The sequence below is a fragment of the Apostichopus japonicus genome, chromosome 16, assembly GCF_037975245.1.
Source record: "Apostichopus japonicus isolate 1M-3 chromosome 16, ASM3797524v1, whole genome shotgun sequence".
In the NCBI taxonomy this organism is placed as follows: Eukaryota; Metazoa; Echinodermata; class Holothuroidea; order Aspidochirotida; family Stichopodidae; genus Apostichopus; species Apostichopus japonicus.
The window spans coordinates 8,440,131-8,584,309 of NC_092576.1; the positions used below are offsets into that span (position 1 = coordinate 8,440,131).

The 144,179-nt window shown below is 35.9% G+C and overlaps 5 protein-coding genes and 1 long non-coding RNA gene across 10 annotated transcripts in view; 4 read left to right on the forward strand and 2 right to left on the reverse strand.

The window, feature by feature from the left end:
• Positions 1 to 3,486: 3,486 nt before the first annotated feature.
• On the reverse strand, positions 3,487 to 11,935 carry LOC139983035 (patched domain-containing protein 3-like). 4 transcript variants are annotated; one of them, XM_071996360.1, is made up of 3 exons: positions 11,886 to 11,935; positions 6,813 to 7,891; positions 3,487 to 6,248 (listed from the first exon to the last, which is right to left on the reverse strand). In XM_071996360.1, exons 1-3 carry the CDS (start codon positions 11,918 to 11,920, stop codon positions 4,690 to 4,692), a joined length of 2,673 nt encoding a protein of 890 aa, XP_071852461.1. In that variant the 5' UTR covers positions 11,921 to 11,935; the 3' UTR covers positions 3,487 to 4,689. The 4 variants fall into 4 exon arrangements, with proteins under 4 accessions (XP_071852461.1, XP_071852463.1, XP_071852464.1 ...); XM_071996362.1 differs by lacking the exon at positions 11,886 to 11,935 and adding an exon at positions 10,781 to 11,682; XM_071996363.1 differs by lacking the exon at positions 11,886 to 11,935 and adding an exon at positions 8,453 to 8,968.
• A 2,638-nt stretch (positions 11,936 to 14,573) lies between these two features.
• On the reverse strand, positions 14,574 to 68,646 carry LOC139982811 (lipoxygenase homology domain-containing protein 1-like). Its single transcript, XM_071995911.1, has 46 exons — positions 68,397 to 68,646; positions 65,973 to 66,261; positions 61,693 to 61,868; positions 60,846 to 60,974; positions 60,106 to 60,276; positions 59,397 to 59,571; positions 57,317 to 57,515; positions 56,329 to 56,516; positions 55,615 to 55,759; positions 54,901 to 55,003; positions 53,617 to 53,743; positions 49,514 to 49,767; positions 48,787 to 48,922; positions 47,991 to 48,238; positions 47,360 to 47,495; positions 46,599 to 46,753; positions 45,873 to 46,030; positions 43,376 to 43,452; positions 42,890 to 43,083; positions 41,882 to 42,074; positions 41,306 to 41,469; positions 41,004 to 41,090; positions 40,266 to 40,506; positions 39,371 to 39,525; positions 38,787 to 38,920; positions 38,166 to 38,323; positions 36,394 to 36,498; positions 35,151 to 35,259; positions 34,805 to 34,989; positions 34,083 to 34,261; positions 33,414 to 33,530; positions 32,470 to 32,629; positions 31,862 to 32,016; positions 30,064 to 30,270; positions 29,252 to 29,402; positions 28,020 to 28,228; positions 26,818 to 27,031; positions 26,233 to 26,450; positions 25,489 to 25,621; positions 23,861 to 24,088; positions 22,432 to 22,605; positions 21,525 to 21,663; positions 21,176 to 21,343; positions 20,219 to 20,325; positions 19,657 to 19,809; positions 14,574 to 19,022 (listed from the first exon to the last, which is right to left on the reverse strand). Exons 2-46 carry the CDS (start codon positions 66,229 to 66,231, stop codon positions 18,799 to 18,801), a joined length of 7,497 nt encoding a protein of 2,498 aa, XP_071852012.1. The 5' UTR covers positions 66,232 to 66,261; positions 68,397 to 68,646; the 3' UTR covers positions 14,574 to 18,798.
• A 2,244-nt stretch (positions 68,647 to 70,890) lies between these two features.
• On the forward strand, positions 70,891 to 109,143 carry LOC139983834 (uncharacterized). Its single transcript, XM_071997648.1, has 53 exons — positions 70,891 to 74,588; positions 76,405 to 76,548; positions 76,928 to 77,110; positions 77,661 to 77,774; positions 77,879 to 77,992; positions 78,097 to 78,210; positions 78,315 to 78,428; positions 78,703 to 78,816; positions 78,921 to 79,034; positions 79,357 to 79,470; positions 79,711 to 79,824; positions 79,929 to 80,042; positions 80,147 to 80,260; positions 80,365 to 80,478; positions 80,800 to 80,913; positions 81,237 to 81,350; positions 81,672 to 81,785; positions 82,108 to 82,221; positions 82,543 to 82,656; positions 83,197 to 83,310; positions 83,415 to 83,528; positions 83,633 to 83,746; positions 83,851 to 83,964; positions 84,068 to 84,181; positions 84,722 to 84,835; positions 84,940 to 85,053; positions 85,376 to 85,489; positions 85,594 to 85,707; positions 86,009 to 86,055; positions 86,536 to 86,700; positions 86,890 to 87,259; positions 87,705 to 87,967; positions 88,803 to 88,970; positions 89,850 to 89,959; positions 90,332 to 90,597; positions 91,452 to 91,521; positions 92,259 to 92,738; positions 98,961 to 99,028; positions 99,917 to 100,030; positions 100,135 to 100,248; positions 100,573 to 100,686; positions 100,792 to 100,905; positions 101,011 to 101,124; positions 101,229 to 101,342; positions 101,632 to 101,678; positions 102,193 to 102,357; positions 102,547 to 102,916; positions 103,368 to 103,630; positions 104,480 to 104,674; positions 105,474 to 105,583; positions 105,986 to 106,248; positions 106,491 to 106,560; positions 107,250 to 109,143. The coding sequence occupies exons 1-53, from the start codon at positions 74,522 to 74,524 to the stop codon at positions 107,716 to 107,718; spliced, it is 7,887 nt and encodes a 2,628-aa protein (XP_071853749.1). The 5' UTR covers positions 70,891 to 74,521; the 3' UTR covers positions 107,719 to 109,143.
• On the forward strand, positions 71,328 to 71,834 carry LOC139983833 (uncharacterized). The gene has a single exon (XM_071997647.1). It carries the CDS (start codon positions 71,328 to 71,330, stop codon positions 71,832 to 71,834), a length of 507 nt encoding a protein of 168 aa, XP_071853748.1.
• On the forward strand, positions 95,696 to 98,483 carry LOC139983134 (uncharacterized). The gene is made up of 3 exons (XR_011798516.1): positions 95,696 to 96,041; positions 96,658 to 96,764; positions 98,340 to 98,483. It is a non-coding gene; the product is annotated as an uncharacterized lncRNA (long non-coding RNA).
• A 5,559-nt stretch (positions 109,144 to 114,702) lies between the features above and the next one.
• LOC139983177 (uncharacterized) overlaps positions 114,703 to 144,179 on the forward strand; it is a 56,851-nt gene continuing 27,374 nt past the window's right edge. The window contains exon 1 of one of the 2 annotated variants that reach the window (XM_071996558.1): positions 114,703 to 115,445. In XM_071996558.1, the coding sequence (XP_071852659.1) occupies positions 115,330 to 115,445 (116 nt within the window). In that variant the 5' untranslated portion in view covers positions 114,703 to 115,329. The remainder of the gene's footprint in view (positions 115,446 to 144,179) is intronic. The other variant, XM_071996559.1, reaches the window with a different exon arrangement.

Below are 144,179 nucleotides of genomic sequence, written 5' to 3' on the forward strand. Positions count from 1 at the left end.
CCATATATGATATAGTATATTATTTCATATAGATCTACATGCTGAATCAAAAAGCCGGTATATATATTATCATGATTTTCTTTTCTCTTAAGTTCTTTCTTTTTTTCTTTCTTTCCCCCCCCCCCCCCCTATAAAACGAGTCGCTTTCAACGATCTACGTTAAAAAGCTCAAATTACGTAAAATCCTGTTTTAAAAAGATTTGAATGTGGCCAATTTAGCACTTCAATAGCATATACTGTCGATTACCTATATTTCAATTTTGCTGATATTGGTCAGCCGCCCGCGTTTTTTTTTCCCAGGACGAACGTGGGTTTCAGGTTTTTCAGGAATTGACAAATTCGTTTGAAATCAGAGTTAGGGTTTAGAAAGTGGATTAAGGATGCAGTTTCTATGAAATTGCAGGATTGTCGTTCATAATCTGCGGTCAAAACTAGGAAAAAAGATTCAGAACATGTTTTTTTTTTTAAAAGCGTCACATTTTTGGAATCCAGGGATTTGATTGGCCGATGCCCACGTTCGTCCTGGGGAAAAAAATACGCCAGCCGCCCACGTACGTGGGACTCTGATAAGTTTTGCCTTTATCATGCTAATTATATATGCTCTATATATAGGTTTGTTTGCAGTGGGCGGTTGCACGCAGAGCTCAAACAGACTATAACTTCAAGAAAAAATGTGCATATCCCACTAAAATTCTAATTACATACTGACACATAACTTCGTTATACAAAATGATCACATTTGAAGGATAAATCCACAAAGAGATCATAAATAGGAAAGTTAATCTATTTAAGAGCCAGTACCGTGATGACATCAAAAACCACGTGATGTGATCCACTTCCTCGCTTCAGGGGCTTGGAAAGGCAGGTCGAGCCCAGGGACATTGATGTAATCGATCACCCAGTTACACTCCCCCCCCCCCACACCCAACAATGAATTATTTACGTTAATTCATGATACATTCATTGGCTTATGGGATTAAATTATTCTTTTTCATATTTTCCCGGCCTTCCTAATTGACCTTGGACCACCCCACCCCCACGCCCCGGGGCTGTAGCCAGACTAACCGTTATGGGTGCAGACTGAGGAGCCGACGTCACCATCTAATTAACATACCATACACACAGCATATGCTAAAAGAGCTATAGAATTAACCTGCCCTCGAATGTTCTCGCTGAACTGGTTACACATCATGATCTCAAATTCATCCTACAGGTGTACTCTATGAATAGATGGCGCTATTCTACAACAGAGTAACGATGCGTTAGTTCTCACTTTGTGGACCCGAAAAAGCTGGCAGAGTCAGCTTTAGTAGAAACATATACTGTGGTAGTAGTGCTGCTACTATATACTTATATCAGAGAGCTGCTATTCGGCCTTTTGGCTAAGATCATGTGAAGTATCAGTTCCCTTTCGAATGAATGGTGATACACACCCGACGATGATCACACGGTCACAGTTTCGATGCAAGACTACTAGGGCTGAGAGCGGATCAGTCGTTCGGTAGTTTGGTTTTCGTGCCCAGGATCTTTCCTGGGTGACTTTTCTTAAAAAGTATTATTAGTGCTGTGCAGTACACAATATATATATATATATATATATATATATATATATATATATATATATATATGTATATATATATATATATATATATATATATATATATATATATATATATATATATATATATATATATATATATATATATATATGAATCTTTTTTCCTAGTTTTGACCCCAGATTATGAACGACAATCCTTCATTTTCACAGAAACTGGATCCCTAACCCACGTTCTAAACCCTAACTCTGATTTCAAAGGAATTTGTAAATTCCTGAAAAACCTGAAACCCACGTTCGTCCTGGAAAAAAAAATAGGCGGACGGTCCATGATCCCGCCCCCCCCCCCTCCTGTCCCCCAGTCTTTACTGACACGTTTAATCAACCGTAACATCCGTAACAGTGTACATATAGTTACAACCAGTTGCGCATAAATCGGCCACACTTGCATTCCTTGATGATAAGCTACCATGCCATGCCATACCATGATTCTGAACTTGCATCACGATAAAGTACGGGGAACCATAGGATTTGATCTGCCCTCAAATGGTATCTCTAAACTGGCTACATCCTGACATATCATCACCTTAACTTCCTCCTACAGGTGTACTCTGTGGATAGATGGCGCTGTTCTACAATAGAGTAACGCCGCGTTAGTTCTTACTTTGTGGACCCGAACAATCTGTAGTCAGCTTTCGTAGAAGCATACTGTGTTTAATGGTGCTGCTACTATATACTTATATACAACCTATAACATAGCACTGAGATCATATTGCCTCGCAGAATAATTACAAACCAATTGGTATCGGAGCGTATACCAATGCAGCGCCGTAGCGACTGCAATATTTACACGAGACTTATTATGAAGATACAAACACTGTGTCCTCCTTCATTTGGTGCCGCAACTCCCCCACCCTCTCCCCCACCCTCTCCCCTCTCCCCTCTCCCCTCTCCCCTCTCCCCTCTCCCCTCTCCCCTCTCCCCTCTCCCCTCTCCCCTCTCCCCTCTCCCCTCTCCCCTCTCCAACTTCCACTTAGACTTCCCGGCTATGGGCCTGCTCTTAGTTTGATTAATTGCAATCTCATTATAAGTATTACTCTTTACAGGTTTTTGAAACATTTTGGAGAGGGGAATCCTAGCTTAAAAGAGGAATAAACCTTGACCAAACTTCAGCTTGGAGAATCACTTTAAGAAACCCTCCACCCCGCCCCCCCCCCCCCCCTCAATCTCTCTTCTCAAATTATCCCAAAACACTCGGGATTGTTCACTAATACAATTACACGTCAGCCAAAAGGACGGTTATTTTTTTTTTAATTTATTGTAATTGATGTATTTCCGTTATAAATATATGTATATGTATATATACACACACAGGACCTGGTGGTGTTCCATGAAAATTCTCCCCACCCAACCCCCCAGTCTTCATTAGTTCTTAAGTGTATATCATAATAAGTATAAAATATAATTTGTACTATTTATGCCTGCCACCCTTGCAGCCCCCTCCCCAAATTAGCCCTGGGCCTGGGATGTAACCCCCTGACCCCCTCTCGTCAGGTCTGTCTACGGATGATAATGATGCTTTTCAGTTCACCATAATGTTCCTCAACCCTCTATCTTCTTCGTTTAAATTAGAGAAGGTTGTAAGGGCTGCCAGCCGTACTATTGGTAGGGATATTTGTTTGAAAACTGTCTATGAACTCTACATTGATATGATGCACCAGAAAACCCATGGAATATTAAAGACCATACACATCCTCTTTTCCAGAACTATGTATTCTGCCGTTCAGGCAGCAGACTTCGCATGCCACGGTCTAAGCATAACAGATTCAGGTTTTCTTTTTTTACCCAATTCTGTTTCTGTTTTCAACCTGAGGGTTGTTAGATAGGTTTCTTTGTTTTATAGTCTTGTTTGTTTGTTTTTGTTATATATATATATATATATATATATATATATATATATATATATATATATATGTATATATTTTTCTCACATGTATGGATATTGTTGCTGTTGATATATTTACCTTTTCATTCAACTTCACTGTGTTTTGTTTATACTAATATTTAACTGTATTCTGTATGAAACTTTAAAACTTTGATTTTTTATGTGTTTTGCTGCAAGGCGACAAATTTCCATATCTTATGGACGAAATAAATCTCTATCTCTATCAATCTATCTATCTGTCCAGGCAATTCTCAGAGATGCGTACTATAATGAAATTAGACGTAACATGATATCTATTAATTACACATAAATCGATTATATTTTTAAATAATTTACTTGCATAACATCGTTATAATAAACAAGATACGTCATCGGATATATGAGCAATAGCTTGGTTAAATAATGCATAAATGATAACAATGACAATAACCAAAAACACCACGACAAACCATTATGAATACAATAAGTGTGAAGACAATTAAGATGCACATTCCAACTAGATTGTTATTTCCCTTTGATAATTTTTTTTTTCGGCATGAGAGATATATACTTATGGCGGACGACACTACTGTTTTGACCAATGACATTCCTCCAACGTGTTGACGTCACCCTTAAATTATTTTGCTATACTATCGCCCGGTAGTTATATGAAATGTTGATAAAATAAGTAGAAGACCTCTAGCAACAGGTTGTCACAACGAGGTCCCATATAACTAAAATGGAATAGTTGTTTTATTTCACGTAGCATCATATGCTGATCGTTGACTGAGCAAACTCCTCTTCCCCAACCCACACCCGCACCCCACCCCTAATAAACACTACAACCACCACCTTCATCCTCTCTTAGTGATAGGTCCGGTACATAGGCCCAAACTATATATGTAACATAAAAAAAAACAGTAAAAAGGGTAAATAGGCCTTATTTTAAAATGTGCATCATAAACAATATAAAGTCATTTAGAATAATTATATTATTATATTATAGGAAGTCTAGAATTATTATTTTTTTAACATTGAAACCTTTAGAACTTAATCGCTTCTTTGTATGACGTCATCTTATAGCTGATGACAGTTGAGGTGCATGGAAATCATCATTTCGACACGTAATCATGACGTATATTATCCTATATGTGATAAATTACGTAAAATACAGTCTCTTTTGCATCCTTTACAAGAATATCCCTGTGTTTTACTTGGTGTAATTAACGTGTGATTTGCCTTTAAACAGTATCATCAATATTGTCGGGAAGAAGATAAGCGAATGTAGTAGACCGAATGACATCGTCAAAAAAATAACTTTGGCAAATGTTTGATAAAAATAAGCCGGAAAACCTACAAACAAGAATAAACTGACTAATGTACAGGCCACGCTCTGGCAGACCGGAAAACCAATGATTCCTAAAGACCAACTAAGGCGAGAGATTGGCGAGATGCTAACATACGTATATAAGTATGCAAGATGCGTAGAAAGTTCGATACTTATTCCTACACAAATCAGAAGGTTAATTATGGATATGACGTCAAGGGAAATCCCCCAAAAGGACATAAAACCGGTCAAGCCTGTTAGAATGGACATAGTCATCAAACAGACACATAGGGCGACAAAAGGGTTAGGGACGAGTAATAAGGCCATTATAAGGGTGCAGAGCCCTGTGGCTATATTAAGCTTGATAATTTCTGGAGCTGAAGTCATCTGTTGTTCATAGAGGAAAAAATCGGGTGCAAAAATAACAATTTCTGTATCTATCCGAGATGCAATAGCTCTCAATTCTTGCATCATCTGACCTTGGTCTTCGGCAGTGGTAACGTTTTGGGTCGACAGAATACACCGGGAAGATGCAATGACGGATTTATTAGCTTGGAATTTAATATCTAATTCATATTTGGCAGTATTTGGACGACCAAGAAAATTGAAACGTAAAGTCGAAATAAATTCATCTTCGTCAAACATTAAATCCTTGTCATCTGTCAGGTTAAAATGTTGGTAATAATCGATGAACCAACATTGTGTGTAATCTTTTGGTTTTACGAAGCTACTCTTTTCGAAGTCAGTCATGGTATCTTCCAATGCTCTCTGTACTGTTTTGTCCCAATAGCGTATTTCTTCTGTAAACACTACGGACACCAACGGACCAAAATCAGTCATTTGCTGCGATCGAAGATCCAAATAGTTGTATGTATGGGACGCCGTTGGTGCCATATTTTGGATTTCCAAACCAACCGCTATACTCGACGAGCCAACTATTGATACAACGATGTATACCACTAAGAAAATGGCGAATACCAACAGAGGAATGATATAAGCAAATATTAAAGTAAAAGTCGTGTCGAAAAATGTTTTCACAATGTGAACGGATTTTAACGCAAACTCGTCACTACCACCAGCACAGAAGACATTGTAAACTGTAGAATTATCTTGGTTATCTTTGGAACGAACCTGTAAGCATGTACAGCAATGGCGATTAGCCACTTCTATGTGACCGAAGAGGAGCATAATAGGGGCCAATATCGTAAACTGGTAAACGTAATTGAAAATCATTGCTACACCGGTGTACAGACAGAACGCCCGAATCACAGGCACCGAACTTGTTGCACATATGAAAAAGATGACTATTTCCGTGAGGGTTGCTATGGTGATGGAGGTGCCAGTGACTTCTAACGTTTCTTGGATCGTCTCCTTGATGTCACTACTGAAGTTGTTACATCGCCATGTTGATATCATAAAGAACACGTGATGCAGTCCCGTCCCTGAACGAAACGAAGATGGAAAAAAAGTTGACACATTCAAGTTACTGTTAAAAAGATTGTATTTATGCATATCGCCCTCATCAATTTTTAATACCGACGATAAGCATGGTAGACGTTATGCGCAAAAAAAAATCTTCCAGCTGCAATAAATGTTATGACTATCAGCTACGATTCTCATACGCAGGTGACAGAGCCTTAGGCTATGAATATCTATTATGACAGTGTGGTAGGCTCGTCTCTAACAATATGTACAACTCTAGTTCCCGTCCTGGCGAGAAAAGTTACGTTGTAAACAAAACTATCAGCAGTATAAGAAAAGTTCACACAAAAAAACAAACAGAATATGAAATCAAAGTAATTACTGATGAATACTTAATAACCTTAGAATGAACAATAGTAACTATCAGCACATGGCAGAGAAGATCAAAACAGTTTGAAATAACTGCATCAAACTTTACATTGTTGTTAATGTTAATTCATATTGATGAATTCGTTGATGTTAACATGCTGATATGTTATACCAACTCGCAAAGCAAAACGTTTCATAAAAGAGGTAATACTTACAAAGCAAAAGGAAGGGCATTAACAGCGCGGCTTGGTTGAAAGGAAGACCGCAAAAGGATAGGAGACCCATAGCGGAGACTACTGCCATGGCAACAGTTACTACAGCAACGAGTGGTAGCCAGGGTTTACTCATGACGTTGTCGCGCAACATCATACAAGTAAACATTGCTAGAACAGTCATAAGGACAACCATTCCAATGAAATTAGCAACGGCACTGGATAACAATTCCTCTTGCGCTTGATCCAAACTGTCGGAAGCGGAAAAGGCTACTTCAACTAACGGAAACTCACGGTTGGATAAATGTTCCACTATTGCCCGTTCCCACGTCCGTGAAAGTTCTTCGTCGGGGCCACCGCGTAAGAAATACTCAACCAATAAGAAGCGCGCGTCACTGACTGAGCCACTTACTACAAGAGCGTCTCCTACATAATAATCAATAAAATGTTCAGTTCCAGATTCGTCGATAATCTTTGGATAAGGTACGCTGATGGCGTACTGGGGTTCCGATGAATGCGTGGAAGAGTGTACTGTGTTATTTAGGTAAATTAACAGTGGATTCAACACACAAGAAGTGTTCCATTTCGCACATAAGTCCCTAAAAGAAGACACGCCATCTTGATGTAAAATTGGAAAAGACATGATCTGCTCATTGATATCCAAAACACTCTGGATCTGCTCATACGCAAACAAATTCCCGTCATCCTTTGCGGTCAGCCCGACGGATACCCGTATCTGTCGCGTATCATACACACGACTGGGAGAAAATTGGTAAAAGTCGAGAGGGAAAAGATCGCTTACTTTCTTCTGATCTCGCAAAGCTTGGCTGTGGTCGGGTACGTATAGAGCTTCAAAACTATACTCACACTCGAAGAAAATTAAACCCATTCCAAAGCCGATAGTCGCCAGCAGAGATAGTACTACCGGCAAGAAAGGAAAGCGGCACATCAACTTTGAATACATCCTAAAGATCTTTCGCAGAATCCTTTCGATGCAGTTGGATTTGATTGCTCTGATATCCATGGCTGTTCCAGCTGGTATTATGACGACCAAAGTATGCAAATGTCTGACAGGTTTATATCTACCAATAAAAAGGAGACAGATGGCATATGACGTTAGATGGAAGTGCGTGGTTATCTACACAATCAACCTTTACATATAAATATATTATAAATGTATATATATATAAATATATATATATATATATATATATATATATATATATATATATATATATATATAAATATATATATATATATATATATATATATATATATATATATATTAAGTTATATATATATTAAGTTATATATATATTATAAGTTACAATTACTCACTGACGAGATCATACATGTGATAGGTAGGTATAGCACGAGATTCTGCCAATCAATCCATGTTCATGAAATGTGGAAAATGACTTAATCATTTACACTGAACTTCCAACTAACACAGTATATAAAATCCGTAATATGATGCTTCTCTGAAGTCAATTTCCGTTAGTGTAAAGCTTGAAATATTTTTCCACCCAATATGAGGTAAATATAACCGATACAATGGAGCCAAATGTTTCGTATATATTCTGTCCACACATCAGTAGACACCTAATACATATTAGTAAACATGCCAGAAATGGAATGCATACCGTAAAACCTATGTTCAATATACACGCACATCATGTTGTATGCATATAACGTATACACAAACTTCTCTTTATCAGTAAAGAGTATATATTATGTATATACGGATTGAACCACAAAGATAAAGACGTATTGTATTGTATTCTTGCAAGTTGTGTACCAGTTTCTGTTTAGCCTTTAATCTTTATGTATCTGTAATAGTCGGCTACATGGTAGGCTCTATAAACAGGTTGGAAGTGTTCTTGTCTATTGTAGTGGTGGGAATGCAGTCATTGGTAGATTTTATGTCATATACAAATATATATAACGCTATGTAAGAGTGGACCCATTGTTACCATATTGACCTAGCATTATTTATTGCTGAAAACCTGGAGTGACTAAGTAAGAAAGGTAGAGTAAAGTCCAACGAATGATACGGTTTGATATTGCACTCATGCATTGTAGCTTTGTCCGTACATACAATGCGTGTATAGTATATACTGAATATGAACTGATGTGTAATATATGAGAATTTGAATACTTTAGCAAAGAATAACTGATGTTATGAGGTTGTCGAGGGTTGTCTACTACTTTTTCACAACAGGAACTGTCTACTTCCTGGTATAATAATGTCATATAGGTCCTATATAGGACTACTATCACAAAACAACAAGAACAAAACAGCAACAAAACAGCAACAAAACAAGAACAATAACAACAACAATAACATCATATAACAATAACTGATGGTATGAGGTTTGCGAGGGTTGTTTACTGCTCTTTCCCAACAGGAACTGTCTACTTCCTGGTATAATAATGTCATATAGGTCCTATAAGTATAGGACTATGACAAAACAACAAGAACAAAACAGCAACAAAACAAGAACAATAACAACAACAATAACAACATCATATAACAATAACCGATGGTATGAGGTTTGCGAGGGTTGTCTACTACTTTTTCACAACAGGAACTGTCTACTTCCTGGTATAATATTGTCATATAGGTCCTATATAGGACTATGACAAAACATTAAGAACAAAACAGCAACAAAACAAGAACAAGAACAATAACAACAACAATAACAACATCATATAACAATAACTGATGGTATGAGGTTGTCGAGGGTTGTCTACTGCTTCTTCACAACAGGAACTGTCTAGTTCCTGGTATAATAATGCCATATAGGTCCTATATAGGACTATGACAAAACAACAACAACAAAACAGCAACAAAACAAGAACAATAACAACAACAATAACAACATCATATAACAATAACTGATGGTATGAGGTTGTCGAGGGTTGTCTACTACTTTTTCACAACAGGAACTGTCTACTTCCTGGTATAATAATGTCATATAGGTCCTATATAGGACTATGACAAAACAACAACAACAACAAAACAACAATAACAACAACAATATAACAACACCATGTAACAATAACTGATGGTATGAGGTTGCCGAGGGTTGTCTACTACTTTTTCACAACAGGAACTGTCTACTTCCTTGTATAATAATGTCATATAGGTCCTATATAGGACTATGACAAAACAACAAGAACAAAACAACAACAAAACAAGAACAATAACAACAACAATAACAACATCATATAACAATAACCGATGGTATGAGGTTGTCGAGGGTTGTCTACTACTTTTTCACAACAGGAACTGTCTACTTCCTTGTATAATAATGTCATATAGGTCCTATATAGGACTATGACAAAACAACAACAACAACAAAACAACAATAACAACAACAATATAACAACACCATGTAACAGTAACTGATGGTATGAGGTTGCCGAGGGTTGTCTACTACTTTTTCACAACAGGAACTGTCTACTTCCTGGTATAATAATGTCATATAGGTCCTATATAGGACTATGACAAAACAACAAGAACAAAACAACAACAAAACAAGAACAATAACAACAACAATAACAACATCATATAACAATAACCGATGGTATGAGGTTGTCGAGGGTTGTCTACTACTTTTTCACAACAGGAACTGTCTACTTCCTTGTATAATAATGTCATATAGGTCCTATATAGGACTATGACAAAACAACAAGAACAAAACAGCAACAATAACAACAACAATATAACAACACCATGTAACAGTAACTGATGGTATGAGGTTGCCGAGGGTTGTCTACTGACTTTTCACAACAAGAACTTGTTGTCTATTCCCTGGTATAAGCTCGCTCTTCAATTAAGTAGGCATCTAAGAACAATATTATGTATACATTAACGGGAGCATCAACAACAAAACTAAACAATGCATTCTTAAAAACAAAGTATTAATCAACTGCTTATAAAAAAAGAGAGAAGCTTATAAACTCACCAAATCATGAACAATTCGATCATTATATTTGACAAGTTGAGTTCTGTTATTACTATTCGTAGGTTCCTTCTTAACACGTATAGTCTACAGAATATGGTTGAGGAAACTCGTATGCCAGAAATGACACAATACTCAATTGTGTGTGTACTTGTGTACTTCAAGCGGAAAGTTCACCGCTACCCCTGCTATAATAGTTTTACTCTGTCTTTATAAACTCTTTAATACAAAAGACTAGTAGCATCGATAAAATCTCAATGAAAAAGCAGGTTTTGCTATTTAAAGTATAAAGGCGAACCAAAACAAAACATGACAAAGGAAAGTAAGGGTATGCATAAATTATATCAATATATTCTCTATGATTGTTGATTCCGTCATTTTTCGGACTTCGAACAGAAAAAAAAAACGTGGGTTGTGTTCTTGGATTGTACTGTTCGATACACAACGGTGGTTTTGAATAGTTGATTGCATACCAAATAAAATATAAAAGCTATATAGATACACGTACACCCCGCAAGGTTAGATGTTTGTACAATAGGGTATTACCACTGTGTGGGTATATGAGTGACGTAGTCGGCTATGCAATACAATAAAACCCAATTCTTTTAAAAGTTACTTTCGATACGGTGTGGTTAAAACGTTATTATCGGTATCCCATGGCGATGAAATGATATCTTATCAACAACGCAACAGAATAACAAAGCAGTTGCTTTAGTCCGTTTATTTATTTCATTTAGTAGAATTCCGGCATCCTTTAGAAACAATAACAAGAAAAAAACACAACGAATATAACAGACGCCCCCTCTCCTGCAGCCGAAACTAAATGCAATCCTTAAAGTGTAACCCTGCTGAACTAAGCCAGAGATGCTTTAGGATACAGTGACCATCCCTATCTCAACATTCCTCCTTATAGAATGATAGTATTTTGTTATTCGATCTACCGCAGACAAATTTACGGTAAAGAAAAGGTTTTTAAAACAACTATATCTTTTTAAAAAATTTTTTTTTTGTCATTGATTAACATATATATCAAATAGTAAAAAAATCCGATAAAAGTTAGACATTTTCGTTATCTAGGTCTTGTAAATATAGACTATACGTTCCCAACATGTCGATTTGTGATTGTTGTGATGAGTAGTGCATACCAATACTGCATTCACTTCACAGAGTTTTCATGGATAGAATTCACGTTGCGGTTTCTTGCAAAGGTTGATTAAACAATAAAAGCGAAAGAAAATTCCGTTCGATTTAACAAGTGTCAACTTGGTATATCTTCATGTAAAGATGGTCGTGTATAGGACCGAGGTGATAGGACTTTGAACCATGTGATAAGGTAAGTAAATAAAACATAAAATGGATTTTGCAAGACATAAACCTTAAAATTCATAAGCGCGTTCATACTGAAGTATCAGGAAATGAAATTTAGAGTTGTAATATATGAACCCTTTAGATCTTGACAAAATGACAAAATTCAGAAAAATGTTTTGTTCAACTCAGCTATTTTATGATCAATCGCAAGTAGCAACTACGAAACTCGTCAACTTGCAGAAAATTGATGCATTGACGAGATCCGTTACTTCGTCAAAACGTAAATTTTCTGAATTTTGTCACGTTACCATCTCGTCAACTCGTCAATTTGCAGATAATTGTCGTTTTGTCAAGTCGGTCACTCGTCAATGCATTGTCCCTTCAACACTTCTGTATTTATGACATAAAGGTCTGTCTGCAAATGAAGAAGCATGAGGTGTGCGAGAGAGAGAGAGGGAGGTTGGGGGGGGGGAAAGCTAAGTGAGGATGGCTCAGGTCAGGGTTTCCGTCTACCACTATACCACAATATGCTGATGAATGCAAACACCCTCGATCAAAGAAGATAATCATTTCGAAAGAGGGCTGATGATATATCCGCCAGGGTCCGACCTTGATCTCACCGCACCTGGTCATAGGCATCGAACTTATGTTGATTCGGTTGATCTCTGGTTGGTAAAGCGGAATTCACATCATTTTCATATCTTTATTGTTTGCTATTATTCGTACAATCCTCAACTGATATTGCATCTTTCTATATGTTTAGAGGTTTTGTTTAGACACACGCAAAGGTTTATTGTATATAGAGCGATATAAATTCATTATTTATTTGATTTATTATTGATTGTACGATGTTCAAGTTGAACTTGGCTGCAGGCCTAGGGTAGAGCTAACCTTAGAAAAAGAAAAAGGATAACGGAAATTAATAGTTTTAACACAAAACCTTGTAACTTTTGACTTAACTTGGTAACTTTCTAAAACACTTCTTAGCAAATGAGATATATGTACAATTCATTATACTTAGATTGAAAGAAAAATAACTGTACAGTTTCTTATCTTTATTACTGTGCTACATTTCATTGAAACATTTTTATTTAGCATCGTTTTTACTTAAAATGAGAGCTCTTTGTCAGGCACTGTTATTTAATAGAGAGGTAAAAGTGTGAAGCTTTGATATACCAAATACTTTGGCGTTTGTTGTTTATATGAAACAAATTGATGTCGATGAGTTATTTCGCTCTGACATTGGACTTACTTTCAATTTAGAACTGGCCCGAGGAGTCGAAGTCATTATACAGTTATGTTAAAGGAGCTTTCCATGTAATACATGGTTTAAAGGAGAATGTCTTGAAAACCAACCTATATAATGAGCTTCCTTCTAAGGATATTCTTTAATAATTTCCCATAACGAAAATTGATTCTTTCAAACTTTACACAGCTTTTTTTTTGTCTTGGATATAGCCACCAAAGTAAAACAAAATCAAGAAAAAAAATCACAGACACAACTAAGTTTGTCATTCTAGCAAGGGCGGCGGAAGCACTTTTAATCTGGGGGGGCACCGACATCAAAGGGCACTTTGCAGAAATTCGATTTGATTGATGTAGCCTTATATTTAGTACCCTTTATAACTCTTATTGTATTATCTTATTTGCGTATACACATCACTCCATCAACGTCCCCCCCCCCCCCCCTCAAGGAAAATATGCATACTAGCACTGCAATATCCAATGTGCAAATTGGGAAACAAGGAACAAGTTTTCTATTGAGACAAAATGAGGTGAAATCATGCTAGTTGCTAATGTAGGAATCTTCCGAATTAGAGTTTATTTCTTGTTAATATCTTAACAATTTTTTTCCATTCGAAATAGCTTTGAGTTTGACCCAGATAAATTCATTAAAAGTCAGGAGCGTAGCCGGGATTTGTAAAGTTGTATGCACAACTATCTGAGCGGAGCGCCACCATCGGTTGGCGCGGAGCGTACAAGAAAAATTTTGGTTTTACAAACCCCTCAGATGGCCGGAAACGGCCCTTCCCGAGTGTTCATTCTGGTTTCCTGGCCTCTTGCTAACTTGAGACACCTCAATTTTTATGTAGAAAAAGGGCACATTTTTAACCCTGAGGAAAAGTGGGGGGGCACGTGCCCCCTGTGCCCCCCCGGTTCCGCCGCCCTTGCATTCTAGTCTTCTTAATCAACTCAAAACATAGTTTTTTTTTATCAATATTGAAATTGAAATAAACCTGTCTTTGTAGAGAGGTACATTTCTGCAGTTTGCATGTAAAGATCTGTAAAAGGAAAAAAAAAAAAAGGAAAAAATGACAAATATACTTTTCTTTTCCTCCATAATTCCTTCCTTTAGACTAATTTGTGCTTCAACAAATATAATGGTACCACAGAAACCAGGAATATTGAGGGTGGGGCGGAGAGTTGGCCTGAGGGAGCTTGAAATCATTTTGAAATATTGAGAGGCAGAAATAAAAAATAAGCCAAGTTGTTTACTATTCACTTACAGCATTTATTGACTTTACAAAGAGAAACAAAATATACACGTATATCAATAATAATGAAACATAGATAATTACTGCTAGAATTACTAAGAAAACAAAGTTGTTCAAGGAATAACCTCTCAAAAATGTTAGTTAAAGATGAACTGTTCGACATGTGTGATATGCGTTTCTTCCAACAAGCTGACTTTACATTAATTAACATGATAATTTGGCACATGGAGTTAATATGCAACATGACTTGGAGCGAAAGGAAAATGATGTAGCAAAAAAAAACAAAGTACGCAAACCTGATAAGCGTTTACACAAGGGACCAACATTGTCAAACGAATTGGGCCTAACTTATTTATATATTAGTGGTATGGCGCCATCATTCACCAACAAGATAAAAAGAGGCAGCCCATTCTGTGATCGATGATTTTAAGAAAGAATTCGTTTTCTTCTTCATTTGCATTGCCTCTCTCTCTGCTTGGTCAATTTATCAACTAACCTGAAGGCTACTTTTGGCAGCTACCTGGCCTTAAACCTGGTCACCTATTTGAACAAATCTATGACGTACACCTTAACATAAGATGGCAATTGATCAAACTAAGACATGCCCTCCTAGATTACTTCTTGACATGAATATTCAGTAGTTTAGTTATTCCCAAGGGGAGCTTTTTGAAACTCTATACATGTGATGATCATGGATAATCACTGGCTTACATCAAACAAACTTGCAAACCAGAAAATGGCTAATCCAGATAAAGATTGCTCAACATCATTATCAACAACTGTTGAATAGGTCAATGGAATCTGGTTCGTGCCGTGGTTTTGGACCGCTAGCTAGAGGTTATTGACCGGACACTCTATAACTCCTACACCAAGCCCCTGACTATATCGAAAATGACTGATTTGACTGTTATAATATTAAATGTACACAATGACCATATCTCAAACATTTTGCAGCAAGTCATCAAGTGAAATGATAGATTTTGGTCTGCATCATAAAAATAAAGAATATAATTGTGCAAAAATAATTAATTTGACATTTCTCATGAATAATAATAACAAAACATTAGGATCAAGGTGGACATAATAAGGTGAATATAGACTTCGCATGTGTGATTTGTACTGGTAGTGAATAAATATTTAGAAATAATTCACGGTAAAGACATATAAATAACTAACTTGTAAAATATATACTTGTAATGAATAAACAGTTAGATGTGCAAGGTGCATTGACGTTTGGTAACGTTAAGTATCATGAATATTAATCAGTATAATGAATATTTATCAGCAAAATGAATATCAATCAGTTTTATGAATATTACGCAGTTTAATGAAGATTAAACAGTCTAATGAATATAATTCAGCGAAATGAATAATAATCAGTATAATGAATATTAATCAGTCTAATGCATATTAATCAGTATATGAATATTATCATCTACACTATACATTACAGCACAAGTGTAAACCTGATAAGTAAACTTCAAGGTGAATAGGTTTATATAACAAAGAAACAAAAAAAATAATTGCCAAAAATTAACAAACCATGATCAGAATCATTGGCAGACTTTACAGGAATTGTCGTGATTATTTTTCGATGTCTAGTTGGAATGTAAATTTCTAGATAGGTTATCTAAAATCAAATTCTATGGAACTATGTCAAGGTGTGTGATGAGGTGGATGGAAAGTTGTCACGTGGGAAACAAAACAACATTACAATTATATTAATGGAATATGAAATATAATAAAATAAAACTTATGGCATTGATTCTTTTATAAAAGTGCAACCCTTGGTGAAAGTACATCCTGAAGACATGCATATTCATTAAATGTTATGAATATTCATCATGTAAGAGCAGAGAGACTGACATGATCATGAAGACTTATTAAAAATGACTTCAGTTAGAAAATTTGTCAGTCATTGAACATGCCTTAAATATACAATAATTTAACAAAACTTACAAAAAATGGGCTTCATTCAAAATTTAAATTACATTTCATCACCCTAAAAATCCCTTACAGGGTTTGTTTTTGTTAACCAAGTGAAGGACAATGATTAAGTAGTTTATAAATTCGATCCATGATTTTTAACATTTTTTCGCCCAGACACTTTGCATATGAAAGGTCATCAGTATTGACCCCAAATTATAAAATACTAAAATATTGTTTAAAGTTGTGAAAAGCACTTTTCCTGGTGGTTTTGGATCACCAATTATTTACAGAAATTCGGGAAGGTAAATCAGACATTAAAACCCGGATGATCGTAATAAACTTTGTGTTGAACTTGGGACATGTGTGACCAATATTTGACTTTCCGGCTTATTTGTGGCCACTACCTATGAAGTACCTGTAAGTATTAAACTAATGCCATAGTTAGCAAATGAGAGGTGGAAAAATATCGGCTTTAACTTGTCATTAGACTTACTTTAATGCGATAAAGCCTCACTGTTTCATTGTGCTTCTTACCAGTCAGCCTGATACAGAAATTAAATTCTTGTATATCTTTTTTGTTTTACTGTAAAATTTAGTGCATGAAATATAGTTAGAACTGAAAGCCTCAATAGTCCCTGAGTGTAACTAAAAGCCAGATAAAACAATTGAAATTGACCAAACTAGAACCACCTTGAAGGGTTTCAAAGAGATCAGTAAGTACTAACGTTCAATTCATTGAAACAATAGTGTAAAGATGATGTAAATGCATGAAAAAAAAAAAAAAAATAATTACTGTTGGTTTGAAACAGAACTGGACAGAAAACGTGTTTTACTGATTACAAAACATGTTCTGTTTTGATGAAAAATCCCACATCAAATGACTGCCTATCTCAAATGTTTTGTACAAATAAAACAAAGTCTTGTCCAACCACAATGGTCATATGCAACAGAACACCAAAAACGCATGATATTATTAAGTACATAGGTGAATCCATATAATTTTGCAAAGTTAAAGGGAGAGAACTTTAAAACTGTATCCCCCTTTGGACTTGTTAACTACAAATATAAAACAAACATTGGAAATATTTCAGCTGTAAAATTTGCATTTTTCCATAAAACTTTAAAAAAAAAACTTTGCCAAGCCTATCCGGTCATGTGTGATATATGACATGGATTTATGGAACACTTTGGGATTGAAAATATCATTTGAAATATGAGGCACAAAGTTTACCTGAATTTAGAGATCTGTGAAATCTTGTGGAAATAACAAAGTGCCGTTTATGATAGGATTGAAGGAAGTAGTAAAATTGCCATAAAGTCAAAAAGTGCAGTCAAATATGACTTGGGGAAATTACTTTAGGGATTACAAGCGTCCTTATTATTGATTATTGATCGCTGTTTATCAATCGTTCTACTGTATCAGCAATCAAATTTTACTTTTCCAAAGTTTAATCCGAGTATGGTATTCTATGATGCCGTTTCATAATCGTAGATTTGTTTTATCAACGTAGATTTGTTTTATAATCGTAGACTTGTGAGTACAGACTGGTATTCTAGCATAGTACAGAGTACGGTACTCTATGTACAGAGTACGGTGCTCTACGTACAGAGTACGGTGCTCTACGTACAGAGTACGGTGCTCTACGTACAGAGTACGGTGCTCTACGTACAGAGTACGGTGCTCTACGTACAGAGTACGGTGCTCTACGTACAGAGTACGGTGCTCTACGTACAGAGTACGGTGCTCTACGTACAGAGTACGGTGCTCTACGTACAGAGTACGGTGCTCTACGTACAGAGTACGGTGCTCTACGTACAGAGTACGGTACTGTGATTGTTGAAACGGCAAATATCTTGCGTTTAAGAGATATTCTACAAAACTTACTATTTCACAGTCTGAACAATCCATTTTGAATTTGCATCATGTTACCCCCTGATGGTTCACTTACAAACCTCTTTATCAATCATATTTTCAAAATGTATCATATTTTAAACATATCTTACCCTTTCTACACAAAATATTAATCACGCTACAAATAATAATAGAAAGAAGTACTATAGAAGTAATTTTTGCCGTCCTTTTTGCAAGTTATTTCACTGATCGCTATTACTTCTATCCATCAGGCTACAAAATCATACAAAGAACTGAGTACTTCTATCTATATCATTTTTGTCTATTACTATTTTGTTTTTACCAAATTTTCAGTTTCTTTTGAGGAAACTCAATTTAAGTGAAAGTTATTTCACCGATATAAAATAAACCAAATATTACATTGGTATAACTCTTTTTTATTCTTGAACGGCATAAAGCTCTTTGAAGAGTTCACCGTCTCCCTTCTTCTTGTCCAGCCATTTGTTACACGGAAACTTTGTCGCTTTTCCGGTCATGAGGTTAGTGATGACTACATTATCGCACAGCCATCCAGGATTGAAGCCAGCGTTGTCGTGTTCTATTCGGATCTTTTGCAATTCTCCGAGATCTAGGAATTCCAGTTTGAATTTATCTGTTTGGCCTGTAGAAAAAAAAAAGAAAAAAGTTTTACTTCAAAAAGTGAGTTTTCTATAACTGTCTCTGATAATTGGATATTTTTAATCTTTATGTGATGAAACAATCTATAAGTGTTTCTTTGATCAAAGGTGATCAGCTGATCAGACCCATCAGTGCAGTGTTGGTGCACACCCCCTCCTCCCCCTCTCAATGTCATAAGAAATATATCAAGTCCGTAGTTATTAAAAGTTAACAAATGTTTATAGTCTTGTATCAAGGCTGCTCCTTCGTCATATGACTTTACATTAAAGCCCTGTTCATTAGTAACATGTCACATCCACACACTCAACTGTTCACAATTCAAACAATCCCTCCAGAGTCACTAGAGTTACCTCGCAGGACCCTATTTATACCCCCTAGCTGAAGAGAGGCAATGGAGATCAAGTACCTCGTCCAAGGACACAACGTACTGATCCTACAATCCTTAGATCCCAACTCCATACCCTTGGCCTTTTGACCACCATGCCTTCACGGCACAGCTTTGCTTGCAACGCTAAATTTTAGACCAAAATTTATACACCAAATTTGCTCCATGGGTTTGGTCAAATTGACAAATGAACACAAAATGACAGTCTTTAATGAATGAATAATTATCTGACCTTTCTCGAAAAGATCTCTGAACCGTTGTTTGAGAGGCTGTTTTCCCGAGTCACCGTTTGCGCCGTAGATGGTGAGGCAGACGTTGGCGTCTGTCCCTGCTCCCTTCTCACTTGATGTTACCACGACAACCTCATACTGGACAGGAGCTAAACCTGAGAGACAAAATGTTCAATGTTATTCACTGAAAATGTGTATCTTTTGTTAGTTTATTTCAGTAGCTCTTAGTGAATGTTCCTCGAAGACCGATGGTACTGAAAATATGAGATGTGAAAATTGATATGGAAAGTGTAAATATTAAAACTTTTGCCTCACATTTAGATTACATACTTCAGAGAGCAGCAAAGAACACCGTTTATGAAGTATGATATTCAAGTCTTGTACATAAACAGAGTAAAAAGGCTGTGCCGGTAAAAATATAAAAGTTAGAGGGCTTGAAGATTCATCCTGGCATGAACAAAGGCTAACATGGTACTTTGTTAGTTGCCAACCTGATAAGATGTGCAATCATGGGTTACAGTCCCGGGGTCTTCTGGTGGTATTTTTTTTCTCGTCTATACTTACTTCTGGCTATGGACATTCGGCCCTCTTCAGTTTTCTCACAGACCAGACGTTTGGCATCATCTGTTCCTTCACCTAACGGAATCCAGGCCTTACAGGGGAAGGAGTATCTTTAAAAGAAAAAAAAATATATAAATAAATATGTAAAGCAAACATTGATTCAAGTTGGCCTGATACATGAAACTGAGATGTCCACTATTTTTAACATACATTGATAGTTGAACCTTGTGCTAATTCCTCATCCAACGTTATTAGTGTGCAGAGTAGGTTTGTTGCAGATTATCCACATTGACAAATTCTAAATTTGATTTTAAATCACAAACATTGTTACCTATTGTATGAAAATCACGCCCAGCTTCAACTCAGACAATTCCTGTCACATTGCATTGCATCGTTTATTTATTTATGACCATCCATTTTCCTACCAAACTTGTGGAACACAAATTAAACAACATCATGATCAGCACAGACAAAACTGTCAAATGACGCTAGCAATATGCAAATTACAAATTCTCATTTGGTCACCTGAAAAATTCTGATTCATGACCTGGTTCCTTGCAAGATTACTTTGATTTTATTTGTTAAATATACTTTTTGAGTTTCAAGATTGTCCGTTGAAATATCGCAATCACATCGGTAGCTACTACTCATATCGACGACTTTCCACTAAGACATACATATAGCAACAACAACGAATTGCAAAGACTGGGGTCTCTAAACTCACTTTGAGCCATCGGTAAATGACAAATGATCATTTGGTAACTTGAAACATTCTATGTGCATGACCTGGTTCCCTGCAAGATTACTTTCAATTGATTTGTTGAATATACTGTTTTGAGTTTTGAAATTGTCCGTTGAGCTATTGCAATCACATCGGTAGCTACTACTTAAATCGACTTCTATCCACCAAGACAATCATATAGCAACACGGTTTGCATAGACTCTGGTCTCTATACTCACTTTGAGCCATCGGATGTGTCTGTCACGATGACCTCGTGGCAATGCCAGTCCACGTCCCTGCCAGATCCTTTAGGAGGGGAGCCGCTGTCACGGACAGAGTGACCGAGGAGAACACTCTTGATCTTACCCAACCGCTTGGTTTGAAATTTAAAGACATCCGTATCACCCCTGGAGACAGAGAGATCACATGAAGGTTGTGAATTACTATATATGTATTATACATTACATGTGTATTATTTATGTATTAGAAGCGGTATGTGTTGATATGTGTTGTGTTGTATTGGTACTCTAATGTATTTCTTCTTATTTATTTTTGCTTAAATTGTTTGTTTGTTTGCTGTCTTCTTACCTTCTCAAAACCTTTTTCTTGACACTATTCTCCATCACAAATTCTTTCGACGTTCTGTTCTCTCCTTCTAAGATGATCCAGCCGTTCTGCGTGGTACTTGCATCCCTTTTATCTGTCGTTGTCACGGCGATTTCGTAAGCTGTTTGAATGACAACGACAGATGAAGTATGAGATAACTTTCATCAAGATAAGAGCTATAACAATGATGATCATTCTTGGCTTGAAGACAAAACTCTTTTCTTTAGAATACTACAAAATAATGCTTGCATTCAATCAGCAATGTAATTTTCTGCAAACTAGAACCTTGAGTAGGGAAATTTGTTTTACTAAAAGTTTCTATTTCAATAGTATCAACAACTATGCACATTTTCAATCAAAAACCAAGACCAGTAGTGACCATGTTATTGGTGGAGATGAGAGTGTGATAGGTGTGGGAAGCAGGTAAGTTAGTCATAAGGATCTGGGAAGGAGAAAAATGGTAAATTGTAACTCATAGACCAATCTCTCTGATCCTGTGGGGGGTGGAGAAGGGGAAGGGGATTTGTTGGGCCCTGTAGGGTCAAAGGGGGTCTGTGAAATAATGAGGTTTGTACAACCTGAAGGGCTCCTGAACATTTTACTGACTTATACATCATGTCAAGAAATTGCCATCTCAGGTACAAAATAACCCCAAAAACCCTGATATTTCCTGAGCCCTGCCTGAACTATGGTGGGTTGATCTCACTGACGACACTTCCTATATCTAGGTATCCATAAATATTTGATTGTCACTGGGGACCCATGGCTAGAAAACCATTTTTAAGAATCTAGCTGATGGGGTCAAGGTGAACAGCAGATGACAGAGTGCAATTATTATGAGGAGATACGTAAGTTCCAATGTTGCTTTTGGGGAATTTTCTTGTCTTACTTATTTTGCCCTTCTCTTCTTTCTGTGATTCCAAGCCAGCACAGATGAGCTCTCTCATTATCTGGTTGTCATCCTCATCTCGAGCCAGCCATCGATTACAGAGGAACATGTACTTCTTCTTCGTGGTCTCGTCGGTAACTTCAACGTACTCAAGGTGCCATCCGGCCTTGAGACCTAACAGGCCAGGGAGAAGAGTGATACAATATTCTCAACATTACACGGTACTGAAATCATGCAGACAACCAAAACTACCCTAGACACCATATAATGAGAAAACTCCATTTTATACAACGCATTGATTGGGTTAGTAGTACTTCTTTCAAGAGTATGGTGTTTTTTCAAAACCCAAAACCATCACACAAACATTGCTCAGTGCCGGGACCCTGTAGTCCTACTCTTAGTTTGGCATGCTTGCCTGTACTCAGGAATAACAAACCTCATGGGTTTTAATTCATAGTTAGGACAATTTGGAAATCTAGCTGAGGTACTATTGCAAGATTGGGTACTCCTACTCATGCTTAATATGCTAAAACCCTTATTATCATATTTGTACTCATATCATGGGGGTGTTTACTTGTACTCATATCAAGGGGATATTTACTTTTACTCCAATCAAGGGGATCTACTTGTACTCATATCAATGATATTTTGTACCTATATAAATGGGGTATTTATGTGTACTCATATCAGGATAATTTGTACCTATATCAAGGAGGATTTGCTTGTACTCATATCAAGGGTATTTACTTGTACTCATGTCAAGGGGGTATTTGTGTACCTATATCAAATGGGGTATTTATGTGTACTCATATCAAGGATAATTTGTACCTATATCAAGGAGGATTTACTTGTACTCATATCAAGGGTATTTACTTGTACTCATGTCAAGGGGGTATTGTGTACCTATATCAAATGGGGTATTTATGGGTACTCATATCTAGGGGATATTTACTTGTACTCCAATCAAGGGGATTAACTTGTAATCATAACAAGAGGTATTTTTATTTGTACTCATATCGAGGGGCATTTTTTATACTCATATCAATTGGATTTACTTGTACTCATATCAAGAGGTGTTTACTTGTACTTATAACAAGGGGAATTTACTTGTACTCCAATCAAGGGGATTTACTTGTACTCATATTATGAGGTATTTACTTGTACTCATATCAAGGGGGATTAAACTGTACTCATATCAACCGGTAGTAACTTGTACTTGTAAGCATACTGTTGCCAAGTCTTATACAATGTGTGTCTGAATCAAGTTGTAAGCATAAACCAAACATTTTCTCCAACTTCCTGATTTTCGTTCAAAGATATTGTAATCATGAATACCACTCCTTTACTCTGAGTAACACACAACTCAGCTTTTATTGCTACTCGCTGTCAACAGGACTGAGTCCTGGCCTCTGTCTTTTTACACACTTACCTGCGTTATCGTGCCAAATCCTGATTTTTGTGAGGTCTCCCAGACTTAACAGAGAGAAAGAGAAGATGTCGCTCTGGTTTCTCTCAAATTTATCTCGATGTGTCCCAGAATCTTTCAGTTTTAAAGTGTCTGTGTTTCCGTTGACTCCGAACAGGATGATACAGACATTCGCATCGGTGCCCGATCCTCTGATATCCGAGGTTTTAACGTTCACCGTGTAGTTGGTTTCTGTAAGCAGAATCGTTATCAATGTTAACCTAACTTAATAATATAACATAATGTTAACATAATGGAAAATAACTTAATAATAACATAATGTTAACATAATCACAATAAACATGATGTATTATCAAATTAAATGAAACCCAAAGAAATAAAAAACCTGAAAAGATAAGTATAGATAACTTTCCAAAAAGTATTTTAATCAACTACTCTAACCCTTTTGCCCTACAAAGGTAACATAAGCAAAGAAATTTTGAACAAATATTGTACGGCTTGGCTATACCTTTTCATAACTAAAGAAATGGATCACTTGTTAGCTTTGGAAAGATAGGTTTATTCTAAGATAGATAGCAGTTAGTAAGATTTGCACAATAAGATAATAGACATGCTCTGTTGTATGGCACAACTCCATCAACGGTAGGAACAGAGTGAAATCTCATTGTGTTAACAAACTGTCCTGTTTGCTGCAACTTCATCAGTGGTAGGAATACCATGTAATATCAGAGATTAAACTCTACTGCATGGTTTAACTTCATCAATAGAAACATGGCCTTTTTTTTTATATAGGTTTTGTTCTGGTTTATAGTCTTCTCGTGTTTTTTGATTTTTGTGTTCGTATTTTTCATACTATTTAATTCTTGTCGTTTATGTGTTTTCTAGACTTTTTATTCCTCTGATTTCTCTGTCTTTTTTTGTTTCTATTTGTTTTAGGTTTTGTAAAGCGCCTAGAGGCCTTTTGGTACTTGGCGCTATATCAAGAACTTATTTATTATTATTATTTTATTATTAAACGGCAGTTTTAATATCTGCTGTATGGCAGAACGAGACCAGGGGCAGCAAAGAACTTGCAATGTTACTTCAACATTCTGATTTATGATATATGGTATACCTTTATCAGAAAGAGATAGCCTACCATGTTACAGTGTGACCTAAGCTGTACAGTGCAATTTCACCAGTTGCAGAGATAGGTGTTAATGTTTGTTAGTTTTGCAATCTGCTCTATGATGCAATTTCATAAAAAAGAGATGGCTTTTGATATAACGGTGTAATCCACGTTCTTTAGTACATATTCATCAGTTGTAAAAATAAGTTGTAATCTAACAGAGTTGAGTGCACCTATCGTCAGTGAAAGCGAGAGATTGTAACATCAGTTTAAAACTCTGATGTATGGTATAACTTCACCAGAGGAAGCACAATCTTGTAGTTGCAGTACAGTTTGAAGAGCTCTTCCGTGTGGTACAAATATGAAGTTTATGTCTCAAGCAATCACAAAAGTAACAAGGTGCAAAATTACAGGGATTATTCAGGTCAGTTTCTCACTTACAAGATAACTCTCTTACTGTTTACCACACTTGAATAATATCAAGAGCGAAAAAAAACCCCCAAACTCTAATAAGTTACGCTACCTTTAATTTGAGCTTTTCCCCTCACGACAGCTGGTAATTCTCTGGTTAGTTTCTTCTCTCCTTGTGACTTGGACAGCCAATCAGAACACTTGAAAACGGTCAGATCTCCGGTGACCGTGTTCCTCAGCGTCACCTTCATGACAACAATTTAAATTAAGAGAGAAAGTGTCAGAAATATTACAAATGGACGAAGGACAAGCTGATTCCACTTGTTAAATATGTAATTGATACCATATTCCATGTGTCTTGCCTAAAAGACTCTTCCTTACCTTAAAAACATTACTTACAACATAACATATGGACAATGCACATGTAGAACATTCTGTTCTTTAGTTTGTCCCACATGATCCAATATCTCCATCTTCGTCATGTGAGTTGGTGCATCGTTGAGAGGTTGCAGCTAGCAGATCGGGTACAAAACCTCCCCACATCCGGTAAGATCATTTTTACGAGATTAATAAACGGTTAAGTAACTGTTTTCATTTAACGATCATTCTTGTCTTAGATTAATAAAGCGATTAAGTAATTATTTCCTTTTAACGATCATTCCTGTCCTAGATTAATAAAGCTATTAATTAATTATTTCCTTTTAACGATCATCCCTGTCCTAGATTAATAAACGATTAAGTAATTATTTCCTTTTAACGATCATCCCTGTTTTAGATTAATAAATGGTTAAATAATCATTTCCTTTTAACGATCATCCCTGTCCTGGATTAACAAGGGATTACGTAATTATTTCACCTTCTCGAGGAACCAGTCTGGTCTTGATCCTTTTCCGTCGTGTCCGATTCGGATCTTCTTGAGAGGAGCAATGTCCTCAATCTCTATCTTGATGACGTCCTCTCTCCCTCTCTCAAATCTATCCTCCAGTTTATCTAGGACCATGTCCGGTGTGTAACCGTTGGCTCCAAAGACGGTCATGGTGATCTTGGCGTCAGTCCCAGCATTCTGAACGTCACCTACGAAAGGTCAAAAGGTCATGTAATCGTATGAATAATGCCTAATTTTTCTGAATTTCCGGGAGAAAAAAAGTGAAAGAGTTTATCCAGTTAAAAAAAAAGTGTACAATCAAACTACCCTATCTAGAGTTAGGAACGAGATGACGAGATTCAGTTTTTTGTCTTAGGTACAATTGGGTCATTCCTCTGACAATTGAATATCCCTTAATCATACAGTAACATACCATCAATTTAAAATGTTACCTACAGAAGGTTAAAGTTACCTGTGGAGATTGTGGCCACATAAGGTACCTTTGGTTTATTGTCCATCGCCTACAATCAATTTTAACGTTACCTACAGAAGGGCTAAAAGTAATTTGACAAGTACCTGTAAAGATGGTGACCTCATGAGGTACCTTTGGTTTATAGTCCATGGCCTGAGCATCCTCTACTACCAATACCCTGGATATCTGACCATCGTCTTTGTCCCTGGAGAACCATCTCTTACAAGGGAAGCTATAATGTTTGCCCTTTGTAGGTATATCTACCTCCAACTCTTCGATGAACCAGCCTTCTGTTGGTGTCACACCATCATGACCGATCTAGAAATAAGAAAAGTCAAGGAAAGGTTCGCAACTTTTGTTTGAAATGCCATCAGTGAAAGGCCTGTGACACTAAACCAATCCAAAAAGCTTTAAAAAGTTTAGATTTAACATATCATTAAGATATTGATATACAAGATACAAGACTATTTCATCAATCAAAAACATCTAAAATAACTTTCCATTCAGGAAACTTGACAGCGAATATGAAGCTCTTAATATATGAAATGACTGAGCACTAAGAATAGCAATGTATTTATCTCTGTATCTCAAAGTCATTTTTTAAGAGGGATGTGCAGAAATAGGATTAAATGAGGAACATTTTAATACCTGGGCCAGACTGTGAAGGAGAACTTAGACCTTTACTATACATTAAACTGCACTATGTTTAAAATGCAGAGACAGGCAGTAACATAAGCCCTCGGCATAAGGCAACCTCTCCTTACCCGTCCTCCCCCCCCCCATCCCCTTCCTTCCACTCCCCCTCTTCCAAATATTCTGCTGTATTTTACATCCACCACACTCACCTCTACTTTATGCACGTCCTCCACATCCTTACCAGTTTTCCATCCCCCATCCCCACCTTCCTCTCCACCCCTCCCCTTACAAAAATTCTGCTGTATTTTACATCCACCACACTAACCTCTACTTTATGCACGTCCTCCACATCCTTACCAGTTTTCCCTTTCCATCCCTCCTCCCCCACCCTCTTCCTCTCCACCCCCTCTAAATATTCTGCTGTATTTTAATTTCACCACACTCGCCTCTACTTTATCTACATGCTCCACATCGTTACCAGTTTGCCCTCCCCCTCCCCCATCCCCTTCCTCTCCCCCTTCCAAATATTCTGCTGTATTTTACATCCACCACACTCACCTCTACTTTATGCACATCCTCCACATCCTTACCAGTTTTCCCTCCCCCTCCCCTTCCTCTCCACACCTCCCGCTCTAAATATTCCTCTCTATTTTACTTCCTTCACACTCACCTCTACTTTATGCACGTCCTCCACATCTGGTGCTTCTATTGAGAATGTCTCTACAGATGCTGGCTCAAATTTGCTCTTGTTCATCAGCTGCAGGGGCATCTTCCCTGTGGCTTTCTTCTTCTTTGCTCCGATGATGTTGATGAAGACGTTAGCCTCGGTTCCCATGTCTGCCTCCTTACCGGTGGTTAGCCGTATCGTGTACGGGATTGCTGTAAGAGGAGAAATCAACGGACATCATCGTCATGTCACGAAATATGGGCGACCGACGCTGATACACAAAACGTACCATTTAGGAATATTATTACAACATAATGAAAAATAAACGTATGAACATGCGTGGAAAGAGAGTTGTCAACATGGCCAGAGAGAAAGTTGTCAACATGGTGAGATTATATTTCGACAGAATGAGATGGAAAGATGGTAACCTAGCTACAGAGAAATATATAAAATAAAATAAAAAGTCTGGGGCAGGAAGATTTCTGAAGATATATGATTGGGTAGAAATGAGTCAACATGGTGAGAACAAGGTGACAACATGGTCAGATTGGTAACATGTTCAAATGGAAATACAAAATGTCAACATGGTGAGATACATTTCAACAATATGAGCTGGAAAGATGGTAGCCTATCTAGAAAGAATAATACAAAGACTATGCAGAGAAATAAAAGTCAACATGGAGAGATAAGGTGACAACATGGCCACATTTGATAATGTATGAATGGCTGTATAATTCAACGACAAATTATCATCACGGTGAGACAAAAGCGTGACTACGGCGAGGAGGAACATCTTGACCAAAACACACACATGATCAGACAAAACGGCTTCCAAGAGAACAAATAACTGTGGTAAGGTGAGCAGTAAACACACTGAATGAACGGACTTAGAAAGTTGTGTACAGTAGGCCTACCTCTTGGTAAGTTGTGTACAGTAGGCCTACCTCTTGGTAAGTTGTGTACAGTAGGCCTACCTCTTGGTAAGTTGTGTACAGTAGGCCTACCTCTTGGTAAGTTGTGTACAGTAGGCCTACCTCTTGGTAAGTTGTTTACAGTAGGCCTACCTCTTGGTAAGTTGTTTACAGTAGGCCTACCTCTTGGTAAGTTGTGTACAGTAGGCCTAGCTCTTGGTAAGTTGTGTACAGTAGGCCTAGCTCTTGGTAAGTTGTGTACAGTAGGCCTACCTCTCTGATGAGTGTCAGAAGCAGGAGACTGCATGGGGTCAATGTACTTACTTTGTTCATCAAATACAGGCATCTCAAGACCAGACTTTCTCCTGGTAAGAGACGGAGGGCTTTCGGATATTCCTGACTTTAACGACTCTCTCGACTTGGTTCGGTGGAGGGTGCTCATGGTACTGGTGCTAGATATATCCCCCTCATAGCCCTAACAAAAAATGATCATAAAAAAAAATATATAGAATTCATACAAAACTTACTTCACCAGAATATCTTATGCTTTATGTATGAACACAGACTTTGGACAAGAATAATTGGTCTCAAAGACAATGATAGTTCCTCCTTTTCAACAAACAATTTCCAAGAATTTACTCAGCAAACTACACCAGGACCCACAAAATTAGCAGAAGATTTGGATCATGATGTCACTTTACAAAGGTAATAAAACTGGTTTAGAGTGCAGGGTAATTAACATGGAATCTAATGAATAAAGGAGATATAGTCTAACAATGCACCAACTGGACGGCTGTTAAAGATCCATAACAGATGGTATAAACATATTATTAGCTGGTTCCATATGAAAGATGACTTCCACTTGCCATCAGATACGCCCTATATATGATGTGGAAAATCATGAGAAAGTGTGAATCTGAAGAGAACCTTAAACAAGGGAGGGAGAGTAACTGCTGATATTATAAAAGTTATTTATTAATTCCAATAACTTAATTTAAAAGAAAAGCAGTTACTTTTTGTAATACAATAAGTCTAATTTAGAAGCTTAAAAAAGAGGTATATCTTAACAGAAACCAGTTATATTAAAAACAAGCAATTATTTTAATGAAGTTACTAAACAGATGAGTATTAATTACCTTGACGTAAATGCTTCTCTGTAATTTCCCATCGTCCTTTGATTTCCCGATCCATCTCTCACAGTGGAAGGGGAACATTTCCCCATCGTCATCAAAGACTTCCACTTTATCCAAAAACCAGGATGCATTCAGTCCCGAGTTGTCATGTCGTATCTTGACTTTAAACGGTTTACCGATGTCGACAGCTTCCACAGAAAATTTATCACACTGTTAGGTCGGAAAGGAAATGAATGCAAAAGAATTTATGAGAAAAAATTAATAAATAAAATAGAGTAGAATAAAGTGAAATAAAATTTAAAAAATTAAAATGAAATAAAATAATAAAAAATAAAAAAATGAAAAAAATTAAATGAAATAAAATGATAAAAAATAACTAAGTATATTAACATTTTGAAAGAGAAAAGTGGCATTAATATGCAATGTTGCCTACACCTCAAAACGGACAAATATTATTTCAATAATGAGTAAATTAAATAGAATTTATGTTTTAATTGCACTAAGTGAATTTTATTCATTTAAAAGTCTTTGTAAAAATGACATGAAAGAGAATAATGCAAGTAAACTTGTGTACAACATTCATATATCCAAATAAGAAAACATTCTAAGATCCTCATTTTAAAGGAGTATGCAGGACTTTAATCAGCTGCTATTATCACACTAAGCAGAAACCACAATATTGACAGTATCAGATAATAACATTAATGATAGTCTCCTTATAAGTACCTTTCAGAGTCAAGTTAATCTTCATGAATTATACTAAGACAATCTCTGATGTTTTTCGCTGTTTGTTTTACTTGTGTGTGGGTGTTTATGTTCGTACGTACGTGTTTGTATGCATGTGTGTCTCTGTATTTGTATATGTATGTGTGTGTGTGGGTATTTGTATGTGTATGTATGTATGTACTTTTTTGCACGTGTGTAAGTGTGAGTTTTGTATTCACTGAAGGTTCGTTTTTCTGGATGTGTAAACATATATTTCGGTATAAGAGGAGAAGAAGAAATACTCAATTCAGAATCAATTTTTGCATTATGTAAATAATTCCTTTGTATCATTCAGATGACATACCTATGTTGTTATCAGAACTCTAAATATAATCGATGTACCATATACATGTTTAATAATCGTGAATAAATGAGATCGAAAAAAAAATATATATATATTTATATACTAAGACACAAACACAACATTGACAGTATCAAATCAGAAAACGTTCTAAGATCCTTTAAACGCACATTCAGGACTTAACTTAGCTGCAAGAATCAATGTAAGATGCATACACAAGCTAATGTGTATGTTTAAATACCCTTTCTTTAGGCACTTACATGACCTCTCTCTCAAACTTATCGGTGTAAGAATCAATGTAAGATGCATACACAAGCTAATGTGTATGTTTAAATACACTTTCTTTAGGCACTTACATGACCTCTCTCTCAAACTTATCGGTGTAAGAATCAATGTAAGATGCATACACAAGCTAATGTGTATGTTTAAATACACTTTCTTTAGGCACTTACATGACCTCTCTCTCAAACTTATCGGTGTAAGAATCAATGTAAGATGCATACACAAGCTAATGTGTATGTTTAAATACACTTTCTTTAGGCACTTACATGACCTCTCTCTCAAACTTATCTGTGTAAGAATCAATGTAAGATGCATACACAAGCTAATGTGTATGTTTAAATACACTTTCTTTAGGCACTTACATGACCTCTCAAACTTATCGATGTAAGAATCAATGTAAGGTGCATACACAAGTTAATGTGTATTTTAAATACCCTTTCTTTAGGCACTTACATGTCCTCTCTCAAACTTATCGGTGTAAGTCTCTGAGTTCCGCAGCTGTCTCTCGCCGGTGTCTCCGTTCTCACCGTACACAGAGATGAATACATTAGCATCCGTACCGGCCCGGAACACATCACCGGTGTACACATGAATCTTGTATTGACGAGCTGTGTAGGCCAAGATAAATAACACAACCAACAGCGTTAAAGCAAAGGGACAAAAGGAAACAAAAGTAATAATAATAAAAATATATATATATATAAAAAAATAATAATAATAAAATAAAATAAAATAATATAAAATAAAATAAAATAAAATAAAATAAAATAAATAAAATAAAATAAAATAAAATAAAATAAAATAAAATAAAATAAAATAAAATAAAATAAAATAAAATAATATATTATAAAATAAAATAAAATAAAATAAAATAAAATAAAATAAAATAAAATAAAATAAAATAAAATAAAATAAAATAAAATAAGCAAGGCAAGGTATAGGAATCTGAGCTAGAGTATAAGACCAGTACGAACTCACAAAACGTCTGCTAGAAAAATCACAATTCAAAGAAAATGGATAATCCCAAATGGTAACCTGGTACCTTATTTTTGGGTCTTTACCTGTCAGCGTATCCTGTTTGATCTCTTTAGTCTTCGTGCTGCCATCTTTCCGGACCTTCTCCTCCATAACTTGCTGCGGTACCAGTTCTCTGACTATCTCTCCGTCATCCTCTTTACGAGACAACCATCGATTACAGGGAAACACATAGGTACGGGAACCCTGCAAGGAAAGTAGAATTATCACATTTGGAACTTTAATTATCCAGATCCTATTGATCCTGATTAATCTTTTCGTGATTTCATGTTCCATACAGGAATTAATGCTAAACAAAATGTAGCTTTGTTAAAGTTGGCATGTAGTTTAATACAGTGCAAAATGACAAATACACACACACACAGGAGCTGCATGATTTTTACAGTGGCCTACTTCATTTCACAAGTTTGAAACATATTATACAGTCAATTAAAAGGAACTTCTTACACTATAGGCCTAATGTAGGTGAGAGAGTTAATACAGTTAATGGGACTTAAACTCACATTGGGAAAACCTCAGATAGCCATATATGTCCAGATAATCAAGATTTTCACGGTATATCACAAATATATTCAACTAGGTAGAAGTTAATCTCTTACTTGGCTCAAGGACCAATTGCCTAACCATTTATGCAAGATATATTTTTTTCATTCATTTATTTATTTGTTCTATCACAACATAAGTATGACATATGAAATAGAAGGAGATAAGAAACAAAACTTGTGAAAGGAAGTGTACTATAGGGCTTGTCGGGTAGTGACACTCCTAAAAAAAAATACAGAACTTTGCATATAGAAAAGAGAACCAAAAGAACAAAACAAACAGAAACCACCCCTTCCTCTCCCTTCCCTCACCCCCCCCCAGTCATATATAACATATATAACATCAAACAGGTCTGTATTTGCTGGATTTAATCACCACCTTCACTCAATCACACCATCTTTGAATCCCTCATTTGATGATCTCTCACCTTGTTGCCGTCCAATAATTTCCTCACTTCTACTTTGTTGAGATGCCACGCGGCTCCAAAGCCAGCGTTGTCGTGTCCGATGCGGACCTTCTCAATCATCTCTCCGACATCTTCAAGCTTTTGATAAGAATAGAAAAAAAAAAAACATGGTCCAAAATTTAAGCAACATTTGCCTGCCAATAATACCTCATATACACACTATGATAGAATGTCTAGTTTCTTCAAAAACTTACAAATAACATAACTTCCATAATGAATTCATTGAACAATGATAGCTTGTAGCCCAGTTTCTTTTCTTGTAGTATTAACCACATGCTTGCAAACCAATCAGATATTTCTAAAATGCCAAATTTTTTAATAAAAATGTCGGAAATGTCATAAGTCACATCAAAAATTTTGTCTGAAGAATCTCCTGTGTTCCCTTCAACTTGTGTGTTCAAAGCCCCATGTTCCCTTTATTCATAAGTCAAAAACACTTTTGTCCAAAAACTCATGCTTTTGTTTCTTTCACATGCCAACTGAAAATGTTGGTAACATATTCTACTTCAAATTCAACTACAACCACCACCCCAATCTGATTCTTTCCAATTTGTTGTATGGTCAATTCAAGTCATAAAGTAACCTTGTCTGATGACCTTGAAGTCTTAACAAAAAAGGTCAGATTTTTACCTCAACAACGAATTTATCGACCGCATTCCTCTCAAATTTCTCTTTCCGTTCTTTTTTGGTCTGACAGAGGCTGGTTTGACTGGTCAAGACTTCCCTCCCGTACAGGACGATAAAGACGTCCGCATCTGTTCCTGCCCCGGAAACGTCACTGGTATGAACCGTGATCTCATACGGTACATCTAAAAAAAAAGATAATGGATATTTAACAAACCTGTTGAAAACATCAGTCTAATTGTAGATATTAAAGGGCTGTCCAGGAGGAGGGGGTGGCGGAGGAAGAGGTGTTGGGGGAGGTGGAGGTGGTGGGGAGGAGGTGGTGGAGGTGGTGGTGGAGGAGGAGGTGGTGGGGGATGTGATGGAGGAGGGGGTGTGGGAGGTGGTGGAGGAGGAGGTGGTGTAGGAGGTGGTAGAGGGGGTGGGGGAGGGGGTGGTGGAGGAAGAGGTGTTGGGAGAGGTGGAGATGGTGGGGAGGAAGTGGAGGAGGTGGTGGGGATGTGGTGGAGGAGGAGGTGGTGTGGGAGGTGGTAGAGGAGGTGGTGTGGGAGGGGGTGGGGGAGGAGGAGGTGGGAGGAAGAACTAGAGGACATGGAGGAGGAGATGGTGATGGAGGAGGATGTGGATGAGGAGATAATAGTTTTAAGATTAAAATAGATTTTTATATAGATTAAATATCAATACATAAATATTAATAGATTAAAATAGATTTAAATCCTGAATCTTACGTTTTTCGTATTCCTCTGTCCTGCTCTCTACGGGGTACAGTTCTCTCTCTATCTGTCCGTCGTCTTCTTTCTTGTCCAGCCAGCGTCCGCAAGGGAAACACCAACGCTTTCCCAGAGCGGGGGCGTCAATTTCTACCTTGTCTAACATCCAACCCGCAAACCCACCCTTGTTGTCATGGCCAATTCTGAGAATTAGAAGAAACAGGACTTTGTTTACAAATAGATCAGATCACAAAAAATGTGTGATCAAAATGACTTATTTTAAACTGGGAGTGGGGGGGGGTGGGGGAGTAAACCCTGTTAAAAATAAAATCATTATCTTGGAATTTGTTGTCATTTCACTCACTTGATTTTCTTCAGTTCTCCGATGTTAACCGCCTCGATGATAAATTCGTCCATTTGGCCGGCCTCAAACTTGTTCTTATTGGTCTTTGATGATTTCAAGAAATGCTGACCTGCAAAACAGAAAAAGAAAAATTGAAATAATAAAATTCTAGATGATTCTTACAAAAGGGTGGCAATATATCTTCCAAATTTTTGAAAGCAATATGGCAGCAATCTCTGTAAATTTGGTTAGGAAGCAATGAGGAAAATCCAGAACAGTGAAAAAAATCCCAACCTCCACCTTACATTTGTTATTACATAGCAGTGTTCCTTACATAATTACTTACAAAACTACCTTATATCATATACTAGAATTTTACCAGTATCATCATTTTCTTCATACAGGTTGATGTAGACATTAACATTGGTACCAGCTCCTTTTACATTTGTTATTACATCGCAGTGTTCCTTACACAATTACTTACATAACTACCTTACATGATATACTGGAATCTTACCTGTATCATCATTTTCTCCATACAGGTTAACATAGATGTTAGCATCAGTACCAGCTCCTCTGACGTTTGACGTTATTTCATAATTACTTACATAACTAGCTGACACTACATACTAGAATCTTACCTGTATCATCATTTTCTCCATACAGGTTAACATAGATGTTAGCATCAGTACCAGCTCCTCTGATGTTTGACGTTATTTCATGATTACTTACATAACTAGCTGACAATACATACTAGAATCTTACCTGTATCATCATTTTCTCCATACAGGGTAACATAGATGTTAGCATCAGTACCAGCTCCTCTGATGTTTGACGTTATTTCATAGTTACTTACATAACTAGCTTACAATACATACTAGAATCATACCAGTATCATCATTTTCTTCATACAGGTTAACATAGACGTTGTTAGCATCAGTACCAGCCCCTCTGATATTTGTTGTTATTACATAATTACTTACATAACTACCTTATACTACATACTAGAATCTTACCAGTATCATCATTTTCTCCATACAGGTTAACATAGATGTTAGCATCAGTACCAGCTCCTCTGACGTTTGACGTTATAACATAGTTACTTACATAACTAGCTTACAATACATACTAGAATCATACCAGTATCATCATTTTCTCCATACAGGTTGACGTAGATGTTAGCATCAGTACCAGCTCCTCTGACGTTTGACGTTATTACATAATTACTTACATAACTACCTTACACTGCATACTAGAACCTTACCAGTATCATCATTTTCTCCATACAGGTTGACATAGACGTTAGCATCAGTACCAGCTCCTCTGACGTTCGATGTCGTTACATATACATGATACGTCTCCATTATGGCTGCAGAATAGAGAACAGACAAACCAGCAGTTACTTTACCAGGAATTGTAATTAATAGGATGATATGACCTTCACATAACTGCAAGTAGGACATTGGTAACTTCCAGCCTATGCTTAATTAAGAGCAGTCGGTTTTATTATCTAAACAATCTGTCAAATTTCTAGTAAAGTACCAATTTATTCTCCAAAGTTGAAGACAATCAACAAGATCATCCCTACATCAAATGAGACTGCTGCATAAGAAACATTACTCAGATACAGACTACGTGTTCAAGCTTAATTTGTAAACAAGAATGACCAAACCTTATATAACTTACAACATCAATTCAACATCCTAACATCGTGCCAAGTGTCTTTAGGGCAGTATTTGTATTCTAGTGTGTACTAGGGCTTGCCCTTGTGGGAAAGGGAATTCTATCTGTATTTGTATTATAGTGTGTACTTGTGTTCGCCCCTGTGGGAAAGGGAATTCTATCTGTATTTGTATTCTAGTGTGAATGGGTGTTCGCTCCTGTGGGAAGTGGAATTCTATCTGTATTTGTATTCTAGTGCGTATTTGTGTTTGCCCCTGTGGGAAGTGGAATTCTATCTGTATTTGTATTCTAGTGTGAATGGGTGTTTGCACCTGTGGGAAGTGGAATTCTATCTGTATTTGTATTCTAGTGTGAATGGGTGTTTGCACCTGTGGGAAGGGGAATTCTATCTGTATTTGTATTCTAGTGTGAATGGGTGTTTGCACCTGTGGGAAGGGGAATTCTATGTGTATTTGTATTCTAGTTTTATTAGTATTCTATTAGTATTCTATTTGTGTTCGCCCCTGTGGGAAGGGGAATTCAATGTGTATTTGTATTCTGGAGTGTACTTGTGTTCGCCCCTGTTGGAAGTGGAATTCTATCTGTATTTGTATTCTAGTGCGTATTTGTGTTTGCCCCTGTGGGAAGTGGAATTCTATCTGTATTTGTATTCTAGTGCGTATTTGTGTTTGCCCCTGTGGGAAGTGGAATTCTATCTGTATTTGTATTCTAGTGTGAATGGGTGTTTGCACCTGTAGGAAGGGGAACTCTATCTGTATTTGTATTCTAGTGTGAATGGGTGTTTGCACCTGTGGGAAGGGGAATTCTATGTGTATTTGTATTCTAGTTTTATTAGTATTCTATTTGTGTTCGCCCCTGTGGGAAGGGGAATTCAATCTGTATTTGTATTCTAGTGTGAATGTATGTTTGCACCTGTGGGAAGGGGAATTCTATCTGTATTTGTATTCTAGTGTGAATGGGTGTTTGCACCTGTGGGAAGGGGAATTCTATATGTATATTTGTATTCTAGTTTTATTAGTATTCTATTTGTGTTTGCCCCTGTGGGAAGGGGAATTCTATGTGTAATTGTATTCTAGTGTGTTCTTGTACTCGCCCATGTGGGAATGGAAATTGTATGTATTCTAGTGTGTACTTGTGTTAACCCTTGTGGGAAGGGGAATTCTATGTGTATTTGTACTCATGCTGTTGACCTTGTACTACAGGCCTGTGTGAGGCCCAGAAATGTTGAACTGGAAGTGCACCCCAAAAGTAATTAAAAGGTTTCCATATCATCAGGAGAAAGAATGCAGAATATATCCTTAATACAAGTTCTATTAAAATCATTTTATCGAAGAAACTCATAATTAACTGTACCTTTAGTCTCCAGTGCAAGTTCCTCTCGTATTGAGGTGGTGGATTTACTCCTTTGTAGTGACCTCTTGATGACCTCCTGCTCAACAGGAATCAGATCTCGACTGATCTGGCCGTCCTCTTTGTCTGTGGCAAGCCATCGTTGACAGGGAAAATACAGCCTAAGGCAGCAAAAGAAGAAAACCCAATGAGTGTGATTTTAAAAGGTGCATGAAGCAGATCATTCAATATAATTTCTTTCCCTTAAATACAAAAATTCTTGAGGGTTCTATTTGTTTGTATCATAGATTATTGTGTGAAAAATATAAGAAAAGAAGGAATATGGTCCTGCTAAAACAATGTAAGTTATAAAAGTAGATAATTCTGAATAGATTTAAAAATATTAAGAATATTTATCTTACTATAAAATGTGTAAGAAAAAAATAAATATGGCAATTTGTAAATTATGTAAATTGCCTTATTCAAAGGTTGAATGAAAATTAATTGCTTTGCAAGCACATAGAAACACAAAATACAAAAGTATTAATAATAATGCATAATTAAAAAAATAAAATAATAATAATTAAAAAAAAAATAATGTATGATATAAATCTTATATAAAGTAAAATGAATATTCATTCTAACCTTTTCTCCTTCTTATGATCCTCAATTTCAATTCTATCCAAGAACCAATTAGCTCCCAATCCTGAGTTGTCATGACGAACTTTGATCTTTTTCAAAGTGCCTAGATCCGCGGCCTCTAGCTTAAAGATGTCCTCCTACAAGACCAAGAACAGACAATGTTACCGTCTTTTCACAGATGAATTTGTGGAATGTAAAGGTAGACACAGGGACCGATTTATCCAATATCGCATCACAAAGTGCTATACCAAGTGATCAAGTTGCTAAACAAGTGTGCAGATGTATAGCAGTCTTCTACATAAGAACTATAATATTCAATGCGGGAAAAGAGTGCCGTCTGAAGTGCCGTCTGAAAAATACTTCACAAAAGTTGAACACTATATTATTCCCGAGACATGTACAAAGTTATTTAAGCGAAGTGCATGCACGAAACATTCCGACGTTGAGCAAATCTGGTCACACAACAAGACAACTTCAGACTGTAACATTGACTCCCCATGCTGCCCCCCTCGCCCCCCTTGCCCCATACCTCCCTCCCAAACAAAAACAGCAACAATAAGATAAGAAAGGCCAGGTATTTACTTTACCTGATTTCTCTCAAATTTATTCATATTTGTCTCGGAACTTTTCAGCTGCCGTTCCCCGGAATCTCCGTTGTCGCCATAGATATTGAGAAAGACATTGGCGTCAGTTCCAGATTGGAAAACGTCCCCCGTGTAGACGTGGAGTGTATATGTATTCACTGCGTATCAAAGTAATAGGAATTAAAAGAAGAAAGAATATGCATACATAATTAATATTTACATAGATTAACTGCTGACAGAAATGAAACTATTTACTTGCAATACTTATAATTTCAAAATTCCAATAAAATTTTAATTTTGGACGTTTTCCGATATTATCTTGCAGAGTAAAATTGCTAGGTATCATTTTCCCTCTAAGAGGTTATTTAGTTAACGAACAACTGGAATTTTCCCTCTGCAGATACTGTCTCATAACAATTCTGGTTTTAGAACAATACTGTCTCGTAACAATTCTGGTTTTAGAACAATACTGTCTAGTAACAGTTCTGGTTATAGAACAATACTGTCTCGTAACAGTTCTGGTTTTAGAACAATACTGTCTCGTAACAATTCTGGTTTTAGAACAATACTGTCTCGTAACAATTCTGGTTTTAGAACAATACTATCTATTAACAATTCTGGTTATAGAACAATACTGTCTCGTAACAATTCTGGTTTTAGAACAATACTGTCTAGTAACAATTCTTGTTTGAGCACAATACTGTCTCGTAACAATTCTGGTTTAGCACAATACAAAATATTTCTTTCAAAATGTTGTAGGGAAACAAACTGAGCCAGGCAGTCTTTTCCAAACATTTCAATTCTATTTTGATGGTACTAAATTTCCCTAGGAGAATACAGCAAAGGATTACCAAATGTGCCAAGCTACACAAACAGAACAACAGACGGACAAACTTACTGATCAGAGAATTCTTTCGCAACACTTTTCCTTGTTCGTCAGTCGGAACGAGTTCTCGGACAATCTGTCCGTCGTCTTCGCTCCTGGCCAACCACCGGTTACAAACAAATAAATACTTAGTAGTTTCAGCTGCTGTGTCTGCTTTATCCTCTTCGGTGTCACTGTCTTTGCTTCCAGACTTGGACTTCCTCTTCTGTTTCTTCTTGACTGGTTTCCGAGCAGGAAACCTCTCCACCAGAACCTGCAGACGAAGATAAATAAGTAACATGAATGACTCCTTGTTATCATCACTGATGCAATGTCTAATGCGGCAAACATGCTGCCTCAGGTCAACAAGCATCTTCACTTCTGTTCTTGTGGAGCCCAGAACTTGTTGTTTTCTGTTGGCAACAGCTCTCTTTTACCGGTGCCATGACCGAGCAGATAAAATTTTTTTTTTTTTAAAACATTTGAAGCAATGGGGCTTACCAATCGGGAGTTTCGATTCCCGGCCAGGTCATAGTAAAGGTGGGTTTTTCACCCAAGAGCAATGTAAATTTAACCAGACTGGTGCAACATTTCACTCTCTATCAGTGAATGTGTAGGATAAACCTGAAATCACCAGTCATAAGGTAAAATTCCTTATCAATGCTGTCTTAAATCATTAACTGTTATCGTTGCTGCCAGACACTGTTTCTCTGTTGACATAAGTTTTCTTAACAGATCCAAAGGGGGGGGGGGTTGTGGGGGAGGTCTTACCCTATCAAGATGCCAGCCAGCAAACCTCCCAGCTCCGTCGTGACCGATACGGATCTTGCTTAAGGGTCCGACGTCTTCACCCTCAATCTGATGACAAAAGCAGATGAAATATTCTAAATTTATCATTTTAATGTAAAATGCTTCATGGTATATTACAATTGCTATTTGGTTTTCAGTTGGATATGGTGCGTAACCACGGGTCCGGGACTTTATTTTCACTTTAAATTCACAAAAAAACAAAAAAATAGATAGAAGAAAATATACAATTCATGACAACCAATAACTCTCCCTAATCAACTCACTTTAAACTTTTCCACTGCAGCCTTTTCAAAGTTGTCTGTTCGGTTTCTGAGTTGAAACTCTTCCGTTTTCTTACCGTCGTCGCCATAGAGACGGATAAAAACATTAGCGTCCGTCCCTGCACCCGACACATCCCCTGTAGTGATGGTAACCTCGTACGGAATTCCTGCATCAAAAAAAAGGGTAAACCATGATCATTCCAATGGTATCAGCAATATTTCTTTTAAGTCGTATTTGAAAATGGTTCGTGCCCATTTCCCGACTAAACATCGGCAGTGTACACGGGTCCACGACAACAACTGCCCTGTGTTAACAAGTACAACCAATCAAAGGAAAATGATTTTAGACACAATCATTCATTCTCGAGCAGAGACTGGTTGATGTGTGCGTTGATGAGTCGTACAGATCGACAGTAGAGTTCGTCAGACTGGACAAGTAAGAAAACGTCACTCACGATTTTGAGGTTAACGAGGCTCCCCACGAACGAATTCCGTTCAAAGGGCAAAATGTCATTGCCTATCTTTTGCTTGAAAAATATTTGCCTGCTTTGAGCAACACTACATGCTTGTTTGACTTACTCGGTGTTGTTTTCTTGGTTTCCGTGGGATACAGCTCCACCTCTGTTTCTCCGTCATCTTCGTCCTCTGCTAACCATCGATGACAAGCAAATTTATAGTCTTCCCCTCTGGAGGGTATGTTGACATCGATTCCATCCAGGAACCAACCGGCTCCTATCCCGGCCCCATCGTGACCGATCCTCAGGTACTCGATCTAAAATGAAATGGACAGTACTTGTAAAAGTAGATAATGTGAACAGAATCATAACAGATAGCTCCCACACTGCGAGTTCTAGTTATTCTCTTTCCGAGAAAATAATTTGTTGATATCTTAGTCAACGCTCACACACACACAAACAGGCAAACAGTTTTTTATCTAATAACTTCCATCTGAAAGACCAATCAACTGTAGAAATGTGTTCATTCATCTGTCACTTTGAATGGTAATATCTCTCACGATGAGGGGTAATATCTCTCACTATGAAGGGTAATATCTCTCACTATGAAGGGTAATATCTCTCACGATGAGGGGTTATTTCTCTCAGGATGAGGGGTAACATCTCTCATGATGCGGGGTAATATCTCTCACTATGAGGGGTAATATCTCACACTATGAGGGGTAATATCTCTCATGATAAGGGGTAATATCTCTCACGATGAGGGGTAATATCTCTCACTATGAAGGGTAATATCTCTCACTATGAAGGGTAATATCTCTCACGATGAGGGGTTATTTCTCTCAGGATGAGGGGTAACATCTCTCATGATGCGGGGTAATATCTCTCACTATGAGGGGTAATATCTCACACTATGAGGGGTAATATCTCTCATGATAAGGGGTAATATCTCTCACTATGAGGGGTAATATCTCTCACAGTGAAGGGTAATATATCTTGTGATGAGGGGTAAAATCTCTCACTATGAGGGGTAATATCTCTCACTATGAGGGGTAATATTTTTCACTATGAAGGGTAATATCTCTCACGATGCGGGGTAATATCTCTCATGATGAGGGGTAATATCTCTCACCTGGCCAATATCTACCGCCTCCAATGTAAACTGGTCAGTTCTCCCTCGTTCAAACTTGTTCTTGGTGTTCTCAGCTTGTTTCAGCGGGATCACTCCTGTATCTCCGTCCTTGCCAAACAGTTTGATGTGGACGTTAGCATCCGTCCCTGCGCCTCTCTCATCCCCAGTCTTGACAGAAACATGATATGACGTTGCTATCCAAAAGAGAACACAAAAGATGAAAAATAATCCTCCTAAAAGTGAAACAGTTAGCCCCTTTCTTCAATGACTGTGATTTTGCTAAATGTCCGAAGAACAATGTTGTTAAGTTATGGTGTCTAAAGTGACTAAACATATAAACCTTAACTAAATGACAGTCCCAGCTTAAATCAAAAGTCACAAATTCTTTCTCTAGATTCAGACCCGACCAATTAACCATATGCAAATGACTTTCTGTTATTGTTAGTGAAACTTTTGCACACAAAGCTCAATCTCATTTGTACTCACTGCCAAGAAGTTGAGCGCTGCCCTCAGGTAATAGCTCCCTCACTGTCAGACCATCGTCTTCATCACGGTCCAACCATCTGCGAATAAATAAATAAATCATTTTGCATATTAAACTTTGAAGCAAAAGAAATATTAATTAGCTCATAGCTACTACTAAACACATCCACAATAGTGCACTGGAAGCTATATGCGTCTTCTAACTTTCACTTATACACTTATAACAAAGACTGCTAGTCTCTGAAAGTTTCTTGTGGAGGTTAGGGTATTGAGCGGATGGGGGGAGGGAGGGGGGTATTGGATGAGAGAAGGCTTCTTTTGATACAGCAATGGTATTTCTAACTTACATACAATCTCACAGCGTAATTGAATTTATCAATTGTATGCCTGCAATTAAATATTATCTTGTAAAGGTAAAACTTGGAGCAAACCACAGGATGGAAGGGCTGTGGGGGAGGGAAAAGGGAGAGTCAGACACTAGTTTGTGATGACTTGTTTCTGCACCTTACCGGATCCCTTGAGTATGGAAGAAATATATTAAACTTAAACCATTCAACTGTTGATTCTGTTGAATCAAAGTTTGATCACAGCAATCTAGCCAGATTCATATATTTTTCAGGTTATCATACTTGGAGAGTTGAATATAGTAGTCTCAACTGAGAATTCCAGGCAAAAAGTTAAAACATAAAGACTTCTCACTAATGAGACACCTTCTGTCTCTCTTCAACAGTCAATATCAACAATTTTTTTTCTCTTCATCAATATTGTAAGAGAAACCAACTTTCCACTCTCAAGGGAACTCTAAATCATTTATCCAGCGAGATATATCTTGGTAATTTTTATTAACAGAATTAACCATACGCTGCCATGGGTGATTCCAGTTTCTAAATAAGAGAAAAAAAACTATTCCTTCCCACCACACTTGTAATCATGAACTTAATGGTTGACTATAAAGGGACACTACAACCTATCCAGGTATCACCTTAGTTATCAGTTAATCATACTTCAGAGCTGAGTACAACCTTCCTGCTAAACTTGCAATCATGAACTTAATGGTTGACTATAAAGGACACTACAACCTATCCAGGTATCACCTTAGTTATCAGTTAATCATACTTCAGAGCTGAGTACAACCTTCCTGCTAAACTTGTAATCATGAACTTAATGGTTTACTATAAAGGACACCACAACCTATCCAGGTATCACCTCAGTTATCAGTTAATCATACTTCAGAGCTGAGTACGACCTTCCTGCTAAACTTGTAATCATGAACTTAATGGTTTACTATAAAGGACACCACAACCTATCCAGGTATCACCTCAGTTATCAGTTAATCATACTTCAGAGCTGAGTACGACCTTCCTGCTAAACTTGTAATTATCGAATCAGCTGCAGAATGAAATATCCTCAAGACCTGCTGATTAAACCTCGACAAGTTATCTTCACCCAGACGCCCATTTATGAGAATTATGGACTTTGATTATCACCAAGATGTTATTTAATATCATATCAAATACGGAGGAGGTTGTTGCTATTGGCAACAAGACACTCAGAAAGTTTAATAAAAAGCAGAGACGATTCCTCAGTTCAATCAATAAAATCATCATAAAAATGATTTTGAGACTTTTTTGTGTGTCAAGTTATCTTATTTCTGTATTATATAATCAACATGTTTTAAAATTGATGGAACGAGCAATCACAGTGAGAGAGTTTGCAAAAGTTATTAGTAAATAATATGATGAGATTGGCAAGTATGGTATAGGGAAGTTGCTCTTCTGATTATCAGCAAATCCCTGGCAGTAGACATGATAGTCTGGTGCAAATAATTCCATGACATTTTACATGACGAGAATTAGTCCATTAACCATAGGTTGCATTTTTCAGCCCAACTTACTGAAACTTTATCTCTCCTGCAAACAGACTGGTTAGTTTGGAAGAGTTGCTTTGTTCACACCTTGCCATGTCTGCCTTGATCTGATAGTGATTTGGCTACTAGCTGTGTGATGAGTTGTATAATAGACGAATAGGCAGCTCAACTAAGGTGCGAAGGTGCTGATCACTCATCTAACCAACTGGAAAAAACCTGCCATTCAGTACAAACTGTGGGCTTTGGGATTCAACCTATAGCTAATGGACACTTTCGCGGCATGAAAAAAATTACCTTTTCATGAGAGACAAAAGTAATAAAGATTGGATTACCAGAGGCAGACTGAATATATGATACTGCTCAGATCCAACTATCGGGCCAGCTAATATTCATATAAACAACGATGCAATTTGAAAATGAGGGCATTGTTATAGGTCCGGGTGGTGGGAATGGGAGAGGGTGCGAGATAAAATCTAATTAACATAATATTTCTATGTTAATTCAGATTAAATCCCTTCCTAACCCCCAACCCCCCTTCCAAAAAGAAATATGAATCCCAAGTAAAAAATATTTTTTCAATAACATAGCAAAGACAAAGAAGGGGTTATGAAATATAGTTTTTTTTTGTTTTACCTGTTACAAGGGAAGATGATTTCTGAATCCTTGTCTCCAACCTCGCTGACTATGATCTTATCCAGGAACCATCCTGACCCTGCCCCGCCACTGTCGTGTCCGATTTTGAGCTTGGATATTTTGTGTAAGGAGACTGCCTCGATGGTGAATTCATCAACCTGGAAGAGAGACAGGGTGATAGAATGTTGAGAGGAATTAGACCATTTAGAAAAGCAACTGAAATAGCAGTATGATAATGAAACAGCTGTTTCAAGTATTGCCATAAATTTGATACATGATACAGTCATAACTACTTTGTATACTGTTTCAAGTAATGTAATAAATAGACTTGGTACATGAAACAGTCATGGTGACTGCTGCATGCTGTCTCAAGTATTGTAGTAGACTTGGTACATGATACAGTCATAATGACTGTTGCATGCTGTCTCCAGTATTGTAACAGACTTGGTACATGATACAGTCATAATGACTGTTGGATGCTGTCTTAAGTATTGTAACAGACTCGGTACATGATAGTCATAATGACTGTTGCATGCTGTCTCAAATATTGTTATAGACTTGGTACATGAAACAGTCATGGTGACTGTTGCATGCTGTCTCAAGTATTGCAATAAACTTACACTGTTGCATTTAATGTTGAGCTCTGTTGTGACTTAAAGCACAATTAAGGCACACTGTGAATTCTGTTGATGATCGAAGGATCACCATAGGGCGAAATTTACTTACACTTTTCCTCTCAAATTTGTTTCTATTATTCTTTGACTTTTTTAGAGGGCGCTCTCCGGTATCTCCTTTCTCGCCAAACAGCATGCAAAAGACATTTGCGTCCGTCCCCGCACCAAACTTGTCTCCAGTGATGACTTGGACGTTGTACGATGTTGCTGATGGGTAAAATACAACATGCAACAACGTTGATGTTTTCATCCGAAAAGATCTATTGCGATGCATTATAATTAATTGTAATGGAGATGGGTTTGTCAAGTTTATGCTGAATCTCTTGTATTGAAGCTGGTTACCTGACTTAAGTAGTAGCATTGATCTGACGGTCCAAACAATTACCATTCCACCTTTTACCAAAAATATGAAAAGACAAACAAAGAGAAAGTAAGAGGTTTCAGATATTGGTGTCACTATGATGACATCACAGATTTATGAACTTTATTTCAAGATTTTGTTTAAATATACTCTCTGCCAGTGTGGGTTGTAGGTGGGGGGGGGAGATCCCCTGAGTTTTCTGGGGGTTACACTCCCCAAGATGTATACGTTGCTCCCCTGCTCTATCGTCTGTCTCGATTTGGAGAATGTTTTGAAGGGGACACAAACCTTGGACCAGAAAGAGTCTAAGTGGAGCATTCTCCTTCCTTCGAGACAAAAATGCCCCCCCAAAAAACAGAAGGTACAAGACTTTTCTTTAAATAGCTATTTTGGGTGAGTTGTTCTTCCCAAAGATCCCTGTCATGAATGCTTGTGTCTCCTTGAAAACTCACATGACAAAGGTTTCTTGATATCATCTCCTTCGGCTGGCATCTCCCGTATTATTTCCCCGTCCTCCTCATCTTTCGCCAGCCAGCGATTACATTTAAAGGTGTACGACTTCTTTGTGGTTACATTTTCTAGGACGATCTGTAAAATGCGGGAAAAAGACACCTTTTAACGCTGACATTTCTCGATGTAAAATACCAACGGGTCTAACATGTAACTGACTGGTAAAGAAACTTTGCTGGTAATAACGACTAAGGAAAACCGAGGCAGTGAAAGGTACTTATATTTATAAAGCCGTGCAAAGTTTTCAGTACAGAGCATGCAAAGTTACAGAGTTACATAAATTATACGATGTCAATATTGTTTTTTTTGGCATTTTTTTCCCCCAACCTTCCCTAATTTTACCAATCAACGACTACCTAAACAGCTTGCATTTTACCCTCCCATACCTCAGAGATGCAAAGGGCCCCCTTAACCCCCACAAGGGTCCCAAACGCGGGCCCCATGAACCTCACTCCTTGATCCCCTGCCCACCAGTGTTAGGTTTGTCCTTATTGCGCCTTTCAAACATCTAGATTTGTCATCCTGGTACCCTGCTAGACTGAGCGTTATTCTTGTCTCGGTGGAATCCCTCACCTTATCTAGATGCCAGCCAGGTCCCCGACCAGCGTTATCATGCCACACTCTGAGCTTGTACGGTTTCCCTACATCAGCTGTCTCCACTTTGAACTCGTCCGTTTCGCCTCTCTCGAACGTGTCACTTCTGTTTTCGAGGGGAACGTCGTCTGATTTGCCCTTGTTGCCATAGAGACAGAAGAAGACGTTTGCGTCTGTTCCAGCGTTTGAGGTATCACTGGTAGTAACCATGGCATTCCAGACTTGTTCTGCAATAACCCGACAAAATATAACGATTTGAATGACACAAAAAAGAGACAATTTCCACTTCATTAAGAGAGTAAAATGTTTACTTGACGCAAAACATCAGTCTGGAACGGATCACACAGTTAAAAATTGTGTCTAAACTCTTGGCTGCCAGCTAGATACAGAGATGATCATTAAGGGTTGTCTTATCCTCTCAGATCATCGGTTAAATTACCAACTATAATAGGACATTGTTTACATTTTCATTAAACATCAAAGCTACAGGCCATTTTGGATTATTCTCAAGACATTTTTCAACGTATTTTATAACCTCTTTGTTTTACGATATCAAGACATGAGAGGGGAGCGGGTCCTCTTTTGTTGAATCAAGACATGATATAATAGGATATTGTTTACATTTTCACTGAACATCAAGCTGCATGCCATTTTGGATTGTTCTCAAGATTTGTTTCAAAGTATTTAATAACCCTTAACGATTTCAAGACAAGGTGGGACAGGAGGGTGGGTGGAGGGGGTCCTCTTTAGTTGTCCAACAACAAATTGCCCTTACTCTGTTTTCTGGTCTTCCTCATATTCTTGGTTTCATAGAGAGTCCGTTCAATGCATCCATCTCCTTCATCGTCAGCTAACCACTGGTCGCACACAAAGGTTTGCTCCACCCCTGCTGCAGGGCACTCTATCACAATCTATCATACAAAGAACAATGGAAATAAAATCACTGAATATTCTAGTAATTCAATTAATTGAAAGTTAAAGCTTTAAAGTTTCAAGGTTTACAATATTGTATCAAGACAAGGCCTTCTCACACAACTTTCACAGCATTTGACCCACATGTGGTCATTGGTAACTTGTCTAACCAACACACAGAAGTGTGCACAATTCAAACAGTCGCTACTGGGGCACTACAGTACACCACATCTACCCCTGGGGGACATCCCATAGGGTGCAGCCACAAAACAGGGCAAGCAACTATATTTACAAGTTACCTCACAAGTCCTCTTTTATACACCTGGGTGAAGAGAGGCACTGGAGATAAAGTGCCTTGCCCAAAGGACACAACGCAATGATTTGGCCATGATTCGAACCTGCAATCTTTAATCTTCAAATCACAAGTCCATTAGCAATTTGAGCATGCCGCCCTCTAATAACGTAACCGATAACCTGCTGATGGCAAATATCTTTCCTTAGACGTTGATAAATGATAATCATTTGGTTTCTAATATACCTAAATTATGCCCTACTTTTTCCAGACTCTTAATTTCAGTAAAATTTCTTACCCTATCCAGATGCCAACCAGCTCCTGGACCGGAGTTGTCGTGTCCGACTTCAATCTTCGACAAAGGACTGATTATTTTATCCAACTCCACGTTACATATGTCCGTGCGTCCACGCTCAAACTTGCCGTCCGATAGAAGGATTTTCCCGCTGGTTTCTTCTCCTTTCTTGCCGCCAAACATGACGATGTAGACCCTGGCATCTGAACCAGCTTGTCTCTTATCAGAAGTGGTAACCCTGACTTCATAAGGAATACCTAGTACAAGCAAAGACAAGCTACATTAGTCAGGGATGAGCCTGGGGTAAAGAGAAAACCACAGAATTTTGCAAAACTTGCGGTATAGGCGCCAGTTTGCGTATGCTACAGTGTGTAAGGATAATAGTTTTTGTCCCTGAGGTTGAAAAGAAATCACAGATATTCCGCGAATTCGCAGAAAAAGCTCATGCCTGAACATTATTAAGTTGCAGTCAAATTTATTAGCTGCCAGGAATTTATCACCTTACTAACACAGTTAGTCATAAATCTAAGAGTATATCAGAGGAAAAGTGTTTTTTTTCTTCATGTTTTTCTTTCAAAAAATGCCAATTCGCTATCTTTCAAAGTAAGCATGTGTCTCAATAATTATACAATATAGTGCTTTGGTATATTGTTAACTTCACATCCCCTCAAGGTATGTCTGGACAACTAGCAATTCCAAGGTCAAAACTTACAGACTGAGAAAAAAAAGCAAATATTAAACTGTCTGTTGTCAGTGTGCAACTTTGACATTAACCGATCACTAATGCTATAGGCCAACAAAATGATTCAATTTGGACGATCAATATATTTTCATATATATCAATATATTTTCAATGACTATTTTTTAAATTTTTAAATTTTCAATTAATATCAATATATTTTCAATATACTAAAAATTGCAATGTAGGAATTGTGACATGCAAATAACATTTAAACCTTTTCTCTCACTGACCATGACTTCACTACGGATGAGGAATGATTGCTACACTTATGTTTTCCTGAATATCCTTTAAATCTAAAACAGTAGAATAAAACTAATAACACTAACCTTACCATATTGACCTGGCAAGCTTCCAAAGAGGCCGAGATGTTTAATACATTGTGCAGATAGTAACAATTATCTTCAGGCAACAGGTACAAGCATATACTTAAGATGTTAGACTGAAGAGATGGGAGTACATGAATTTATGCAGGGAGGTGCAAACAAGGGTGTAAATCTCTGTGCAGACACTTATTAATTAAGGTACAGTGGAAGCAGGTGTAGGTATGTATTCTATGGCAGTGCCTGTAAGTGAACGTACAACATCTTCTATTTGAAACTCCATGCACTCTCTCAAGACAGTCACAGACTACATATTAAGATTTTAATGACTACCCAAGGACAAGAAAAGAGTGAAAAACACACATGAGTGCATTATCTCCTAAATAAAACATTACAATAGTTAGAATAGTACAGGTTTAAGTCTGTGCATTGTGCATAGAAAGGAATTGAAAATGAAGCTTTTACATGGCGTAAGCGATTAAAAATAAACAGAAAACAACAGTAATGAACACAACCAAGAAGAAAAGTGGAATAGTTATTAAAGCTCTCTAATTTTTAAAGGTTGTCTGGTTGTACAAGACGTCCTCAATTAGCTTTGGGGTTGTGTGACAGATGTCTTTACTTGTTTGTAAACATCAAATTCAGACTGCCTTGTAACTATATAAGCAAAAACAATTTTGATTTGGTATCACTGTCCATCACTTTGGAAATACTGAAATAAAACTAACATTTTGGTAGGACTATGACCCACCCCTAAGGGGGGTTTAACCGGCCCAAAGCTGGTGTTCTACACACTAAACTTACACATCTCGTCCACAGTGTACATCTTTGTCGTTTTGATACATTTTTTAGGACAACCAAAATGTGCTGTTTGGACAACAAAGGCGTAAGAGCTGGTTGTCCCTCAGACAACCGCAAAAAATTCCATATCTATTTACCCTGCCATACATAAACTACACTAAACAGGGAACGATTTAGCCTTTAAAGTTTGTGTAGCAGTTTTGAAGGTGTTAGACTTTCTCTTCTAAAATACTATGGATCTTTTGTCTATAAAAAACTGCTATACATCTTTGCACTCGTATATCAAGTTTTGCATGGCATTTTGTAATGCGATTGTTGATAAATTATCCCCTGCTAAATATCACAAGATGCTTGCCCTAATTCATCAGTTATATAATTTGAAAATCATACATTCATCCATCTCCCCAAGCATTTCCCAGCATCCACTTCACCCAAAGCAACAAAACCCATCAATACAAGTCAAAGTAGAAGACTAAAATCCAAATTTGAAAATGAATATCAAATTGTAGGTTTGCATCATGGCATGCAGTTAATGACTATCTTTGTTGTATTTGTATGCATTAGTTCAAGATTAATCTGTGCGGAATGGTTCAGTGTTTGATTAAGATGAGTATTGTTAGAAAGTCTACATTGTAGAGTAAGGATGGACAAGAACACAAAGGTTATTGAAAATACAAAAAGAGAACATTTTGTTGTTAATATATAGTTTGCAGACACCCTTTCCCCACACAAAATATATCGTTTTGTGTTAGTAAAGTTAGTTTTCCAAAAATTTCATAACAGGATAAGATTTTTGAGGTGCTTACAGTTTTCTGTTTCCAGGGAAGTAATAAGCATGATGGAGAAGAATAAGAAGAGCAAAAAGAAATTGAAGAAAATGAAATAGAATTAATTAAAATAAATTACTGATTAAATCATAAACAGAATCAACAGCACCCGCTGCTTCAAAAAGAAATCTCAGAGGATCAAAATGGTACATAACAAAACACAGAGATATCAACCACTCTTTAAGAATTTTGGTTAACATTAGGCAGTTACCTTCCATATATGTTATGTGTTAGGCTACCTTTACATCTGAGGGCAGTGCCAAATTTAGCTCAAACGTATGTCTGCTGATAATATGACCACTGTAAAGTTTACTAAAAGCAGCCAGATGGATTTCTAGACTTGACTTTTACATTTCATATAAAATTCTACTCTGGTAACCAACATTTTTTTAAACAGACTAAAGACAGAAAAGCAAAAAGCAGTATCGGTTAATGGTATCCAAGATTAAGTGAAGTCTGCCCTGCATAGTTCATACCACCCTGTTAAGGTCATTATGTTGTCTGCTAGAACAATTCTCTTTAGAAAAGTCTTACCAAGCATGAAGCTATGTACTATTATCATCCCCAGAGAAGAATCCAGAGCATATATAGTCAGTCAAAATAGGTTGCAGTCAATCAGCCATATGTTAAGTTGACCAAACTACTTAAATAGGAATCTGGGGCAAAATACTGAAGGTGGAATGTGGAGCAAAACTGTGTAAGTCTGGTAGAGCACAGCCATGACATAATCAAGAGCAGGCCTATAGGTCAGAACAGGAGTAACATGACTTTCTATGTCGTGGGAAGCACTGTCATGCTTGTACATTTACGCTGAGTATATAGTAGGATAGGCCTCTACCCTACTGTACATTAAAGTAGTTCTTGATAAGATCTCCGCGATCCTCTGTGTGAGGTATTTGTGTACAACTATGTTATTAATGATGTGTTATTAAAGGATAACAGGCAGGAAGGTAGATTTTGCAACATTTCTAAATCTGCTGTGAATAAAGTGTTGTATTTTAAAATTTCAGAGACGTCTTGTTATATATGGGACATTTTTGGGGGACACTTGTTAATCGGGGATGAAACAATGTATTTCGGGAACTGTCTCCGATAATCGGGGATGTCTGGTCACCTAACCATATTTTGAGTTAGAGACAAATACATTGAGATAGGATGTTAAAGTAACAGTGTGGCAGGATGTTAAAGTGTAAAAGTAAGTGGGTCTGACGTTTCAATCCTAGCAGGATCTTCTTCAGAGGCTAACAATTTTTCATTTTTCTTATTAGGATGTTAAAGTAACAGAGTGGCAGATTTTTCTGCTCCATATAAGTGTCACATTGGTCTGCCTCTACAACATCACCCTTTAATAAAAGAGAACAGTGACTGCTTGGATGGAGGATGAATTCATGAGGCAAGGAACCGTAGTTGTCTCACCTTCAGAACCAGAACGTTTTCCGCAGTAGAGTTCTCTGCTGATGAGGCCATCATCTTCATCCTTGGCGAGCCACCTGTTGCAAGGGAACTCGTAAGTTGCATTCATTTCAACATCGTCAATGATCACCTGCAGTAAAGGAAGGCAATGATACAACAAAATCCAGATGTGAAATGCTATAACATGTATTGTTATGTGTAAAAGTAAGTTGGCCTGATGTTTAGATCCTAGCAGGATCTTCTTCAGAGGCTAAAAGCCTTGCCTCTGAAGAAGATCCTGCTATAGGATCGAAACGTCAGGCCAACTTACTTTCACACATTCTCCTACACAGGCTCTCTAGTGGATAAGCAGTTTGCTAACAGTTTTATTTTATTTTGACATGTATTGTTATATAGCAATCTCTATTTCACTAGTTGTATGCAGAGTAGTAATCCAACTTCTACTGGTTTGAACTGGTCTTAACATGTGTATCATTTGGCCAGGCACCACTTCCATGTGAATGATAATATACACTCCACACTTTACCTTTTAAACCGTGCTTTGATGGTTATATTATTGTGTAAAAGTATGAGGGCCTGACGTTTTCATCCTAGTAGGATCTTCTTCAGATCCTGCTGCTTCTTGCACAGGCTCTTTAGTGGATAAGCAGTTTGCTAACAGTTTTGTTTTATTTTGGTTATATTATTGATGACTACTACTAGTGCTACTTATTCCAGTCAAGGATCAGGATCCAGCGGGAACTACCTGTTAGTGTTAGAAGTGTATACTGTTACAAGTTTGATTTTTGGGTATGGATCATGTACTGGACTTCTGGCTGTAACAAATGTCAACAGAGATGAATTAATATTTGCAGCTGAGTGAAATTATAGACTATCGTTAGTAGTGCATGCGCCACCAAATAATCTGTTTATGATATAGTTTGATATATGTTAATTTATGCATACCTTTATTTGAATGGTATGGTATGTGTTATGTAACATCTACCAAGGTTTCTTGGAGAACACTTTCTTTATAATAAATCACAATACATTAAGTTAACCGTTTAAACGGACCTATTGCGTTAGTGTTGTCAATGAAGTTTCCTATAAGTTTGTTAGGTTGTCCCGGGACCGACACAACAGCGCGTGCCTTAGAATCCCCATATTCTTTTGGTTGTGATATGGAATAGATATACTTTGGCAAGTCACAGGTGTCAAAACACACACAATTTTTAATTTTTTAAACCTGCAAAGTTAATATATTCTACAAGTTAATTAAATCAGAACAAAGAAGAAAGAATTCCTTACCTTGTCAAGAAACCAACCGGCTCCCACTAAGGAATTATCATGACCTATTCTGATCTTCTTCAACGCACCCAATGGGTACGAATCGATCACAAACTGATCTTCCCTGTAGAGTGCAAGAGAAACACGAGAATGTATAAGAGTCTCCTCTTAATTATGAAAAATGGAATTGCAACAATATTTTGGGGGTTTTTTTGGGGATAATAACTCACGTATTATGAACCACCACTCCATTATAAACATTCCACAGGATACAGGAATGGGATAGGGGATTCTATCTGAAAATCATTTGTCAGTAAAAAGAAAAGAAATCTCATGCATATGATTTTGATCATAACAATTTAACTACAAAGTGGACAATTTTCAGGGTTCTTTCACACTTCTTTCCAGAGCACTTCTCCACCACTATTTTGGTAGTAATTTCAGAATCTACTGATATTTGTCTACTGCACCCCGTCCCCACCCTCCCTCCCTCCCCTCTCCCCCTTCTAGTCCCACAGATACACATGATCTGGTCGGCTAGTAGGCCAACTCATCTAGAACATGCAGGTTTCAAAGTTGGCAGGAAAAAGATAAAAATTCTCAGGACTTTTTTTTTTTTTGCAAGAACCAAGAGTGACCAATATTCAACTTTTTCTAGCATATTTAATGCCAGAGAATACTGTTGACATTTTTTTCAAAACTAAAGAAAATTATGAATAAGTCTTTTATACTCACTGTCCTTTTTCAAAATTATTTTTCGAGCTTGTCAATCTCCTTTCTCCCGAGTCCCCTCCTTCACCAAAGACTGTGATGGAGACGTTTGCATCCGTCCCGGCCCCTCGCTTCTTACCGGTGAAAACATGAATGACGTATTTGTAGCCTGCAGATGATGTGAATGGACAGCAGAGGATATGAGAATAAGATTAAAAACGATCAGTTTAGGACCTTCCTAAAGAACCTTGACTATATTCGTTTCGTTCATTTTTTCCTTTAATTGTAGCTTTCACAAAACATACAATTATAACAATGAATAAAGAGTATGCTAATTACTAACATTATTCTTTATACTATGAGGTGAGGGCAACATCTCATGTTATAATAATAATAATGATATTTGATTTATATAGCGCTTTATAGCAGCGATAGGTCTCAAAGCGCTTTACAGACGTTATATTACCCCTGGTCAATGATAACCTGTCCCAGAGACAATCCCTTCAGTCAGCAGCAGTTATATACTGCACCCAATGACAAGTTACCCCCAGGTACCCATTTAACCCCTTTAATTTTTTTTTAATCTCTAAAAAGAGGTCATTGTCCATCACAAACCCTCCACTATATTACATGGTGGGATGCTATCTCCTTAACAACCAAATATAGCAATCCTTTCCAAAGTCAATGGGAGAGTGGTGATTTCCAGCCCACTTGATCCAACCAATACTGCCAAGTTACCTTTGCGGGTTGCTGCAGGGTCTCTGCTCCCTAGTAGGTCACGAGAGATCGCTCCGTCGGCTTCGTCTTTGGCTAACCACTGATGACAAGGGAAGTAGAATTTTCCCTTCTTCGGATTTTTGAGGTCGGTTACCACGACTCTCTCTAGGAACCAGCCGGGTCCAAAGCCTGTGTTGTCATGTTCAATCCTACAGAAACAGGATACATGAAATAAAAATTAGTTTCCACGGTTACTGTTGACTCTTGCAGTATTATTTCAATAGTCTTACATATTCTTCATTCCTATTAAAGCAATGAAACACCAGATGACAATCCTTGATTGATGACTTTTCCATAATTAGTTTTTGGGGGTTAACACCATGCTAATCTTATGCCTTTTTCCTCAGTTTTAGAGAAAGAAAATTCCTTCAAGTAGTTTACAGTGGCATTTAAAGGCTCACTAATACAACAATAAACAGGTGATGGATTAATGCAGCCAAGTTTCTGTGACTGCAGCACGAGTACTCTGTGTTATCTAATACACATTATACCGGAGACTCTTCATTTGACAGACGGGGACATCAAACAGACAAGACGGATGCGAAATTACACAGCTCCCTCACAATCCTCTGGAGACCACAAATAAACTGGAGTTCATCCATGATCTTCACAAACAGAAAACCAATTTCAAATGAACTACTTCAAAAGAGCTACACCTTCGTAACCATTCCACCTAGACTACAATGCATGTAAAGGCTGACAATCGTTCGATTTTAAAAGGTTACTTGGAAAGGGATGAATAAACCAAAGAGGGTAGGAATGCTACAGGAAGGGGGTTTGCATTGGGGGGGGGGGGGGGGTTACATCAGAAATAAAATTTGCCTTAATCAGAAAAGGAGAGCTGTTTTTATTGCAGTTAAAACAATGGGAAAAGTCTATTAAAATATCAGCTATAATTTTTAAATTAGTTATGCCTCATTTTTATCCCGTACACTGATTTTAATCTCACCTGAGTTTCTTAAGAGGTCCGACGTTATTGCACTTTAGCGTAAACATGTCACTGCTCCCTCGTTCAAACGGATTTGAGCCAGCTGGAGGGCGGAGTTGCATCTTCTTTGAAATTGATTGGGTACCGTGAAGAGTCACAAAGATGTTGGCATCCGTGCCGGCTCCTTTCTTGTCTCCAGTGATGACGATGACCTCGTATTCTAAAACAAAATAATGATCCATATTTTGCTTAAAGGCGCCTTGTCAACAGCAGTATGCTGAGGTGGCTGCATCCTCACTGCAGCCAGGCTTTGTAGGACACACTCTCTTTGGTACTACAGTTTCACACAGCAGGCATTGCTGGTCTTCAAAGGTAATCTCTAATAGGGTAATTCACTTAATTTAAGGCACCTTATATGCTGAGGTGGCTGCATAATGAATGCAGCCAGGCTGCATCAGACACACTGTGCCTCTGCAGTTCAAACAAATGACACTGTTGGTCTCCAAAGCTAATTCTCTACTGTTTGTTATTGATTCAGTCTTTTTCCTTTTTGACACATTGCTTAAAACATTACCACTTTATATCTGCATTTTTGCACAGGGTTGTAGCTTTCTCTCACCCTGACCAGACTAAATGTAACTTTCACAGCTTGCTACATTTCTCCAATCTACGGTAGTACCTGACAGAACTAATAGACAAAGTAATGTAACCAAAATTTCAATAAACTTTCGACAGTGACTATGTTTGCTTAACATGTAAATGTTAAAATCCACAACCATTTTGCAAATACAGAAATATGGTTTTGTATGGGCAAATGAAACAATCAGAAAGCTTTGTAAAGAAGTCATTCATTATATCTGTATAAAATGTAGCTTTCCCTACCCAATTACCAAAAGAAGCTAAACCAACAAGTACCAAAAGAAGTGTTAAAATGGTGTGCAAGTCAATAACAAGATAAATAAAGAATAAAATTAATGAATATTGAGAGAATAGAACAGCATTACCAAATCTTGTAATGCTACACCTGTGTTATTGCTTTAAGTGAAATGAAAAAAAAAATGCCACCACACTGCCTTTGTGAGCAATAAGCCATTACCGGAACACATGCATGCATACATGCTCACAATGAGACCTCTGAGATCTGCGAAAAGCTATATAAAACTTACACACACTGTTAGTGTTACTACGATGACACTACAGCCTTCACTAAAGTATTGAAAGATTGAGAAAAAAGATAGTTTGAGTAGTAGTAGTACTTGGTGGTATTTGCAGTAGTATGAGCAGTGGTAGTAGCAGTAGTACTAGTAGAAGTTGTAATAGTAGTGGTAGTAGTAGTGGTAGCAGTGCTCATAGTAGTATTAATAGTGGTGATAGACGTAGTAGTAGTAGTATTAGTAGTAATGGTAGTAGTACTGGTAATGGTAGAAGTAGTAGTATTAGAAATAGTAGTGGTAGTATTAGTAGTAGTACTAGTAGTACTAGAAGCAAAGATGTCCTGTCAGAGTGTATATCTGGTTAATGCCATTAATTGTCATATCGTGGAAAGGTGAATTAACAATGTTCAAAATATGCTAGTAAGTCAAATAATGGTCACACACTTTTAATAGTATTTAACTGCCACCATCAGAGTATCGTTTCCTCACTGGTCAATGACTCAGCATAATTAACATCACAGTTGCTGTAAATTCAGTAAACATTTCTTTGAAATGAAACATTTGACTTATGACATCTTTGCAATATCATCACAATTTTTGGTCCATAGCTATGACCCTTTACATATTATGTGATGTCATAAGAATAATTCTTTATAGCAGTATGAATATATCCTACATTGATTAGATAAAGTTGTGGAGCTATTGATACTATTACCACAGATACTAAATGCATCATATATTGTATTGTGAATGGTATTGTATACACTGGAGGTCACAGGGGAATATGTGACCCCACATTTGTAAACATTATGTTAATGAACAGTATCGGTTTTTGTAACTAAAATGTGCCATTTTGGTTGTGTTTCGATTAGATAGTGTCCTTTTGTTATATCTATCTGTCACATTGTAAAACAAACCCTTAACTTAATACCTCCACCACCACTGACCTGTTTTGCTGTATTTTTTACCATCAGCTGCCTCCAATGTCCTACTTAGTTGACAGTCGGTCTCAAAAAGAGATAACCATTGGCCACATTGGAATACCCATTTCTGTTTGGTGGACATGTTGGTGACTTCCACGTGATCTAATAACCAACTGTGCCGTTTCTCAAGGCCATCGTGCTGTCGGACAAAAATGGGAAATTCTTGAATGAATCTTTCAATAACTGCCCGTTAATGGTACTACTGTAGTTTGCTTTCGTCTTTACTAACTCACACTAGCTTCAGCAGCCGAGGTAAGCTGAAATTTTGAAACACGTAAGCTACGATAAAATAAAGATACAGGTTACCAAAGTAAAGGTTTGGCTGCCTGGACAGGTTGAAGTTGTATTCAGAAACATACAACCAGTCACTTAGAGTAACTTAACTGGCATAATGCCCTATGCAAAATAACAAACTCTCTACACAAGCGAAAGATGTAATGAAGTTTATATGTGCACAGATATTCACAAAGTTGTATACAAAACTCTCTGCTGAGAGTAAATTTAGAAAATGATTCCACACTATGCTTGAAATAAGATAGGATCAAGAAGAAGAAGTTTCTTGTCAAAAAGGTTTGCTTAGCTATAATATCCATGGCAAGTCTATGCCCCAAGTCATAAGAGATATTTTCACATTAACACAATTACCACTAGTAAACATAATTACCAGACTTACTTCGATGATTAAGGTTTGTAACTCTCCCAGTTCAGCGCTCTTCAATTTGAAAGATTTGGTAGTATTTCTGCTAAATTTGACTTTGATAAAACCAGACTGCGTCTTGGAAGATTTCTTGGTGAGTTTCTTCTTTGGCATTTTGCCCTTTCTGCCTTTGAGTTGTACATAGACCTGTCAAAGAATTGAATCAGAGATGGAGAATTAAAGGGACATAGTACACTCTCTGCTGGGAAATAAAATGCATACAGGGTTCTAGCAAGGCCATCTTGAATGTAAAACTTTTAGCATAATAATATGACAATACCCAAAAAGGGTAATTCTTTAAATCAATGTTTTCTATCTTGCCTTGCTAAGTTCGCACATTGAGTTCACCTTACCACAACCTTGTGGTTTTGTACATAGCTGTAGAAAGGCAAGGTGCTGGAAAACATCTCTGAAATGCTCCTTTAAACAAAAGCATTAAAGGGACATTCCAGGGGCTGTTAATTTAAAACTTTGCTTTGCTGTCTCCAACTTTTACAAACTTATTCCTCGACGAATACGAACTGTTACTAGGCTGCAGATTTGACCTTTAAATGCAGAAAATTACCGGTCAGCCAATTAGTTTAAAACAATGCACTTCAGCTGTTGGAATATTCAATGAATGACAAAATCATGTACTCTAATCAGATAAACATTTGTTCATTTGTTCTTTCATAAACAAGACAATATGATTCTGTTCATGCCTCACTTCAACTCACATGAGCATCTGTGCCTGCATTCTTTTTGTTTGCTGTTGTCACGGATATCTTATAAACCACTTCTGTCTCTCTTCGTTGTCCTCTTGCTGCACTGTTACGTTTAGATGGTGCACTAGCTGGGCGTCTCCCCTAAAAATCAGGAAATGTGGGACAACAGAGTACAGTCTGTAAACATTTTGCAAAGTTTAATATGCAATAACAACAGTTTCAAATAGTATGCAAATTTAAGTACTGCTAAGGAAAATGTGACTAGAGTCTATGAACTATAACATTAAATGTAAGTGGGCCTGATGTTTGGATTCTAGCACGATCTTCTTTAGAGGCTGAATGAAGAAGATCCTGCTAGGATCGAAACGTCAGGCCCACTTACTTTTACACATTCTCTTACAAAGGCTCTTTAGTGGATTAGCAGTTTGCTCGCATTTTTTAAATTTTTTTAATTTTAATTATAACATTATATGAATGGGAACACAACATACTTGGCATGATTAACACATGATTGTGCATGTTACAAAGCAAACACATTACTGTGCATGTTACACAGAGGTAAACATTTCAAATCTGACAAAACATTATTAATAACCCACGGGCTGCTTGATCATTACAGGTAATTTCCAGATAAGCCTAACCAATGTCACTACTTAAATGGCTGTTATAGAAAAGCTTTGGAGGTGGGTTTTGGAACCAATGGTCTTCACTTTACATTTTTTACATCATCTTATATTGACATGAGGAGGTCAGTATTCTGTGGTTCCAGTTTTCTCGTACTGTATATTAACTTAAGAAATGATGCTTAAATACACTTTTAACATGTTGCCAGCTGGTCAACAAAATGTTTACTTCTCACCACACTCGGTGGCCTCGGTAATGTTGCTAGATTGAACCTGCGGGCATAGTAGTCTACCAGGTGCGGGTCAGTGAGGGCGCTGTACTCGGGAAGTAAGACTGTCTTGCCATTCTCCACTCTTGGATAAGCGGTCGATCTTATCTCCTGTTCGTTAGTAACTGCTTCCCTCATGCGTCCTGTTGGGAAGAAATCATCGTTGGTTTTCACAAATGCTATAAATAAAATAAATGCATTCTGGGTCCTTCAAGTAACTATATGTACGTGAGCACTGATAGTAGACTCTTACTTTTGTAGTCGTTTAATCGCATAACTCTTCTCGCGATTACTGGGATTACTCGGTTACATTTATGACATCATCACTGTCATTTTCACATTGCAGAAATACAGTCAAAACAAATCTTTTTCAATGGTGCATTGTCTTTATTTGTTCTTTCATGTCTTAACTCGTGGTGTCTAAATCATGTTAAAACATCTACCAAACAAAAAACTGTGCACAACTTTCAATCTAAAACGTTTCATAAAATCCTTCATAGTAAATCAAAAACTTTCGAATGAATCTACGAAATTTAACACAGCACAGTTGTAGTGTAGCATTGTGAGATCCTGTATACACTTTTAGGATATTTTCTGACAAACAGCTTTAGTGTTGTTGTTTTGATAGGTTAGGCTATTTTTCAAAAGCAGATTATGTGTACTGTAGTGCTAGCTTGTAGTTGAGTCATTGCAGCTTAGGTTTTGAGCGCGATTAATTGAAATTCCAAAGTGTAATCGCGACCACATTTAAGAGGAGACTGAAAACTTATCTGTTCTCGAGAGCATTTTCTGATTGAATGGGCGCCACTGCACATTGTTTTGTACTTTTGTAAGTTTTAAAGTTTTATAAGTTATTTGATTGATTGATTGACTATCAGGACTACAGTATATATATGCCTTTTACCAGTGCTGATACTGTCAAGAACTGGTTGAACAAACTCTGTAAATTATCACAAAAAGTCACAGACATGATAGATGTAGTATCAATGCTATATAGATAGCACAAACCACAGAACTAACACAATATTATTTCAATTCTTGCATGATAGGGTTCTACCTGCCTATTGCTTACTTGCATACATGTATCAGTATATGTGTGCATATCTCTCCGACTACATGCAAGTCTAATGCTGAGCTGCATATGGGTACATACAGTACATACATTGCACCCTTATTCACTAAATACAGGTCTAGTTCTGACCTAACATATATATGGGTATCAGTATTGTTACGAATGCAAGATTCTGAATATCGGTCGCAATCCTTTAGGCAGGGACGCAAAACCTTCAAATTGCTTGCGTCCTGGGGGCGCAAACTTTTTATTTTGCCCCTTTAGCTGGAAACAAACCCCAAGTTCACACGCTCATAACTAGGCCCACACAAAGCAAACATTATTTTTAATACCTTTTTTTGATGGTTTTCAAAAACCACAACTTCTCAAAGGAACCAAAATAGATGTTTGATGATTGAATTTCTTTGAAGTCAACTAAATCATAACAATCAACCACAAAGTACAGAGTTAAAAATACTCCCATATTTACAAAGATTTTCATGCTGAATATATATCCAATGATGCATTACAAATTTCCTGTGATTTGATTGGCTAGTAGTCCCTTACCATTGTCTGCAAGCATTCTTGCATCTATAATTGCACAATGAACACAATGTACATTGTGTACATGCAATTACTTGTATTGTGTTACTGTCCATGTGTAGAGATAACGAGGTTTGTGCTTATAGAGGTTATCATATGTGTGAACTCAAATATCATAACCTTAGATTGTTGACACATATATCGACAACAAGCCATGAAAAAGCATTCATGGCAGGAATTTGTAGTTGAATTGTTTCTACGAATATCAGTATATATTTGAATCATTATTTTTATCACAAAATGTTATGAGCTGAGACAACAGTTTATGAATTGTGTGGGAAGCTAACATCTCACAGTATGTTTATTTTTTCTGCATTGGGAGTTGCTATTAAAGTAAAATTCACACCACAGTAATTTCTTCATCACAAACTTGCATAAATTTTAGCCGGTCCATTTGACTACAGGCTTCAGCTTAGTTATTTGTGAGTGTTAACTATTTTACTTTGAACATACTTTGTCAAAGGTCAAATTTACATACTGCAATGGGAAAGGGGTCGGATCTGGCTGGGGTTGGGCTGACTCGCCTACATAGTGGTTGGGGAAAAAGGTAAAAATTTGTTCAACTTTGAAGAAAACATAAATATAAAATTGCATTGGTTACCAGTTGATAGTGACATATGACAGGGGCTCATAAACGTTGTTAGCAGGTACTACGCCTTTTAGAGGCATGTTCTCGTGTCGTCTGAATCTAAATGTTATATTTTCTACATCACTTAAGGGCCTCAATTAAGTCAGTAAAAAGTGTGACGTATGTTTATTCTTGCATTTTCTCTCGAGGCACTTGTCTGACTTTACATTGGTTTCCGACATTCACAGTGTATTCATAGCCCATAACATTGTCATAGACGTGATGTAATGGAGTTGTATACCTAGTACACTAGTGTGCATTGCATGATGCCTAGGCCAGCATATATATATGGTAACTAGTCTACAGCAAAATTTCACATTATAGACGTCTAAGGCTATCACAATATATGCTTCTGTTGGGCTCAAGTAGGTTCATGTTTTAGGCTATCACAATAGGCTATTGTATAAGGCTATCACATTAGGCTATTACAATAGGATTCTGTTGGGTTCAAGTTGGGTTCAAGTGGTTCAAGTTGGGTTAATGTTTAGGCTATTAGGCTATCACAATAGGCTATTGTATTAGGCTATCGTATTAGGCTATCATCTTAGGCTATAACAATAGGCTTCTGTTGGGTTCATGTTTTAGGCTATTAGGCTATTCACAATAGGCTATCGTATTAGGCTATCGTATTAGGCTATCATATTAGTCTATCACAATATGCTTCTGTTGGGTTCAAGTGGGTTCAAGTTGGGTTCATGTTTTAGGCTATTAGGCTATCACAATAGGCTATCGTATTAGGCTATTGTATAAGGCTATCATATTAGGCTTTACAATAGGATTCTGTTGGGTTCAAGTTGGGTTCAAGTGGTTCAAGTTGGGTTAATGTTTAGGCTATTAGGCTATCACAATAGGCTATTGTATTAGGCTATCGTATTAGGCTATCATATTAGGCTATAACAATAGGCTTCTGTTTGGTTCAAGTGGTTGAAGTTGGGTTCATGTTTAGGCTATTAGGCTATCACGATAGGCTATTGTATTAGGCTATCATATTAGACTATCACAACAGGCTTCTGTTGAGTTCAAGTTGGTTCAAGTGGGTTCATGTTTTGTGAATGGTCATTATAACTAAGTATTGTATATTCAAGTAGAGGTATAAAGTGCATGATTTCATGGAGGACTTTAGGGTGTTAGGGACGCAAGTTTTTCTGAGCGGACGCAAACATTTTTAATGTTGCGCCCCACGCCGCATCTTTTCAAATCCTGCTAACAATACTCAATATGTAGTAACCCAATTAATGGACATGAACCAAGGGGTAATTTCATGTTTTCATTTATATGTCAATTATATAGCTGGAATCCTGCAATCTGAAGCAGACCGAAACTCCATGGTATGCAGCAATGCACAGCACAACCAATATCAGCAGCGTTTTTACGAAGGCGGTCATTCTTCCTAGGTCATCGTATCCAAACTAAATATTAAGGATACAGATTCCGTAAGACCATGCCCTGCAGCAGCACAGTGACCATGCATATATCATGTGTCTTTTACCTAGCTCTAGTTAACTTTGATAGTTTTCACGCAGCCAGTTACATTGTTAGCATCTCTATACTAGCCTAGAGTAGCCTATACTAGCCTATACTAGCTTACAGTACTAGCCTTGTCGCCATTACATCTCCGGTAAACTATTCATTTGAAATTTTATTCTACCTCCAAATCAGAGCAGAAATAATATACTTAGAACTAACGTTCATCTAAGAACGTTAAGAACAAGCCATAAGTTCGGAGGAGGTGGCTGCACCAGCCACCACCTTTGACTATTGATGGTCAAAGGTCAAATGGTCAAAATACCCAAGAAGTTTTTCCTTTCCGATTTAAAAATACAGTCCAACTAGCCAAATAACGAAAAGCAAGTGGACAGTTAAGTTTCAAGAGGTAACCTGGTGTAATTTAAGTGCACCTCTTCATGTGTACACACGACACTTATTATATATATGCACAGTATGTACAGTATGTCTATTACTTACCTGCATACGGTGTGTACCTGTTACCCTGATGACTGTTATGACGAAGTGATAAAATAAACTTTCTTTGCTGTTTTGGAATGATGTCAGCTCCTGCACCATGCCACACTGGCTGCGTGCTTGAAAACTTCTTGTTACTTGGGGCTGACTGTGGCCTTGGTCTGTCAACTGCGTACGGTGGATGAGGATTCATAGTGGATACACTCCTTGCAACAGGTGGACCGAGGGTAAAACAATGGCGCACAGCTTCAGAACTGTCCATACCATTACTGCATTACATTACCATAAAATACTGTATAAAGAAAGAAATAAAGAGTACATGTAAAGATTTTGAGAGTCTCCAATTTGCTCTTTTTTAACAATATTTCTACTATTTTTGTTTTTACAGAATAACACATAATAAAATCGGGTATATTTGCTAGCTTTCATCTCACACTTGATTTACAATCAAATCTGTTTAATGTTTCTAATCTAGGCTTACAGTACATACCTATTACCCACATTAATAAATTTGTTCCCTTAGTGGTTAAGTTTGATGCTTAATGTGTTATACATGTCCTTACACAGGGCTTTAAATGACCGACGGCCAAAGCCAGCAAACATCGAATGCTTGGCGGCTTTGGCCGTCGGTCATTTAAAGCCCTGTGTTAGGACATATATGTATAACACATTAAGCATCAGGTGCCCCTGAAAAACACACCCAGCTGACGGCAAAGGCTGCCGTCATGCCCCTTTTCTTTTGCCGTCAGTGCCCCTGTAGCAGCATAATTTGACGGCGTAATTTGACACCGCTACTGTTTCCGCAACTGATATTTAGGGCCCTTAATTACCCTTATAGTATCGCTAGTTCGAACTTACACCACTTCGATTTTTGAGTTTGACCGTTCAACACGACGATCTACCAACTACGTTAATCGCCTACATTAATCCCCTAATTATTGCTTTTGATCGGATTATTCTCATCAAGTTGGGAAATGTTCCTATCCGACCGCTCTCGATTTATTTGATTCAAACAGCATTCCTTTATTCCGTTACTGTACATAAACTTTTCGTATTTTGTGAAGGATCTTAACATATATACTTTTAATTATGGATGGATCCTGTATTACTATTAAGTTATTTCGCAACGGACCGACCCAGTGGACAGGAGTTTATTTTTTTGCTCTGCTAGACGAACTGGTGAGTAATATTTTCGTTTTAAATTTGTTATCGCCAAACACCTGCCATCTTTCGGTGCTGTACATTTCGAGCAGTACACTAACTTACACTACATATACTGTACCATAGAGTAATACAACGATCTTGGAGAAATTTTGTTTTGATTCGTCCTTATTACTACAATATACACAAAACTGTTTAACAAGTTGTAACCACTTCATTCCGAGTTTGTGCTTTTAAAATCCACAAGGCAATGACACAATAGGATATCATTAGGTTCATTAACACAAAAACATGAAGAAAATTTTTTATTTCCATGAGGCATTTACTTAAGTTTTGTTGTCATTCACTGCCATGATTTTTACCAAGTGTTTCACTTGACTTTACATAAAATTGTAAATAAAACTTTCTTTCTGGGTAACAAAACAATTTGTAGTCTGATTCTTATATGTTCACTGTATCACTAATGAAATGGTCTGATGGGACACTTTCACTGCTCCTGAAATGATGTTTGCCGTAGGGTAGTGCGCTGGGTTGACAAAACAGTATGCTGTCGGATTTTCTTTTGCCGTGATGCCCTTCCATTTGCAATGATGCCCTTCATAACAGGAACTTACCAATGCCATTTTTGCTGTGCCCTTTTTGAGGCTTATAATAAGCCCTGCTTTACACATATTCTCGGCCTATATAAGCCTAATAATATAGGCTAATCCAATACTTAAACAGTTCTGAAAGGCTATTTTCCATAGGCCTAACAAAAATGGTTTATAAGAAACCGTGCTGGCTTTCCACAAAATATATTCTACTGCCTTGTAATTGAACTGTAACAGTGTAAGCCCAAAACTAAAGTCTGCAGGTACTGGATAGGCATAATACTACTACTAGCTGTGCCTCATGCACAAGCGTATTTTTCTCTGTTTCGCCAATACTAGTTAGGCCTAGAACTAGTAGTAGCATGCCTAGCTTAAGTACCAATTAACGTTGACCTAAGAAAGAGTTTAAGAAAAGGGAAAGCTAGCTTATTTTCCATGTTATCAAGTAACATTAACATAGGCCTATATCATCAAATCATGTTACACATCAGCCAAGGTATGTATTGCTGGGAGTACAACAACTTACTAAATGCCTAACTAAAGTCCTAGGTTAGGCATTTGGCCTTTAATCACTGGGCTGGTTCGTACAGCATGCATAACGTTATGTTAATACTATACTGCAAGACCTATTAGTATTTGTAATCGTGAAGAGAGAGAAAAATGATATCGACTTTACCACGTAGAAAACACAAGGATGAAAAACAACGTAACATGATCATCTCCGCTTCATCATATGCAAGGTTAAGTAATTTTTGCAACAGTCAAACACCAATTCATTTGTTTTTGCGCAAAATTTGACTCGGAATGTAAACAGCATGAATATTAACAATCTTGATGAATTAGGTAGTTTACTTGTTTACATGCCGTTGCCGTGGTAGTGTACGTTTACAGGTGCATTACGGCTATACGATGACGGATGTGTGTGTACAATATATTGCAATACGGCTAGTTTGACTGTTAATTACAAAACCTATGGAACGCCATAAATATATTAAATATATTTTAGGGTGACTTTAATACGGTGGCTTAATAGGGACATGGACTTTTTATCTCATTATTATGACTTTCAAAGTCACCAATTTTAGATTGGAGTCGCTATTTATCCCACATGTCCATATTAAACCACCATAATATTAATATATATATATATATATATATATATATATATATATATATATATATATATATATATATATGTATATATATATGTATATATATATATATATATATATATATATATATATATATATATATATATATATATATATATATATATATATATATATATATATATATATATATATATATATATATATATATATATATATATATATATATATATATATATATATATATATATATATATATATATATATATATATATAGACAAAACTTCCTTACTGATGATATGACGCATTTAGTATCTAACAGCTAATTAAAAGATGACTTTCATGACTTTTTATCTCATTATTATGACTTTCAAAGTCACCAATTTTAGATTGGAGTCGCTATTTATCCCACATGTCCATATTAAATCACCATAATATTAATAGATATATATAATATATATATATATATATATATATATATATATATATATATATATATATATATATATATATATATATATAAAGACAAAACTTCCTTACTGATGATATGACGCATTTAGTATCTAACAGCTAATTAAAACATGACTTTCATGTGGAGAAACATATCTTATGCTTGTACCACATCTAGGAAACATCTTGTTCATTGCTTATCTCTTTTATATATTTTAACAGATTTTTTGGGACTAGCAGTGACCCTTTGGTTGAAATCATCAGCACCCCACTAGATCAAGGACAAGAAAGGTTGTTATTCACAGCCCAATGATCATTGGTGAACAGGCCAGTTTGCCTTAAATATGGTTTGTATACTTGGCAACAGCTACATAGCAGTTTGTATTATTGCTTCCTGATTGAAAGTAGGACTAGTCCCACCTTGTTTAATCAGAAGTTATTTGAGTGTACGTTAAATTACTGCAGAGCTATCAGCAGGAGGGCTAAGTCTGATAGCTGAAAATTCACATCGTTTGTACAAAACATAATTATTTTTCATTGTGGTTTGCGATTTCTTGTAAATTCATTGTTAGTGAGGTGGAAGGCTTGGTATTCATTTGTTACACCTTTCGTGTATATTTTATAATGGATTCCATTTTTTCTGGGGGAGTGAGATTTATAACTGGGTCATTTTGGCTGACGAAGTTCATAAGTTACTTTCCTTTCACATGACTATTGGAAAATAACACGTTCTGATAAGTTTTGAAACGAATGAATTCTGGTGAAGATAAAGGCATTATGAAAACCAAACTTAACTGACTCCTAGCGGATGGGTTATACTCCAGCCCCTTGGACTATCAAAAGGGCAATATAGGGCAAAATAAGTATTCCAGTGCCCATCGAGTAATTAGATAGCTGTGATTGATCTTACAGAAAAGTTTATATGAAAGTCAGAGGTAGAAACTGTGTGTGAATAATAAATTGAGAACTTGTGTCAATGCAGTACAATTTTCAAAGGATTCCTGTATTATATGTACTGGTTTTGTTATGTGCACTGCACTATAAAATGGCTATGTGTAGATGTTATGATCCAAGGATTTGAAAATGTCTTAATATATTTTGTAATAGTCATAATGCTTTCTTAACCTTTTCAAGAGGAGTCCCGGACTCCTCTACTTAACATGTAAGTCTAATGTTGATGGTTTAGCAGCAGCCATGCCTGCATTGAGTATATAGTTTGTGGTCAAAAAATGCAAGTATTAATTTAACACTCTTTGTTTTATGTGGAGCTACATAACGAATACTCTGTGTTATTTTACAGATTGTTGTAGAAGGACAGTAAGTAGAAAGTGCCAGACTTTAAGAAAGTTGTTGAAATAATGGAAGTAACGTTCATGGGACGACACTATTCTAAAGACGATGCTCATAACATATGTTAAGAAGAAATCCCTTCTTGTTTCAAACAGAACAAAGGCTACAGAGACGGGATTCTCAATTACCCTTTCAAGGACTGGAAGACTTCAGAGTTGATTGGAAAAACTGACTATGATATGTGTAAATCAGTCATCTCAACAGAAGGTTGTAGTTAAAATATATCAATAAAAGTAATTTTGGGTTTTCTAGTGTAACAATTTACTTGAAACAACAATGATCCTACTTAAGTACCCAGTGTTCTTATAATAGATTCATAGAGAGTGACAAGTATCTTAAATGCTGGCCCACCACTTAGGTTGGCCTCTGATTTCTTCATATTTGAAATAAAACAAAACTGTTAGCAAAACTGCTTATCTACTAAATAGCCTGTGTAAGATTGTAAAAGTAAGTAGGCCTGACGTTACTATCCTAACAGAAGCTCTTCAGAGGCTGAATGACAAGTAACAGTAACAGAAGGGACAAATACACGCACAGAGTATATACAGGTTAATAAGCATGGTGAACAGAAAAGAGATAGATGAGAGGATTAGTAGACAAATAATGGAGAGCAGAAAGAACCCAACAGCAATAATTATACACTCTTCTTGATTCTGATCCCACAGATATTTTCTCCCAGCAGATAAAACAGATATGATATGTACCAGCGGAACCAGATCTCTAATAAGGCTCTTTCTTTCCTTTCTACCACCGACTGTAAGGCAGCCAAGTTTGATCCTCTGCCCAAAATTCACAAGCCTGGTAACCCTGGTAAGCCTCTCATATCAAGCAATGGGTCTCACACCGAGAAGATATCGTTGTTTGTGTACCACTTCATCAAACCTCTTGTTCCTCAAATTAATTCTTACATCCATGACACTCCAGATATTTCCAGGAAACTTGAAAATATAAAGAACCGAATCCGCAGTACAGCCATCATCGGTATTTTCGACGTCACTTCTCTTGACATTAACATCCCTTATGCTGAAGGTATCGCAGCTACCTATGCAACCCTGTCCGAAAAGGTCCAACCATGTCCACCCATCTCTGACATCAAAGTTCTCATCAAAGTTCTCAAAAACAACTTCACGTTCTCGGACAAGCATTCCCTCCAGAGACGCGGGACTGCAATTAGTACCAGCTGGCCTGTTTATGTCAAGCCTTGAAGAACGCATGCTCCGTGCAGCTCCCTGTCATCATCTTATCTGGTGGCGCTGCATTGATGACACCTTCTTCGTTTGGACCAGTGACGGAGATAGCCTGCTCAACTTAATCAATCACATCAATTCATTCCACAGCACCATTACATTCACTTCTGATTAATTTTACCAACATGTTAACTTCCTCGATGTGACTGTTTCCAAGGAACACGGTTCTCTCTCCACTGAAGTATACACCAAGCACACAGACACACACCAGTATCTCCATTCTTTCAGCTGATATCCGAGCAACTGCAAGTCCGGAATTGCCTACAGCCAAACACCTTTTCTTCGTCGCATTTGCTATAACAATTCCTCTTCCATTTGTCATACAGATGTCTTTGAAAAACACCTTACTGCCAGAGGCCATAGTGCCAGAAGGGTGAGTAAAGCCATTCAGAGATTCCGCTCCTTATCCAGATCATCTACATTGGTAGTGAAGGTCAAAAAGAGAAGAGATTGCGTCGCCAAGCTCCCTATGATTGTTACTTTCCACCCAAATCTTCCTCTTCTTCAGCAAATCACCACTAACAACCACAACATTCTCCTCACTTCAGATATATAGACTCAAATGAGCCGTCCCCGAAAAACCCACCATTGACTACAGACGTCCACGCAACCTACGAGACCTTCTTGTGCGTGCTGCTGTTCCACCTCTAACTTATAACCCTACACCCATTCAGCATGGTACTTGCAAGTGAGATCGTACTTCGAGATGCATTGTCTGCAGCCACCACATTGTTAAATCCAATTCCAGCACCGGCCACAGCAACCAACTCACACACAAGACTAAGGGTCACATCACTTGCACAACCTCTGAAGTCATTTAGCTGATCCCTTGTAGAGTTTGCGGATATCCAGTATGTTGGTGAAACCAAAACTTCCCTCAAGAAGCGATTCTATGGTCACAGATCCACATTAAACACACGAAGTCTAGCACCCCGGTTGGAGAACACTTTGATCTTTCCAACTATACCATTAATGACATTTCCCAACAGGGGATTGAATCCTTAGGTAGCGGTCCTGACCTAGTACTAATCAGAAGAGAGCGAGAGAGACTGTGGATGCAACGCTTTTGCACTAGTCAACCTCATGGGCTAAACATTCAGGAAGGACATGACTAACCATTCTACTGCCTCCCCTCTTCCTCGCCCCCCTCTCAATCGGCCCTTATTAACCCTTCCGTCACATCTCTTCTTCTAGCACCCCTCCCTTACACCCTTCCACCAGGACAGCATTCACAAATTAACATTGTGCCCCCTAATTAAGTCCAGTGCCCTCCCTGTGCCCCCAGATTGAGTTCACTTAAAGGTGCTGACACTGTTTGCGTATTATATTAACCCTCGTCTATTCCGCTGTCCATATTAACATTTAAACGTATTAAATGCGATAAAAAAAGGCGCAAAATGACCTGACATTATACGAAATAGATGTAAAAACTTGGTCTGATCCATTGTTAGAACTAGAAATTGGATGGGAAGGTTAAGTCTATTACTGAATATCTTCTCTGACTATATACATAAGGCAAAGCAGAGAGATATACTGATATAAGCGGGATTGTAATGATCAATGTATCTAACAAATCAATAAAATGGAACCGAAAGCAATGCTACTAATCAGTATATCACATAATATCACACACAGTAAGTTATCCTTTGATATAGATTACAGAATAAATGAAACATGACATTCCGTTTAACTACAGGACAAGATTGAATGACTATAACAGCTGATGGCATTGCGTTAATCGCAGGGATTCTTGTACAATGTGAAGATTTTCATGGTAGCCATTTTCACATTGATGCTAGCGTTTGTAAATTAGGATGAGCTTAGACTATAGAAAGTACTACTAAATGCTAATGCAAAATTAATAAAGGAAGTGAGTGGTACTAGGCTGACGACTACCAATGACTGGATGTTGATATTTGAAAACCGTTCCATTCATATACTTTACTGACGTAACATATTTATTGTCACGAAAAAACAGTACTGTATATAACGTATGATTGAAGTAAGGCTTCTTTAACTATAGTGAGCATAACACATGAGATTTAACATTTTTCGTTGTTTTAAGGTAGAAAACCTAGATTTTGCGAATCATTTTGACATATTTAGTCATGAGCGAGCGGTTAGGATAACCTATTAATTATCATGCATATATACTTTACATAAAGCGTTGGAATGAAGGTGTACAAATCACTAACCACAGACGATAATCACGCAAATGTGAATCAAAAATTCTGAACTCGCTTATTCATTTGTAAGGGCTTATTATCTAAAACGTCCTTATAACCAATTTTACAACACATATTTCTTCAAAAAATGTAAAAGCCATGCAGACAACGCAAGCAAGCCGGTGCTGGATAAAAGGAAACCTGGCGTTAGATACCAGTCACGGTTTGTGAATTAATTGAACAACTTGGAACCATGCTATCAATGACAATATCGAAAAGTGTAAACAAGATTAAAGCTTGCACACCTATTTAGCTACTATCCAGAAGAAGTAACATTGTTAATCGTGCTCAGCTTGCCTAATTGTCGTGATGAGGAAGAGTCCGGGTGACGGACAGTCTAGTGTAACGAATATTAGTTGAACGTTTTTCTGTATGTATCTTCGCATATAGTGTATTTATGAACCTGAAACATATGTCACTATGTTTACTTCGACTGTCGTACGGATAGTGCTGTCTGGTGTTTTGTTGATTGATGTTGTATCGTCAGGTATGTATGTCTGAGTAAACTCTAAACATCACTTAATCGGATAATGACTGCTTCCTTAATGGCCATGTGTATTCTTATTGGACTAAGCGTTTACTTTTCATAAGTAACAGGTTAGCTAAGATATAGAATATAATGACCACATTTTCCATAGTTAGAAGAAAGCAAAGACTGCACAGGAAAAAAATGACATTGAAAATATTAGATATCTTGTAACACTTTAATTTTTAACAAACGAAAATGGTGGTTAGAAACGTATTCCTTAGTAAATTAATCATCTTATTTAAGACGTAATGGGATGTGTTAAGTCAATGCACATTACGATACTTTGCATGTTGTTATATATTTTGCCGGTTTTATTTTTAGAGCAGTGTTTTACATATAAAGCTTCTTGTCTTGAAAACTATTGGTGGCTAGCTATGCGCTGGTAATCTATTTCAAACCATTTTCATAACATTTTAATAACTAGTACACTACGCTAACAGTACATATAGTACTATAACCTTACCTATTCCGCCATATTGAAGGCGTCAGTTTAACGCCTTGCCTGCGTGGTTTACGTAAATCTAACAAAACAGAAGAGACCGCAAAATGAATGTTTGTTCTTTCCCGTTTCTTATATAAAAGGAGTTGAAGGTAAGAAAACTATTTTAGACTTAGTCTAGCCAAAATGTACTTTCTTTCAGTTTTATGAAGGAACGCTCGAGTGCCCAATCACTATGTTTATTTTGCTACAGTTATATAGGACATGATAAGATTTTAAAGCGATAAGTCCTGAAGGGTCACAATAAACTATTATCTTTTACAGGAATCTTTCATGAAATGTTCCTTAAGTTTAATGATTAATAAATAGGGCAATAACGTCAACAGCCAAAACTTTGGACATAATCAACGTTAAGTTGATAAGGATAATATATTGACTCGAGTCGAAGGTGTAAATGGAGTTCGTGTGTAAAAGTTGGTATAATGGTGGTTGAGATAAAAAACAAAGGTTGGTTAAGATACAAAAGGTCGGTTTATATTATTGATTTGTAAGAGTAGACATAAAGAACAATATCAGGGAGGGGTGTCTTCAATTTTCATCCCGCTGACCCATGGTATTTCTTCAGATTTTAGATCAGTGTACCATACCCTAGTTTGTCATTTGAAAGATTGATATACGATTTAGACGTTGAACGTTAAAGCCACCTGACTACCTGGGAATATAGTTTCTTAAGGGGATGTAGATTCTGAGATCGATAGCTTTAGTGACTGGCCGAGCAAGTTCAACCAACAAAGTTAAACTAAACCTGTATGGCGGACGTGTAGGAAATATTTGCGAGATTGTTGACTGTTATTGACTTGGAGTAAAGAAGTGCATCATTTTCAGTTCTTTGCCTCTGCTTGAGATATAGAAGCGCCTAAAAACATGTCAGAAAAATACATTATCTTATTTCACTCTCTGGAATAGCATTTCGTTGAGCACTAATGGGTCAGGGGGAATAGGTGCAGCGTTCGTTCTTGGCGAATTAAAGCATGACCATACACAGGGAGCAGTTAATTTTCATCGGATATGTATTTTGAGCTCTGTTGGGGGTTTGGAGACTCATTTCTTTTAGAAGGTTTATTAAAACACAAAAACATATTTGAGAAAATAATTAAATTTCGTTGGAATGTATTCCAATATATAATATATCATTTAGCCTCAGTGGAGTCCAGCAGCGTAGACTATACGGAAGATTTAGCATCTTCAGGTATTTGTTCCCCCAATATATCCCAAACTCACCCTCATTACGGATACCCATGTCTCCAATTTGGTATTAATATTTTCATTTTACAGCAACAACTACTTCACCAGTGTTGGAGTGTTACTTATGTGACGGTGAAAGTGAGTGTTCCTTGCCTTTGAATCAACTAAAGATCACTACTTGTAGCATTGACCAGATTTGTTCGGTTGCGAACATTACGGTCAACTTCGGATTGGGTGAGTTTGCTCATAGCCAACATAAACCTTTTTTATATATATTTTTTCTCAGTTGAGTGTAATTGAAGTCCTAGATATTGTTTTCGCATTAATTTTTTGTGGTTCTCCATTTTTACTTGTCTCAATGCATACACAGATTATAAAGGTTTGAGATACGGTGGAAGAGAATCTTTGGAAAAATACGATAATTCCTACCACCCTTGAAAGAAAATACTTCACCTTTACTTGCCTACCATAATATCTATTTAAAATTTACTTCTTGGCCAGTATGCATTTCTATGAAATTTATAGGTGAACTGCCATAGTATCAATGGTACACTGTTATAATCTGCAAACACGTGCAGTGGTGGTTGTTTTTTTGTTTTTTTTTTAATTATAGGTTTAGGAAGTGTTACAGAAATATATAAGAAATGTGAGCCAAGGGTAGAAGGCGTACAAGGCTGTATAACATGGGGGAATAATGACCTCGACGACATGGCGGTATTTTTCGATGGTGCAGAGGGGGCAGTCTGCTTCTGTGACACAAATCTCTGTAACACCAACAACATTTTACCCGTACTGAGTAAGTCTAACTATGGTATAACGCCGTATCCTCTTTGCAAACACAGTCACATGTTACCACGCATTGTTTCGGACCTTTGTAACATTTATAAGAAAAAAATGTAACATAAAGGTGGAAATTCGAATAATAGGTTATTATTTTGACGAATACCTTTGTGTATCACGCACTAACACAGTTTTTTGAATCTAATGTGTTTTGCCGTGTTTTTAAGGCTTCATTTGACCCTGTAATGAAAACTTAGAGCGATGGATTCATAGACAACTACTAAATGCTTAAAAGAAATAATTTGTAAATAAAAGAATAAATGTGTAGGCCTATTTCAATAACACGCTGCAGCCGTCATATGTGTATTGTAAACCGACTTCGCACGTACCGTGTACAATAATAAAAACTTTGAAATGACAAACACCACTTTTGAGATTACACGGTGTTTGCATAAATAGTGAAGAAGTATCGGCATATCGTCATTAAATATCTTTATTTCAGTAAAGTTCTACGTTTCAGATAATGTAACATTCCTCGGTTCATATTCACTATTGTTTATTCACAGACACAAACGATTGTTATAGTGATTCCTGCATGAATGGAGGAACTTGCATCGACTTAATCAACATGTTTCTATGTACCTGTCCACTTGGCTTTGAAGGTGATTTCTGTGAGAATAGTAAGTGTCGGCCAATCTTCATTAGATATCTTTATTTCAGTTAAACTCTATGTTTCAGATACTGTAACAATCTTCGGCTCATGTTCACGTATCTTCTTTCACAGACACAAACGAGTGTTATAGTGATCCCTGCATGAATGGAGGAACTTGCATCGACTCAATCAACATGTTTCTATGTACCTGTCCACTTGGCTTTGAAGGTGATTTCTGTGAGAATAGTAAGTGTCGGCCAATCTTCAATAAATATCTTTATTTCAGTTAAGTTCTACGTTTCAGATAATGTAACAATCTTCTGCTCATGTTCACGTTTCTTTATTCACAGACACAAACGATTGTTATAGTGATCCCTGCATGAATGGAGGAACTTGCATTGACTCAATCAACATGTTTCTATGTACCTGTCCACTTGGTTTTGAAGGTCGTTTGTGTGAGAATAGTAAGTATCGGGAAATCTTTATGAAATATGTTTATTTCAGTTAAGTTCTACGTTTCAGATAATGTAACAATTTTCTGCTCATGTTCACGTATCTTTATTCACAGACACAAACGAGTGTTATAGTGATCCCTGCATGAATGGAGGAACTTGCATCGATTCAATCAACATGTTTCTATGTAGCTGTCCACTTGGTTTTGAAGGTGATTTCTGTGAGAATAGTAAGTATCGGGAAATCTTTATTAGATATCTTTATTTGAGTTAAGTTCTACGTTTCAGATGATGTAACAATCTTCTGCTCATGTTCACGTTTCTTTATTCACAGACACAAACGAGTGTTATAGTAAGGAGTGTTTTAGTTATGGTTTTGAAGGTGATTTCTGTGAGAATAGTAAGTGTTGGCAAATCTTCATTAGATATCTTTATTTTAATTAAGTTCTACGTTTCAGATAATGTAACAATTCTCGGCTCATGTTCATGTATCTTTATTCACAGACACAAACGAGTGTTATAGTGATCCCTGCATGAATGGAGGAACTTGCATCGACTCAATCAACATGTTTCTATGTACCTGTCCACTTGGTTTTGAAGGTGATTTCTGTGAGAATAGTAAGTGTCGGCAAATCTTCATTAAATATCTTTATTTTAGTTAAGTTCTACGTTTCAGATAATGTAACAATTCTCGGCTCATGTTCATGTATCTTTATGCACAGACACAAACGAGTGTTATAGTGATCCCTGCATGAATGGAGGAACTTGCATCGACTCAATCAACATGTTTCTATGTACCTGTCCACTTGGCTTTGAAGGTGATTTCTGTGAGAATAGTAAGTGTCGACAAATCTTCATTAAATATTTTTTATTTCAGTTAAGTTCTACGTTTCAGATAATGTAACATTCCTCGGTATATATTCACTATTTTTTATTCACAGACATAAACGATTGTTATAGTGGTTCCTGCATGAATGGAGGAACTTGCATCGACTCAATCAACATGTTTCTATGTACCTGTCCACTTGGTTTTGAAGGTGATTTCTGTGAGAATAGTAAGTGTGGGCAAATCTTCATTAGATATCTTTATTTCAGTTAAGTTCTACGTTTCAGATAATGTAACAATCTTCTGTTATGTTCACGTTTCTTTATTCACAGACACAAATGAGTGTTATAGTGATCCCTGCATGAATGGAGGAAATTGCATCGACTCAATCAACATGTTTCTATGTACCTGTCCACTTGGTTTTGAAGGTGATTTCTGTGAGAATAGTAAGTGTCGGCAAATCTTCATTTGATATCATTATTTTAGTTAAGTTCTGCATGAATGGAGGAACTTGTTTCGACTTAATCAGCATGTTTCTATGTACCTGTCCACTTGGTTTTGAAGGTGATTTCTGTGAGAATAGTAAGTGTCGGGAAGTCTTAATTAAATATCTTTAATTCAGTTTAGTTCTACTTTTCAGATAATGTAACAATCCTCGGTTCATATTCACTATTCTTTATTCACAGACATAAACGATTGTCATAGTGATTCCTGCATGAATGGGGGAACTTGCATCGACTCAATCAACATGTTTCTATGTTCCTGTCCACTTGGTTTTGAAGGTGATTTCTGTGAGAATAGTAAGTTTGGGTAAATCTTCATTTCATATCTTTATTTTAGTTAAGTTCTACGTTTCAGATAATGTAACAATTCTCGGCTCATGTTCATGTATCTTTATTCACAGACACAAACGAGTGTTATAGTGATCCCTGCATGAATGGAGGAACTTGCATCGACTCAATCAACATGTTTCTATGCACCTGTCCACTTGGTTTTGAAGGTGATTTCTGTGAGAATAGTAAGTGTCGGGAAGTCTTAATTAAATATCTTTAATTCAGTTTAGTTCTACTTTTCAGATAATGTAACAATCCTCGGTTCATATTCACTATTCTTTATTCACAGACATAAACGATTGTCATAGTGATTCCTGCATGAATGGAGGAACTTGCATCGACTCAATCAACATGTTTCTATGTTCCTGTCCACTTGGTTTTGAAGGTGATTTCTGTGAGAATAGTAAGTTTGGGCAAATCTTCATTTCATATCTTTATTTTAGTTAAGTTCTACGTTTCAGATAATGTAACAATTCTCGGCTCATGTTCATGTATCTTTATTCACAGACACAAACGAGTGTTATAGTGATCCCTGCATGAATGGAGGAACTTGTTTCGACTTAATCAACATGTTTCTATGTACCTGTCCACTTGGTTTTGAAGGTGATTTCTGTGAGAATAGTAAGTGTCGGCCAATTTTCATTAGGTATCTTTATTTTAGTTAAGTTCTACGTTTCTGATAATGTAACAATTCTCGGTTCATGTTCATGTATCTTTATTCACAGACACAAACGAGTGTTATAGTGATCCCTGCATGAATGGAGGAACTTGCATCGACTCAATTAACATGTTTCTATGTACCTGTCCACTTGGTTTTGAAGGTGATTTCTGTGAGAATAGTAAGTGTCGGCAAATCTTCATTAGATATCTTTATTGCAGTTAAGTTCTACGTTTCAGATAATGTAGCAATCTTCTGTTATGTTCACGTTTCTTTATTCACAGACACAAACGAGTGTTATAGTGATCCCTGCATGAATGGAGGAACTTGCATCGACTCAATCAACATGTTTCTATGTACCTGTCCACTTGGTTTTGAAGGTGATATCTGTGAGAATAGTAAGTGTCGGCAAATCTTCATTAAATATCTTTATTTTAGTTAAGTTCTACGTTTCAGATAATGTAACAATTCTCGGCTCATGTTCATGTATCTTTATGCACAGACACAAACGAGTGTTATAGTGATTCCTGCATGAATGGAGGAACTTGCATCGACTCAATCAACATGTTTCTATGTACCTGTCCACTTGGCTTTGAAGGTGATTTCTGTGAGAATAGTAAGTGTCGACAAATCTTCATTAAATATTTTTTATTTCAGTTAAGTTCTACGTTTCAGATAATGTAACATTCCTCGGTATATATTCACTATTTTTTATTCACAGACATAAACGATTGTTATAGTGATTCCTGCATGAATGGAGGAACTTGCATCGACTCAATCAACATGTTTCTATGTACCTGTCTACTTGGTTTTGAAGGTGATTTCTGTGAGAATAGTAAGTGTGGGCAAATCTTCATTAGATATCTTTATTTTAGTTAAGTTCTACGTTTCAGATGATGTAACAATCTTCTGTTATGTTCACGTTTCTTTATTCACAGACACAAACGAGTGTTATAGTGATCCCTGCATGAATGGAGGAACTTGCATCGACTCAATCAACATGTTTCTATGTACCTGTCCACTTGGTTTTGAAGGTGATTTCTGTGAGAATAGTAAGTGTCGACAAATCTTCATTAGATATCTTTATTTTAGTTAAGTTCTACGTTTCAGATAATGTAACAATTCTCGGCTCATGTTCATGTATCTTTATTCACAGACACAAGCGAGTGTTATAGTGATCCCTGCATGAATGGAGGAACTTGCATCGACTCAATCAACATGTTTCTATGTAGCTGTCCACTTGGTTTTGAAGGTGATTTCTGTGAGAATAGTAAGTGTCGGCCAATCTTCAATAGATATCTTTATTTCAGTTAAGTTCTACGTTTCAGATAATGTAACAATTCTCGGCTCATGTTCATGTATCTTTATTCACAGACACAAACGAGTGTTATAGTGATCCCTGCATGAATGGAGGAACTTGCATCGACTCAATCAACATGTTTCTATGTAGCTGTCCACTTGGTTTTGAAGGTGATTTCTGTGAGAATAGTAAGTGTCGGGAAGTTTTAATTAAATAACTTTAATTCAGTTTAGTTCTACTTTTCAGATAATGTAACAATCCTCGGTTCATATTCACTAATCTTTATTCACAGACATAAACGATTGTCATAGTGATTCCTGCATGAATGGGGGAACTTGCATCGACTCAATCAACATGTTTCTATGTAGCTGTCCACTTGGTTTTGAAGGTGATTTCTGTGAGAATAGTAAGTGTCGGCAAATCTTCATTAGATATCTTTATTCCAGTTAAGTTCTACGTTTCAGATAATGTAACAATCTTCTGCTCATGTTCACTTTTCTTTATTCACAGACACAAACGAGTGTTATAGTGATCCCTGCATGAATGGAGGAACTTGCATCGACTCAATCAACATGTTTCTATGTACCTGTCCACTTGGTTTTGAAGGTGATTTCTGTGAGAATAGTAAGTGTCGGCAAATCTTCATTTCATATCTTTATTGCAGTTAAGTTCTACGTTTCTGATAATGTAGCAATCTTCTGTTATGTTCACGTTTCTTTATTCACAGACACAAACGAGTGTTATAGTGATCCCTGCATGAATGGAGGAACTTGCATCGACTCAATCAACATGTTTCTATGTACCTGTCCACTTGGTTTTGAAGGTGATATCTGTGAGAATAGTAAGTGTCGGCAAATCTTCATTAAATATCTTTATTTTAGTTAAGTTCTACGTTTCAGATAATGTAACAATTCTCGGCTCATGTTCATGTATCTTTATGCACAGACACAAACGAGTGTTATAGTGATTCCTGCATGAATGGAGGAACTTGCATCGACTCAATCAACATGTTTCTATGTACCTGTCCACTTGGCTTTGAAGGTGATTTCTGTGAGAATAGTAAGTGTCGACAAATCTTCATTAAATATTTTTTATTTCAGTTAAGTTCTACGTTTCAGATAATGTAACATTCCTCGGTATATATTCACTATTTTTTATTCACAGACATAAACGATTGTTATAGTGATTCCTGCATGAATGGAGGAACTTGCATCGACTCAATCAACATGTTTCTATGTACCTGTCCACTTGGTTTTGAAGGTGATTTCTGTGAGAATAGTAAGTGTGGGCAAATCTTCATTAGATATCTTTATTTCAGTTAAGTTCTACGTTTCAGATGATGTAACAATCTTCTGTTATGTTCACGTTTCTTTATTCACAGACACAAACGAGTGTTATAGTGATCCCTGCATGAATGGAGGAACTTGCATCGACTCAATCAACATGTTTCTATGTACCTGTCCACTTGGTTTTGAAGGTGATTTCTGTGAGAATAGTAAGTGTCGACAAATCTTCATTAGATATCTTTATTTTAGTTAAGTTCTACGTTTCAGATAATGTAACAATTCTCGGCTCATGTTCATGTATCTTTATTCACAGACACAAACGAGTGTTATAGTGATCCCTGCATGAATGGAGGAACTTGCATCGACTCAATCAACATGTTTCTATGTAGCTGTCCACTTGGTTTTGAAGGTGATTTCTGTGAGAATAGTAAGTGTCGGGAAGTTTTAATTAAATAACTTTAATTCAGTTTAGTTCTACTTTTCAGATAATGTAACAATCCTCGGTTCATATTCACTAATCTTTATTCACAGACATAAACGATTGTCATAGTGATTCCTGCATGAATGGAGGAACTTGCATCGACTCAATCAACATGTTTCTTTGTAGCTGTCCACTTGGTTTTGAAGGTGATTTCTGTGAGAATAGTAAGTGTCGGCAAATCTTCATTTCATATCTTTATTTCAGTTAAGTTCTACGTTTCAGATAATGTAACAATCTTCTGCTCATGTTCACTTTTCTTTATTCACAGACACAAACGAGTGTTATAGTGATCCCTGCATGAATGGAGGAACTTGCATCGACTCAATCAACATGTTTCTATGTACCTGTCCACTTGGTTTTGAAGGTGATTTCTGTGAGAATAGTAAGTGTCGCCAAATCTTCATTAGATATCTTTATTTCAGTTAAGTTCCACGTTTCAGATAATGTAACAATCTTCTGTTATGTTCACGTTTCTTTATTCACAGACACAAACGAGTGTTATAGTGATCCCTGCATGAATGGAGGAACTTGCATCGACTCAATCAACATGTTTCTATGTACCTGTCCACTTGGTTTTGAAGGTGATATCTGTGAGAATAGTAAGTGTCGGCAAATCTTCATTAGATATGTTTATTTCAGTTAAGTTCTACGTTTCAGATAATGTAACAATTCTCGGCTCATGTTCATGTATCTTTATGCACAGACACAAACGAGTGTTATAGTGATCCCTGCATGAATGGAGGAACTTGCATCGACTCAATCAACATGTTTCTATGCACCTGTCCACTTGGTTTTGAAGGTGATTTCTGTGAGAATAGTAAGTGTCGACAAATCTTCATTAAATATTTTTATTTCAGTTAAGTTCCACGTTTCAGATAATGTAACATTCCTCGGTTCATATTCACTATTTTTTATTCACAGACACAAACGATTGTTATAGTGATTCCTGCATGAATGGAGGAACTTGCATCGACTCAATCAACATGTTTCTATGTACCTGTCCACTTGGTTTTGAAGGTGATTTCTGTGAGAATAGTAAGTGTGGGCAAATCTTCATTAAATATCTTTATTTCAGTTAAGTTCTACGTTTCAGATAATGTATCAATCCTCAGTTCATATTCACTATTCTTTATTCACAGACATAAACGATTGTTATAGTGATCCCTGCATGAATGGAGGAACTTGCATCGACTCAATCAACATGTTTCTATGTACCTGTCCACTTGGTTTTGAAGGTCGTTTGTGTGAGAATAGTAAGTATCGGGAAATCTTTATGAAATATGTTTATTTCAGTTAAGTTCTACGTTTCAGATAATGTAACAAATCTCGGCTCATGTTCACGTTTCTTTATTCACAGACACAAACAAGTGTTATAGTGATCCCTGCATGAATGGAGGAACTTGCATCGACTCAATCAACATGTTTCTATGTAGCTGTCCACTTGGCTTTGAAGGTGATTTCTGTGAGAATAGTAAGTGTCGACAAATCTTCATTAAATATTTTTATTTCAGTTAAGTTCCACGTTTCAGATAATGTAACATTCCTCGGTTCATATTCACTATTCTTTATTCACAGACATAAACGATTGTTATAGTGATTCCTGCATGAATGGAGGAACTTGCATCGACTCAATCAACATGTTTCTATGTAGCTGTCCACTTGGTTTTGAAGGTGATTTCTGTGAGAATAGTAAGTGTCGGCAAATCTTCATTAGATATCTTTATTTCAGTTAAGTTCTACGTGTCAGATAATGTAACAATCTTCTGCTCATGTTCACTTTTCTTTATCCACAGACACAAACGAGTGTTATAGTGATCCCTGCATGAATGGAGGAACTTGCATCGACTCAATCAACATGTTTCTATGTACCTGTCCACTTGGTTTTGAAGGTGATTTCTGTGAGAATAGTAAGTGTGGGCAAATCTTTATTAAATATCTTTAATTCAGTTTAGTTCTACGTTTCAAATAATGTAACAATCCTCGGCTTATGTTCACGTATCTTTATTCACAGACACAAACGAGTGTTATAGTGATCCCTGCATGAATGGAGGAACTTGCATCGACTCAATCAACATGTTTCTATGTAGCTGTCCACTCCTGTATGTAGGCGTCTACTGTGAGAATGGTAAGTGTCAGGCATTTTCATTATATTTTGGGGGATAAACATTACTGACTTATAGGTCAATACCCCTCTATCCTTTTCCATGATATAAACAGAGTATTTTAATGACAAACCTCTGTTTCTGGTAACCTTCTGTTAGACTTGTCCATTGATCATATCTATGTTTAAAATCGGAAAACAATTAACAGTTGAATCTCCTTCAGCAATTTTACCATTAAACTCATTACTGGTAATATCGTGTATGCATAATTCCTGTTATTATCTGTTATTGCCAAACGATTTTTTAATTCTAAATAATTTTCAGATAAAAACGCTGAAGAAATCGAAACGATTTTATCAAGAATCGCTGATGTAAGTCCATTTTCATGGGAACCAAATCTAATTTCGGATTTGATACTCAGGTTATCTCCATATATATAATTGTTAACGTACACATTGTTTCCCTCATTGTATCCACGTAAATGTTATATACAGAGAAGGGGATAAATAGTATTCTCTTTTGTTAACAAACTAAAGGCAAAATGTTAGTTATTTTACTTTTTTACTTTACTAACTATGTATTTCCTCGTAGAATATATCATGTCAGTAATGGCTCAAACTCTTTTAAAGTCAGACACGTAGGCTATGCAGGCATTATATCTGTAAAAGGATCAGGTATCTAAAACATGCTAATGATACAGGTCTTAAAAATGCATACTTAATGAGAGTGATCAATATTCAACAAGTGTCCGTTCTTTTACCATAACATGTGATATCTGCTCTTAATTTGGTAAAGAACGTACCGTAAAGAACAAATCACTTAATATTTTGACAAAACATTGTTTATTTTAGGACACTGGTGGAGTCAACACGACAGACGAGGAAGTTAAAATGTCAGCAGACGCTGTGCAGGAGGCAACTAGTGATGGCAAGTTTCTGGCCGAAGATCCTGTGAGGATCGAAATAATAGTTTCTGCTTTAGAATCAGTTGTGGGAAAAGGTGTCTCTTCAATCGAGGTGAGAACAAGATATTATAGAATCTTGTTTAATGATTATACAAACGGTAGTGTGTGTAAACTTTGCTATACGTTTATAGAGAACTGAGTTTATGTGTGCTAATGTACAAAGCCAATATATCTGTAATTTTACAATTGACAAGTGTTTTATTGAAATAATACCAATTAATTGTAACTTCCTTTCAATCAGGTTACTGAACCAGTGTTAAGAGCAGTAAATAATTTGATAGAAGAAGACGGCGATGCTCGAGATAATATAATGGACGTAGGTGGCAGAATAGCTGCAGCCGTAGAAAAACAAGTCCGGAATTTTCAAAAAAACGGAGGGAACTTTTCTCAGATTTATGATAACATCGGCGTAGTCTCGATAAATGTTGTCCCGAGCAATGTCAGTGATAACCTCCATTTCGCTCACATAATCGAAGACGTTAGTACGCGAACCCTTACCGGAGGCCTTACGGGTGGAACAAATGAGATATATGGAGATACAAGGGACGTACCACTAGAGCAAGCTATCACAGCTATATCTGTACCATCAGAGGTACTCAAGTTACTTGACGGTAATGCTTACAACTATCATCTCATTCTGACCTACAAAATTAATGATTTCTTACCTAAACATGAATATTTTTGGACCTGAGATTAAAAGAGTCTTTGATTATTTTTTCTTAGCTATTAAAATGTTCACAAATATGTATCTAGGGCAATGCAGTATAAATAATTCATTCACGGAAACAATGAAGATCACACTGTATGTTTAGTAATATAACGATACGTTTATTAGGATAACAACAGCATAAATGTTGGTAAATTCGTCCTAGTAATTTTCACTTTTAGCAGAATAGTGTTACGTGTATTAAATCCTTCAAAAGGTATAGACAACTACAAGTGCATCTGAACACGACAAACTCTGATTCATATCCTAAGGTACGTAATCCAAGTAATAATTCCGTAAACAGGATTCGTTTTGATAAAATTTGATAATGTAGTCATTTTTTTCAATAGGTGTAGAGGGGAAAGTTCCGATAAGCTTCATTATATATGAAACCGATACTCTATTTACCCCTTCGAAGTCAACGAGGAAGAAAGTGCTGGGCGGAGATGATGATGGAGATGAATACAGCAACTCGTCGATCTCTGAGAGAATAGACAGTCAAATAATAACAACCATTATTGCGACCGGTGAAAAAGATGACGATAAAGATAATGGAGACGTTATTGATATTGCATTAGAATATCCTATCATATCGAAATTTCTCACCATGGAGGTACTAATGATCAGTTTATGTGATACCCTTCCATATAAACTCGTGTATTTTCTCGATATTTAGTAATGGAACATGTGCCTTTAGTGTAAAGAAGAAAGAATAGCCTACCATACTATCCAGGCGCACGGTGTAAAGTTATTATGACCGTAGTTGTTGGATGGAATACATTGAATATCATTAAACAAATTAAATCTAGAATATCAATGCATTATGCATTTTCTGTTTGTTTCTAAGCACATTATGAATTGTTCACACATGTTAAAGCACATGGTTGTTGGTTGGTAAACAATCTTGTCCAATTAAGATATTTGGATGACATCCACCAATAGTTTGGTTGCCTTTGTTTCCATTAAATATTGCATTTCTCTGAATGGACGAGAGAACATTTCTTATGAAGCGAAGACTCGCAAATGACCTAGTTAACGAAGAATGGTACAAATAGTACGCCGCTCGTTTGGTTAGAAATGTACTGAGCCTATTGTCAGTATCATCGTTCCATTTACTGCCATAAATGTATGGATGTCTTCCCGTTCCTATACAGCTGCAATGTCCTTCACTTTGAGCTATATATTTATAACATTAACTTGATTTATGAAAATACTTAAGCCGTCTGTTCCTACATTCAAATTATACAACGAGCAATTGACTAACAAGTAATTTGAAAATTTATAATCAGTTCGATGCTGTTCATTAAAATTGCAATGTTATAACAATATACATTTTCCATATATTTTTGCTTTACGAGCCATTCTAATATATAGTATTACCATCTTAAAATAAAATAAAATTCTCTCAAAACTCAATTTTGAAAACAAATAGTGAAATTTTCTTACAGAATTTTGACGAAAGAGAAGAAAAACTGGATAGCTCTTGCGTCGTCTGGTCGTATAACGAAGACACGGATGAAGGATTTTGGTCTGATAAAGGCTGTGCTATGTTAAAGGACGATTCAGATCTTACCGTGTGTTCATGTAAACACATTGGAAGTTTTGCAGTGTTAATTGTAAGTCAAAAAAATAAGAACTTGTCAATAATAAAAGCAAACCGTCCGTATTATTTAGTCAACAGGAATGCTATACTCTTTCAATACATTGTTCTATATTCTACTAATATTAGAAATGGTATATTTTGTATGAAGTTTCTTTAGTCATGACATCTTCGCTGTAATTCATCATCATCTTCACTGAATCCCTATAATATTTTCCATTTTTTTTTAATACGTATATGACACCGTATAGATGATTACACGATAGAAAATCGAAGTTTTATCATGTTGCTTCTTACAAGGGAATCCTACCGTAACAAATTGTTACAAATTTGAAGAAGAAACAAAAAATAAGGCTCATATATCTTAAGATATTTGTGATGCTCTTGTGAATCGTGTACACCGTATGCCTAACTGGAAGTTATTGCTTTTGGAAATAAGGACTGTATGTGAATCTTGAATGCCACGTATAGACACGGTGCCTAAATTGTTACGCTATATCCATAACTTCCACGTTAGCTGTAGCGAGGTGTAAACAAGTTCTCGTTCAGGCCTTAACATTAATAAACACCCATTCATAGACACTTGTGGCAACTGTGTCACCTAGATATTGTTTAGTATTAATACCACTGAGACTAACCGTTATTAAAGTGAATATCTTAAGCAGTATCTACCACGGTATATCTCTCAAACTACTGAGTACATTGAAAGGAATGGTAGCCACATTATCACAAGGGTAAATCCTTTATTGGTTAATGTGATGGGAGAATGATTATTTATAATTAGTTATGATTAGTTATAGCATATTGCGCTTGAGTTAATTGCTTGCCTCGTCTGTAATAAATATATTTTGAGTTATATTATATTTAGATTACGTAACCTCATTTTCCTTTACAGAGGGTCGGTCCAATAGAAGCCCAGATTGCCCTCTACTACATAACATTAATTGGATCAATAATATCTGGGGTGTGCCTGATATTCTGCATTATAACCTTTCTATCTATAAAGTAAGTACCATTACCGGTATTTATAAAATACATTCATTTTATGTCTTTAAACAATCAACATAAACCACACAATCATAAAAGAGATATAAATGAATATAATAAACTAATATTGATTTGTTCACAAGAAAACAAGAAAATTATTCCTACACATGTCAATATCTAATATATGAATATTTCATAGACTCTTATTCCAGACATTTTACGCTGTTACAGCGGTTAATTTTTCAAATTGTCACAGTTCGCCTTTGAAGAGGATCCTGTCTCCCTGAAATTTATCTAAGATAGTTGACTGGAATCAGTTTCGTTAAAAATTGCAAAACCAAAATTAACTTCTTGCAAATACTATTTGCTCTATTTTTATTTTTATTTCAGATCACTTAGATCGAAACAACCGACTCAAATCCATATCAACCTTTGTTTATCTCTTTTGGGTTTCTACATTGCTTTCCTGGTTGGTCCTCTCGCTGTAGGGAAGAAACAACGTTGTGCCGCGGTCTCCGCAATCATTCAATTCTTCTGTCTGGCTACGTTGGCTTGGATGTCAGCAGAAGCTTTGAATCTTCATTATTTGTTTCTCAAAGGTAGAAATAAAAGGGGCATTCGTTATTTCACACCAATTGCGTGCATCGTGGCATATGGTAAGTGTCTGTTTTACTGCCACTTATTGAACTATGACAATGTATGGAAAATCAGTGATACTTTTACATATGTACAACACAACACATCAATTATCAATTTTTCCAACATGTGGTTCACCAGTCGTAACGGCTATCCCGGAAAGTTTAGGGGGAAGTTGTTTATATATATAATTTTTTCTTCATTAGTCTCATAACTCTAACTCTTACTGGAACAAACTGGTTTAATAAGTACCGATGCTTGAAGGGCGAGTACTCATTGTGTGCGGTCAACCATTACGAATCATCCATCGACAATGCTTAATGCAGTTCCCGCTGTGTTGTCACATTCACCACATAAACTGAAAGAAGGTTTTTCAATAATAGGATCTCAACTTCCTACTTTTTTCCGACCTCGTTAATACATGCATTCCCTGCATTAAACGTATGACTGACGTTTAGTATCCTCATATAACTTTAGTAATAGCTACTTTGAATCTGTACAAACCTATGCACCGTCGTTAAATTTGTTCAGATAAGACACAAAAAACAGTTTCACGTATTGTAGAAGGTGATAGCTAATTTATGATTTTCGCGGAAAAAAATAGAATGGAGTGAGTTTGGACCGGGAGTATGTGGAGTGTAGCACTCCGAAACTAATAATAACTACAGTTGCAAATACCTTGTGAATCATGTAAGCTTAGGATGGCTATACCAACATATCCCATGCTCCAGGGCTTTTTCTATATGTTGTGTTGTCGAGTAAATTTCAATTATACATTCATATCTGTGTGAATCGGATTTTGATCAATAAACTCTTATCACGCAGATGAACTATCACTCTTATCACTCCGCTATTTGTGTCATATTTTGGACAGGTTCATCCTTTACATGCGTGATCCTGGTGGCTTTCCTTGACAATAGAACCGATTATGAAACGGCTAAATAGTAAGTAGTATATCTTTATATATATATATATATATATATATATTTATATATGTATATAAATGTTCATTAATCGCATAAAACACCTTGTTTCAATATTGCAATTCTACCAGAACACATCTGACCGGGACAAAGGCTGATTTACTCGCTCATAAACACTATTACAAACGTTTCGGGGTTTTGTTTTCATTGTGGTTTTGTACAGAATTACAAGTTCTTTTATTAATAGAGCCGTAGTTAGGCTCCAAAACATCTAAGGATTTACTGAATCTTTTACACAGCAAGCAAATGGAATACAACACATGAAGAACAACAAGAGTTAATTCAACTAATAGTTTAATGATTGACAAACAATGCTAGTGCAAAAGTATGTTGCTTTACAGAATTCATTCACTTAGTGTTTGTATGCTCTGAAATAGTAACGTAATATTAAAATGCATCGATTTTTAACAAGGTAATAGGTAGAGCAAAATAGTACTATGTTTGATATAGCTGCATATCCCATTCTCAAAGTAGAAAACAAAAACATTGCTTGTATGTAAGGTATGTTGTTGTATGTTGCGTGAAAATGTACGATCAACCTAAACCAATCTTAAATTTGCAGGGAAGTGTATACCTCCGTTACGGAATAACAACTGTGACAATAATTACAAAAGCTACGAAATACAACGTATGGCACTTGCCTGTTTTCTATGTATTTATGTAAAACCGCATGAATTACGCATTCTGTGTTTCCAAAGCTGTTTCATCCATCCTGGGTACGCTCTCTATTTCGGATTCCTGGCAGAGGTCGGTGCGATGTTTGTATTCAATTTGATCATATTCTTGATGGTCATTCGGAAAATCCTCTGTCGCCCACTGATGGTCAGTAAAGCCAAGGAACATGCAAAGAGGAATGAAATTATCACAAGAATTCGACATGGTGTTCTCTTCTGGTTCGTTCTCGGCCTCTCGTGGATTTTTGGATTTCTTGCAGCTGTCGACAAATCAAGTCTCATCTTTGACTATCTGTATTGCATATTCATTGCCTTGCAAGGTTTATTGATGTTTCTGTTGCTCTGTGTAGCAAATCCTGACTTCAGAAACATGTTTTCAAAGCTGAAAAGAAGCGAGAGCACTCGAAGCAACAGCACTGGAACATCTACATTTAAAAGTCGATCTACTTCTAAATCGATTTCAGAAAGCAACAAGAGTGAGTCTGATATCAAAACTGATAATTTGTAATAATCGTTAATGTATGAAATTTTATGAAAAAAATCATACTGCAAGAGTACATGTTAAGCACCGCATTCATGAATTGTGTTTTCAACTATTAAAAAGACAATCATATAAAAAAAAACGACATTTTCAGCCTCATGATATCATCCATTTTGTTTTTCCCTGATTTATTTACCAAATACCTAAAAATGTTTAAGAACCATATCTTTGTGATACGATATGCTCTGATGATTTAGAAAATGTTCAGCACTTTTGCTAAGCAATCAATGCCTGTCAGCAGAAGATATAGCCTATTTGACCTAATGTAAAGACATGTGATTCCCGATTTCCAGAATGATACTTTGATTGATGGAATTGCTAATCGTTATCATACGTTGTTACAAGTTATCTAGAATAAACCAGTAATGTACAATCAAGATGTGTCACGTATCACGTTAAGCAGACCATTTGGCAATGTAACGTTAAGAGATTTACTCTGTTCCTTAAAAGTGAATCACAAATTTTATAAATGTTTTCTTACCGATACTAATTAAAACAATATTTTTTTATCCATTTTATAAACTAGATAAAAGATGTTTTAATATGCTTAAAACACAAAAGATAATACTCAGAATGTCATCTTCTTTGACTTATTATAAGTGATTCATATTTTCAAGATATATATATATATCAAGATTAGATAATGTAGTAGGATGGTTGATGGTACTGTAATATGACATATATTGTTATACTCTGTTTATAGGTATCGCCGTAGTCTGGTGGTTTATGGGTTAGTGTCTTCTTTATTGTTCTAACTTGGAGATAAAATCAATCTTTCTTTACTTAGACTAAACAATTTCGTGAAGATAGTTGTTGTGTGAGAAACACGAGCAATATGTTGGTCCATATTGATGTCACATAGTACGTTGCATGTACAAGTTGACACAAATTGTTGATTAGAATTCAGAAGTGAAATTAAATAAATCAAAGAAAATCAAAGTTGTTCACCTTTTGTTTTGTTTTTACTGCCTTCTTTGGAGTGACATCGTCGATGGCGAAAATCTGTCTGACCGAAAAAAAAGAAGAGAAAAAGCTTGCAATGATGTCTAAATATGTTATGCGAGCTGGTGGTATGGATTATAAAAATATCCAAAACGAGAACCTACTACACACATACACTAAAAAACGTTTGACAAATTATATAAGTCAATGAAATGCCTCTTCCAAATATATTTTTTCGTTGTCGACAATATCAAATGAGATCATTAAACAATACTTGATTCCCAACTGTTAAGTTCTTATGAAGTGGCTACACCCACCAACTTTTACCATTGACTACAGTACTCAACGTGTTGTAAATACGTAGCTTTTGGGGTGATTTAGAGGATACAGTCCAACTGGCAGAATAACGAAAAGCAAATGGACAGTTAAGTTTCAAGAGGTAAGCTAGTATAACTTAAGTGCACCTCTTCATGTGTATATATTACCCTTGTAATATGTACTTGTTTATTGCTTACCTGCATATGGTGTTAACCTCTTACCTCGATGACTGTAATGACGAAGTGATAAAATAAATTTTCTTTGCTGTTTTGGAATGATGTCAGCTCCTGCACTTTGCCATACTAGCTGCGTGCTTGATAACTTCTTGTTAAGTGGGGCTGACTGTGGCCTACGTCTGTTAACTGCCAATGGTGGATGAGGATTCCAAATTGACACACTCTTTGCAGCAGGTAGACCAAGGGTAAAACAATGGCGCTTAGCTTCAGAAATATCCATATTATTATTGTATGACATTGCCTTAAATACTGAAAAATAGATAATTTATGATGCAATGCCACAATATGGAAGGTAAGTCGTGGGGTTTAGAAGTCGCTCCATAGAAAGTCACCAAACATCAGATCTTCCTTTCCTCACCATCAAGGTTACAACTTTAAACATTCATGATATTGTGCCCAGTGAATATCTGTGGCCAGTATTATGTCGCATTTTGCTACCCAAATTGGTCAATTTGCTCCGTAAATGTCGAAATTTATACCCATCATCTTCCGGTTTCGCTGATTTTTGTGATAAAGAAATCAGCAAATTTCAAATCTGCTATGCAAAATTAAATACCAATTATTCCCAGTGGGTATTTGTCCTTTGGACATACTGCAACCTCCAGTGGAATTTAACCTGGCCTGGCCATTCCCTGTATAAATATTAAACAAAGACATTGACAATAGTACAACATTCTTTATGTCTGTGGGGGCAGTAGCAATGTGACAACGCCTCATTATGAAAATTAATCAGAGACAGAGAGACAAAAGTGATCACACAGAACAAGATGCTTCATATACTCTGTGATATGGTGCAATAGGGGGGTATATTCTTCTGGGTGCAATATTTTAAGACAACAGTACAGATAGTGGATAAAGGAGTTCATAACTTCAGATACACTTTACATCATTAGGTGTATCTGAAATGTATTGATGAAAATATGGCAACATGGTGTAACTTTGTTAGTCAGAGCCTTCACCAACATATTTCATAGTTAGATGGTATGTTCTACCAGAGAATAACAACTTCTTTTCATTTGGTTTTAGTGAAAGTCTACAACTAGGGTTTATTATGAAAACACAATATATTACGTATGATTGAAGTAAGGCTTCTTGAACTAGTTAGCATTACACACGAGATTTAACTTTAAGCGTTACGTTAAGTTAGCAAAACCTAGATTTTCTAATCATTCTAACATATTTATTCATGAGCGGTTAGGATTATCTTTAATTACCATGCATATTTTACACAGACGTTGCAATTAAGGTGTACAAGCAATAACAACGGACGATAATCACGCATTTGTGAACTAGAAATTCCTGTCTGGGGGTTTATTTCCCAAAACGTCCTTATTATCAGTTTTACAAGACCCAGTTTTTCAAAATATAAAGAAGGCATGCAGACAACACAAGCAAGACGGTGCTGGATACCAGAAAAGCTGGTGCTGGATACAAGTCACGGTTTGTGATTTAATTGTACAAGTTGGAACCATGCCATCGATGAGAATATCGAAAAGTGTAAACAAGTTTAAAGCTTTCACACGTATTTAGTTACTATCAACACTCTAGAAGAAGTAACATTGTAAATCGTGCTCAGCTTGCCCAATTGTCGTGATGAGAAAGTGTCCGGGTGACGGGCAGTCTAGTATAACGAATATTAGTTGAACGTTTTTCTGTATGTATCTTCGCAATAGTTTATTCATCAACCTGAAACATATGTCACTATGTTTACTTCGACTGTCGTACGGATAGTGCTGTCTGGCGTTTTGTTGATTGATGTTGTATCGTCAGGTATGTATGTCTGAGTAAACTCTAAACATAACTTAATCGAAAGATCACTGCTTCCTTAATGGTCATGGACTAAGCGTTTACTCTCCATAAGTAACAGGTTTGCTATGATACAGAATATAATGACCACAGTTTCCATAGTCAGAAGAAAACAAAGACTGCACAGGAAAAAATTACATTGAAATGCTTACACATATTTTCACACTTTCATTTTTAACAAACGGAAATAATGGTTAGAACGTATTCCTTAGTTAATTAATTATTTTATTTTATTTAAGTCGTCATGGGATGCGTAAAGATCGATACCCATAACGATACTTTGAACGGTGTTTCATATTTTGTCGGTTTTATTTTTAGAGCAGTGTTTTACATATGAAGCTTCTGGTCCGGAAAACTATTGGCAGCTAGCTATGCGCTGGTAATCTATTTCAAACCACGTCCATAACCTTCGAATAAATATTTCAACACTACGCAGACAAGTACAAGACTATAACATTGTAAAGTCAGCCATATCATGGCGTCGGTTGTAATGCCTTGCCTGCGTGATTAGCGTTAAATCTATCACTTCAGAAAAGACCATCAAACTAGTGTTTGTTCTTTTTTCGTTTCTGCTTTTCAGAAGCGTTCAAGTTGAGCACACTAGTTTAGACTAGACTAAGTTCAATTTTTTTTTTGGTGGTTGAGAAGAACGCACCAGTGCCCAATCACAATGTTTGTTTGCTACAGGTATGTATGACGTATACAAAGCATGATAAGATATAACCATTTAAAGCGTAGTACAGAAGAAGGGTCACTATAAACTGTTATCTCTTACAGGAATCTTTTCATAAAATGTTCCTTGAGTTTAATGGAAAATAAATAGGACAATAACTAGCCAAATCCGTGGACCTAATCAACGTTTGGTTAATCTAGTCAACTTGGCAGTTACCGCGAGCTTGAAAATAATATATTGACTCGAGCTGAAGGTGTAAACGGGGTTCGTGGGTGAACGTTGGCAAATGGTAGTTGAGATAAAGAAGGATGATTAAGCTATGACGGGTGGTTTACATAAAGAAACGTTAGGAAGATTTGACAAATTTGATTGGTGTTCAAAACCTCTTTCTGAGATTTACAAAAAACATAAATGAAGACATGTGGTTTGTGCAAGCTGTGCTGGTTTTCTAGCCCAATGTTGTGATTCAGTTGTATGATGCGTGCAAATTTTGATTTATAATAAGAACCGTGATATATGTTATGAGGAATTCCATGTTCGATATAACATCGTACTTTTAATGTATTGACCACGGTCTCTGTAAGTCTAGTTCTCAATTCGTTTTACAAGCATAACGTGACATGTGTTAAGTTGAAATTGGTTCTACTTTTCATAGATTTCATAAAAGTGTGCATTGTGAAGCAGCTTACCAAACTTAATCAGAGCTATCCTATTAAGTCAACGATGCTAGCTTAGAAACCGCAGACCGAAGATCTGTTAACAGTTTTCCCACTTTGAAGGAAACAAAATCAATTTATAATAATTATAACTATTGATTGTATAGGAACTATCATTGCTAGCTTTGCAATGAGTTTGGAACGAACGATATTGCGGTACCTCGAGTACAATATCATGTATAGGATATCAGAGGTAAGAGTATACCAATAATAAAATATTTTATCGAAACGTCAGTTAGAAACTATAAAAACCATGGATGGGTTTGGGTTTGAGTGAGTAATCTTTCATATTTGGCACCTTTAGATACCCGGCTATGCATGACACTTTCTGGTTTCCTCTGTTGAGGAAAGGACTCCAAATTCGATGGGGTCCAGCGGCGAAGCCTTGGGAAGTTTAGTATTTTAAAGTATTTGTAGCCCCATTTGTTTTCACTAGTTTGAGAAATGGTGAGTGCTACACATTTCCCCCACACCGCTCTTCCCCATTCCACCACATTGCGGACGCCCATGTCTCCAAATAAGTGTTGTTATTTTTATTCTGCAGGAACAACTATTAATTTACCAGTTTGGAATGTTAATTTTGTGAGAGGGAAGATATAATTACGTGGTTAATGCAAGTTGTTTCCCAGCCCAGCTTGTTCTTCACTTCTAGGATGTTTAATTTAAACACAAAAATACAATACAGAGATATATTCAATTTCATTGGAAGGTATTTTTAATCCGCAGTTGTCTCGAAGAGCGAACTTCTAGGAAACTACAGCATATTGAGCCTTTTTCCTTGCTCTTATTTTTGTTCAGCCAGGCTTATCCCAAACTCACCCCCATTACGGATGCCCATGTGTCCAATTGGGTATTATTACTTTTATCCTGCAGCAACAACTACTTCCCCAAGTTTGGAATGTCACTTTTGCTACGGTGAAAGTGAGTGTTCCTTGCCATTCAATCAACTTAATATCAGTACGTGTAGTACTGGTCAGATTTGTTCGGTTGTGAACGTTACGGTCAACTTCGAATCGGGTGAGTTCATACCCAATATTGCCTTTTTTTTAAATAACTTTGCCTCAGTTTAGTGTGAGTAAAGTTTTAGATATTGTTTTTGCATTCATTTCCTGTGGTTCTCCATCTTTACATGTCTCAACGTATACAAAGATGCTTGAGATACGGTGGTAGATAGTCTTTTGAAAAAATACGATAGTTACTACGACCCTTGAAGAAAATACTTCACCTTTACTTGCCTACCATAATTTCTATATAAACTTTACTTCTTGGCATGCGACCTTTTTCTTGTCCAGTATGCCGTGCTATGAAATGTATAGGTGAACTGCTATAGTACCAATGGAATACTGTTTTAATTACACCTTTAGAAAATGGTGCAGACATATATAAGGGCTGTGTGCCAAGGGTAGAAGGCGTATACGGTTGTATAACAGGGGAGAATTATGTCGTCGACTACTTGGCGGTACAATATCCAACTCTGGAGTTGTTTATCGATAGCGCAGAGGGAGCAGCCTGTTTCTGTGACACATATCTCTGTAACACCAACAACATATTACCTGAAGAAAGTAAGTGTAACTAAGGCACAACACATACTTCTTTTTTTCAAGCACTGTTACTTGTTACCGTACATTGATTTGGACCTTTGTAACATTTAAACTAGAAAATGTGACATAACGAATAACAACTTTTTGTTACTACAATAATAGGTCATTAATTGACGAATACCTGTGCGTATCATGCACTTACATGGTTGTTTGAATCTAAGGTGTTTTCCTTTTTTTCTTTTTACCTTCATTTGACCTTCTAATGAAAACATAGAGCGATGGTTTCATAGACAACTACCGAATGATTTAAACAATTGATTTGTCAAGAAATGAATGAATGTGTAGGCCTTTTTCAATAACACTCTGCATTCGTCGTTTGTGCATTGAAAACCGATTTCGCAAGCACCCAGATTAAGCACGCACCGTGTACCATAATAACAACTTTGAAATGGCAAACACGACTTTGAGATTACACGGTGTATCTATAAATAAGGAAGAAGTGTGTTTGATTACTTTTTATTTGGAATGGACAAACTTACACTATATAAGTACCTAAGGTTGCAAGGAATTGTATTATATATGATTGCCTCTTAGAAATATTAATACACACCTCGATCAGGGCACGCACCTGCCCGATTCAATCATTTGTGGTAAGAAACAATTCTTAGCGAAGCATAAGAAAAACCCTTATGTATTCCTTATATTTATTAAATCAGATGTTAAATGCTAACGAGTAATAATGGCACAAAATCAATCAACATGTTTCTATGTACTTTTCCACTTGGTTTTGAAGGTGATTTCTGTGATAATAGTAAGAGTCGGCAAATCTTCATTAAATATCTTTATTTTAGTTAAGTTCTACGTTTCAGATAATGTAACAATTCTCGGCTTATGTATCTTTATTCACAGACACAAACGAGTGTTATAGTGATCCCTGCATGAATGGAGGAACTTGCATCGACTCAATCAACATGTTTCTATGTACCTGTCCACTTGGATTTGAAGGTGATTTCTGTGAGAATAGTAAGTGTCGGCCAATCTTCATTAGATACGTTTCTTTCAGTTAAATTCTACGTTTCAGATAATGTAACATTTCTCGGCTCATGTTCAGGTATCTTTTTTAACAGACACAAACGAGTGTTATAGTGATCCCTGCATGAATGGAGGAACTTGCATCGACTCAATCAACATGTTTCTATGTACCTGTCCACTTGGTTTTGAAGGTGATTTCTGTGAGAATGGTAAGTGTCGGCCAATCTTCATTAGATACGTTTCTTTCAGTTAAATTCTACGTTTCAGATAATGTAACATTTCTCGGCTCATGTTCAAGTATCTTTTTTAACAGACACAAACGAGTGTTATAGTGATCACTGCATGAATGGAGGAACATGCATCGACTTAATCAACATGTTTTTGTATGCCTGTCTACTTGGCTTTGATGGTGTTCATGTGAGAATGGTAAGTGTCGGCAAATGTTCATTACAGATCTTAGCTTAAGTTAAATCCTCCGTTTCAAATAAGGTAACACTCTCCTCAGTTCATTTTGAAATTATTTTTATTCACAGATGTAAACGAGTGTTACAGTGATCCCTGCAAGAATGGAGCATTATGCATCGACGTAGTCAACCTGTTTGTATGTGTCTGTCCATTTGGCTTTGAAGGTGTTTTCTGTGAGAATGGTTAGTGTCGGCAAAAGTTCATTACAGATCTAAGCATAAGTTAAATTCTCCATTTCAAATATGGTAACAAGCCTCAGTTCATTTTTAAATATTTTTTATTCACAGACACAAACGAGTGTTATAGTGATCCCTGCATGAATGGAGGAACTTGCATCGACTCAATCAACATGTTTCTATGTACCTGTCCACTTGGCTTTGAAGGTGTTTTCTGTGAGAATGGTTAGTGTCGGCAAATCTTTATTACAGATCTTAGCTTAAGTGAAATTCTCCGTTTCAAATAAGGTAACACTCCTCAGTTCATTTTAAATTAATTTTTATTCACAGACACAAACGAGTGTTATAGTGATCCCTGCATGAATGGAGGAACTTGCATCGACTCAATCTACATGGTTTTGTGTGCCTGTCCACTTGGCTTTGAAGGTGTTTTCTGTGAGAATGGTTAGTGTCGGGAAACTTCATTACAGATCTTAGCATAAGTTAAATACTCCGTTTCAAATAAGGTAACACTCCTCAGTTCATTTTTAACTAATGTTTATTCACAGACGCAAACGAGTGTTATAGTGATCCCTGCATGAATGGAGGAACTTGCATCGACTCAATCAACATGTTTCTATGCACTTGTCCACTAATTTTTGTAGGTGAATACTGTGAGAAAGGTAAGTATCAGGAATGTTCATTACATTTTCGTGATTAATATTACTTACTGAAGTTAAGATTACTCCATCCTATTCCAGCATCTTACTGAAGCAGACTATATTGATGTCAAAACTCTGTTTCTGGTAACTTTCTGGTAGACTAGTCTGTTTGGTATATATTTGAAATAGGAGAAACAATTAACACTTAAATCTCCTTCAGCAATGTTACCATTAAACTCATTACTCTTAATATCGTATATGTATAATTCCTGTTATTGCATTTTATTAATAAATTCTAAATAATTTTCAGAAAAACCCGCTGAAGAAATCCAAACGATATTATCAGAAATCGGTGAGGTTAGTCCACTTTCATGGGAACAAATCTAAAATCGGATTTGATCCTCGGGTTATATTAATATATAAATAATTGTTTAAGAACATATTGTTCCTTCATTGCAAGTTAATGTGATATATACAGGGAATCACTAATAGGCTTACTTAAAATATGTATTTCCTCTTGACAAATTCCGGTCGGCAATGGCTTGAAACCTTATTTAGTCAGTGATCTGCTGGACACATAGGCTATGCAGGCACGGTATTTGTAAAAGGATCAAGTCTCTGAAACATGCTTATGATACAGGTCTAACGCAACGACAATTAGCAATTGTTTGATATATGCATACTCAATAAGAGTGATGAATATTCAATAAGTATCCGGTATTTTACCGTGGAATGTAATACTAAACTTTCAAACACCTCGTTAATAGAAATTCATATGTATCAGAGCGATGATATCTTTGATCTCAAATTTTTGGGACTTACGGTAAAGAACAAATCACTTAATAATTGACAAAACATTGTTTAATATTAGGACACGGGTGGAGTCAACACGACAGACGAGGAAGTTAAAATGTCAGCAGACGCTGTGCAGGAGGCAACTAGTGATGGCAAGTTTCTGGCCGAAGATCCTGTAAGGATCGAAATAACAGTTTCTGCTTTAGAATCAGTTGTGGGAAAAGGTGTCTCTTCAGTCGAGGTGAGAACAAGATATTATAGAATCTTGTTTAATGATTATACAAACGTTAGTGTGTGTTCACTTTGCTATACGTTTATAGAGAACTGAGCTTATGTGTGCTAATGTACAAAGCCAATATATCTGTAATTTTACATTGGACAAGTGTTTTATTGAAATAATACCAATTAATTGTAACTTCTTTTCAATCAGGTTACTGAACCAGTGTTAAGAGCAGTAAATAATTTGATAGAAGTAGACGGCGATGCTCGAGATAATGTTATGGACGTAGGTGGCAGAATAGTTGCAGCCGTAGAAAAACAAGTCCAAAATTTTCAAAAGAACGAAGGCAACTTTTCTCAGATTTATGAAAACATTGGCGTAGTCTCGATAAATGTTGCCCCGAGCAACGTCGGTAACAACCTAAATTTTGCCCATGTAGTCGAAGATGGTAGTACGCGAACCCTTACCGGAGGCCTTACGGGTGGAACAAATGAGATATATGGAGATACAAGGGACGTACCACTAGAGCAAGCTATCACAGCTATATCTGTACCATCAGATGTCCTCAAGTTACTTGACGGTAATGCTTACAACTATCATCCCATTCTGAACAACAAAAATGAATGATTTCTTACCTATACATGTATATATTTGGACCTAAGATATAAAGATGTAGAAGTTTTGCTTATTCGTAGAGTCTTTAATTATGTTATCTTAGATCTAGGTCAATGCAGTTTAAATAATTCATTCACGGAAACAATGGAGATCACACTGTATGTTAAGTAATATAATGATACGTTTATTAGGATAACAACAGCATAAATGTTGGTAAATTCGTCCTAGTAACTTTCACTTTAGTTAGCAGAATAGTGTTACGTGTATTAAATCTTTCAAAAGGTATAGACAACTACAAGTGCAGCTGAATACGACAAAATCTGATTCATATTCTAAGGTATATTATCCAAGTAATTATTCCGTAAACAGGATTCGTTTTGAAAAAGAAATTGATAATGTAGTCATTTTTTCAATAGGTGTAGAGGGGAAAGTTCCGATAAGCTTCATTATATATGAATCCGATACTCTATTTACCCCATCGAAGCCCACGAGGAAGAAGGTGTTGAGCGGAGATGATGATGGAGAGGGATACAGTAACTCGTCGATCTCTGAGAGGATAGACAGTCACATAATAACAACCATTATTGCGACCGGTGATAAAGATGACGATAAAGATAATGGAAATATTATTGATATTGCATTAGAATATCCTATCATATCGAAATTTCTCACAATGGAGGTATTAATCAACGGCGTTTGTGCTATACCCCTTCCATGTAAACTCGTGTATGATCTTAATATTTAGTCATGAAACATGTGCCTTTAGTGTACAGAAGAAAGAAATAGAATACCATAGGGCATTACATGCGCACGGTGAAAGTTATTATGACCGTAGTTGTTGGATGGAATACATGGAATATCATTAAACAAATTAAATGTAGCATATCAATGCATTATGCATTTTCTGTTTGCTTCTTAGCAAATTATGAAGTGATCACACTTGTTAAAGCACATTCAGAAGGTCGTTAGTTGGTAAACATTCTTGTCTAATGAAGATATTTGGATGACATCCACCGATAATTTGGTTGCCGTGTTTCCATTACAAATTACATTTCTCTGAATTGACGAGAGAATATTTCTTATGAAACGAAGACTCGTAAATGACCTAGTTAACAAAGTATGGTACAAATCTTAGGCTGCTGGTATGGTTGGGAATGTACTGAGCCTAGTGTCAGTAGCATCGTACCATTTACTGCCATCAATGTATGGATGTCTTCCTGTTCCTATATAGCTGCAATATCCGTCACCTCGAGCTATATATTTATAACATTAACTTAATTTATGAAAATACTTAAGCCGTCTATTCCTACGTTCAAATTATACAACGGGCAATTGACTAACAAGTTATTTGAAAATGTATAATTAGTTCGATGCTGTTTTTCAATAAAACTGCATTGTTATAACAATATACATTTTCCATATATTTTTCTTTACGAGCCATTTCAATGAATAGTATTGCCATCTTTTAAATAAAATAAAATTCACTCAAAACTCAATTTTTAAAACAACTGGTGAAATATTCTTACAGAATCTTGACGAAGGAGAAGAAAAACTGGATAGCTCTTGTGTCGTCTGGTCGTATAACGAAGACACAGATGAAGGATTTTGGTCTGATAAAGGTTGTGCTATGTTAAAGGACGAGTCAGGTCTTACCGTGTGTTCATGTAAACACATTGGAAGTTTTGCAGTGTTAATTGTTAGTCAACAGAATAAGAAACCGTCAGTATAATGTAGTCAACAAGAATGTTAATCTCTCAGTACATTGTTCTATATTCTACTGATATTAGAAATAAGAGATTTGTTTGCAGTTTCTGTCGTCATGACATCTTTGCTGTTATTCATCATCAGCAATGAATACTTATACTATTTTGAGTTTATTAATACTTATTTGAAATATTTAGATGTTAACACGATAAAAAGAGATTCCTACCGTAGCCAATTGTTGAAAGTGTGAAGTAAAAACACAAAATTTACGCTCATATAACTTAAAATATTTGTGATGCTCTTGTGAATCGTGTACACAGAAATGCCTAACTGGATTATATTGCTTTTCGAAACAATAACTTGTACGTGAATCTTGAATGCAGCGTATAGACACGGTGCCTAAATTGTTACGCCATATCCAGAACTTCCACGTTAGCTGTAACGAGGTGTGCACAAGATCTCGTTCAAGCCTTCACATTAAATAAACACCCACCCACATAGCCACCTGCGGCAACTGTGTCACCTAGATATTGTTTATGATTAATACCACTGAGACTAATCGTCATTAAGAGTGAATGTCTAAAGCAGTATCTACCACGGTATATCTCACAATCTACTGAGTACATTGAAAGGAATGGTAGCCACATTATCACAAGGGTACATCCTTTGCTGGTTAATGTGATGGGAGAATGATTAATTCTAATTAGTTATGATTAGTTATAGCATATTGCGCTTGAGTTAATTGCTTGCCTCGTCTGTAATAAATATATTTTGAGTTATATTATATTTAGATTACGTAACCTCCTTTTCCTTTACAGAGGGTTGGTCCTATAGAAGCCCAGATTGCCCTCTACTTCATCACTTTAATTGGATCAATAATATCTGGGGTGTGCCTGATATTCTGCATTATAACCTTTCTATCTATAAAGTAAGTTCCATCACCCATATTTATAAAGTACACTCATTTTATTTTTATACACAATTCAAGAAAAAAAACACATAATCATCAAGGAAAATAAATGGAATAAACTAAATAATGATTCGTCCACAAGCATATAATTCCATCACATGTCGATATCTATTACATGGCAATATCATAGACTCAAATTTCAGACATTTTGCTTTGAGTTAAAGTTGCTACAGCGGTTCACTTTTCAAATTGTCACAGTTTGCCTTTTGAAGAGGATGCCTTCTCCCTGTTTCTAAGATAATTGACTATCAAAATAAAATAAAACTGTTGATAATTGACTATCAACAGTTTCGTTAAAACTTGCAACACCTAAATTAAGTTTTTGAGATATTATTTGCTTCTCTTAAATTATTTTTGCAGATCAATTAGATCGAAACAACCGACTCAAATCCATATCAACCTTTGTTTATCTCTTTTGGGTTTCTACATTGCATTCCTGGTTGGTCCTCTCTCTGTAGGGAAGAAACAACGTTGTGCCGCGGTCTCCGCAATCATTCAATTCTTCTGTCTGTCTACGTTGACTTGGATGTCAGCAGAAGCTTTGAATCTTTATTTCTTGTTTCTCAAAGCTAAGAAAGGGAGCATTCGTTATTTTACACTAATTGCGTGCATAGTTGCATATGGTAAGTGTCTGTTTTACTGCCACGTATGGAACTATGATAATATATTCACACTTGGTGATACGTGTGTATATGTGCAATTATCACTATGTCGAACAGGTGCCTCACCACACGCAATGGCTATATATCTTGGAAAGTTTAGGAAATATTTGACATATTACTATTAATATTATTATTATCATGATTTTATTAGATTAGATTATCTACGGATATCATACTCCGCTAATTTTGTCTTGTTTGGACAGGTTCATCCTTTATTTGCGTTATCCTGGTGGCTTTCCTTGACAAAAAAACTGATTATGAAACGGCTAACTAGTAAGTAATGCAAGCTTTGTAATATAAAACAAAGAAAAAATATTTTCAATTTTTCATTAATCGCAATAAACACCTTGTTTCAGTATTGCAATCCTGCCAGCACACATCTTACTGGATACTTCTGATCGTGGAAGCAGGCTTATTTACTCACTCATTAACACTAGTACAATTTTTGTTTTATTCGTTTATGAATAGAGTCGTAATTAGACTCCGTAAACATATGCGAATATACTGAATGAATTACACAGCAAGTAAATGCAATACAATACATGAAGAAGAACTTGAGTTAATTCAACCAATAGTTTAAGGATTGGCAAACAGTACTAGTGCAAAAGTATGTCGATTAAAGGATTCATTCACTTAGCTTTTGTATGCTCTGCAATAGTAGTAACGTAGTAATATACATCGATTGTTAACAACGTAATAGGCAGAGCTAAGTAAAACTTTGAAAATTATAGTTGCATTTCCCGCTCTCATAAAAGAAAGATTCATTGCTTGGACGTAAGGTTGCGTAAATATATATGATCATACTAAACCAATCATAAAATCACAGGGAAGTCTGTACCTACGTTACAAAATGTAACTTTTGAAAATAATTCCAAAGGCTTCAGTGATTCAGCGTATGACATTTGCTTCTTTTCTAGTATTTATATAAATCAGCATAAATAACATATTCTTTGTTTCCAAAGCTGTTTCATCCATCCTGGGTACGCTCTCTATTTCGGATTCCTGGCAGAAGTCGGTGCGATGTTTGTATTCAATTTGATAATATTCATGTTGGTCATCCGGAAAATCCTCTGTCGCCCACTGATGGTCAGTAAAGCCAAGGAACATGCAAAGAGGAATGAAATAATTACAAGAATTCGACATGGTGTTCTCTTCTGGTTCGTTCTCGGCCTCTCGTGGATTTTTGGATTTCTTGCAGCTGTCGACCAATCAACTCTCATATTTGACTATCTGTATTGCATATTCATTGCCTTGCAAGGTTTTTTGATGTTTCTGTTGCTTTGTGTAGCAAATCCTGACTTCAGAAACATGTTTTCAAAGCTGAAAAGAAGCGAGAGCACTCGAAGCAACAGCACTGGAACATCTACATTTAAAAGTCGATCTACTGTAAAATCGATTTCGGGGAACGACCAGAGTGAGAGTACATGTTAAGCACTGCATTCACCCAAGCCGAAAAGGTGTGAGCTTATATTTGTTCTTAACGTGTAGCATATGATGCATTTATATGGCAGGGTGTTATAACACACTAACACGTGTTATGTTTTGGGAGCATGCGAGAGCAAGATATGTTAAAGATTCAATACAGTAAATCGTAGTGGTATTATAGATTAGTAATAAATGAGCCAGCAACACGATTTTGTTTTCCAGCTCGTTTCTATCGGTAAACGCTGTACTGTGTACGAAGGTAACCATTGAAACTAGGCCTGTGTAGACTCCAATGGACAGTCGTTATCATCACATGCATCTTGTTTACGTGATTATTTTTTTTTTAACACAGGCCGCAATAAAATGTGCCTCTAGCATAACACGTGTTATCATGTTATAACACAGATGCATATAAATGCGCAATATATTCAAGTCGAAAACGCTATTATAAGCAACTGTACAATTCGGTTCGGCTGCTGCATTCATAAAAGAAGTATGAATTGTCAGCCTAAGTGTTTTAAACTACTAACAAGACAATTATATAATTTCAATAATAAGAGGGAAAAAAAACAACATTTTCAGCCCTCATGATATCATCCATTTTGTTTTCCGGATTTATTTACCAAATACCTCAAACTGTAAAGGATTCATATTTTTTTGATACAAGATGCTATGATGATTTAGAAAATGTTCAACACTTTTGCTAAGCAATCAATATCAGTCAGCAGAAGATATAGCCTATTAGGCCTAATGTAAAGACATGTGATTCCCGATTTCCAGAATGATACTTTGATTGATGGAATTGCTAATCGTTATCATACGTTGTTACAAGTTATCTAGAATAAGCCAGTAATGTACAATCTAGATGTGTCACGTATCACGTGATACAGAACATTTAGCAATGTAACTTTAAGAGATTTACTCTGTTCCTTAAAAGTTAATCACAAATTTTATGATATTTTTCTTACTAAAACTAATTAAACAATATTTTGTATCCATTTAGCGGATTCCATTTTTATTTTGTATTAACTAGATAAAAGATGTTTTAATATGTTTAAAACACAAAAGATAATACTCAGAATGTCATCATCTTTGACTTATTATAAGTGATTCATATTTTAATCAAGATTAGATAATGTAGTAGGATGGTTGATGGTACTGTAATATGACATATATTGTTATACTCTGTTTATAGGTATCGCCGTAGTCTGGTGGTTTATGAGTTAGTGTCTTCTTTATTGTTCTAACTTGGAGATAAAATCAATCTTTCTTTACTTAGACTAAACAATTTCGTGAAGATAGCTGTTGTGTGAGAAACACGAGCAATATGTTGGTCCATATTGATGTCACATAGTAAGTTGCATGTACAAGTTGACACAAATTGTTGATTAGAATTCAGAAGTGAAATTAAATAAATCAAAGAAAATCAAAGTTGTTCACTTTTTGTTTTGTTTTTATTGCCTTCTTTGGAAGTAACATCGTCGATTGAGAGGGTGATTGAGAGGATACAGTCCAACTGGCAGAATAACGAAAAGCAAATTTAGTGAGCATGAGGTGTTCTCTTTTTTTTGGCCAGCAAACTTCGCTCTTTTTGTATGTGACTAAAGTTTCCTATACAAATATAGAGCACTATTGCATCAACTAAATACCGTTTATTTGCTGATGTTTAATTTACAATGTGGTTTTGCCCCTCAAATCAAACTAATCAGTCCCAATGTCCCCGAAAATATGTGCCATTGGTTCAGTCCTCTTCCTCTGCACCTATATGACAATGGACCATATTCAATATATAATATTGTTATTAAACAGAATTTCGTAAGTAACCAGCTTTTCAAAGGAAAATAATCTCGTCAACAGGAAGCCCACATCAGGTTTGCTGTAATTGCCTACCTAACATTGTCCACCCGGAGACCTTTCCGGGATTCGGTGGGGGGGGGGGGGGCACAGTTAACGGTTAGACTCTACTTTAGATGATCTTTCTCTTTGGTGTCAATCCTACCCACCCCACCCCCTCCCCAACCAGCGAATTCAAGGTTTCTCCGCCGTAGTCTCCTGTTTCTTTGTATTGTCTTTTGCTCATTATCTAGCATTGCAACAAAGAACAGGGGCGCTATTCGTAAATAGATACTCACCTTGTATGATAAGCGATACTGAATGTCAAGTCTGTGATTCCCGAATATTTGCAATAATTTCTTTTTCAACTGTATTGGTCGGACACCTGGCAAGCGCGCAGACGTTAATTGTGCGTATTCAGACAACCCGATAGCTGCATATCATTATCGCACTGTAGGTTTGTGATCTCATTTGCATGTTTAGAAGCGCCCGTTTTATAATCCTCCTGCCCCATCCTCACTTGCTCTCCGTTCTTCCCTCTTTCTCGACGATATAACTTCAGAAAATGTCAAGAACAAGGGTGACCGTGTGAAGTGCATTGATATATCACCGTTGTGCAACATTGAACATGCTAACATCCCGGAAAAGCTGACAAAACCTGCACTTGACTTGGTTTCTATAGCAACTGATTTTCAAATTAGTAATCTAGAAAGGATCGAAAATAACAAGTCACCAAACACACGAAGAAAAAATCTTAATTAGTGAGAACAACCCTTAGACTGTAAAACGGAAATGGGAAAGAAATTAAGTTGGTTCTTGAGGGAGGCCACCTTTTCTGAATATTTTTTTCGACGGCGAATTGACGCACCTTAAAAGTAAAAAAATTGTGATTTTAATATTCTTAATTCATTTTTTAATGTGTGAAAGAATGATAGGTACTGAGAGAGAGAGAGGTGGAGAGAGGTGGAGAGAGGTGGAGAGAGGTGGAGAGAGGTGGAGAGAGGTGGAGAGAGGTGGAGAGAGGTGGAGAGAGGTGGAGAGAGGTGGAGAGAGGTGGGCGGAGAGAGAGGGGTGGAGAGAGAAATGATGGACTAATGCGATTCTATTTGGAAAGTAATGCGGTGGGGATGGTTGAAGTGGAAGGGGTGAGATGGGGGATGGGTGAAGGGGAAGGGGCTATCATCTTAGATCATGATTGGGTTCAATGTTTCATTGCAGCCAATTTTGTACACTCATAACGTCTAACTTGCTATAAAATAGTTTTGCATACTGAGTTTGTACAATACTTTAGTATATAATTGTATTGATATGTATAAATCATGTATAAATCATGCAATCAGCAGGTATTAATTCTATTACATGGCGATAATGATAAATCTGTATAGATATTAGCATGTATCTATACGTTCACCAGTGATACGTTGGTTGGTAATTGTTTGGCTATGATATGGAAGTGTATATGCACATCATACTTGATATGTGACAATATTGGAACTACATTATGCCGTGTTGTCAATGTGTATAAGCGTTAGGAAAAGGGTATGTATATGTGTGGGGTAGGGGTGGGCGGAGAGAGGGTGTTGGTGGTTGAAAAATGTTTTGGAGGCTCGGGGGGGGGGGGAGCTGGGTAGTGCGTGAATGGGAAAGGCAAAGACGTTCTAAGACAGGGTTGTCCAACCTTTTGCAGAGGAGGGCCACATGGAATGATTATGATGAAGGGGGGGGGGGGCCGCATGAACCCTACGCTCGATTTTTCGATTTTTTTGCCCGAAGCCCAAGGCAACAAAATGTGAGCCCTGCGCGCGGAGCGCACTGATTTATTTTCCTTCCTGATAAAACAGATGAATAAAGTTCAGACGCCCCCTCCTCCAAGGTTCGAATGATTGATTATATAGCTAAATCTGCTCACTAAAATTTCGCACCGTAGAGCATCTCTGGTGGGCCGGACGCAACCCTGCGGCGGGCCGGACTTTGGCCCGCGGGCCGTAGGTTGGACAACCCTGTTCTAAGACATACTCAGCAGCTGTCTTGATCATATTCTTCCAATTAGACTAAGAAGGATATCTTAAACGGATATATATGTATATTCGCTGCCTGTATTTTTTTTTATATCCTTTGTATTTCAATAATATTGGCAAGAAATCAAATTATGGAACATAAAGGGAGACAATTTATAAAACAATATATAGAAAAGAAGAAAAGTTATATTGAAATAAGATAAGAAGTAAAGGATATAGAACTAAGCAATGTCGTTTTTTTTGTTGCAGGAGTCTCAATAAACCGAGCCGGGTCAATGACTCTAGCTCAGGCAAGATATACCCGACCAGTATTCGCTAGAATTAATTCGAATCAATCACACTCCGGTGATTCGCTAGCAACTCTCATGCGCTTTGTTCGTGTCCCCCACCTAATTAATCAAATCGCAAGTTAACGCTATTGCATATATATAACAACGGAGTCCTATAAATTGGACTGACGTCTTCAATGTTGTAATGCTTAATTTATACATTCACTCGAAATCTGAAGATATACCAACACAGATACGTTACATCAAAGCCATCAAAGCAGAAGCAAAAAAAAAAAATAACCAAAAACAAACCCCTCTCACTGAAGATTCCCTTCCATACACCAACTCTGTCTAGTTTATTTTCTCTAAGGTATAGAGTTTTCGTCATTTTTTTTACCCTTCTTTTTTCTCGCATATCCTCCACTCAACAACATCGTATATACAACTGCCCGAAGCTTCCACTTTCCTTTAAAGCTGTTTTTACTTAAAATTCTTTTCACGTAGATCACGGTCTCTTAACTGCCTCTTAGCTACGTCAAGCTATTTTTAAAGCCATCCCTATGTATTGGATGTACAGCGACTTATTAAATTAAAGCGATATATCGTCAAATAATCTGCATGTTCGTTTTTCAAAGACGATCTTCTTAATATTTTTTCTTAACTCACCATAAACAAAGAAAAACGAGGTTTACTTTTCATTATAGACCAAACGTTATACGGATATGAAGTTATCGATAGATAGATAGATAGATAGATAGATAGATAGATAGATAGATAGATAGATAGATAGATAGATAGATAGATAGATAGATAGATAGATAGATAGATAGATAGATAGATAGATAGATAGATAGATAGATAGATAGATAGATAGATAGATAGATAGATAGATAGATAGATAGATAGATAGATAGATAGATAGATAGATAGATAGATAGATAGATAGATAGATAGATAGATAGATAGATAGATAGATAGATAGATAGATAGATAGATAGATAGATAGATAGATAGATAGATAGATAGATAGATAGATAGATAGATAGATAGATAGATAGATAGATAGATAGATAGATAGATAGATAGATAGATAGATAGATAGATAGATAGATAGATAGATAGATAGATAGATAGATAGATAGATAGATAGATAGATAGATAGATAGATAGATAGATAGATAGATAGATAGATAGATAGATAGATAGATAGATAGATAGATAGATAGATAGACAGATAGATAGATAGACAGATAGACAGATAGACAGATAGACAGATAGACAGATAGACAGATAGACAGATAGACAGATAGACAGATAGACAGATAGACAGATAGACAGATAGACAGATAGACAGATAGACAGATAGACAGATAGACAGATAGATAGATAGATAGATAGATAGATAGATAGATAGATAGATAGATAGATAGATAGATAGATAGATAGATAGATAGATAGATAGATAGATAGATAGATAGATAGATAGATAGATAGATAGATAGATAGATAGATAGATAGATAGATAGATAGATAGATAGATAGATAGATAGATAGATAGATAGATAGATAGATAGATAGATAGATAGATAGATAGATAGATAGATAGATAGATAGATAGATAGATAGATAGATAGATAGATAGATAGATAGATAGATAGATAGATAGATAGATAGATAGATAGATAGATAGATAGATAGATAGATAGATAGATAGATAGATAGATAGATAGATAGATAGATAGATAGATAGATAGATAGATAGATAGATAGATAGATAGATAGATAGATAGATAGATAGATAGATAGATAGATAGATAGATAGATAGATAGATAGATAGATAGATAGATAGATAGATAGATAGATAGATAGATAGATAGATAGATAGATAGATAGATAGATAGATAGATAGATAGATAGATAGATAGATAGATAGATAGATAGATAGATAGATAGATAGATAGATAGATAGATAGATAGATAGATAGATAGATAGATAGATAGATAGATAGATAGATAGATAGATAGATAGATAGATAGATAGATAGATAGATAGATAGATAGATAGATAGATAGATAGATAGATAGATAGATAGATAGATAGATAGATAGATAGATAGATAGATAGATAGATAGATAGATAGATAGATAGATAGATAGATAGATAGATAGATAGATAGATAGATAGATAGATAGATAGATAGATAGATAGATAGATAGATAGATAGATAGATAAAAAAAATGTTTTTTAATGAATCCAGGCGTGCATCGTGAGTTGGTATGGCGTATACACCCTGTCCCCATTCAATCTCATAAGATCATAGTAGTAGCATGGCCTTATAATGTTTTTCACTTCTTCTGGTGAGCTTTCTTCAAGAATTAAAGAGGAGCTGGGTTCAGTGACCTCTACAGTGCTATACATTCCTCTGTAAAATATCCTGGGTCCATCCCTGGTAATACAATATCAATACAAGGACTCATGAGAGGACAAAAGTACCCATTACGGAAAGCTTGAAAATACCGTTCTTGTAAGTTTACAATTACCTTAAAGCCAAAAACAATTATAAATAAAACTAAAATTAAAGATAGAAATATTTCATTCTGGTAAACTTTGGGAAGATATAAATGATCACCCAAGGGCATTGTGATGTTTATTAAAGAATACTAGAATTATAGAGTAAAATACAAACACTGCGCAATAAAAAACCCAGCAATTTCAGTTAACATAATAGTTGACAATATCTGTCCTATATGTTACTTTAATATGGAAATTCTAATTTCACTCGGTGAACGTACGTGTTTACGCATGCGCACAGGTGCTCTATTTATGCCTTGGAGACAAATTATCTTCGCTAGCTGCCATGTGTCTGTGTCTGTGTGCGGGAAAAAAACTTTGAATGAGCATTACCGTAACCCCGGACGAACAGTTAACATCGTTGTGTTTAAGCATAGAAGATAATATAATTTTGCTGTCTACGTAAGATGAAAACCATCCATATAGAAACAGTGAGATCGTAGATAATATTTCACGGTAGGAAAGTATGATTTAAGCAATCAGTGTATATTTGGATTTGTCGCAAGAGTATACATATGCATCAATAAAATACATTTATCTTCTGCGTTTGCTATCTAGACTGACTGCACAGCAACAACACAAGATGTATTCATCACTTAACCAAATTAGGTTTTGTCTATAAATTATTACTTCGCTCATGTGGTTGAGAAAATTAAATTGAAAAGGGCATTTTGGGTGTGCGTGCAACGGAGTGTAAAGAAAGAAATTTGTAAGTGAGAAGAACGTTAGGAACAATAGTGCCGTACTGAGAGACTGCTGGGGCAGACGACAAGCAGACGTCGTATTCAACGGAAGTCATTACAGACAATTTGGCGGGAAGCTGACAGAGCTACTTAGTATTTCAAACTGCGTATATTATACTCTTGGATATTCCTGTGTTAACATTTACTGTAAGAGAGCCACACGATACATACCGGATCAACTATGGATTACTATGTTTTCGAACATTCCCCCAGCATGGAGGAAATAGCAGCCCAGGGTGTTTATCTTAACTGGGAAACTCTTTTGGAAGAAATTGGAGGAACGGCCCTCCTTGCAGGGTGAGTAGTATTTCAAAACTTAAATATATAATAAATTTTGTTTTAACAATTACAAAACAGTTAAGTGCGAAGATGATGCATTTGCATGCCTCTGTAGTACTGAGTGATAGGAACTATAGCCTAGCGTTAACCTCTTCTGTGCTCACGTAGGCTTAATATGCAAATTTTTATTACAATACGAAATTGCGCCCTATTGGATTCTCACCGATATGCATAAACTTTCTAAATAATGAGTAGATCATACATGTCACTACTAAGCGATATTGCATCAATTTTACCTTCTGCTCTTCATTACTTAAAAACTCTCATTATGCTGATACAGTACCAGTTAATATTTTTAACCATAGTTCGATTCCTATGAAGCTTCTGGTTTAAAACAACATAAATCTATTTTAAATGTTATGGAAACTTTTCTTTTAAAGATCCATTCCATCTTTTTCTTAACTCAGGCAGTCACATTATAGGCATAGTGCTTTGGTTTTGAAGTCTAATGTATGCTTAAATATAATGTTTTGTACTCCCGAACAGCCTAGTAAGCAGCATTTTACATACAAACCATGTAAATAGGCCTAGCCTACATGTACATCATGATTAAGAGTATTCTACCCCATAATATAACACTGAGTTGTTGATGCTGCTTGTATATAAACAATTGTGTACCTTATTAAGGTATATAAACCATTCTCGGTAGGGTTCGCTCAATACTAGAAAGCTCAAAGGATTTTTCTATTGATGTTATTTCATGCCAAACACTGTTATAAAAACAAATACAAGTTTATTCAGCAACTTGAGTTTGACATTAAACCATAAAATACAGGTGTGATTAAAACGTAGTTTAGTGGACGTAATCAGATATACACGAAACTAATAATAATTATATAACTTTATATCATTTTGTATGATGCAATTTTGTGGTTACGCAAGAGGTACGGCACCTACTGCTTTAAATTTAATCCTTACGGCCCTGCCATCTCAATCTCCATATGAAAGTACAGTAGGTTGACTGCATCATCTCTGCGGTCGCAGACAACACTGCAGTATGGTTTATGAAGTATAACGTGAGGTTAAGATGAACGTTAAGTGAAAGCTTCATCGATTGTTTACAAATTTCTGAAATGTTGGAGTAAATAAAGCGATTTGTCCTTCCCTTGTTTATTTGAGAATAAGATTCTACATCTTAAACACCAGTTTGCTTTTTAACCATTTCCACCTTCTATGTTATCCAGCCCACGCTATAATATGTAGATTTTGTCAAGCTTATGCAGGGGCGGGTTTCTTGAAAGGTCGCCCAAGTTAAAGTACCAGATGGCAATGTCATATCCAATTATCTGAGGATCCGTTGGTGACAAAAATCTAAGGTTTCTTGTAAAATATAAACTCAAGGGGCAGATAAGGCGATTTCCATTTATAGCAGGATTTACATCAATCGAAAACTGAAACCATGTATAGTATACATACGGTAGAGAAGGAAGGTGGAACAGTAGATGGGTAAAAAATACAACAACAAAAAAGAAAGAGACAGATCAAATTGCCTCTTAAGTTTCTAGTCAAAGGTTTTGCGAGGATCGCACTGAAATGTAACAATTATCGTGAAAATACAGTCGCCATTTTTGCAATCGACCACTGACGGCTTTGAGGTTGAGGAAGATGTTATTGAGAGCGGTACGAGATAATACTTGATGTTGTAACTCTTAAGTCCAACTGATGGGAGAATTTACTGTCATATAGCGTAACCAGGACGATGACTCTTTAATCATTTGACGGAGGGACAGGATGGACCTACTCGAGCCCTGTGACTTCGTAAACACAGCTGATTCACAACGAGATTACAGTTGTAAATTTTAAAGTTTTGTACCACAGTATATTCTGAATTGTGCTGACAAATCTGATAGTAGCATGTGCTAATAGGTTTACAGTAGGAACTGAGGATATGTGTAATCCCAACAATATCACAACAACTGGATTTGTTGGGATTACACAAATCCTCAGTTCTTACTGTAATCCTCATATCGCTCGGTCCAGTTTATACTTTGATTTAAAGTACAGTAACTGTGTTCTATGTGTGCATCGGGTGGAAAACATGATGGTGGCACCTAATTGCGTTAGGGTGGGAGGACGGTTAGGAGAAAGACAACGAAGGTTGCATTAAGGGCAGGGAACCTCTGTCCCCCAGTCTGACTATGGACCTGGGAGCAGCTATATTCAAACTTATCTCTAGGAACACAGAATAATGTTGCTTCTTTGGAACTGTATTTGAGTTTTCACCTCATAGGAGGTACGAACAAAAATCAAACGAGTGATCATAATGGACACTTTTAACCTGGAGTGAATTATTCATGAGTCTTTGGAATGATAATATTGTTTTAAGCTTCTATAGATAGTGTATACATCATGTTCATTCATCTATATGTTCCACTGATGCTTTCATAAACGGGCGTTCTTCAAACTCTGATGCGATTTAACATTTATAAAACTGTAGATTATTCATGAATAAATTAAACCTAGGCTTCCGTAGTTCCATTTCCTGGGAGTTTATTATGCGACTGACTCATAATATTACCATTCATTAAAGCAGAATTTAATCTAGCGTCAACAGGGAGGCATAACAAAGAACGATGGGAGTGTTAAGGAAAAACGTGCTCTGTCTGGAAGTTCGAGAAAACATTTGCATTAACAACATTTTAAGCATAATAAAACAAAAATAATAATGAAAGAAATAATTAAAAAAAGAAAAACTTAAAGTAAAAATCTAATCGTGTAATGATATAGTGATCATTTATTCTTTAAATATACGAAACTGACAATTTAGAACAAAATATATTACAGAAAAGTAAAACCAATTTATTACCCCTTCCTCCTCCCCCTTCATGAGGCTTAAATGCCATTAAATAGGCCTCTTCTGGGGTATCTGATGATATCTTTATAAGTTTTCAAACATCTGCTTTTTGTGTTTAAAAATTAACTTTCCTCGCCATGCTAATACGCACTTGAACAGATGATTTGTCTCCGTGAGTTTCTTGAACTGGTGTCACCATGACAACAGATTACCCACCCCTAGCATCAAATAGTAATAACAAACCATAGGCCTACCAACTGTGCGTGCACAGGAAATATTCGCTATGCGTGTTAAAGCAGTCAATGAGGTGTACGGCAGTGACGTACACTGGCTTTCAAAAGAAATGTGCTGGGGGGGGGGGGGGGAGGGAGTTCCAATATTCCCTGAACTAACTGTGGCAGGGGCAAGGTTTGTGGATACGAATGATAAAATTCTTACAAATTTTAAGTCCTGTCGGCGACTGGCAGTCAGCAGTGTCCGGTTAGGCAAGACTGCAACTGTCCAGCTTTAACCAGTCTAACTAATCACGGAGATATGATTTTTACTAGTGATCTAAACGAGCACCGGTTGCTAACATAAAACTAGTCGTTGTGCGCGCTCGTTGGTTGTTCATTGCGCGCTTTTCAGCCGTATGTTTATTGCTCTAGACGCTCTGAAAGGCGGAAGCGCAATGTTGCTTTAACAAATAGCAATAACGGCCATTGAAATGATTTAGACATTTTAAGATTAAATATAAGAAAACGTGAGTGATAACAGCAAGGACATGCACGGAAGTTACAGGAGATTTAATTTGCATCTTATGAGCATTAGTTTGTTATCCAACCTTGAGCAAGATATTAATGTGACTTTCGATGAGATATATTCTTGAATTCTTTATATATTATGGAACATTAAATTTTCAACAAGGAAATTTAAGTTCCTGTCAAAAACGTTTGCATTTTAAGTTTTCAAGATATTCGCCTTGAAAATGTCAAAGTTGTTAATTTAAAGGATTGATTTGACGACAACTTTACTCCTCGTTCAAGTTTTAATAATTAAGTAGAATTATTTTAGTAAATCCAATTTATTATTTCAACGAACTGTATGACATTTACCTAAACTGATTCCGTACATTATTCTGCCTGCGTCCATGAAGGTTAAATGAAATTTTTAATGGCAAATAATTCATAGTAAATTTTAATAGAAATGAAACCTACACTAGCCTGGTATAGCAATTGTTTTAAATACTATGTGACATTCAATACAGAAATGTTCGTACTGTATAGTTCACTGTGTGTAAATCAATACTCAATCGCAACTAAATCGTTATATATTAATTACACTCTAAAATTGTTCCTAGGCAAATATTTAACCTAACATTGATTACCGTATATGTATCCAACCGAATTTGATGGACATTTTGTCCCAAAATAAGTAAAATTACGACCAGTCACAGCTTTACCATTTCATAAAAACTTATAAATTGTTCAAATTGTCTGCACGGTATCTGTTTTGTTGGATAAATTTGCGCCCCAGTGTTGTTAGGTTAAACTGTTTGCCTAACAAATTTAGAGTTTATTACTAAAAGTGATATGCATTTAATAACAACATACACAATAATAAGTCTCAATACCATTTTCACTTCTCTAAGTAGGCTTTTCAACTCTCATTTAAAAAAAAAACGGAAATAACAATATTATTTCGAAACGTCCGTCAATATCGTGTACGTGCTTCCGGAGCATGGATTTATCAAAAATATAATAAAACTGGATTTACGTGAGGCGGAACCGTTCAACATTGTGCTATTCGTCTACAGTGAATAAAGTAAAACACATTGAATTATGAAACCATGAAGGAGGGGAAGTATGCTCCTAAAAATAGGTGCATATATAGTTACGAATGATTATTATTAATCAGCCAATCATATTATTTTTGAAAATAAAAATATTAAACCATTTTTTTTCTTCAATTGACGTAGGCTATCCGGCACGAAAAGTCAACCCATTGTATAACTGAAAGCATCTTACAGAATGATCTCCTTATTTTGTGGTTTGGGTTGTATTCAGTATAGGCAAGGTCCTTTTAATTTGGTTGAACAAATGTTTAAATCCGGAAAACATTTGGAAAAGCAAAATAAATAATAATAATATTAAACATAACTAAATAAAATCGAAAGTTCGATGCAGAGTTTAAACATCTATTTCTTTTTAGCAATTTATAAGAATTCATGAAATTACAGCTTGGAAATTTACATTAATTCCTATTCTACTTAAGTCAATGCAGGTTCAGTCCTTTAGTACATTGCACCATATAGCAAGATGAATATGAACGATTCTGTCTCACGTAAAATATGAACAATGAACAGAGCCATAGTACAGTAGTACACAAGCATGAGCGTACGTAAAAATGCAATTCCCATTTGTATGATTCCGTCGAGTACATGGTTCTATGCGCGAATACAAGCTCTTTATCTTACACCAGCGCGCAGCTGCTATATCAGATTACCAAAATGCACCTTATATGAGTTCTATAAGAGTAAGATTGCAAATCCACAAATAATAGACAATTATGTAAATTTATGAGTATAGGAGGAACGAATTCACTGTAGAGAATCGCCATTAAGGCCCGGTCACACTATACCGATTTTTTTTATCGGAATACTATCCGATTTTCCCAGAGGAATCGAAACAGACAGTTTTTCGTTCGGGTCTTCTAGCCACAGTGATAAAGGACCTGATTTGCTATCTGTTGAGCCATTCCGATGTGGAATAGCCATCTCCTAACTTTTGATATTGACTCCGTTTCCTTTTATCGGTTAGATATATCCGATTTCTCTTCCGATTTTTATCGTTTTCGATGTGACGTCACTTCAGAATGTAGTCCGTTCCAGAACCCCTCAGATTTGGAGTAGGTATTCGAATATTCCACTGCATTCATTACATTCACTACCACAAACCTCACTCTTCGTCCTAAAATCGGAAAAATCGGACCGTATTCCGATAGAATATCGCTGTAGTGTGACCGGGCCTTAAAGGCTAGTAAAGAGTGACGTAGCACCCTGTTAACAGCCCATATTCCTCTCGTCGCTCTTTTCTTACATCCTACCTCTCCACCGTTGTGTCTATGCTTTGCTCTATTCATTGCTCATTTGTCTTATTTAACTGTATGTCTATCTTTAAAGAGTGACGTAGAACCCTGTTAACAGCCCATGTTCATCTCGTGGCTCTTTCCTTTCATCCTTTACCTCTCCTCTGTCGTGTCTATGTTTGCTCTCTTCATTGCACATTTGTCTTAGTTAACTGTATGTCCATATTTGTCTCTCTGTTACTCTGTGTCTATCTGTACTTCTGTCTTTCTGTCCATCTGTGTCCCTTAATGCGTACTTAGTGTGTTTCACGGTTTCACTTAGCATCTGAAGAAGATCCTATTAGGATCGAAACTTCAGGCCCTGTAAGTTTCCAAATTCGCCTACACAGGCTATTTGCTAAAGATAAGCAGTTTGTTAACAACCTTGTTTTTCTATCTGCACCCTAATGAATAATAACGACTATTATGTCATATTTTATGATAGAGAAAACATTTTCAAGGCGTCTGATTTTGTCCATGTATACACATTAACTCGTGGTAGAACAGTGTATTCATTTCTAGTCATTGGTTCAAAATAACAGCAATGTAGCCTATATGGATCATCTTTATGTTGTCTATGCCTTTAATACAAGGCTTGTATAAAGCAGAAAATGTGTCACATATAACCAGAGCAGTGTACATGATTTACATTCCTGTCAAACCCTCTACATTTTTGTAAGCAATCTGTGGTTTATACTTTCCTCTTCTATATGCGTTTACTGTTTACATCAGTTTAGCATCATGCTTATTCCAATTACCCTTTTGCTTGAAATTACTGTATTGTTGTAAACATTGAATTGGAATTATAAATACCTTGTATATGGTACATTGACATTTCAGCAGACATCTTTGTTACAGCTGTGACCCCATCAATTATATGAAAATCATGATAAAAAGTCCTGATATACAACTGTCGGGTCACAAACTTGGAAGAATGAATAATATAGAACGTTAGTAGAGCGGCGCCTTGTTATTTATTGTCCGTGTACTTCGACAGAGAAGGGTAAATGGAATATTTACAATACAATCTCACAAATTCACGGCGACATTTGTGGTGTTTGTTGTAAACTTCCTCGAATGAAGGATTAAAGAGGCACATATAGCTAACAAACAAGTTTAGCCAAAGCTCGCATTTCCGACCTGATCTGTCGGTGGAACTGTTCGTGGCGTTCCACTTTTTTAAAACCTTATATACCTTTTCAAATCAGTTACTTAATTTAAAACTTCCCCAATAATCGAATATGAAGTTTTTTTCTTTTTCTAGTATCGTTCAAAGGATTTTGCAAGGTTTTAACTTACCAGTTAAACACAGGAGACGTTTTAGTGCATAAAACCAATTGAGCAATTTCAAAACCTATGAATATGCATAGCATAGGCTAATTATGACGTAAGAAGTTTGAATAGGTCTTCGTCTGTAACTCCTATATTGTATCAGTTGTTCCGATGTTAACGCAGATACGCCAATATTGTATCGTTTGAACGACCGGTTACCAAAACGTGCTTTCTATATTAGAACTGAAACACACACACACACAAATTGCTATCATGAATAAATATACTTATTTAGCCGTTACTTTTGTCTGTGTGCGAGTAAAACATCCCTAATTATAAAACACTTTTTGCAATTAAGAAGGTTTTTTGTTATTAAGTTCATTGAATTTGACTGGAAAAGACTCAATTCTCACATTGCCTAACTCTTCACCGAGCTATAAAGGCCTAACACGCATGCCTGTTTCTGTATTGAACGATACATACTTGACATTGAAATTTAAAACATTGACATTGAAATACACATAAAGTTGACTTCATCGAAGTTTACCGATGGCATCCATAAGTATTAATATTTTCAGATTCTCCAACCTGCAGACAAGGACTTTGTATAGTTGATTATTTGAACGGAACCTTTACCGCTTTTACATCAATTTACTTGAAAGTTTGTGCATGCGCAAAATTAGGTTAACATGTCTATACGTTGCAATTAATTTCGGAACGCTGCCTTTCTGCATGCATGACTTTCCTCGTCAACCTGAAAAAATCGTATTTATTTCGGTCAGTTTATACATTAATCTCTGGAATTCCAATTAACCTTAAATTCTGAAAACATTGAAGGATGTGGATTATGTTTGGAGTATTCGCGTTAAACGCGAAGCATGGCAACGGAGTTACGTAATGTATGTACGTATTCCAAAATTATGGGTATATTTAATAGGAATGTATTTATAATGTTAAAGGGCTGCTGATATCTCGGGTTTCAAACACATTTCAATAAAAACAAATTGTTAAAGTACTACAGACATCTAGCCAATTTGCTCCATATTCAGTACATTTGTTGTGTGTGATAATCTCATTCAAAATCTGTTGAAAAATTTTTAAAAGCTTTTTATTTTCCAAGATATACACATTTGAAGCTTTGATCAATCTGGAAAACTCATTAAAAATCTGCAAATTATGGCGTATAGTGTTGAACTCATCAACTTTTCTTATCTTTGCTCTTAATAAGTTAATCACTAATTACTAGCTCACATATATCATTTGACTAATGTGACGTATGTAGCTAATGTTTATTCATAAATAAATCTAGAATTAGGAAAAGACTTGTAAAATGGTCAATCTTTGATGGATTGTGATGAAAGTTGCAGCTATTTTCTTGATTTCTAATGCCTTTTGGAGTGATTAGGATAAATATTGTACATAGTTGTCCGTTGAACTTTAAAGAAACGCATAAGTTTACTTGGATATACTTTTTACATTGTTAAGGTATATTATATCGAAATGAATCATTTTATCTACAAATCTAGCCCAATGATATGTCAAAAATTCGAAAGAGAAAGAGAAAACTAAAAACATCTAACAAATTTTAAGGGAACTAATGGAGTAGAATATGAAGTGTAATTTGTGAAATTTTGATGAGGGTAAGCTAAAAAATATCCGTGTGTTTAACCTTTCACATTTATGTGACAAGGTCCCACACAAAATTTCTGATTTACCTGTAAATATCGTCAATGCACATTCATCTGGTAAATTACCATTTGTAAGTCGAAGTAATGATTTCGCGTAGGTTTATACAGATGAATTCCAATACTTAAACTGCTGAGTTGCCAAATTGAGCAATTTGGCATTTTAAGACTTTGACCACAGAACTGCCTTGATTTGTCGTAGGGCTAATTTAAAAGATAAACACGGCGTGGTTATTTAACAGAAAACAGAGCGATATGAAAAATATATTAATGTACCTGATACTTTCTATTCACGACGTAATGATGACGTAAATATGATTGTGATGTTGTACGCCTGCGTATTGACAGGTTGACAGCCAGTGTCCAAAGGCAACGGTGAGGCTATGCTCACAGTAAACTAAAGGTGTTCTTACAAATTCATCTCCAATTCGATAACATAAAAATAAAATTACTTTTCTACTCACACCTGTCTCTTCCCTATCCAAGTTACTCCTTTTGACAAACGACATTGTCAAAGTAAGTTTTTAATTCAGAACCAAATTAACTAATTGTTCATATAAGATAAGTTTTCATAAAACATCTGTTTCAGACTGTATTTTCCCCCGATTTAAAGTATTCTCACATAATTTGTTGTTTGTTTCGAAGATATTTTTCCATGGCAATATGTTGTTGTCTACTTGCATCAGCTTTACCAGTTCATGTTTATTTAAATTTAATCAGATATTATTCGTATTCATGAACTATGGATGGATGGCTGTCACACATTTTAATAATACTTACACCAGATAGGCAGCGTTTCGTTAGGTTCATTGTGCAATATCCATAATTCGTTTCTTATGTTTGATTATTTCATTCTTAATACACTAGGCTATGTGCAATGTTTTTAGGGTCACCTTTTTAGGGTACTAGACTATAGTCTCTTTTCTCTTATGCATATTATCATTATTTTTTATCTGTTTAGGAGCAGTATATTGCTTTATAGGTGCCTTTAAAGTTTAATTGTTTTCAAAATTGAATTTTGATCCTTTCGTTTTTGATCCGTTATAGACTGTCGTATAGGTTTTTCAATTTGTTAGTTTTAGGTTTAAATTCCTATTAGTTTCGATTCTTATATTTGACCATTTTCGAGAGTTTTGATTCTTATTCCTTCATTCAGTTGCAATTCTTATTTTTCTTAATAGTTTGAATTCTTATTATCCTATTAAATTAATATGTGCAATTCATAGTTTGGTATCCTTTTTGTGTATTTTCATGTATACTATTTGTATTATTCTTATTCCATCTTATCATTGTATTGTCTTATTGCGAGCATTTAATTGCCCATTTTTGGTGCTTAATAAAGTTTATTTGAATTGAATTTGAATTTGAATATATATAATTATAATAAACGTCATCATCATTCTACCAGTTTTTAGTGAAAGAGACATGTTGGGCAAGTGCTTTTAACTTGTCGGATACAACCGCAACTTGATCAATGCTCGATATATTTGGTACAGTCGAAAGGTTATACAATTGCTTTCAAACTTGAGAAACATGGAAAAAAAGAAACACATACGCTAGACATGATATCTTTCGTGAGAGAAAGTCTACTTATTTATGCCTAATGCCTTAATATGTTCTTTTATTAGGTAAAGTAACGCCGCTTTAAACTGTTATACTATAAAACTAACGCCGTCTACATTAATTTGCTACGTCACTTTATAGTGTCAATCTAAATAACGAAATGAACCATTCCACCACGTCAGAGATGACGTCAAAAGAAGTGTTTTGAGAGAGAAATATACCAGTGTTGGTTGGATATTATGAACAAGATGAAGATAGAGATTAAAGTAATTTACAAGATTAGATAGTTGTCATAGGCAACTTGATAAACATGTTTAACAGATATTATCCAAGTTTGTTAGACGTTTTACTCCAATGAAGCAATTACACTGTTAGACAGCTCCATTTGGTATAGTACTTGGCGAGCACATAATTTCCAAGAAGCCATATATCGCTGAACAAACATAATCTGTACTGTAGTGAGGATATACTTGTAGATATGAAGCTATTAAACAAATCAGTCAAGGAAAAGGAAGAATACAAAAAAAAAAAAACATCTTTCAAGCAAACTCTCTACGCACAGTGTTTCAACTGAGAAACCCTAAACGGTACGTTCAAATGGATGTGTGGATATGTTTGTTATTCATTATCAGATTAGATGGACCATTGAAACAGCTTATAGTCTAATCCATTGTCATCGATCAAACACAATTCCTGGATGTTTGTTTCCGAAGCAAAATAAGGAGGACTATCTTTTCCCCATTATTTATTGGTTTCCCCTTCACTAGTTGATAACGCGTCTAGGCAAAGTCATGACTATAGAAATCGATAAATTTGAGCTCTCTTTCAAGTTGATTTAATCACAAAAGTTAGATTTTAGTGAAAAGAAAATGCCATGTTAAATGGAAATGTTGTCCCAGCCTATAAAACCAATAAAAATGTGCATTTATTAGACATGTGACGGAAACTTATATGAAATTTCAGCAAGATAATTTTTAGTTATTGATAGTGTCAGATGTTGTGCCAAATGTAATGGTTGATTACTACCGTACATATTATAACATACAATTAACTAGTTTGTTATATAACACAAAATACAACTATTCAACATTTTAACTATTTTTTTATAGTGTTAGTTACGTGCTAAGTGATTGAGTTGACTACTATACAGTACATATTACAACATATAATACACTTGTTATATTAACTAAGTGTCAGTTATGTGTTTATATATAAATATATATATATATACAGTCGTGTGTTATGTTGTATTGTGTTATCACTGAACGTTAGTAGTACATATATCGATGGTTGTTAACGAATATAAATATGTTGAAGTGTCTGGTCTTAATGACTCCACATAATTTGATGACTATAACACGTGTTGTGTGGGAGTAATTCAAAGACGAAAGTATGTATTTTGAGGTTGTAGCGCCTTAATTATATTTGAACGTATTTAATTAACACCTAAATTGGTTTGATTTTAGAGATTAAATATGTTAGTGTGGTTTAATTGCTTCTCTCATGATGAAAATAACAAGTTGAATAATTTAAACGTTTGAGACGATACATATATATTTTGTTAATTTATTTCTTCGAATAATTTTCAGACAAAATAAGACATTATAATGCCTGAATTCCGTCTCTTGGTTTCGTAGTATTTGTCTTATAATCTCTGATTCACGAGTTAATTTATTTCTAGGAGAGAGAGAGAGGGGGGAGTGAGGTGGTTGTGTATAATAGAAGGGTGAGTAGGTTGGTATATATGAGCAGCAGGATATTAGTTAGAAACGAACATTAAAATTAAAATCATGATCAAATCAACCCGATTATGAATATATGATACCCTCATAAAGTTGACTTGAATATAACTGCAGATGCTACATTCATATAATACAGTCATTCTTCAACGATGTATTTATCTTTATCGCTGTACTCTCTACCTCTTCATTGTATAGATATTATATATACAAATAATGCAAATACATACAAATTACCTTAAAATGTCACGTAAAAGTCATGCGACGGAATATTCTTCATAGTTTTTGAAATATCCTAGTATGTTTTGATATCAAAGGCATTCTGACCAAAGCATTTCAATAACGTTTTATAAATGTTTTGTTTAATTGGCTGAGTAAATAACCTCACGTAATCAAGTTCCGTTTTCTACATAGATTTGTTGAATTCTTGTTGTATGTACACCTAACATCATACACATACTTTGACATCCAAGTTACCTCCATTTGCCCAAAGTCATGTTGTTGTTTTCGTTATTATTATTCTCACCATGCAGACACTCCTACTGTGGTTTAATTGCTTAAACATAACATATGCCATCACCTTCACGGACTCTAAATGTATTACAAAATTCAGGATTCGTTAACCGCTTCTGGTTTCGACATCACAGTCCATAGCCATGTATACGCGTACATAAAGCTCCGCAATAATATTACCTACGTAGGTGAATTACTTCACACTGACGTCAACGGACGCTTCCGCCTTTCATTATGTGCGAGAAACTCCCTCCTTCTACGGACGGCTAACGACTCTCTAATTATAGGCGAGATGATTTCGTTCAATACGGATACACATTTGAACTGTTACAAACTCCACTTAAAGTACTTTAGAAACCATATGTAGAAAGACAAATGAACGCGTTGGATGAGGGTAATTCATTGGTAATTAGTGGCACTCTGTATTGTGTAGAAGAGATCATCTCATTAACGTTAGTAAAGCTTTATAAAGCAAATGAAAAGATTCTGAAAGATAATAAAATGTCGTTTTCGTCTCTCCTAAGGTTGATTATGTAAGCGCAATGTAGCCTGAGAGAAATAAGAGAGAATAATAACATCGTGATTATTCGTTTACAAATGATGAGTAGCCTATAGTAGGCAGTTAGCGACTTCTGATTTCTACATTTCTTATGACATACCATGGGGGAAAATGAGGCCATAAAAACGAGCATGTTTTCACATTTAAAGAATAAGGGTTGCTTTCGATCATCGTTCCTATAGGACTGCAGAGGTACATATACCTAAACCACATGAGTGAAATCAGAAGCGCTGGAGGATTTTATGTTGTGGGGGGGGGGGTGGTTGTGCAATACAATTCTTCGTGTGTTCATGAGCACCCCGGGGGTCAGTGCCCATGGAGAGAGGGCCCAAGAAGAAGAAATACTCTGAATAAATATCTTTTTAATGTATCGTATTCTTTTATTTTATATATATATATATATATATATATATATATATATATATATATATATATATATATATATATATATATATATATATATATATATATATATGTATGTATATATATAAACATATGTATGTAGGCTAATAAGTATTCGTAAATTAAGGAAAAGGGTATGCAACCATTTACAAAACGTCACATTTTGTAGATTAATTAACTCATTCCAGTTTTAGATAAGTGTATACGTTTGTAGATATATGGTTTACATAGAATGTGTAGCACAACGTATAGATTGGAAACCTGCACACTTTCCAACACTCAACATCACTATACCGTAACCCTGTGTTATAGCTATATTACCCGTTTGTTTCGTAGCATATTTTAATTTCCGAGTTACTTTTCGGTTTCCCTACAGCTCAATTGACAGCTTTTAGAGCTATGTGTCAGGGCGGAGTGACTACTATTTCGTGTTAAATCAATACCGGTGCATTTGTCTGGAAATGTTAGTATTGGCTGCTGGAGTAAAGCTGGTGTGTTCATAAATAGATTCAGGCGTAGTTCGTAATAACTAATTAAACTTTCGATCCCAACCATAACGCCAAACATAACATCCTGACCTATATTTGTATGATCCAATTATCTTTATATGATCAAGTGTAGCGATTTCTGACCCGGTTTCAACAATACTGCACTTTATATTTGGTTATACTTTTAGATTCTTTGGCTTCGATAGTCAGATATAAAATACGGTTCAACTTAAAAAGGATGAAATGCGTAAGGAAACTTTATAATGACGTCAAATTTCTATGAGATATTTATACAACTTTAGATTTTTTATTATTATTACTAACACAACCACAATGTCTTTTTTTGATGTCTCATGTTATTGCTATTGATGGCACACCCCAAACTTTGGTTTATTATTGAATTTGATTTTGATTTTTTTTTTCGGGATGACATGTGTTGAGAGTAAAGATCAATATTTTATTGCGGTTATTCTATCTATATTATTTTATATTAATTTGTATTACTTTAAATTATTTATGTATGTATGTACTTAGATCCTCCTGCAAGCAGGAAAATCGCAAAGATGCCTCATTGGCTTATCAAAGCCGCAAGCTGACCGAAGTCAGTCTCTTAGATTCATATTTATGTTATTTATATTATTTTATAGTATAATTGGGATAACTCCTTGTATTAGGTCTACAAAAAAAAAACTAACGGCTAAATGCATCCGTGAAAATACTTCACTTAATGCAATAATATGACGTTTGAATTGATATTAGAATAACATGAAAGTAGAGCTAATTGACTTATCACATCAGCTCTAACTGACATGTAGATTAAAAATCTCTCTTTGTAAGTATATATAATCCAAAGTTAGAGTATTCATCCATTTTGTCAAGAAAGAAACATTTACTTCAAATTTTAAACTGAGAATGAAAATAAATTGCTCCAGTTTTTTACTCTCTTGTATCGGAGTCTAAATGAAATTATAAGTATATCAAACATGATTGATGTATACAGTTTCTGCATTGTAAACCCTTTAACGTCAGGCTTCCAAAAATAAAGTGAAGTATAAAAAAAAATAAGGTCGAAAAAATCGTTGTTCATTGTATTATATTTATTATTATATTGGCTACTTTTATTCGACAAAAGTCTCGTGAACAAATAATGGATACAATCTATCATCTTAGTTTTAGATATCCAGTCAAAGACAAAGATAAGAAAGATAAAGAAAGTAGATGACGTTAATCAAAACGAATGTAATAAAAAGCAAATTAAAGAAGGAAGAAAGCAATCATGAAAGAAAGCTTCAGATAAAAAATAAATCTTCATATCCAGGACAAACTATCGATATTGTCCAGGGACCTTGGGTTTTATCATTTAATGTACTTAAACTTGATGGAGATGTAGTTAATGCAGCAATCCGAAAACACAGTTAGAGATACCTCCGTTTGATGTTTGAAATACGATCAGTTAGAACATGTTTCGCTGCTTTATGAATATTCATGAATGGTTTTTATCTCTTGAGTTACTTAAGTTGGCAGTTTGCATTAATCTTCCTCCATATCTTGAAATCTCGATCGATTGGTTTTATCTCGACAGGAGTCACGTGATTGCGAGAGATACTGTAATGGACTGATGTTTCATGTGAAAAGAAACAAGTCAAATGTATTGACTTTCGAGGAGTGGGTGATTTATAAAAATAAAAAACAAATTCACTTCCTGTTTGTGACATTGAATTGGAGGGATAATATTGTCTTGGGGAAACTTATGGCGCATGATTTTATAGATGAAACACGAATCGGATGTTAAATATCAGAAAGTTATATTCTTAAAAGGCTTGTGCTTTGTTTTTTGATGAGAAAGGTAGAAAGTTACAACCGTTATTTCTACATTACGCTCACACAATGAGTTAGGATTGACGCGCTCACAATCAAATTCTCGTGAAACTGGTCAACGTGTTAACATATATGATGATATTATTATGTCTTCCTTAATGTAGGCAGGATAGGTGAAGAAATTAGTCTATATTTGAACTTTAGATATAGATTTATGTAGACTTCTACTACATTGCGTATTGATTCCCGTAGATTGAATGAAAACAGTGTTCCATGAAATCAGTCATTATAAAATAGTTAGCTTTTCCTCTTTTACCATACAATTATACCAAACGTTGCCATTTCTTGGCTTGTGTATTAATTCTTTTACGCGGTATGCTCACCTTTTGTTAATCAAATTATTTTCCTCAGTTATCAACACATTTTGAGGAACAAATGACATGTTTAATTGAAGTTTTCATCTTAATAATATATAATGTGACAATGTATAGTTTAAAAAAAAACGGTTTTAGGAAATACAAAATATACAGAAACAAAAGAAGATGAAATTGAAAGTAAACTGTATGGTAATGTGGTGGTTTGTATGTGTCATTCATATTTAGAGAACCTTTCTTCAGGTCGAATTAGATAACCCTTTTAATTTAAGCTACAAGTCATCATACTTTAAGTGTAAGGCATTACCCCGCAGTCAAATTCCAAACCATCTTCAAATTTAAAAGAGACATCATTGCAAATGTTGACACTATACTTTAATATATTATATTTACCTCAAACCATTGACTGTTCACGTTCTTAAAATTTCTGCTCAGTTGTGACTTTATCTGTAATATAATATAGATCATGTTATATAAACATTTGGAGATAATATTTTGAATATAATTCAAACTTTCGGAAAAAGTGCTGGATGTATAAGATTTTTGTTTTGTCAATACAAAACAAATTTGAAAACCCCGTTGGAGGTACAATTTTTAAATTCATGGGTTTTCTTTGAAAACCCCCCAGGTACAGAAATACATCAAGAAAAATTCGAGTGACTTCTTAATAGTCTACATGTGGCAGACACTGCAGGGGATATGTAACATTTTCCCCCACTTTTCAGTCCATTGTTTGAAATATGATAAGATAATAAAACCTTCTGCTTTCTTATTTATAATTTATGTTAATTACGGTATATGTCATATCTGAAGTCATTGTAAACAAGTATTAGTTTTACTACAATCTGTTATAAATCTTGAATGTACAGTAAAAACGGTGTATAACACAAAATAACAAGCTAATGATTACAAACTTTAAGTATATATGCAATGCGATTTAAATTTAACAACATCTCTCTCAAAATTTGTCTTACTGTAGACGAGGTAGCGCGGATCACCATGTTATAACTCAATAGTTAATTTTCCTATCAGCGTACAAATTGAGCACATTTGCTTTGTAGCACTGTTCCAACTTCTGTATTCTTCCTATACGCGACGTGTACATATGATATTTATATGATTGCATTGCTTATATTATTTGGCTTTATTGTGTTATAAATGCAGTGTCTACGACTACTATTGTAATTAAATCGCAAAATATGTTACAAAAAAAATCGTTAAACTGATGTCTAGATGACGCCACAGGGACTACTTAATGTAATCACATATAGTCCGAAAATATACCTATGTTTGTTAGATTCTATACGCAAAAGAAGAAATTGAAATGATTGACAAAAAAAGGAGGCTGTTTTGTCCATATCACCATTTAAGAGGCTTTTAATCTTGTTAACATATTTCATTTCAAAGAGAGCACAGGAATGTATCTTCTACGAAAAAAATAGAGAATAATTGCAAAAGTGTTCTGTTTCAAGAAAGCAACCACACAAATTTATTGACAGAAAACTGGATTTATGACACATGTAAAAAGTTTGAGAAAGCTATCAGAATGGTAAAGTGATAGTTTTGTTTTAAACTTATATACGCTAAAATAGGCGATTAAGTTGTCCTCATAGTTGCTGCAAACATGAACACAGAAGGCAAAGAAAGCTGTCAAACAGTGTACGATGATATAATATTTCATTAAGATCCATTGACGTAACGCCTCATCCAAAAAATTGACAGTTTATAGACAATGAAACAACTTTTAAGGTTCATTATTTCATTTCATTAACTCGTTTTCAGCAGAATGCCTATATCGTCGCCTGGCTTAACCTTATTAGAGAACTGCTATAATCATTATTATATAGTGTGCATCTTCTGTAACGAAGAAGTATCCAAATGTTTTCTCTTTGCAATCAAAATAATGTTTAAAAGGATAAAGGGGATAGTTGACGGGGTAAATTTTTTCCTCATATGTAGCCTACTCATTTTAGTATCGCGTGGGACGTTGTCTTTATTTACAATGTGTCGTTTATTAGGAAAACACAATTTTTTTTCATTAATTTGAAACTTGAAGTAAGAGATGTGATGTGGCAGATGCACTTTCACGTGTGATAGGTGTATTTATTCAAAATTTAATTCCTATATAGTACTTTGCAATTGTATGGTTATGTTTCAGTATGAATATTGTACAGCTGTCACTTAATTAATCACGTATTTATTCATTCCTTCATACATATGGCAGAATACTTGATCAATTCGAAGTATGACTTCACTCCCGATTCTCATGGCTATATATCAGTGAAAACCGGTGAAGGTGATCTCCCGTTAATTAGTTAAACCTGACGTGTGTTATAATTTATTAACATGTGTGTCATGTATGACCAGTTGCTACTGAGAAGGACTTACAAACAGAAAATACTAAAATAAAATAAAACTGTTAGCAAACTGCTTATCCACTAGAGAGCCTGTGTAGGAGAATGTGTAAAAGTAAGTTGGCCTGACGTTTCGATCCTAGCAGGATCTTCTTCAGAGCCTCTGAAGAAGATCCTGCTAGGATCGAAACGTCAGGCCAACTTACTTTTATACAGAAAATACTAAACACACAATCTAATATATAGTAATTGGCTGAACTAACCAGACTACTCTAATGGTTTCGCCGATAATTTCGTCCACATTTGTATAGAAGGTAGTTGAAAACTTCTTGCAAAAGGCTTACTATCTGCAGTTTAAGCCATCCTTACCAGATATACTTACTAGTCAAACATAGGGACAGTTGTTTAGACTCCGTCCAAACCAGTCCGTATTTGAAATGAGTAATGAATTCGTCTGTTAGGAATTTTCCACAGTAGCATCTGCTGACAGGTCTAACATGTGTTACGGTGTTATAACACACTTCAGTTTATACTGATTATCTGTTGTCTCTCATTCACAGTATACAATCTGATCAAGCCATGTACATTGGGTACACAATAGAATCTGCTGACTGGTCTAACATATGTTACGGTGTTATAACATACTTCAGTTTATACTGATTAACGGTTGTCTCTCATTCACAGTATACAAACTGATCAAGCCATGTACATTGGGTACACAATAGCATCTGCTGACATGTCCAACATATGTTACGGTGTTATAACACACTTCAGTTTATACTGATTAACGGTTGTCTCTCATTCACAGTATACAAACTGATCAAGCCATGTACATTGGGTACACAATAGCATCTGCTGACATGTCCAACATATGTTACGGTGTTATAATACACTTCAGTTTATACTGATTAACGGTTGTCTCTCATTCACAGTATACAAACTGATCAAGCCATGTACATTGGGTGCACAGTAGCTGTAGTATCTGCTGACAGGTCTAACATGTATTACGGTGTTATAACACACTTTAGTTTATACTGATTATTCACAGTTCAAACTGATCAAGCCATGTTCGTTGGATAATATTGACTACATTCATTGGTGTTTTGTCACCTCTTATTGTATAACGTTGGAGCTCTGTCCAATCACAGTTAAACACCAAACAGTGAGAAATTCAAACAAAGTTACAAATCATTTTCAGTGTGCTACTTTGACATCATATATGCTTGCTGTAAGTTTACTTGTGATATTCACTATGTTTATTTTAGACATCAAAATGTCGGAAACGAATTGATTGATAGTTGTCATTTATTGGTATGGTGATATATAAAAAAAATCCTAAACAAAACTTTACCTTCCTTTCTTTGACAATTCGTAATACTCGATATGAATCATACCATTCTGACTTTTTCTGTTACTTTCGAAAATTGGTTAAGAATAAATGATCGTATCAATGTCATTCTTGTCCCGTTCCTTTGACATTTTTGACATTATCAAAATATCAAATTATCGTTAAAATCTGTCAATTTACTTACAAATAATGTTTTTTTCTTCGTTTCAACTATCATCGTCGAGTTGTTCCAACAACCATTGTAATATGGTATGCAGTGGTAAGATATAGGTAATTAAAAATTAATTTTGACAGTGTTTATTTAGACTTAAAACGTAAACCGGAACGTATCGTCCCTGCGGGATTTATTAGAAAAAGAGGAAAATTAAATTAAAATAGGACTTAATTCATTGAACGTTCTGATAAAGTAGAGAATTAAAGGAAAACCTGAAACAAAACCAAAATAACACAAGAAAGATTAAATATAATAAAACTAAGCACAGGGAAAGAGAAGATGCAACATAATGATTGATTTAAAACTCCGAAAATAGTTTACAAAGTTTACAACACGCACAGTTATGCCATCAGAAAATATAAATAATTGTAGAATTAATACATAACAGCAAAGTATAACTTAATGTTATGAAACAATACAGCATATTAGTAGAGCATAGCGAAGCATAGCGGAGCATAGCGAAGCATAGCGAAGCATAGCGGAGCATAGCGGAGCATAGCGTAGTATAGTATATAAAATCTATATAACTAATAACAAACTTTAATTATGGTATAACTCTATATGAATGACTAGTAGAACTGGGTATACATACGTGTGTACACAATACATTGAATTTTGTACATATTGTACAAACAAATCATTACTTCTGCTTTTTCAACCATAAATACTGTCCTATTTTGGTTTTTCTTTTCATGAATTCTTTCACTTCATTCTGTCATCTACAGTCTACGAAATTCAAAGTGAATTCAACCAAATGAAGTACTTTATTTGAATAATTTCTACACTTGCCAAAACCAATTTTGTATACTGTGCATTTTATTCACATTTATTAAATGTTTTCATTCTTTACTACCAATAAACACTCTAAAAGCACTTTTTTGAAAACACTCTTTCATGGCCTATGTCATCTTAACGGTGAAATGACGTATTTACAAATCCCGCTTTAATCCTGCTGTTTGTAGAGTGATTTTAGGAGCTTTCGTCCAAGATGCTAATGTATGTAACTTGATCACTAGTCCGACGTCATACTAGGGCAGAAAAAATGTAAAACTAGCGAGATGTTGTGAGGTGAAACACTTACTACCCGAGTCTTGAGAGCTCTTAGTAAATTTTTTTAAATTTAAATTCTATTAGGAATTTACTATAACGATAAAACCATATGGTGCTTGACAGATAAAGCTTGTGTCAGTTTTGTTTTACATCTGATTTTACCTATATGATATAGTAAGAAATGGAGAAAATAGAATACACACAAACACGAAACACGAAACACACGCCCACACACACGCAGATTTGAACATAATTGTTAACTGCAGCAATATATCCCCGATGAAAAAGTAATCTTTTCCAGCATATTCAAGTAAATACATTCACATAATTTATCCAACCTTTTTTAAGATACAGTTGCAATCAAACTTAAAAATCCTCCTTAAGGTTTAATCATAAATATTTAAACATGAGACATGTCAACTAGCTGAAAGCAGCATGACCATCACACCAAAGAACCGGATATACAGATCATTTGAGATATTTACTCCCGTAGGATAGACATCAATCTCATCTTTGTCATTTCTGCATCAATGATTGCTTGCCTCAAAACCGGAAAGAAGAGATATATAAATTATGACTTATTACTTTCTTAGTTTTGATAGCCAGTTTATTCCTACTTTAAGCAACATTTGTTTTATGTTTTTGTAAATTGAAAATTCTGATGAAAGCAATAATCGCTCTTGCTTTTAAATTGACAGTCTGTTTGTTTAATGATAAGCGGTCAATTTCATTTTAATCAAAAGTACAATTTTGTTTTTTGATATATTTGTTTAGCATCATGTTTATATGATATTTTATGTAGACAAATTTACAGTATGAACATAGAAAATGAAAGACTTAACAAATGAAACAAGAAATACGAAAGCAAAATGGAAATCGAAATGGAAGTTAATGTCATCTTATGACATTTAAATTACATATGAGAGGTTGCTCGTCATAAGCTCAACACAGAGACACACAAACCCGTCAGCTTAATGCTGTAATATTGTGATATTTCAAGCACTAATGTACAAATGTTACTTTGGATTGTAATTTTCATAATATGTATCATTTTTTCTCTGTCAATGCTAAACGGAGAGATATAAAGTATAATGTTTGGTTTACGATGCTATTTGCAAATACAGCAGTTATATCTTTTTTGTAAAAAGGTTAGAGAAACTTCAAATTCTGTCTGTACAAAGAATCGCACAACTAGTCCACATATTTAAGTATAGACTCAAAACCTTTTGATATAGTATGGGCGTCAACAGAAAAATGGAAACCGTTTAATTATGTTCAAAATGATAACATCTTTTTATATCACATGCCATTTCTTCTTCCGCAATATTTCAATCTGTTCTTCAAAAAATATATTACAACGATCTTTTTGAATGTACGTCATATCTCGGCAAAAAACATAAGACCCAAATATTACCATCTATGATTAGAATTTTTAAGAAATGAGATCGATGAAAATGAGAACAACCTGCTCTGTTAACGAATGGCAACAAAAGATCGTATTTGTTTTTATTTGTTCGACGAAGGCTTGTATGAAAAGAAGAATTAAGTATCCTACCAGTGTTTGAACTTCATCTTTCAAACGACTTTTCCTTGGTCTTGATGCTCAAAGCACCGACTGACGTCATTTCCTGCGCCTCTTTCTCAAAGAAAATAAAAACGCAAAGGGGAGATAACGAGCGCAAATTATGCAGTGAAAAGCCAAAAATAGTGTAAAGATGTAAGGAAAAGACTTTTGAATGTACCGGAGGGAATCTGGTCTATGGAAAGCTTTAATGAATAAATACGGAATAAAAAGTGACGTTCATTTGTGGAACAGATGTGGTACGAAACTGAATGTCGAAAGAAATTACATATGAATCATACCCCAAGCTTTAGCAAAGTTGTTAAAGCTTCTTGATTCATGTCTGTCGTCACCCAAACAGACGGGTTGGTTATGATTTCTTACCAAATGTTTACGCATATCAAACTGCACAATCCAAATTTCTTTTCCATACGGTTCGGTGGTTTGTAGAATATATATAACGGTATAATGTATCGTCTGGTCTCAAATATTTATCTCGTTGTCGATGTTTTGCAATTTCTGTCAGTTTACCGCCCCGAGGCAATTATCAATGTATGAAACATGATAATATATATAACATACTCACGATGCCCACGATGAGACTCCTGTGGGCGTTGAAAGGTGAGATGGCTACGAAATACTTGGAAAACCGGAAAGTAAGCTGGGTTTAGCTTTTACAAACCTGTGAAAACAATTAATGTTTCATGCATCTTTCTGTTAGCGATTGCTGCAATTAATGAGTGTAGTGCCTACTCGATTAAATGTGTACGAAGAAATTCATTGTTCAGTGCGTTTCAATTCATCGATGACGCACGCATACGTACACCTAACATTAATATCTTTTAAAGACAGTCATTTCGAACGCATTCAATTTAACAGTTGTATACAACATTCGGAGCACTAGCTACACATGAAAGGTACATGCTCTGAGGGATATAATTGACTTTTAAGATTTTTACATCCTCTCTCATTCCTCCCCCCCCCCCCCCTCCGGGTAAGCTTACAAGTATATGGAACATTTTCGAAAACCCTAAAAGGGCTTCTGTTCAGCCCTATTCCTCTTTTCACATAAATGTTGTTTCTCTTGCCTTCCTGGTTCAATGATATTTACGATACATAAATTAACGTATAACGAGACGACACGACGATTAGTCTTGCAGAGACTAACAGACACTTAATTATGAATATAACCATATCACCACAAGCTCAATAAGAATGATCGATCATACTTTGTTTTGTGCAACGGTGGCGGTCGTCTAAAACTATAACCGAGCAATTATTTAAGGTAGATTGTAATCCGGTGGCAGACACTGAATTGACAAAACTATACCGCACTGTTAATTTAAAAAAAAATCTTGTCCTTCAACATTACTTGTAGGTGACTAATTTTGTTAAACAAACACTTCATTACGCAAATAATAATGTATACAATCACAAAGTGCCTGATCGATCACGTATGCAGATGTTTTTTGTATTCAAAAGCCTAATTTTGCTTAAAAAATTTTGTCCTATATTTATCCTTGGATATTTGATACAATTAGATTGTTTCCTTAGCTGTCAATTTGCTATGACTTGAAGGTTTCATTGAATCATATATCTGTTCTACGGATGTTATTTTCCGACCTTTGTATGTCTGTCTGGGATAAAAGAGTTGTGCATGAATTACGACGATACTGTTGCCAGATGCCTTCATAATATTCAGAAAATGTTTTTAAATTCAATCAAACCGTAACGATAAATCATCTAACCACGTTATGGTTTTCATCTCCTGATACGATTTGTTTAAATCAGTCACATTTGGCATTCGGAATATTCCATTTAAATGGAGGGATAATATTTATTTGGCAATATAATTTAGCAGGTATGCAATGTCCATATTTAATTTAAGTAATCCATAACGTACTAGTTGTTACTTCCTTGAGTGTTTATGTTCAAGAAGAGAGAAGAGAGAGGCAAAAGCGACTTTGACAAGTTCAAAGGTGTCGTCACATTACAATAATGGTCTAGAACTTTACGTTTACTTTCATTATTTTCTGTTCACACTGAAAGATATCGCTTTGTTGCCAATGATTGTACTGAATATCAGTTTAAATTAAACTGGAAATTGAGCGAAAATTGTTACCAACTGTTAAAAGAGCAAGCTAACTTTTAATTGACTGAAATGTTATATTAACTTGTCTGGTGTTTCCGAAGAGAAATAGACAAAGGAAGGAAAATATGGGTAGTAATTATGGAAACAAACATTTGAGTAAAATATTTTTTTCCCAAACCGACGAAAATAAGTAGCAAGTATTTGATTATATTTAATCTTGGAATGGTTCCTTCCAACACGTCGTTGATCCGCCTACGTTTTTTTTTTCTTCCGGCTGCACGTATCTAAATATGAAGGAAGAAATAATACAAACTGAAGTAAGAAGAAAAATACCCACGGATGCATTAAAAGAATTAAAAAGAAGAAATTCAAGAGGCAGCACAACTCAAAGGTCTGTTTTATGAAACTTTCTAAAGTGTTTGCACAATATGACGTTATCAAATTGCGTCACATGAATTCAAACATTTTGTGGACAAAATAAGTTATGACATAGCATCTTCGACATTTCTCAAAAGTTAAAGGTTCTCTCAAATAATACCATCATTTCTCACAAAAATAAGTATCATGAACAATAATAATATAAATCCATAGTTTTGTTAAATTTCTTTCTTCATTTATTTGATCCATTGTCCAAAAGTGATGTTTTGTCACCAAGCGATGGCAACTCTAATGGTATCTTCTCGATTCAGACATCTCTGTGAAATCTAAAAGGTGATAGTGTGGACGTAAGTTACATTGTGAAACCTTACAGTTTATCAGAATTTACCCCACATATTCCAGAAAGTATCAGATAATTGTCATATACAAGCTCAAACATCAACAAACAACTTACTGCCAACCTTAAAGTAGATATACAAAATGCGACATTCGCTTGTCTATTTAGACACCGTGGTGGCCAACTGGCTAAGGCGTCGGACTTGCGATCCAAGGATTGCTGGTTCGATTCATGCCTAGTTCATTACGTTGTGTCCTTGGGCAAGATGCATTATCTCAATTGCGTCTCTCCACCTAGGGGTTAAATGTGTACCTGTGAGGTAACTTGTCATTGGGCGCAGTATATAACTACAGCCGTCTAGAGGGATTGTCTCTGGGACAGGTTATCATTGACCAGGGGTAATATAACGTTTGTAAAGCGCTTTGAAACCTATCGCTGGTATTAAGCGCTATATATGATAAAAGTAGATATGATCATGTGACTGATCTATTCCATGATCTTCATTGGCTTAAAATCAAGGAGAGGGTGTACTTTAAAATAATTTTGATTGTGTTTAAGTCTGTTAGAGGACTGGGTCCTAAATATATCCATGATATATTGGTAACCTCTGACCGTAGCAGAAATACGTTATTGATAGAGCCTCGAGTTAAATCCTCGTATGGTTATCGTTCGTTTGCCAAGGCTGGACCTAAATTGTGGAATAAGCTTCCTGACAGCCTTAAAGAAATCCAAAATGCTGCTACTTTTAAGAGGCAATTAAAACACTACCTATTTGTAAATGGTTCTGATTTCAGCCAGAATCTCGACCAGGTTTAACTTTTGTATCGTTACCTTGACATTTATTTAGTTGTTTTCCAGCACAGCAGTGCACACAGTTTTCTGTAGTAGTTGTGCTTATAAGCCTTTATTATTATTATTATAAATCGAATATTATTATTAATAATCTGTAATGCAATGCTATCATCTGGTAGACCGAAGCATCTTTTGCAATCTGGTATATTTGAGCATCTTAATATTTGGGATCCCTGACTTGACCTATGAGCAGTGACTGAACTTTGTGCAGAAAGAAAGCCAACCTTTGCTGACAAATACAGCTAATTCACACAGAGATTACAGTAACTACTGTAAATCTTTTTTACCACAGTAAATACTGGATTGTGCTGACAAATCTGATAAATCGGTAGCACGTGCTATTAGGTTTTCAGTATGAACTGAGGATATGTGTAATCCCAACAAATGCATCAAACTTGATTTGTTGGGATTACACATATCCTCAGTTCTTACTATAATCCTATATAGCACATGCTACCGATTTATAGCACGATCCAGGTTTTGCTTTGGTGCAAAACGTTAAGATTTACAATAGTAACTGTGTCCTGTGTGTGTATCGGGTGACATATAATACGTTTGCACCTTATCTTGGGCTTTTAAAATACAGAGGTCACTGGTTCGATTCCCTTTCTAGCCATAACTTGGTTTTGCTCTTTCTCACTTGTCTAAATTTGACCCGTCAGTTTTCAATTATTCTTTTACTCATTTTCTATTTACTGTATTAATCGTACATAAATGTTTCATTAACAAGTTGTTAATTACTTTCCACATCACTCTGAAATTTAAAGTCCAATTAAAGTCCAAAAAACATTAGTATGTTTTGTTCTGCTATTAAAACATCGTTTAAAAACATAAGATATGTCCTGAAGTGTGGCGGATTGGAAATATTATCATCGATGACGTCAAGGACTTACTACATTTCCAAATATCATCCGTCAGAAGGCGTATCTTTATGCTGATTGGTGTTCATTTAATAATGACTGTTTTGATTGAGGCAACTCACATTGATTTTCTGTTGAACGACTGGCAAATTCCTTTGAATAAAAAACGCAGAGGAATATGTACAAGGTGGACACTTTATTGTTTCGTTAGTGTTCAACGTCTATCATCCGAGAGTTCCGACTTTCTTTTTCCTATTTTCCTATCTGCATAATGTAGATATTCACCACAGAGAAGATACAATTATAGAGTAATTCAATTGTGACCATAAGTGGATTGTCCTAATTAAACTAAAGAGAAACTTGCTGTTATTAGCCTACAAAAAAAAACAAAAAACAATACGCTACAAGCTAACCGAAAGGGATTAATATGAGAAAATCAGATTGTAAGATTTCAATTTGTCCCTAGGCTTGTCATCTGATTGAATTTAAACCAGAGATGTCCAAGTGAAATTATAGAAAGATTTAATGCGACAGTGTCCCTGACCCGTAGATCTTTCCTCCTTGCTGTGTTAAGTTTGATTAATTTGACAGAATTAAGCCTTTTGCGTTGATCTTTAGACGAGATTTGTTACTGAAGTCCGACCCAAATGCAATTCACAATCTTTACTTGTATGTATATAGAAAAAGGGCAGAGAGTCGATTCATTTGAAAATCAATAAGAATCATTAAGGATCGAAAGGATTTAACATTTATCCTCTTAATTAGTATGTTTATGATAACAAAATGCCACACCTGATATCAGGGGAGGGGTCTGGGGTTGCTAACATCTCATCTCATCGAAAAAAAATATATGTAATTGATTGCGTTATGACCCACTTTATAGCCTAAATATGCTTCTGAAGATACTATTTAACATGTTAAATTATAATCTTTTCGAACAGGACTCCATACATTACATTTCGGGGGGGGGGGGGGTGGTTGGGCGGCTTCAACGATTCCGTACTCCATAGCCCTTCTTAATACAATCCTTGATTCGCCCTTCAGCGCTTTGATGTTTGAGCGATGTTTGATCTAATATTACACTTTAAATTTCGAGTGATTAAAAATATGCTTAAATTTTTGCAAGGATATCAAACGATATGAGCTCGCGTCCTATCCGATGTCATTAAGCAAGTATGGTGCTACAGTACATGTACTAAGAAGTGATGAATATCAATTTTAATACAACAGGTTGCTTTACAATACCAATATTTCATCAACATAATTATTCTAGTTTCCGTCGTAAGAACAGGTTAAAGGCTACAATTAGAAAAAAAAAATAGCAGTTTTTTTTT

Bases quoted from the DNA above. Each gene is read 5' to 3' on its own strand.
- LOC139983035 (XM_071996360.1), bottom strand. From the start codon at position 11,920: ATGCACTACTCATCACAACAATCACAAATCGACAT. The intron at 7,892-11,885 runs GTTGGGAACGTA...TTTTATTGGTAG, and splicing joins CAACAATCACAAATCGACAT to ATATAAACCTGTCAGACATT. The intron at 6,249-6,812 runs GTAAGTATTACC...CGTTTCGTTCAG, and splicing joins AATGCCCTTCCTTTTGCTTT to GGACGGGACTGCATCACGTG.
- LOC139982811 (XM_071995911.1), bottom strand. From the start codon at position 66,231: ATGGACAGTTCTGAAGCTGTGCGCCATTGTTTTACCCTCGGTCCACCT. The intron at 55,760-56,328 runs GTAACTTGGCAG...CATCATCTGCAG, and splicing joins CCCTGCAGCAACCCGCAAAG to GCTACAAATACGTCATTCAT. The intron at 42,075-42,889 runs GTGAGAGATATT...ATTTCATTTTAG, and splicing joins AGGCGGTAGATATTGGCCAG to ATCGAGTACCTGAGGATCGG.
- LOC139983833 (XM_071997647.1), top strand. From the start codon at position 71,328: ATGTACCAGCGGAACCAGATCTCTAATAAGGCTCTTTCTTTCCTTTCT.
- LOC139983834 (XM_071997648.1), top strand. From the start codon at position 74,522: ATGTTTACTTCGACTGTCGTACGGATAGTGCTGTCTGGTGTTTTGTTG. The intron at 76,549-76,927 runs GTGAGTTTGCTC...TTTTAATTATAG, and splicing joins TACGGTCAACTTCGGATTGG to GTTTAGGAAGTGTTACAGAA. The intron at 106,249-106,490 runs GTAAGTGTCTGT...TTGTTTGGACAG, and splicing joins TGCGTGCATAGTTGCATATG to GTTCATCCTTTATTTGCGTT.